General features: G+C 33.3%; 7 protein-coding genes and 1 pseudogene across 14 annotated transcripts; 2 read left to right on the plus strand and 6 right to left on the minus strand.

Annotated features, from left to right (window-relative positions):
* The first annotated feature begins 3,273 nt into the window (after positions 1-3,273).
* On the plus strand, positions 3,274-6,380 carry LOC123545755 (uncharacterized). The gene is made up of 3 exons (XM_045332063.2): positions 3,274-3,430; positions 5,532-5,657; positions 6,223-6,380. Exons 1-3 carry the CDS (start codon positions 3,385-3,387, stop codon positions 6,324-6,326), a joined length of 276 nt encoding a protein of 91 aa, XP_045187998.2. The 5' UTR covers positions 3,274-3,384; the 3' UTR covers positions 6,327-6,380.
* A 15,258-nt stretch (positions 6,381-21,638) lies between these two features.
* On the minus strand, positions 21,639-31,691 carry LOC123544849 (uncharacterized). The gene is made up of 5 exons (XM_045330921.2): positions 31,258-31,691; positions 25,101-25,147; positions 24,856-24,927; positions 24,417-24,499; positions 21,639-24,149 (listed from the first exon to the last, which is right to left on the minus strand). The coding sequence occupies exons 1-5, from the start codon at positions 31,288-31,290 to the stop codon at positions 23,854-23,856; spliced, it is 531 nt and encodes a 176-aa protein (XP_045186856.1). The 5' UTR covers positions 31,291-31,691; the 3' UTR covers positions 21,639-23,853.
* A 6,082-nt stretch (positions 31,692-37,773) lies between these two features.
* On the minus strand, positions 37,774-44,251 carry LOC123544847 (tryptophan--tRNA ligase, cytoplasmic-like). The gene is made up of 8 exons (XM_045330920.2): positions 43,780-44,251; positions 42,627-42,735; positions 42,271-42,390; positions 40,556-40,738; positions 40,127-40,340; positions 39,803-39,976; positions 39,432-39,572; positions 37,774-39,160 (listed from the first exon to the last, which is right to left on the minus strand). Exons 1-8 carry the CDS (start codon positions 43,892-43,894, stop codon positions 39,002-39,004), a joined length of 1,215 nt encoding a protein of 404 aa, XP_045186855.2. The 5' UTR covers positions 43,895-44,251; the 3' UTR covers positions 37,774-39,001.
* Positions 44,252-49,820: 5,569 nt separating this feature from the next.
* Positions 49,821-58,156, minus strand: LOC123544843 (tryptophan--tRNA ligase, cytoplasmic-like; annotated as a pseudogene).
* A 142-nt stretch (positions 58,157-58,298) lies between these two features.
* On the minus strand, positions 58,299-71,484 carry LOC123544845 (uncharacterized). The gene is made up of 5 exons (XM_045330917.2): positions 71,069-71,484; positions 62,537-62,583; positions 62,287-62,358; positions 61,901-61,983; positions 58,299-61,186 (listed from the first exon to the last, which is right to left on the minus strand). Exons 1-5 carry the CDS (start codon positions 71,099-71,101, stop codon positions 60,891-60,893), a joined length of 531 nt encoding a protein of 176 aa, XP_045186852.2. The 5' UTR covers positions 71,102-71,484; the 3' UTR covers positions 58,299-60,890.
* An 8,038-nt stretch (positions 71,485-79,522) lies between these two features.
* LOC123544824 (tryptophan--tRNA ligase, cytoplasmic-like) lies at positions 79,523-97,353 on the minus strand. 7 transcript variants are annotated; one of them, XM_045330905.2, is made up of 13 exons: positions 96,966-97,349; positions 96,674-96,720; positions 92,480-92,502; positions 91,285-91,356; positions 89,203-89,285; positions 85,725-88,249; positions 85,350-85,455; positions 84,912-85,031; positions 84,317-84,520; positions 83,478-83,685; positions 82,428-82,601; positions 81,869-82,003; positions 79,523-80,610 (listed from the first exon to the last, which is right to left on the minus strand). In XM_045330905.2, the coding sequence occupies exons 6-13, from the start codon at positions 85,855-85,857 to the stop codon at positions 80,428-80,430; spliced, it is 1,263 nt and encodes a 420-aa protein (XP_045186840.1). In that variant the 5' UTR covers positions 85,858-88,249; positions 89,203-89,285; positions 91,285-91,356; positions 92,480-92,502; positions 96,674-96,720; positions 96,966-97,349; the 3' UTR covers positions 79,523-80,427. The 7 variants fall into 7 exon arrangements, with proteins under 7 accessions (XP_045186840.1, XP_045186842.1, XP_045186829.1 ...); XM_045330907.2 differs by lacking the exon at positions 96,674-96,720; XM_045330894.2 differs by lacking the exon at positions 92,480-92,502.
* Positions 97,354-99,345: 1,992 nt separating this feature from the next.
* LOC123544846 (uncharacterized) lies at positions 99,346-107,113 on the minus strand. 2 transcript variants are annotated; one of them, XM_045330919.2, is made up of 3 exons: positions 107,038-107,113; positions 102,968-103,092; positions 99,346-102,356 (listed from the first exon to the last, which is right to left on the minus strand). In XM_045330919.2, exons 1-3 carry the CDS (start codon positions 107,071-107,073, stop codon positions 102,149-102,151), a joined length of 369 nt encoding a protein of 122 aa, XP_045186854.1. In that variant the 5' UTR covers positions 107,074-107,113; the 3' UTR covers positions 99,346-102,148. The 2 variants fall into 2 exon arrangements, with proteins under 2 accessions (XP_045186854.1, XP_045186853.1); XM_045330918.2 differs by lacking the exon at positions 107,038-107,113 and adding an exon at positions 106,478-106,922.
* Positions 107,114-109,652: 2,539 nt separating this feature from the next.
* LOC123544842 (tryptophan--tRNA ligase, cytoplasmic-like) lies at positions 109,653-115,153 on the plus strand. The gene is made up of 8 exons (XM_045330913.2): positions 109,653-109,883; positions 110,569-110,677; positions 110,964-111,083; positions 111,587-111,772; positions 112,515-112,728; positions 113,086-113,262; positions 113,501-113,641; positions 113,915-115,153. The coding sequence occupies exons 1-8, from the start codon at positions 109,796-109,798 to the stop codon at positions 114,071-114,073; spliced, it is 1,194 nt and encodes a 397-aa protein (XP_045186848.1). The 5' UTR covers positions 109,653-109,795; the 3' UTR covers positions 114,074-115,153.
* Positions 115,154-144,179: the final 29,026 nt, after the last annotated feature.

Consider the following 144,179-nt stretch of genomic DNA (forward strand, 5'->3'; position numbering starts at 1 on the left):
ACTGTTTACACAACTTGAAAAGGTATTTTTGTTGGGGCCTCTCATTTACAATTACATCAACAATTATAACATGAATTGTGTACATTTATGAGTGGGAAATATTGATAGTAAAATGTTGTAGGGATTTGTTTACATTACAAAATCTTTAATACGTTCTTTAAGGTCAATTTTGGTAAGCTTATAATATGGAACATGTCATTTTCTTTCACTCAGAATTTTTTCATAAGTTTAAGACGCTTAGCTAGTCTTAGATTTTGAATTTACTAACAGACAAAAGGAAAAGTCAGTATAGGCACTTTCAAAGTGTTGAAAGCAGACGGAACTTACACTGTACTCTATTGAATTTACTTAGCTATAGAGACTTTTGATATAGACTATATCTGGGGAACACTCAAAATGAATGAAGAGTCGTCCATTTTGCTTCGGAGATTTTTAGAAGGTCGAGGTCGTTTCTTTAAAAAAAACCCCAAAAAAACAACAACAAAAAAACCCACAAAAAATATTTCTATTTTCACATGGAGAGGAGAATAAACATAAATATATTTAATAAACTGGTGCACTCGGCTATCACTTCACACTGAAAAAAAGAAACTCGTAAAGACGAATTTGAATTTTTTAGGTACCATCTCTACATAAGCCTTTAGAAAATGTTCTGTTTTATTATGTCTACTTCTTTAATAGTGTCAATGTTTGACCAAAAACGACTTAGTCTTGTATTAACAATGATATAGATAAATCTTACATGTCATTCGCATATCTGTTTGCGCGTATTATATCATTCAATCATAAAACCAAATTTCCCCATGTAAGCTAAAGTTTAATTAGCCGTAAGATGACTATTTTGCATGCTTTCCACGAAAAAAACCGTGACAAAAATGTAGGTCGAACTAATGTGAGATAATCCTTCTGTACAAAACTCATGGAAACCATGTTATTATACATGTTTTTCTTTCCAATTAAAATGGACTCTGTATTGCTCGTCTGTTAGTTTCCTCCTTTCTTTGTACAGCTGTGGAATTCAGGTTGTTATTTAGATAAATGTACACGTTCCCTCCCCAACTCAGCAGCTTTCACTGTTCGCCTAAATTGCAAATAACACTAGTTTTTTCCAGAAACTGATTCTTTTTGACATTTTTCTCGTGTCTTCAAATGTTACAATAGTCATAAAATACTTATCTTTCATTCGGAACTATTGTAATTTATGTTGGTTCTTATTGTTCTCAAACCCCACAGTTTCACATCCTTAAACAGCAGTTTGAAAGTCAAAGTTTTGTTGTTGTCTTTTTTGCCTAATTAGAGAATTATGAACGTTATTATTTCAAAAATCTATATTGAATCGAATCTTCAGTTGTTGGTATACGACGTTCTGTAAATTAAAGTTACATCATCTCTGGGGCTGTAAGAAATCCAACTGTGTTTAGTTTTTTTATAAACTTTGACATTGAATGGAAGCCAGATGCGTTTGCCCTATTACAATTACAAATATACTATCGTATTATTCATAAAGTCAGGAACACCTTCATAATTATGTGCTAATAAGTTGTCATATTTTGGAAAATATGACTTATTTGCCTCTAAAATATAAGAAATTGAAAGTTGAATGATTTTCTCTATATGCTCAATATAAGTGATGGAGATATTGGAAGCAAGAAGACGTTCAGTTAGAATAAATATTTTCACATCAAACCGAAGAGGAGAAATTGGGGTATACTGTCATATCTGCTAAAATATTCACAGATTAAAAGACATATTCGAAATTGATCACTGTAAGTAGTTTTCCTATATAATCTGTTTTACAAAGTGTTATCTGCAGGGAAGAAACCAATATTGATTATCGGATAATTTTAAGGGGGTACCGTATATAATAGATGCAAGGTTGTGTCGCATGTATCTGAAAAATGTAATCGATTTAGAGTCATAAAACATTAAGAGATTGTTATATAGCGTGTGAAGATGCGTACCCTATTGCACTGAACCAGAATGGTGTTATGGTCCTTGACTTAGTGAAGAATAAATATTAAGTGCTTAAAAGGTGGTGTTACATATTATGTCGTAAAAGATCATATTATAGAGTCATGAAACCATATTGGAATATCATCCAGCATGAGCATTTGTGCACCTTAATCCTTTTTTATTTCATTTTGCTAGACCAGACGTATGGCCCTTGACTAAGTCAAAAATAAAAGTTCGTGCCCCATGTGTCTCATGATCTAGAGTCATAAATCATTAGAGGATTGTTTTAAAGCATGCTGTTGTGCTCCTGGTGTGCAAGTTGTGCATCTGGTGCTTTCCTTAGGATTTCACTCGGCTAGGCCAGAGTTATGGTCCTTCATGTTCTGAAAATTCACATAAAGCTCTTAAAAGTTTGTGCTGCAAACATCTTAGAATATATTTAACCTAGAGTCATGAAATCATGTACAGTGACATGAGATTGGGACACCTTTGGACACACATTTACTTTTTGTTGAATTATGCACTTTGCTGATACATGTATTCTTGTTAAATGTTTCATTTTTTTGTTAAAAACACACAAACGGACAAACAACAAAGGGTTTGTGATCTCGACGGACGGGTAGTCAATTGTACTGACTTCAAATCACTAGCCCCTTACCGTTGCAAATAAATATTTTTTTTTCAGATTCGTAATGAAAATGTAGAATAAAAACCTGCTATAACATCTAAAAAAAAAAAAAAAAAAAAAAAAAAAAAGAAAAGGAAAAAAAAAAAAAGAGAAATAACAGTAAGATGAAATATGCTCTGTGTGTGTGTGTGTGTGTGTGTGTGTGTGTGTGTGTGTGTGTGTGTTCGGGTTTAACGTCTTTTTCAACAATTTTTCAGTCATATAAACGACAGTCTACTTGTAGCAGTGAGCACAATGCCCAACTTTATAGTGCTGCCTTACTAGAATATCACGCCGTAGACACGTGGCATGATACCCCACCCAGTCACATTATACTGACAACGGGCTGACCAGTCCTAGCACTATCCACTTAATGCTGAGCGCCAAGAGTTATATCACCAACTAAGTAAATTGAAGTTTTTTTTTGTCAAGAGTGTTGATTGTAAGGTAAGTTTCTTATCAAAATGAGGATTTTGTGTTAAAACAATATTAATAGCTACTAACAAAATTATAACTGGGCGCCTGTCTTACTCTTTTGGTTATACGTCTGATCAATGCTCTTGATAAACAATGACCCATTAGGTTCAGATATAGTGCACTTTCCTTTGACAAATAAGTCTTTCAAGAGCTTTTAAAGAGAACTTATCTCTAAAAATCGTGACACAAATACATGTCCAAACCAGGCACCTGTCTTATGCACCGCTATCTTTATTAGACGAATCACTATCAAATTTCGAGCAGAGACGAGCATATCTACAAGCGAGATGAAGTATTCCGTTTTTTCAACACTTCTGATAGCTTCTGTTTGTGGTAAGTAGAACGCGCAATATTTTATTGTCTCATTACTAACTGTATCTTGATTTTTGTCAAACTACTATGATAATCAAACTATGACCGATACCAATAAAAGAAGGAGGATATTTTTTCAGAACCAGGATATGTTTTGTTTAAAATATAGTGTACAAACGACATTTCTTACATGCAGGACCGATGCTGGAAAAAAACTCGTCTTACACGTGCTGTAATTAAATTCTTATGCTATTATAATACAAATGTACTTAAAAAAGAAAACAATTTTATATCTTTAAACGATCAAGAAAAAGAATCTATCACTAGCTGTAGGTATTGACGTAAATCTCCGACTATCTGGTAACTATTTGTGCGGTAACGTGGCGCCCCGTTACCGCCGTAACAGTTACCCTTGCCCTTGAGTAAGATATTTCTATTCACACCAGTGAAACTTTCTTAGGATTTACATATGAAAATTGTCCTTCGTTTTCGGAAATATCGAAATTTAACAATAAAGATTAGGGATATTTTTAATCGAAATATCTTTCACCGAGAGAATATAAAATGGAACATTTCCTACAGCGCCACTGGGAAAAATATAATCCAGTATTCACGAGTTAAAGACAATTTGATATTACATGACTGTACAAAAAAACTGTTGTTTTTTTTTTTCTTTTCATTTTATATCGTTTAGGCCTAAAGCTTTCCAACTTTACCTATGCGCCATGTGCATTGCGAAACGTCATAAGAAAAACCATGACGTCACTTGTCAAAATACTTAATAATTCTATTGGTGTATATGGCCCTATAATCTTTACTGATGAATATTTTTTTAACTGATTTCCGAAAGATCTTTTAATTATTCATAACTGTGGAAAGTACAAAATGCAAATTCCACTGTTTGATAATCTACCGTAATATTTCAATACATTACTTAAAGCATGAATAAATTTCTTTTATTGTAATCTTATGAAAATGTCATAAAACATGGAATTTTAGTAACCGTTACACACACGGAAGGTAAGACCTACATCGAACAACGGAAGGTAATAATTCTTAAAAAGCAAACGTAATTTTATGTTGTGCTGGGAACGGGATGGAGACTCCTGTATATACTGAGGACAACATTTAGAAAGGTGTGTTATGATCAGGATAATTAACCCTTACCCTGCTAAATTTCTATAATGAACTTGTTCATCTTTCAATTTTGAAAGTACCATTAACTGTTAAAAGGGGTGCATACCAAAAAGATACTGACTGAATGGCGACCAGTGCAGGTCATGATCAGACTGCACCGATGTGCAAGCTGATCATGATCTACACTTGTCGGTCGCCAAGGCAGACTCAATCGTGTCCAGCATGATAAGGGTTAAGAATTGTAACTTGATCAATTTACCTATCATCATTGGCACATATGTCAAATAAATACTGGGGTAGCGACTAATAGTTTGGGTATTGTAGCTTGAATATGTTGTCAAGCACGAGTTTGTATCATTCCATTGAAGAAAGATCCCGAATATAGAAATAAGTGGTATAAAATGACGACTGTAATCTTAAGACTCAGTTATGGATGCTCACCCCATCTACGCTTACAAATGCCAATGCCTGTAATGGCGGCAACCAATTTTAAGAGCTGACTGACTGGGGTTGATTTGTTTAACACAATACATTTTTTGTAATAAAATTTCAGATTTGAAGGTCGCTAGTTCTCTATTCTGGCGTGACAATAGGCATTAGTCACCGTTGGCAGAAAACACAACGTCTAAAGCCATGCCCAAGAAGTGTTACTTGCAAATGTCCTAAATTAAAAATATAAATAAAATTTTCAATTTTCTCTATGTTTGTTACTACTGAATGAACTTAATTTAGCGTAATATCTATACAATTTTAAAAGGTCCGTCAAATTTTCAGACTCATTTAGAAGAAGGTACCATCAATATGAATTTCTCAAGATCTTAATGTTAAAAGTCACTCTCGTTAAGTTAGCTAACTGTCGTTATACCAGTATCGCGTTAAACTCATCCAGTGACAAAGGTACAAAACATAGTCGTGATGTCAGACAGGTGCAACAGAACGTGCATACATGTATTTGAATGTAAACAAATGTTGTTGTTTTTTTCAGTGGCTGTGTTTGCTACTCAGTGTCATCACCATGACCTTTCTATGTGCACGGGCGTAGTGTGCACAGCGGATACCGAAGAAGTAGGATGTGACCATGATGTTTGCACGTGCGTACCAAAACCACAATGTACGTGAACATTGAAGGAATGTGATAGTTAAATCAAGTTTGTTGAATGCATGTTTTTCTTAAATAACCATTTAACAAAAATAATCGAAACAGCATAATTCTAGGGAGATGACGGGATGTATTATCACAGAAAAAAAACAACAAAAAAACAAAACGTAATATTGCCACACTGTTTTAAAAGTCGTCCTTTCCGTAAGAGCTTATAATATAACACCGATATGATTACATCTAAAACATATTCTTTATTAAAACTGAAGCAGAGTACTGTTTTCTTTACATTTTTTTCGAATTCAAAAAATAAATGTTGCTCAGTAATTGTACATTTAAACCATTATGTACACTAGGCACATGATTAATTCATTAAAAGATCTTTTTTCGTGTATGATTTGCGTGAATATGTACCGAAAACAAACTTCATGTATCGATTACCTGTCCTACTGCTTTTTGTGTGTTTTTGTTTTATAATGTTAGGGGAGACAGCGGTATATGAGAATTGTGCAAGAATTTACCATTTTTACTTTTCCGTCAACACAAATGTGTTGATTGCAATTTTCTTATATTTCAGCGTGCTTACAACCTACTGATTGTAACGGAATAACATGCGAGAAACATGACGAAGCCATCCACTGTATTGATAACATATGTAAATGTCAAAAATCACATCCGTAGTGAAAAGTCGTTTATTTTGTTAACAACAAAATACCAATAAACAATTATTCTTTACTTTCCAGATTTTATTTACTTCACAACTGCGGGTGTTAAGTGCTGTGTGATTCGCCCCGACTTCATCTCAGTGTTGTTATATTTTCTGTTCCTTCGGGATCATTGATTTCAGCTCATTTAGATTTGAAGATTGAATACTGCTTAAGCCGGTGCTAGGGGGCGCGGGCAGTGTTGCATTTTCCATTACTGCTCATGAAAGACTCAATCAAACCGAGTCTGCAATTTTCACTGTTTGCCTTGTTCTTGGTGCTTCCGGGGGATCTACTTTCCAGATTTTATTTTGACTAAATATAAACAATTATCCTTTTGACTAAATATGTACGAGTGCTAAACTGTTTTATGAACTGTCTAAGTCATATACAGTCCAAATCACAAAAATATTATTCCATTTCATCGCAGTCCATCGGAAAATTATGTGCATCTTAATCACAATTCCCTATGCAGTTGGAAACAATTTATTATGCGGAACACATTAATTGAACATTATATAGAATATTTCTAAAATTTGAAACATGCTCATTTTCTTAATTCATTTTTTGGTAACACATACATTTTGTTAAAATTTGTTAAAATCATAAAAGCTATTTTTGTCAGAATTGTGTCACATACTGACATAGAGGATATTACAGTGTCTTTTCATATTGAAGTTATTAAACGTGTTGAATAAAATAATAAAATGCGAGGCTATGCCGAACATATTATCCATTTTATTTAACAAGTTTGATATAAGTCACAGATGTAATATTGTATTTGTCACATGTTAGCTTTTCCTGCCGAAACATCAAGAAAATCTCCTCTTTTTAACTATTATGAACAAGTCAGTTTGACCAACGTCTTCTACATTTTAAACAAGGTCGGCGTCAAAGCTTTTATACACTAGTGTATTATCAATTTATCAATTTCATTTAATGGCTTTATTTCACTCCCGCCACGTCAGACATGTGATAAAATATTTTATTCTTCATACGTTAAATAGATTTTATACTAAACAAAGTCATAGGAATGTTACTTACGCATGCTGAGCATGAAAGCAAACCCATCATTCTCTAATATCTTTAGCGTATATATATTTTATCTTATCCTTGTGAAAGATCATTATTTTACAAAAATAGCATAAATATAACTTTTCTTTAGGTCCCATTATAAAAACTGTTTTAGTGTCCACTTGGTTTTAACTAGGCTTGGCTTAATGAAAATAGCAAGCGTATAACCGCACGTTATAAATTAATAAACTTATATAATTATCATGTTATACCAGATTGACAGTTGAGCTTCTAGGGTGTCATGAGCCTATCCATCAAAATTTCTTACGTACTCATCTACGAGCCTCACTAATACCCTATCCAGCTCATTCGTCAGTTCCTATGTCGTTACCACCTGTACATTTCTAGAAGAAAATATTTCAAAGTCAACATTCCAATGCACTTTCTGACTCATTTTTGTATCATCTTCAATGTAAGGAAAAGAAAAAGACACATCTGTATAACAGTTGCCTCCCTTCAGTTATGTTTTGCCATTGTGGCACGACCTTCAGAGTACACTTATCGCTTAATTGTATATAGTACACTAATTATTTGCTTTTATTTAAAAGAATAAATTAATAATTTTATTCCAAACATAATCTAATAACAAACAAGGTCATTGTATGTTTTCATTATCTTAAAACGCATTTGCACAAGAACGAAACATTCAGAATAACTTTGCGATGGTAAGTGTATGCCCGATTACTTATCTGTCCCTGTAAGAATAATTGAGGAGGTTGGATCACTGGCAGACATTTTACTTTGAACACCTTTTTGGAGCAGGAAAGAATCTATCTTGAAAGAAGGAGTGCATATTATAAACATACCTACCGTACTAGGAGTCACGTCACATGTCATTTTGAAGTAGGGGCTCGAAAACTATAATTCTATGAGAGTAACCAAACAAAATATTTACAAATAGTATTATTACAGACAGATTTTTTTGTTTATTTTAAACGACAGCTATAAATATAACGTGCAAATGGAAATCTTTCATGGGATAAGACATGGGACGTCTGTTTCTCCGCTGAATAAAAATGTTAAGTTACAAGTTAAATCTCTGGCCCGTTTCTGAGCTTTCAAAGCAAAACCAACTATCGCCTTGACTATGCTGGATGTAAACAGTTTCTGAATTCTGCACATGTTCTTGGAATTTTTCTTGACATGATCTGTAAAAAGAAATAGTAGAAGTCAGACATTTATACGCTAGTAGCTAAACTGATGTGTTTTAAACTATAACAGAGCTCTTATTGACGCAGCCTTTCTTTAAGGAATTAAACAAAATTATATTGTCGGTATCCAGGCTATACTGACTTAATGGATAAGAACGTTTTCTACATCAAATCCAGGCGCAATAATGTCTTGCTTTCTTGTTCTCATGAGCTAACCCGTATGCTTTTTTCATATCTGTTCATAGGTACTTTTCACCATCAGTCATCTGTTTCACCAAGGGCATGTCAAAAGTATCATGCAGCCATCAAATTATATGATACCGTTTTTACAAACAAAAATCTTTATCATTAATTCGTCTGTTATATCATATACTTAAATGGTTAGGGGGTGTATAGGAAAGAAACTATTTCAAATTTTGACAAAAATAGGTAGTTTATTTGTAAACAACCGTATGCATACGTTTATTTATGTAATTTCTAAGATAGAGAAAAATGTCGTCACGGGAGCTTTATATATATTATTATTATATGTTTCAACTAAAATTGACATACTGTTCTTATGAATGGAAACGTTCCAGGGTGTGTATTGTGGTTCATCACTTACTTCTAAATGCGAAGATTGATGGGATTAGATGCTCAAGATGGATTGATTCTGAAAATTTTCGACGACAAGTGAAGAGGAAAAATGTTATCTTATTAACGATAAGAATTTTTTAAGTGAAATGTACCCTTCCCTTAAACAAATTATTATTATTTGTTGATTCTTATTCTATCTTGCATTTCTACAGAAAAAGTATGTCTTGTTTCTTTTTGTTGTGGGCCTACTTTGCAAATGCGTTGCTCTGTAGCTGTATTTTTGGTGCACTATACTTCCGAGAGACCTACCCTTATAGTAAGCAAGTAAAACATAAAACGAAAGTAGCCAATAAATTTATTTGTTCGCAACAGAAACAGCAATAATTATCATGGATTCAGTTTTAAATCACATCGACATTGTCATACGTGTTCAAACAATTACAATAAAAAAAACTATGCATTATTATTTACGGTCATTGCTGTTGAACAATATCACTACCATGCAGTATAAAACAATGATACGACATACTGATAAGACTGGAATAGTCAAGCCCTGTTGCCGATTTTGTCATGTGCCAAGGATCAACGGAATCATCGTCATTCTAACTATAGATAGTTCAGTCAGCCACTTTTCATTTTGTCTAAAACGTATTGATAAAGTAATTAAAATGTGAGCTCTATAGCACATTTTACCTTTTAGACAGCACGTTGGTACCTCGTGTTAAATAACACGTTTACATATTACATTTACAAACTTGACTGGCGTTTATTACAGTCAAAATAATAAAAACAACTATTATAAATTTCCCAACGAAGATCAGGGAAGTAATTGCATATACATTTCCTAGACAATAAGGTTATTGATAAGTTCAGGCCACATGTGTTATTCAAACAATAACCTTTCTCATTGTAGAAGGAATACAAATAAACGCATTTATACTAGACAGGGAAAAATAATTGTAATTGGAAATACTTTCAGTTACCTGTATATATTTAAGACTTAGGTTTGGTTGTATTGATATTTTAATTATAATTGCCGTATATATTTACCTGTGTACGCTGTGTCATCGACAAAGGTCACTGGAATATAACCCAGCCAAGTGTAACTTGATTTATCCCAATAACAATACGAGACATGATGTAGATTACGCCTGGGGGTTTTGTGGCTGGAGCAAGAACTAAGACACACCCTTTACCGCTCGGTGATAGAGACATACACATATATGTGAAATCGTTATGTTTTTCTTTAGCACTGCGTAAATAACTTTTACAAGAATTGAAATAAAGTTTGGCACTGTCTAAAGGCAGAATGTGGCTCATGACAGTCAGTGAAAGGGGATTCTGTTTTCTGTTGGAATAGCAGGGCGGTCGAAGTAAAAATATTTTATATCAACATGATATGAACACGACATGTTATAATAATATTTCACAAAACAGATGCGAGCGACCAGTCAAGTACTTTAAAAAGTTTTTTTTCTAAATGCACTTATCATTGTAGGTTTAGCGTCACACCGACATAGTTATAGATCATGTGGTTACTTTCCAGCGGGGAAGGAAGTCCCCAGATGCCCCCTCTAGGTAGCATTTCAGGCATGGGCGGGGGCCTGTGCAGAACCACTGGTCTTCCGTAAGCAAGCTGAATGGCTTCCTCAGATGAACGAATTCTATACCTAAAGCAATGTTTCGAACAATCAACGGTGAGGGCAAGTTACCCGAAGTCAGAGACTTAACCACTAGGCCCCGGAGGCGCCTCCATTTATAGATACTTGAACGAACTTGTACGTTTATTACGACGCAGTATGAACTTGTTATCATTCAATGTTGAATAGTTCTACCGAGCTGCTATCGGTGGTATTTGCTTTCTTAATTGATACTAAAATCCATGAGAAGATCCCTTAGAACGAGCAAAGTAATCTTCGATTTGGTTTGATTTTGTCTGTTCATAAAACATATTGAAATGTGCAACATCCCTCACGCCCCTATCACAGGCTTAGGCGGATTCCATTACAGTAAGAAAGAATGTAGACTTCATAATCCTAGGGGAGTAGAATATATTAAAAGAAAAACTCTGAGTCCAAGTACGTGGAGAAACTTTAACTAACAAATGAATAAAACAAATTACTTCTAATTGAAACATCTATGTGTAATGACTTTTTCCAAATACTCGCATTCAATATGGAGACCCAGGCCGTGGATCTCAAAGCATGGCAAAACTTAGTGAAATCTGTTTATTAGGAAACCGGAATGGTCTTTCTTCAAGCAAAATTAATTAAAAAAGAATCAGAATATTTGAACTATACCTACAATTAAATTTCAAACTTTTAAGAATAAAATGAACGCTGGAGCTGCCAAGAAGATACAATTACGATCTTCCAGTAACCATCAGCTATAATGTTTGGTATTTTTGTACGAAAACTATTTACCTAACAAATAAGGAAACCTAAGCAACCAGCAAACTTCGTCCATTGCAACCGTCATAAAACTTATTTTAATGAAGAATAAACGAGGTGCAAGGTCTGTAAAGACACATATAGTGGAGGTGAATTGTAGCTATGTGTAGACATGAAGTATAAGTGAAGTGTAGGTATGTGAAGACATGAATTGTCAGTGAAGTCTAGATATGTGAAGATATAAAGTACAAGGGGATCCTTGTCAAGTGAAGACATGAAGTGTCAGGAAAGTGTTACTATGTGAAGACATGACACATAAATGAAATGTAACTATGTGAAGAAGCTATATATACAGATATAATATGTAATTGAAGTGTAGCTATGTGAACAAATATATGAGGACATAAAGTGGAAGGGAAGTATAGTTATGTAAAGACATGACGTATGAGTGAATAATAGGTATGTGAAGTGTCAGTGAAGTGTAAGTATGTACATGAAGTGTCAGTGAAGCGTATATATGCGATGACAAAAACTGTCCGTGAAATGTAGCTATGTGAAGAAATGAAGTGTAAGTGAAATTTAGCTATGTAAAGACATAAAGTCTAATTAAAAGGTAGGAATGTGAAGACTTGAAATGTTTGTGAAGTGTAGCTATGTAAAGACATAAAGTGTCATTAATGTATAGCTATTGGAAGACATGAAATATAAGTGAGGTGTTACCATGTAAAACATTTTAGATATCAGCAGAAAAAATGCATCTTTTAAAGAAAGGATTGTAAGCTGTTGACCAAAAACATACAAAAGAGGATATTTTCAACATCAAGAAAAGCAATTTCGATGAAAAAGAATATGAATTAAATTGATTTAGTCACGCTCAAACAACACAACTTCAAACACATATCAAAAGTAGAAAGAAAGATAACCGTATAGTACATATTCAGATGGGTACTTCGTTGGTTTTTCCCTTTCAGAATTAGTCAGTCATTTTGTACGACGTGGTTTTTATTTTCTTTCGGACATTTTTTTCCAAATTATCAGTGGGAAAAGCAACGTGATCTTGCTCAGAACCTTGTTTGCTGGTCTTTCCAAATTAGTTGGTCGTGGTATCTTTCCTATTCCTGATGGTTCCATGTCCACTTTGGTATCTTTCTTCACATTGACAACCAACTCCTTACTCTGCTTGACCGGTAATTTGCACAAGCATTGTACCTCTTCTGGTTGTGACACTGATTCTGTTCCTTGTTTCTTGCGATAAGTGTAGTAACACCACAGCACTGATGTAAACACCAGTATACAAAGTGCCCCTCCAAGACTGGAATAAAATTGCCCTTATTCAATTTAATTTAATTTTAATATTTCATTATAGTGCAGATCAATATTTGAATCATTTTCAATGATGACAAAAAATATATCATACTTTTCATATGAAAATGTAGTACTTAATCACTTGAAACAACAATAAAATGAAATAAATGACGTGTTGCTGGCTATTGAAGATATTTTGATAAAAGTGTGTTTTAATGTCAAACATATTCTTTTCTCAGCTACTCACAATATTCTATTATCCAACGGCTTATCGTCACAGCATCCGTCTTCGCAACAGTACTCTGCGAGCGAGCACCTAAAATAGCTAATATAATTTTATTCAAGAAACGAAAAACGAATTAGAAGGACAACAAAAATATACCAAATTTTAATGATCTAAACGTAAAACATGTATGCAAGAAAACTATCAGAAACATTCTTGATATGTTTAATCATTCTTAATTAATTTTAACTTTGCATATTTAAACAAAAAAACAAACAAACGTACAGATATTCTTCTCCTTTGTTTTCATCCAAACATCTTGTCTGAAAAAAAACAAGATGTGAAAATATTTATCATTAAAATTAACTAGGTTCTGCCTTACTCTAGTGTATCTTAATTTAGTTAAAAGATGTCCTCAACAATTGCGAAAAATGTAAGTTAATGTAAAAAATGTAAGTTATTCATTTTAAAGTCCCAACATCAATTCACAACATGTATCATCATTCTTATTACTACTTCTTCTCTGCAGCATTTCAACTCAATTAAGACAGTATCGGGACAATCAATACATGTATCAAATGCATTCATAAGGGGTTTGTTAAATTTATAAAATATCTATTTACTTCCATCTGGTTAATTTTGTTAAGGCTTTGATAAGATCATTATAAAGAGCATACAATGATCTTTCACACAAAATGCTTTCATGACATTTTAGACTCTTGGTTAGTCTTACATTTTGCACTGATTAAAAAAGAGTAGAATTTCAGCATGTCCTGGTTCAAGTTTTTGAAATCATGGGGACTTTTGCTGTAGGCAATAGTTATAGGCTGACAATACAAGAGAAGTCCATTTTGCTTCAAAATTTTACCGGTTTAAACATTTTCTAACTTTTTTAAGGATATGTAGAAAACAACATAAATATTTAGTAATTTGATCAACTAAGAAATTAACCGATAAAAATAAAATTTAAAAGATGGCTTTGAAAATAAATACGCTGCCTATCTGACACTATCAAACAGGCACAAACCCCAGATATAACTGACTTATTAGATCGACCGTTGTTTGAACTTAAATATACTTTAGAATATAAACTTATCACTATATACAAGCATGCCAGTTCATCAAAAAAATAAGTTTTTCTTTAAGATGTACGGAAATAGTTATGATATTTATAATCAAAGGATTATCATCATTTTTATCATGCAATAACTTTGGAAACTACCCGATAACACGTGCCTGATATTGCTTTTTTATCGCGTCAATGAGGTGATAACAAAATTGGGCTCGCCCATATTGACGGACTTGCTTTGACACCACTTCCATTCGAAATTCAGTTTAATTATATATTCCAGTTTTAATGTTGTTTTACTTCTTACTAAACAGATTTTGTAATCGTAGCTAGTAATTTTCTCAGCTCTGCCTGTCTCCATTTTTATCCAACAGACAATAGTACTAGACGTCAGTAGGTAACGTACATCATGACATTAAAAACGACGATTGTCAAAAGACAATTCTATTTCAAGAAAATACAATCATGTTAACGCGACGTTCCCTAGTTATTTAACTGTCGTTACTTCGTCATTATAAACCACAACAATGAAAGCTCAAAGTGAAAATCACGATGATGAAGTCGGAAGCACGACGTTGAAAACGCACAATTATGTCTCTAGGCATTGTTGTTTCTTGTTTTCATTATAGCACTTAGTTTCGTATATTACCATCTTGGTTTCGACTTTCATCATCGTGATTTGGAAATACCGTATCGTTGTTTCTTCAGTACCGGTACCATTGTTTCTTGTTTGGGTTATCATGTTTTTGAAAATTGTGGTTTGTGGGCGGGGAAATAAAAATGCTCCAAACGAATTACAACTCCTGGTACGAGTTAGATATAATGGTAATGACTATACACCGTTGCTTTGTTGATGTCCAGAAATTTTATTGTCAAATCATTAAAAATCTAGCAATGTTGACGGGCGATTTAGGGACAGTGTTTTTTTGTTTGTTTTTTTTTTTTTTTTTTTTTTTTTGGGGGGGGGGGGGGGGGGGGGGGTTAAACTTCGACACAATTATAGATTATATATCTACTTTCCAGCTTTTCATGGTAGAGGAAGACCCCTCTGGGCATTATTCCGTTACGCTCCGGTACATGGGTAGAACCACTGACCTACAATAAGCATGTTTGATGGCTTCCTCATATGAAGACTTTTATGCTCCAAAAGATGCTACACACATATGTGTGTTGCAAGAGATGATTTCAAGTCAGCGACCTGAAGCCACTCGCCCAGTGAGGCCCCTCGCCTCGGTTTAAAATAGAAATGTAACATAAACAGGGCAAAGTAATTCACATGACGATTAAAAAATAGATAGCTCAAACCGTATGTCTCTTACGCTCAATTTCAAGCGTAGACGCGCAAACTCTTTTCTTACTTATCTACTGTAAAAACGTAAAAATGTTAAGAAAAAAATGTTGCAATGGATAATCATTTAAGTTTCTTGATAAGAGAGCATAATTTAGATAAAGCGCTATTTCAGTTTTTTTGTTTGTTTGTTTTGGATTTAACGCCGTTTTTCAACAGTAGTTCAGTTATGTAACGCGGGCAGTTAACCTAACTAGTGTTCCGGAATTCTGTACCAGTACAAACCTGTTCTTCGCAAGTAACTGCCAACTTCCCTACATGAATCAGAGGTGGAGAACGAAAGATTTCAGACGCAATGTCTTTTATCAAATCGTCACGGAGAACATACGCCTCGCCCAGGGCTCGAACTAACGACCCCCGAGATCCGTAGATCTGCGCTCTGCCTATTGAGCTAAGCGGGCGGGCTATTTCAGTTTGAGATACAGAGTTGTTCGTCTATGATTAATTGCAGAGGCGATTTTCTTCTTTGGACAATACAATACATACATTTGAACACCATACATTTGACATTATGATCTGTATTTAATTTTCAAAGTATTTGGTTGTTTTCATAAAAGTTTGTACGACAAACATTGAACTTTATGACCAGTCATTTCCTTGCACAAAATTATTAACTTGACGTTTGCACTACCCTACTGTCGACATCGTCACCCAATGTTGTTTTTTATCTATAAATATAAAGGACTACTTAAAACATTTATTTGTTATATACGATAATTGTTCCAATTATATTCTTTGCCTGTGCAAAGCCATTTTAGAGTCAACCTAGGATTAATAACAATATCGTGAAAGCGCCTTCATCAAAGCCAAAAAGTGGTATCTGACGTGAACCCGTCTTAGAAAATTGTGATAACCACCCTCATGTAGTAAGCTATGACTTTCGCCCGATCTCAGCTCACAAAATTGAATGTTGCAACGGATAATCATTTAAGTTTCTCAATTGGAGAGCATAATTTAGGTAAAACGCTATTTCAGTTTGAGATACAGAGTTGTTCGTCTATGATTAATAGCAGAAACGATTTTCTTCTTTGGACAATATATACATTTGAACACCATACATTTGATATCCTTTTAGACATAGAGCAATAAACAATATATACGAAGAAGAAAAAACAAATTAAAAGTGTTGTCATTGTCTGAAACATTAAAGAGAATTAACTGGGTTAAAGCGACTAACATGCCAACCGCACATGTAACTATGTACACTTAATTATGCTTAAAGATCAAAACTGTAGACAAAGGAACCATGAGAGTTTCATGGTAAAATTATGACCAAAATGTTATGTAGTTGACATGTCCGTAGAAACCTGATTGTCAAAGACTTAGTTAAGCTGTATTGAAATTCCAATATTAGGGTTATATTTTTTCTTATTTGTTAAACTTCTCTTCGAAGAATCCTAAATATCTAATTTTAACAAATGGCATAGTGGGTCGGACTAACGTCTAAATATCAAGCGAAATCTTGACTGTAAAAATACAGTTATATGTAGTAAGGCGTAACACTTAAGCGAAAAACTTATTTGAAAATAATAGCCGTTTCTTTTGTGGTAAACGAATACAAAAAAAGTATTCAGTACAAGAAACAAAGCATAATGCTTAACCTTTTGTTGGCTTTGTTTTTAATTATTATAATAACTGTATGATATTAGACATTATGTATGTATATTTAGATATTATATCGATCACCCGGCCGATATTAAGGAGTTTGCATAACCTAACATTTGTATGTGCGTATACCTGACGTGAGGATTTACATCAACGTTTACGACAATCTAAATGTGACTGTAAATTCATTCTCCTGAATCAAATTCATTAACCTGTCTCCAATCTAATGCTTAATTGTGTAATGATGCTGAAATAATGAATAAATTTTCGTTTTCGTTTTAATGCTACTAAACATTGTTGCCTTAAAATAACGTCATCGACGTCATGACGTCATGTGTCAGTTACTGAACAAAATGAATAGCCTTTTTCTTGTAACTACGTAATTCTGAGCATATCTTTTTTTAAGCTATTTTTGAATAGCACTAATTTTCCGAAATATTTTATCAGTCTTTCGTTTTGAATAATGATTAATAGTTTAAAGCTTTATTTAAGCTTTTACTTATGTTGAAATCTCATAAGGAATGTAAGAAATCGATGATGGTACCTGATGTTATTGGGAATATAGTAGGGTGCAAGTTTACTAATTACGGCTATTTTCAAAACAATATTGGTCAGTTTGATTTGTAATACCTATTTTTCCGTTTCCATTGATAATTTGGTACTTATATACTAAAGCTCTGCTCTAAAATTGGCCATATTTCGGTTGATAATAGTGAAGTGATATCTTGAACTAAATTAATGTTACCGCAGAAAAGAACTCCGTGACTTATATATCAAAACAGACACCCAAAAGACGATGAAACTGGTCAATTTAGGGAGCACGGTTTCAGCTTCTTTTATTTTTATTTTTTTTTATTATTTTAACACTATCCACTTTGAAATGAAATGTTTTGAAGGTGCATTAAACGAGAAAGATTATTTAATTTATAATTTTTGTAAGAAATTACGATAAAAAGCAAGATATAAGATAATTTAAACATCTTTGTTGCAATGGTTACTTTAAACGTTAAGATATTTAATACCGTTTGACATTTTGCTGGTAAAATTACCCGTAGCCCAATATTCCATTTTGGTCTCAGAATCCGTCGAAAACCCCGTTATCATTCAAAGTTGTTAAAAAATGAAAGAAAGCGTGTTACATGTACCATGGAGACACGAGCCCCGCAACAAATACAGTTTAAGCTTATATTACAAAGCTAACGCACAGGCTACGCATACTTCTACGGATAAACGTGAAACCGAGTACACTGAAAAGTTTTACATTCTTATTTCAATATAAAATACTTTTGGAGGGTCATATACTTCAAACCTGGATATAAATTGTACATGAAGCGACAGAGAAAAACAAACTTGAGATTGTAGTAGCTAAAACATCAAATTACACGAAATACAGTGAATTGCTGTAGTTTAATTACTAGTAATTTGAACATACCCTGGTGACAAGGTATACGACATCCTAAATCACACCTCGCCGATTCGACAGTGAAACTCGGCAATTATGAGAAAACTTGCCTGATATGATATTCGAGTCTTTTGACTGGCTGAAAAAAATCTCGCCTAAAATAGAACCCTTGCATTCCATTTTTTTTCTCTTTTGGACGCCATTTTAAAAATTAAAGAAACATTTGACCTCTTTTTCTGACTCTAATTTAGCTCAATGTTAGAAACTCTCGAGTTTCCTAGTAAAAAAAAAAAGGAACAGATTTAGCATTTTTGTTTTACTCTTTGCAGTTATTAAAGTCGATTGTGCGTCAAACACCACATCTTTATAGCCATGTAGTTTCCGGTAATCTTGAAATATAGCGGCCATATATCCTTTAAAATATTTAATTGGAATACTTGGATCTATGTCATTCATTTTTTAAGAACTGCGCAACATATAACACTACCTTGCCGAACTTGAGACGGCATCTCAAAGCGACAGATAAGGGTGCATTTTTAGATATTGGATCTCCTTGATTGTGTATGAGTACCCGATTGCGGCAATGTTTTATATAACAGTCAACAGAAATCAAATTTTTAGATTAGTTTTAATTCATTTGTTTAGTGCCTTAATAAAAAGTTGTCATGACTGCAAATCAGTGAAGTTCTTTTCGTTCGTATTGAAATACAGTCCTTCACGTTTTACATAAAATAATACATATTCATATCATTTTATAAAACTGCCAATAATTAAATGATTTCATAATAACCTTTTTATTACGCCTCTGACGTCAAGCAAATCAATATGATATCACTTAATAACTAACATTGTAGTACATATACATAAGTTGAATTATCTTTGCACACCAGGATGTTTACAAAAAATCTCTTACATATGGCCCGATGACTCTTTGAATGAATTTCTTTGGCAGCATCCTCCGCTGTAGTTGAATTAAAAGCGCTGCTTTTGTTGAATCAAAGGTTCTTTCTGTCGATCATCAAATATACACCATTAATGATGCACGTACATTATTAAAACATGCCAGTAATACTTGTTCAATACAGAGTAATATTTTGACACAAACAATGATGAAAAAAGGGTGTTCTTTGTTGTGATTGTCATTGTAGAATATGTGTTGATACTAATAATTGTAAAATCTAAACTAGATGTTTCACATAATCCTCTCACAGCAAACATTATATTTGAACAGATGATGTATATATATCTTATTTTTTTAAACACTGTTCCTTATTTCCTTAAGTTCCTTTTATATGCACTTTGATAAAGTGACACTTCTGTGTTATCATTTAACTTGCAAAAACAGACTACTCGAAACTGTTGGATTTGGTGAATATATAAATATAAATAGAGAACGATAACAAAAACATTATCGGAAAAGTCGATTATGTCTTTATTGATAATTCAGGGTTTACTTCATGGTAAATCAGGGTTTTCTTATAGTCAATACGATCAAAAAGTGGTACAATATTTTGTCACGGATAATGGTTTCATTACCCGATTCCCCTTTTCTCAAAAGTAACATTTAACATGTTGTTATTACAAATACCGTGCGAGAGTATATATAAATAACATACAATCATGGGATACCGGTAAAGTAAAAATAAAGAAGGCTCAATGCAGGTCTGAAATAACAAGCTAAAATAGTGTACTTATAGTTTGTTTTTCCAGTAGATTAAACTTGACTTCGAAATCAATGTATTATATCAACCACTCAGTTTCTACACCACCTCAATTTCAAGCTGAAAATAGCCTTATTCAAACCGTATTTTAAAATCAAGAGCATTTTTGCTATTATTCAGTCACAAAGATTGCGTAAGATGTGTCAATCTTTACAAACGGTCCACTGAGCAGAGTAAACAAAAAGTAGGACAAAACAACCAAAATAATGTAACTTCTAAATACTGAATCTTGTCTATGTTTATGCATAGTATGACTAAATTTCCTTTGTAGTGCCTCAACTTAATTAAACCCGGTAGGTGATTAACATTCTTTCCTAGAATTTTGCTGCAAAACAAAATCGAAAATGAAAATAACACAGTAAGTGTGTAATTTTTATCAAGTGAGATATTGCTTAACATGCTAACTGGCACGTATGCAGTCCCTTATACTTTGTGAGTTTGCATGCAGAATCACTTTGTAAAAATGTTGAACCCAGTATGATTACGCATGGTTAGCAGGGGGTAGAACGTGTAGAAAATCGATCAGTTGATTAAGCGGGTATAATTTGTTTTTGTTTTTTAATGCAAGTGATTACATGTTTTCTAGAAACAGGAAACATTTTTCAAAGTAAAAGTCTTTTTCTTTATCTATAAAGTTATGCCCATGTTGTGACAAGAATAATTATCTGTTACCGACTTCCAACTAGGATTCTATGATAGGTATTGAAGGGGAAGTGGAGAAACACAACTACATAGATATTTTTTAACTCACTTTGTGTTTGGTTTTCGTATATAAAATGTGTAGGTTCGGTCTCAATGACGTTTAAGATCGTTATGTACATTATTTATTATTCTTCATTCGAATTGCTAAAAGCGGGTGCCAAAACCATTCCTGTAAAAATAATCCTTTTTCGTTTAAATCACCCATAGAGTATACGTCTTACCCCCTGGACATGTTATCACGGTATTCACCTTATGGAATATTCATTACAAACTAATTTTCTAAAAGCAGTAAATTTACTAACTGTATATATTTTTTGTGTGAACTCAATTTCGCTTATTCATAAATCCAATTTACGGATGACTTTAATAGCTTTACATTCTTTTTGAAAAGTCGAGCTAAAAGCAATGTCGTTGTTCTGGTGCTCTTTTCCTCTAGATCTGTTGACTAGACCAAAATTTATTGCATTGCCGTTTTAAATATTACATTAAATTTTGTGACTTTTAATCTTAGGGTCGGTATACTATATTAGATTAATGGTAATTGTATTGCCAGTTTGCAATGATTTTTTCGACACGCGTGACATAATAGGTTTCAGATCATTTTGTTTCTTAAAACAATGTGCACAGAAAATATTATGCGGAGTCTAGTTGGAAGTCTTGTTTAAAATACTTTCTTATTTGGAAGAAATATTTAAGCATAAAAAGATAACAAGAAATGACAACTGCAAACAAATATTTATTTGTCTTCAATGAAAGAATATTGCATTCCTTGTTCGCTTACGTAGTACAATTGAATGATACATACAGTTCTATAGTAATAAGAAAATATTGCGAAACAAACAGGATGTACTGAAACCGGTTTGAGTGTGATTCAAAATAATTTTCTCTGATATGTTTCCTTGCATTAGCATTGCTATATCGTTGATGTTAATTATCTTACAACATGTTTTTGGTTTCGTTTCATTTGTAAAACACTCGTATAATGTAAAGCGACACATACCGAACTGAGAAAATGAGCCGCGCCATGAGAAAACCAACATAGTGCGTTTGCGACCACCATGAATCCAGACCAGCCTGCACATCCGCGCAGTCTGGTCAGGATCCATGCTGCTCGCTAACGGTTTCCCTAGTTGCAATAGGCTTTGAACGCGAACAGCATGGATCCTGACCAGATTTGCTAAAAAGCACTGCTTTGAGAAACATTTGTTCTTATTTAAGAAAGTTGGTTTAATGAATATGTTGACATTATTGCATTTGGAAACGATATTATCTATAAAAGTGTAAAGATTTTCCTGGAAGATGTAAAAGAATTGAGACTGGTAGCTATATTCATCTTATATCCATGTTTATTGCTAAGTCTTAAGTGTCAGTATCAAACCTTTATACTAGCTGGTACAAACTTGGCACACAACATGATTATTTATCTTAACCCGTCACCGACAATCTATAATTGGACTAATACAATGAAAAGATACAAAAGTAAATAAACCATTAGTTTAAATAGTGCATAAAAATGAATAAAATGTCAGTTTACTAAAATAGTACATACTTGATCTGATACAATACATGCGGATATTAAGTGGTTATCATTAAAATGACAAATGCACCGATTTGTCTTCAAGTTTTATATCGAATATAGCTTTTATACAAAATAAACAAATATCAAACGCGTTTCCTTTGTAATTTAATGCAAAATGAAATAAAAGTCACCATCACCATCATTCTATAACTTTTTGCTTTATCACATAAATCCAGCATATGAGGGTAGTATTAGAATAGTAATGTTTTGCTTTTTGAACACTTTCTGACACATGGCAGCAAATGACAAATCAGTTTTGATATCATGTTAGGAGCAAAAAATATTTTCATTATTTCACAACCGAGTTCTCTTCATTATATTAATCTAAAATAGGGTACTTATGTTATAGTGTTTTCGTTCGTCTTTTGCTGAATGATCACACAACACATACACAACTATTTGACTAAATGTCAGTATTTCCGTTTAATGTGTGATGAAATTAATATGTTTTTTTTGTGATGCATCGTTTATCTTTCAAAACCAACATTTGTCAGCGTATATAAACTACAAAAAACATGACATCTCGAAATTACAAACTAGACTAAGTGAAGTTTAAAAGCTCCCGTACATAACATGTATCCGACATTTCCTATGTCACATATAGTAAATATATATTATAAAATCAATATATTGTACATGTGTAATAATTATAGCCCAAATCATATTTTACCTCAGTTCAGTCCTGGCTTATCGCACTAAATAGCCCACCACCTATACTTTATGTAAAATGAAACATATGTGAAAGGACTTTATTTCAAACAACGACCCTTTTAAATGTCTTTAATATCTCGATTAAAACGTTGTAAGTACTGACAAAAGATGAAAAAAGGGTGATGATGAATAGCTTCAGTCAAACACACTCACTGTAAAACTAGCTCAAAAAAGTTCCAAGATTGAAGCTGTGTCCGTTTTGAATTTTGAAATGCCAATATAACATAAAAATCGACAGGCAAAGGCACACTAAATGATTTCAACAAGACTGTGCCATGAAAATAAAGATAAATGACATGCAAAACAAACAACTTGAAAACTGTTTGAATCCGCTATTTTGCTACTATCATTTTTAGCTTGGGATTTAGCTACCTGAATAACATCTTATTTCGATTTGTGTCATTTGAACAAAGATATTGAAATGAATAGTGTCTTATTATATCATACATTATGTCAAAATGTTGAAAAAGGTGAACAACATAACACTGAATGAATATGGAGGAACAATAATTATATTGTTTAGTACAAAATTTATACATATTAAACAGGAGAAAGCACAGACAAAAATGAATGTAATTCACTGACAAACTTGCAGCACTGCATAATGTAAACGTTTCAACAGAAAAATATGTCACGCACGGGTCATTTTTATGCATGCAGGTGACTTTCGGAACTCACACTCACGGGTTTCCCATCCCAGTGGGAATCATCAAGCAGTGGTTGCTGATCATGGGAACCAGCAATGCATTTCTCTATTTTGCTGTTTGGTAGTTTGAACAGCGATTCTGTGAACGAGATGCTCGAGAAGTTCCTTGGTAAAACAGAGGTCTTGGTACTCTTACTCTTTCCAACATCGTTAACTTGGACGGTTACAACACACACGTTAGGGTTTTGATTTGCTGAAAGCATGTTGCTCACGCGTTGCTTTTGTGAACCAAGGATTTCTGAGGTATAAAACCATTTATTACAACAATGAAATTATACGTGACGTTGGTAAAAGCGGACAGCAAGATCTAACAAAGACATATTAAATGGTAATGCAATCGTTTCATACTTGTCAATCTATTACTAGATGTATATAAAGCCCCGGTTTCAGTCAATGTATAGAATAATCTCTTTTTTTTTCGATTTAACATTTCAAAATATCAATAAACATGGGAAGTATTTTAGGTTAATATATTACAGAGCACGTTTTGTAAAAGCACACGTACCTCTGTTTCTTTTACGTCCATGCATGATATACCAGCATGCTCCACTGATAACAAGTACCAAAAGAAGTAGTGCTACTCCACCCCTAAAAACATGGTTTTGATTCATATTTCACTAAGTTCAAGACACAGTGGATGACATTAGCTATTCTGTCACAATCATATCATAGCAAACATTTTTCTTATTTGTTCTAGCTTTCTAAACGAACTGTGTTTCATAGACAGCGAAATAAGGTTTGGTCGACACTTATTCAGTCAGATAGAATATTGAAAACTAAAATTAGCTTTTGACCATTCGATTTCCTACTGCCTAGTTATTCTATTTATTTTTTTCTCATATTCATAGTAAGTGTCGACAAAAATGGAGGTTTCTCTCCTTAAGAAATCTTTGCAAAATTTAAGAACTACACATTTTTGTCGAAAATAAATACTACAGACATACCAGATGAGATACGTATCCAAGATCTCATTGTCGCAACATCGTGACCCACAACACGTCTGTATGGCATTACATCTGAAATAATTAACGTGTATATTGTCTAAATACAGTTTTCTGTACAATTTATATACATGTAAAATTAAAGCTTTCACGGGTTTCTATACTGCGCATGACATCCATTTAAGAATAAGCATTGTGACGGCAATAAATGTTTGAACTGAAAAGTCTATTTATATACTTGTACTTACTGGAATTGTTTTTCTGTGTAAACATCAAATTGATAGGTACATGTTATCTGCAATATAAATAGCTGTTATTATCAACGTATTTCCAAAAAAGGTGGACAAAAACAGTGTTTTTCTTAATATACAGTTAACAAAATATAATCTGCGAAATAATTTGATATAATTTAATGTAGAGATGGTACCTAAAAAATTCTAATTCATCTTTACAAAGTTTCTTCAGAGTGAAATGATAGCTTAGTGCACCAATTAACTAAATATATTGATGGTTTCCTCTTCTCCATGTAAAAACAGAAATATTTGATATTTAAAAAATAACTTTTTCATAATATCTGAGGCAAAATGGACAACTCTTTTATTGACCGTTTTTCGATGATTTTAGGATTTCCCCAATTACAGTTTATATCAAAAGTTTCCACAGATAAATAAATTCAATAGAGTATAGTGTAAGTTTAGTCTATTTCAACACTTTGAAAGAGTCTATACTGAACTTCCTTTTGTCTTTTAATAAAGTTAAATTCCAAGGCAATCCTAGGGTCTAAAACGCATGAAAAAAATCTGAGTGAAAGAGAATGACATGTTCATTATCATAAGCTTACCAAAACCATACCAAAAAATTTACCTGAAAGAAGTTATGAAAGATTTTATAATGTAAACAAACCGCTACACCATTTTACCATCAGTATTTTCCACTCATGAATGCATTCAATGCAGGTGATAATTGTTGATATAATTGTAAATAAAAGGCTCCAACAAAAATCTTTTTTTCAAGTTGTGTAAACAGTTTAAGTTGTATATTAATGTTGATGTCTGAAGTTACCCGCTTACTTTGTTTACAACAATAAATAAAACACCTTATAGTTTGTTTAAGGTAGTTCACCTGTAACGGAAATCATGAAATAAAGTAATTTCCACATGCTTTTCCAGCATTTATTCGTTTTCATGGAAAGCAATGATCGTGATAGGTCCATCCAGAGAATATTAAATTGCTTAAATACCTGCTCCAGTCGTACCTTTTAACCTTAAATTGTCACTGAAAAAGCATGAAAATCCTGACTATGGACAGTGACGCCTGTCAAAAAAGTCTATTTTATATAAAATTTTATATAAAATACCTGTGGTTTTGCGTGCTAAAGTGTGGAGCGTGTTCGTTAACTGTTAACTATTGTATTCATGGGTTGCATACACAATAGAATTTGAATAGCCGAGGAGCAGGGCTTTAAAATACATTGCATAGAGTCATGACCTATCAGCTACCTTAAAATGTTGTAATTACAACCACTACCTTTAAACATGTAATTTTATTTGATGACAATGACTTTTTGTGTTACATTATTTGCATCAAGGTACACTTGAACAGATGGAGAAATGCTTCAAAATGACTAAAGCATAAGAAACACTTTCAAAATGATTCATTGAAGTGATGAATATAAGCAGTCTAGCTACTTCGTTACACAAACGAGATACCAATTTAATTTGTTTGTTATTTCTCATTGTTGGATATATACATTTTACCAAAGAACTATAAAATACATTTATTTTTATAGCTCTTTGATTTTACATTTTAATATATCAATTTTGTGTAAAACAATGCATCATCAGTGAGAACAATAAATAACTTTGGCTAAAAGACCAAAACTTAATAGCGTTTCTTAATGTCGTAAAATTTCTTTAATGGAATTTATGCACTATTTTACTTTATCTTCATGCACTACTAACCTTTCTATCAGGGCCTCACTACAACATAAAACAACTGTCAGTGTAAGCCATGAGAAAAGTGTGCATGTTGTATATTGAATACAAAGAGATTTAAACAAATATAGGTCATATTTTGTCTGCCTGATCAGTTGTTGCAAAAAGGACCTATCTGATTTTTCTTTCACGTTTGACCAATGTTTTATGTTGGCTTCAGTTTATTGGTCAATACAGAGTTGTTCTCCTTAGATTTTCTTGCGTAGGTACCATCTCTATTTAATGATGCTTATAATGGACATGGGTTTAAAATATTTCAGAATAAAAACTACTTGCATTATCCTTATCAGATGAATGTTTTACATATCTTAAAATCATTACATCAATTTATTATTGTTTACCAATTACTTTTGAAAAATGATGACTCTGATAGCATTTTATCATTATTTCTGAACTTACATAGACCTAGGATATTACATGTATTTTAAAGTAAGTACCTCTAAGATTATTAGATCAAAGGGATGTTTTATTGGAAATTCAAAATATTTATTACGTTTTATCAAAATTGACAAAAGTACAATGACTTAAATCAGGATCACAGTATAGTAAAGATTTATAATAATAAAAATTAAAACTGATAAATATTTTTAATAAATTTATATTAAATGTAAAAACGTTTTGCATCAAAATATTAAACCTACATATGATATGCCAGTCTGAATTATGTATGCATTAAAACTAATGGACTTACATTCTTAAAGTTAGTTTGTATGTTCATTACAAGGGTGATGAGGTATTAAATTTGATATGTTCTTGAACATTTTATTACAACTGTTTCATTTTTAATGTCAAAATATTTCTTACTAAAGAAAAACTGGTAGCTTTAATTGAGAAAATATTTGCAAGAGAAATCGTTAATTATCTTGCATGCAATGAAACTAGAGCATTCTTTTCTAACTGCAAATTTAAGAGATACAACCTATGGAGTTGTGTTAAGGTTTGTGAAGTGTAAAGTTTCTATTAGATAACATATTTATCAAATTTGGCAATAAAACTTACAGACAAGTAACTGGTATCACGATGGGAACTAACTGCGCCCCGCTCATTGCTGATTTATTCTTATACTGTTATTTACAAGATTCCATGCTTAGTTTATCAACTGAGACACAATTTGAAATTATTGAAGCTTTTAATGGAACTTTGAGGTATCTTGATATTTTAAATATGGACAACCTATATTTTTCAGAAATGTTGAAACACATTTACCCAAAAGAGTTACAGCTTAACAATGCTAATACTTCAGATTTAGAAGCATCATTTTTGGACTTAAATTTAACAATTGTGAATAATAATCTAGAAACGAAATATATGATAAAAAAGACGATTTTAATTTTGAAATTGTCAACTTCCACCACCTTGATGGAGATGTCCCTCGAGCAACATCATACGGTGACTATATTTCACAAATTCGTTTTGCAAGAGCTTGTTCAAAGTTAGACGATTTTAATGATAGAAATCTTCATATCACCAAAAGATTATTACAGCAGGGTTACCGTTATCATAAGTTAGGGAAAGCTTTCAGTATTTTTTACTACAGATCGTCCGAACTGTTAGAGAAATATAATACTAACTTAAAAACTTTTAAAACTTGCACACCCGGTATACTATGGAGATGTAGTTTATAAAATTCGGAAAATTAAACATAGTCCTTATTTTAATAAGATATTTGTAAAATGTGCTAAAAGTTTATCAAAAGAGGATACGATGCGAAAATCGTGAAGCACTGGTGCATGTTTGGCGATTGACCCCTCTACAGTTTATCGCTATGCTTTCCTATTGGATGGTGCGATTAATAATAAAGTGTAAGACTCCAAGATGCTTTTCTCCTAAATCCTACATAAAACGGATGGAGGGAATGGAATTTGTCTTGCAGCTTTCTTGGTCGTGCCCTTAAAAGTTAGGCTCTTGGTGCTCTGACTTCAGACAAGTTGTTGAGTACATTGGTGTAATTATACCTTAGATTTACCTTAATTTTGTGTTTTACTTATGATATAATCTGGTATTTTTTTTTCGTTAAATTTAGAGCCTTTCTCAGCTGGGATTTTATTTACATTGTGTTGAAAATAGGGTAAGTGCGAGGTTGGCATGCCCTAAACGAGTTTAAATCCCCCATTTTCCTTTTTAATGGTTACTGACCGTTCCAATCGGTGCCCTTATTTTCAACTTGTTTTTTTGTCTGTCTTGTATTTTGTGTTGCGTATGTTGTCTTGTTTGTGGTTAGCGTTTCTTTCCTCTTTCTCCTCATTCCCTCTATCGCCCCCATCCTTTCCCCTTGCAATTGCGCTCTCTTGTTTTTGCATCCTCTCCCCCTTTACTATGAATAAGTTTTCGTGTCCACCTTAATTTTGGTTGCCGGAATCCTAAGGCGGGGCCCGATTGTTGTTTTTTCCTGCTTATATGTGTGCGTTTGTGTGTCTGTGTGTATTGGGCGGTGTCCTACAATGTTGTTATATCTTACTTCTCTGTTTATCTATGTTAGTTGTGTGTTGGTGTGTGTGTTTGTCTTTGGTGCATGAATGTCTGCGCTACTGTGGTTTACGTTGTAGTGTCACTGTGATTAAGGAACATAGCATTCCCTTTGTATATTCATCCTTGTTCTACTTTCCCCTTCAACCCTCCCCCACCCACTTTCTGCCCCTTACCCCTTTCACCCCTCTGTCTATATATTGCATAGAATTAAATTGTACTTGTTTGATTTTTGAAGCAACCCGTCTGTAATATTTTTCCGTTACAGTTTCTTTTTGTTGTTGGCCTACTTTGCAAATGCGTGGCTCTGAGGCTGTGTTTGTGGTGCTCTGTGCTTCCGAGAAATCTACCCTTACCTATTATCTTTTTTAAATGAAAACATTTTAGCAAATCATAAGGACATTTCTTTTGCCCAGCATTTCATTGTTTTTACATTGATAAACACAGATGAACACAGATGGCTTTGTTATCATAGGGATCTCAGCGGAATCAAACATCTTAATCAACTTATTCATTTTAAAAGACCGGTTAAAATCCTACAATATAACGTTTTAACCCCACAAGAAGCAAGGAAAATATTAACTCATAGAACACAAAATGCTCCCCCACCACCTCCCCGATGCATTCAGTAACTGCACAAGTAACAGAAATTATTTGGTCACTGTGAACTGGAGGTTTGACGTACTGACCTCAAATAAAAAATTATGAGTCATTTATCAGTCATAAGTGACCTCCGTATTGGAGCTGAAACCATTTCAGTCGCGAGGTTACTGTTACCTAGTCATTTGACCTACTAACCCCACAACAATACAGGTCACTGACTAAGGCAATCATCCTGTAAAATTTGATGTCTGTAGGCAAAGCGGAAAACATTTTCAGTATCAATAACATCGTTTTATAACTATAGGCCAATATAGGTTCTTAGTTATTTAGCAGCAATTGTTTTCAGTCTAATGGTTACTACTAAACCTCATAACAAAAAAAGTCATTTACTGGCCACATGCAATAACCTGTGATGTGACTGTACACCAAAGCGTTCTTCAGTAACCGATCGGAAACCGAGTTACAGCTAAAGAGCACCATGACCTTGACCTTTTACCTAATGACGCTAAAAATAGTAGTCACTACTGACCACAGGCAATTATCCTGTAGGCTGAAGCATTCTTCAGTCATCGATTGGAAATCAGTTTTCAACTTGAAGGTCATGTTGACTTTGCATCACGTTTTGATTATTATTATATAACATTTCATTAAAACTTCTTTAAAATGTAATAATTTTATCACGAAAATGCACACTAAACTAATTCGGGGCCTCCGTGGCCGAGTGGTTAAGGTCGCTGACTACAAATCACTTGCCCCTCATCGATGTGGGTTCGAGCCTCACTCGGGGCCTCGAATTCTTCATGTGAGGAAGCCATCCGGCTGGCTTACGGAAGGTCGGTGGTTCTACCCAGGTACCCGCTCGTGATGAAATAATGCACGGAGGGGCACCTGGGGTCTTCCTCCACCATTAAAGCTGGAAAGTCGCCATATGACCTATCATGTGTCGGTGCGACGTTAAATCCAACAAAATAAATAAATAAAATAAACTAATTCACTTAATTGTAGACACAATTCGCTTTGTCTTTAATTGTACACTGTTTACTATTTGAACAAGTTAAACTGAGCAAAGTCTGCCTTTCACAAAGTATACACAAAATATTCCCTCTAATGGATATTCGTAATTGATAAACTTTTGTGTAAACACCCACACTTTTCGTATCGACTAAAATATGTGATTAGAAACTGCATATTAGTTTGTGTACCATTCGAACCATCAAACATGCCTTCAAGTGGTCAGTTAAATACAATTTTTACTACACTAACATTTTCAAGTATTATTTTTTTCAAATGAAAGGAAAATGAACTTAATTGGTATTAAAGGGGAAGATAAACAGATTGATACCTTTAGTGCTCCGGGACTGTTGATCCTGTCCATTTAGTAGTTACACGCACGTATGTTTTGAAATGATGTGATGATGATGTCAAATATTTTTTTCACTATATTTTACCAGTAATAAACACGCCAAGGAAACATAAAGTATTTGTTTTCGAAAGCTGACCAGTAAAATTCATTGTCTTTGAAATAGTGCGGTGGTTGAGGATTCGATTTAGATTCCATTTTGTGTTTCAAACATATAAAATGAAATTTATCACAAAATCAGACAAAAAATCGTCAAAATGTTAAGGTTTTAACGTACTCCTTTCCTTTTAGTTAAATTTATATTTTGTCCCTGTATATTTTTAACTTTGCACTATATTTTATTTTAAACTACAACAAACAAAACCGGCTTATGCAATTTTCTATTTTATCTAGTTATGGTAAACTCGGGGAAACCAGTACATAGTTCGATATTGATCTTTATGTATCGTTTTACTGACAGAGACCGTAAATCATAATGAATCATATGACTATACCTTTAAAACGTAAATATTATTCATTAGTTATACAATAACACATTTTTTTCAGCAATTATGCAAATGTGATTCAAAAATGTTTAAAACACACTTTAAACAAAATAAATATTATCAGGTACATGTGCTAAGGTGGATGGTTGGTACAACACTTGATCGGTCTATCCAGAGGACCTGGGTTGTTTGATTCTCCGCTGACGCAATGGACTTTCTGAAATACTGATAATAATATTTCTCACTTAAACAAGACAGTACTGGTTATAACCCCTGGTGTCCAAGAAGTCGTGTATGGATGTTCTACACCGGGAAGATAAAGAAACAGACTGTCAATCAAAATAAAAAGAGCCAGACTATTTCAAGCGGAATTCTATTGCATAATAATTGAAGGGACTCCAAGGTCCCAAAGGACCAGAAAATATAACAACACTGAATCCAAGTTTTCATTGCTGCAACACTGCACTTATGCAGTGCTGTTGTGATAGGTAATAAAATCTGTAAAAAGATCCTTTGGAAGCATAGAATGCAACCAAGCAAAATAATAGAGACTCGGTTTGATTTTTGTCTGTTCACGCCCCCTAGCACCGGATTAACATAAATATTGAATGGACGCCATGGTGCCAAAGGACCAGAAAATATAATATCACAACAAGATCGCTGTCTATGTGTACTAGTAGATGATGAAATTCGAGCCCTAAGTGGTTATGTTTGTATGTAAAGCACCCTGTACATGTTTATCCTGAACAGAATGTTATGTAAATTTTGTGTAATAATTAATATGATACTGCTGCTGCATATTTGACAGACAAGTGCCAAACATAAACCACAAGATCCCACGTCAAAGACTATGAGACAGTCAAATGTCACGTGAGACCTTGTTTGAACCGTAATGTGACAAAATATAAGGCATCTGTTTTATCAATTGATGCTTGCTGCCATGAGACTGAGTTTCTTGCGTATATTCAAGTTCCCTATCTCAGTGGTCAAGGTCACTCTTTGACTCAGAAGATAAAAAGTAAGGTAAGGTAAGTCACTTTTCAAGATCGCAGCCCCCTCAAACAGCAGTCCCAAATCAGTTTATAATGTTTCTATTTACAAAGTGTACAAAGGTGTAAAAGTTAAACTATTTCAAGTACCTTTGAAAGATTTCTATATTTCCTATATCATATTACCTCCCTTTAATTGCAAGGTGTACATACGTTTCGCATCCTAAGCATCGGGCATTTGACTTTGGTATTTTTGTATTCCACCTGAACATTCGAAAAATTCCTTTTATGCACATCGTTGACAGTCGACATTTGCAGTCTTAAAACTTTCTTTCCCCCTGTGTCTGATACCTGATGGACATATGTTTAAATCCATCTGTCACATTTTCTTGTGTACTCAACTCCTAAAGTTTTCAAATGAAACTTGGTATACATAATCCACATGAAGTATACAGTACGTTTTTTAGGACTTTATATCCAATATTATTTCTTGAGTTATGGCCTCTATTTAAACATTTTGTTCTCCTCTCTTAAAACTCAATCTAATTCAAACTTGGTTTATAGCATCAAACATGTAGTGGACATACGTATAATATCAGGATAATTGAATTTAAATAATAATAAATCAAAGGCCTGAAGGGCCCAAGAGTCGGCTAATGATTGATGTATTGGTAGTATAGTCTACCAGTTTCAGTTGGTTTTTAGTTTTTTTCCCCAACTAAACAGAGATTTTGTTACAATAAATGAAATGAACATTCAATCGATGCCTAATGTGTAAAACTTTGATTGACATTATTCAAGTATTCCAATCCAATATATTTCTCTAAAATTGAAGAGTGGTTCGCAGAAATAAAAATGTTGAAAGTACAGGCTACAATTTGACAGCTGACACTAAGATACTGCCCATGACTATATATATTTTTCCAGTAAATATTTGCCTACGACATTGCCATTATCGGCTGGTATATATTCGCAGATGATAAAATTTGAATATGACAATCTATATATTAAACTTTTTAAAGCGCGCATTGCCGCATACAATTTGTAACGGATGGACGAAAGAACTGTTCAGATATTTTACAGATAACAGGCCTGGCGATAACAGTGTCATATAGAAGGTATCGTTCAATCATATTATAAGTGATGTGAATTTAAAGTATACTTACTTTTGCGTTAAGAGATATGTAAATGTTGCTGAGTGTCAATATAAAGTGTCACGAATGTTTACACTGACAGGAAAATTGCGCATTCGAAACTAAGGGAAGTTACTCGGACTAGCTACCAATTTCGGAAAAGATAACCGATATTAATAAATGCAGTTCATTTTTAGTTAAAACCATCATTTATTCTATTTCAGACCTGTTAACCTTTTCAAAACCATGTCAGTAATCCCCAAGTCCATGCACATACAATTATCCATTTTGATTCATGTAGACAGACAGGCCCAGACTGGGCTGCAAAATGTTTGAGCCAATTTTACGTGGTCGGTAGCAGGGTGGGTGTGGGGAGGGGTGTTCATTCCCGCTTTGAATTGCAGTCAGATTTTGAAATGGGCATTGTGGCAGGTGGTAAAAGGGCAAATGTATCAAACTGTAAAGTTGCAATTAGGGAAGGGGGTGGGGGGGGGAGGATACCCAATCCTGCAAGTAGGGTTTAGGGTATCACCACAAGAAATTTTTGAGTATGTTGACCCTTGGTACAGCCTTTGGTGCGATTTCTAACTGAAAATTTTATGTTTCAATTTCTAAATATTACCTAGATTCTTTTAGTATTACAATATCCAAAGTATGAATGACTGTCACTTCATATGTTTACTTTCAGATCATGCCTCAGGACTAGAATATGAGTCTGATATAGATTCTATGTATGTGTTATAAAATAAATTCTAGAATCATTTCTGTTACAATAATATCTATCATGTCTGTTACTTGAATGTTAAAATTTCATAACATCGAAGCTCGATATTTACCCAAAATATTATATCCGGATACGATTACACTTTTCTAAATCTCCAGTTTCAACAATATGTTTTACAAATTGTGATGATACGAAGACAGTTTAGCAGCAATTGACAGTATCTGACATTGAAGTTTACGGTGAAATTACCTCTTACTTAATTACCTCTTACTTAAATCATTTCATAAACAAAATTGTTTCGTTTCGCCAAAGCAGTCAAACATAGACGATCTACTTTTGATTTCAAAAACTACAAGAAAATACAATTTAATGTTTCGCCGATTTGTTTATTTTTCGAAAAAAATAAGAAATAAAATCATTTTTAGAATCAGTAGTAATTAAACAAACCAGTAAGAGCTTCTTCTCCCGATAATTTATCCGCTTATTGATTGCAAAATTCAACCCACGCAAAGTCGTAGAAGCATTGTTATAAACAGGTCACGCGTGTTGGCCGACAAGTGTCCAGAATGTAATTAGGATTCATCCGCGAAGTCCCGCGGAAGAATTAAGGTACTGCACATATCTTATTCGGGTCATTTAAAATGAAGCTGTCATAATTTAATTTATTTCATCGATGTGATAAACTCTTTGATAAGAGACATTCTAATGCTTTCAGAGGTACCCGACTAAACAAAATACTAGCCGTATGTTCTGGAACTATATTTTGTCTTTCGCTGGATGTTACGCAAGCTTGTTAAGCCTGCGCAATTATTCATAAAATGCACAGCGCAAAAAAAAATTGTTATTTGCGCAATGATTTTAAATATTATTTTTTGAAACGGACAGGGTAACAAATGGATAATTTGGCTAATAAGTTAATATGCAGTTTTTATTTGAATTTGTGAACATCATATTTGCTATTTTGTGACAAAATGGCATAAAATTAGTCACCATAATCATATGCGCAAATGTATTACCAAATCCCGCAGAATCGTTATGCGTGTTTCTGCTTAATGAGTTACCGCGGAAGAAAATACGTGGCTTAATTCGAGTATTGCACAATTGCAAGTCATAAATTTGACAGATTACATCGTATATTGGTCATAGCAAATGGGATTGACATAACTGAACTTCATCCGAGCAATGAACTCTTTGAAATTAGAGACAATCTAATGGAACTACATCACTTCGCTGTGTTGTTAGGCCATTTAATAAGAATGAGAAATCGGGCGATAACAAGGACTCGTCAAACGCTTTGAGCGTTTAGCCGACTCAAAAAACAGGTACGCATCATTAACATCAGGTGGAATTGCGCATATTTTCAGAAGTTTTATACTCAATCAATTTTTGTGCAAGCTCATCTTTAATAATTTTGATATAATTCTATCAAGCTGTCAAGCTATTCAGATGACGTGTGTTTACAACGTTGACCTCATTTCTAGCTCGTCATACGATACTGACATTAAAGCTAGTTTTAAAATTTTCACCAAAATGAAATAAAATAAGGCACTCCCTCATTCGGGAATCGAACCGACTTCAGCTCATCCCATAAGATTTGAAAAAAAAAACTCTTCTGTAATGACAGCACGGAAGGACACATAATTTTTAATTCGACAGTAAATAACTCATTCATATTTGTACTGATGTGCAAGACGTTGCGGTTCGGACATGTTATGTGGACGCTTATTAGACACAAGGAAAAAGCGTATTCTTCCAAAAAATCCGTGTCAGACGCTCTATGCATGTGCCGGAAGGGCACAGTTTCTAATTCGATAGTATTTATCCCATTCGATATATCGCATGTTACAGTAGAGGGATCGATCCCGATTTTCATCGCTATCGATTCCTTATTATACAACATTTACATAATGTAATTGTGGTGACATTGCAACTAGTATTATTGCAAACTATATATAGAAACGCTGGTTGAGTAATCTGAAACTCCCTAGACATTTTATGCTATGTACAGTGGGCTTTCAGCATTTACGAGTGACAATCGCCCATTTTCAACCAAGATTTACATCCTAAAGTTTGATTTTTATTAAACTGTTTATACAAGATTAACGATCCGCTGCAAGGTTAAAACTACTTTGTAGATTTATCTGAATGAGAGAGGTTATATTTATCTGCGTGTCTTGCCAACAAACATATTCTTTGATCATATGAAAGTTGTATGTCATTTTGTTTACACACGGAATTAGAGAAAGACAGCGTGTGTTCAAATTAAATTTAAAGACGGTAATTGAAAAGAAGAGAAACTTGTATCAAAAGCATGAGATAAGTTTGAGGAATATTTTAATAAAGCGGTTTTGCAAAACATAACAAAACACAAATTTAAACGAAGACTGTCAGCAGTCACCTTTTAATGAGTTGTCGCTTAGTTACGGCACGTATCTCATGCAAGGACTGCAATGCGAAACGGGACATTGAAGAAAATTTTGACGCTTTTATTTGAAGAAGAAAAGGTTATTGGGTTGGTTATTTGAAATAGCTTGTTTTATTTTCTTATCAGACAATCAAATTGATTATAGCCGTTAAATGAAAACCTGGCAGTTCTTAAGGTATATAATAAAATACTTTTGAGCTCAGGTGTAGTTTTGCTTGTTTTGCAAGTGCTGGAGAACAATGTTTGCTATATAACAGTTCAATTCGTCCCTGTCGAAGTCGAAAGTCTGGTTTTAAGAGGATCCTGGTTTTAAGAAGTTTAACCACAGACATTCCACGAGTGTTACATTATTAATGAATTCTGATTTAAGAAGGCAGAATGATTCATTACTTTTTACAGTTTCACAAAACCATGCCATGTATAATACTGAGAGTAAAATGTTTGTATTTTCTAATGTCTTATTCGGTATTGTGTATCCTGTGGTATTAGCGTTTGCTTTATGAAATTATCAGCTTATTACATTCATATTCATGTTACAATTACTACGTTTTTTATCGGCCAGGGAAAATGGACCGAATTTTACAATTCGTATCTTCTTGTATTCAGAGTAGGCTACCGTCCAACTTTCGATAGAATTAAACAATATCATTTATTCAGTAAAGACTCTAATTTTACATTCTTAATCGTGTTACATACGTATTCATTTTTGTAGATGAACAATAAGAAAACAAACAAATTGTAATAATTGGCACACCAATAATTTATTATGATTTATATCAAGCAGTATTAAGTCCAAAGAACTTATTTAAATGCAACAAATGCAGAACAGAGGAATGTGTTGTATCGGGTTTTGTTTCGAAAACGAATTTTGAACACATTTCCCTTTCCTTGTTTGAAAAAAGGCTTGATCCTTGTTTCCATAACTTTTCTACTGATATCATATGACCCAGACAGGTTAAAATGAAATTAAACGACCTTTAAGTCAAGCACGAGTTTTTAATGCCAGCATATTCAAGTTATTACAATTTCAAGTACAAAATAGAATACTTAATGTCTGGTTTAATGATACAAAACACCCCAGGAAGTTTTATCTTTATCATTTTGTTTTTGAATAGGTTCAATGCGTCTGTATAAATGGAATAGTATATTTCACTCGACAGGGTGTAGTATTCAGGACGTTTTTGTATAAATAACAATCACTATTACTTCCGCAATCGATTATCTATATAAATGTTGACACACACATTCGCACACGCACACACACAATTTTTCTGTGATAGAAAAACACGATTTTTTACATTTGTGAACATATTCATTTAGTTCTACACTGTAAAATTGTGGCTTTTACTCGAATATCTTTGACACATCTATATAAGCCTTGAAAGTCTTGAAATTCTGCTTCTTTCAACGCAATTTAGCTAGACGAAATAGCAAGCGAACGAGCCTATTTATTTATTTGCTGAATTTTATGTGTATGCCATCCAGTAATAAAACAGCGTACAATCAAATTTTACACTGTAAAACTTTTGGTCTGTTAAATCATGTGGAAAAACCCTTACACGTTTAAATATATAAAAACAACTTTATACTATATCCACGAATTATACACATGCATATTTATCAAATATACTTACCGGTTAATATTTATTTTGTTCGACATTGAATTTTGTTAATTATATCATTAAATATCAATTTACAATTTAGATATAATTGGTTAATAGCTTTGTGTACAAAGCCAAGCTTTTTCACTTAAAACATTTAGTTAAATCATGAACGTTTAAATATATATACTTGCATACATATACTTGAATGATCTACATACATCCAGCAATGACAATTTGAAAATTGTTATGCAATGTCTCAGTCAGTGAAAAGTAACATAACAATATTCATATGTAACGGCTTTTTATATCATTTGATATTTTTATATGAAGTCTTTGTGGTAATGATGAATTGGTTTATTTATGCCGTCAATACTGAAAGTTGAGCTTTCTCGGTGTCATGAACTTTTTCACCATTTCATCAGTGACAAGTTTTCGATTTCTTCTGTGCTCACCTACAAGCCGCTGTAATACTGTGATCAATTCTTCCTTCAGTTTTCCTGTCGTCAGTGTACCGTTTGAATATTCCTGGAAGAATCATTTCGAGGTATTTGTTAATGTGCACTAAAATAACAAAGCCAATGTTATTTGTGTTTACATCAGTCTATACTGAATCAAATTACAGACAATAATAACAACTATTACCCCCCTTTAACCGACAATACCATTTATGTCAAAATTCAGCAAAAATGCTGTTTAGATTATATTTCAAATATTTAGAAGTTTTCTGTGAAATAAAGTTTGAAAATATCGTAAATACAGCATTCTGAAATACTTTTTAAGTTCTAGTATGTATAACCTGTTCAATTGTTGTTAATTTTTCATCATCTTCTAAGAAAAAGGTGAGATATTGATAGGAAACATCTGTGTCACAGTTGCCTCCCTTTTGCTTGTGTTCTTCTATTGTAGCGCCACCTCCAGAGTATGCATATCGCTTAATCTTAAATAATATAAAAAATATACAGATTGATTACTTTCACTGGATGACAGATTTGTTTCATTTTGTACAATCTATATGAGGATTCTCTGGAAGCATAGAATATAAACTTAATCTAATTATCAAACAAACGGGTCAAAAGGTCTATTTAACAAAGTTTTCGGCATCTTTAGACATATTTGCAAAAACGAAACATTCAGAATATGAATTTACAATTGAAAGCGTATGGTTACCTTATTCTCGATTTCTTCGTCCGTGTCTGTTAGAAAAATTGAAGAGGTTGGGTCACTGGCACTCATTTTACTTTGAGCTCCTTGCAGTGCAGGAAAGAAAGTTGAGTGAATCAGGGCAGGTTTCAAACATCCCATTCTAGGAGCTACGTCTCTTGTCATTCTAAAGTAGGGGTCCTGAAATAAGACTGCTTGTAATCAACAAGAAATAATCTCTATTGATTTTACCACATTACAGACAGTCATAACCATTGTTAAAGACTGATAACATTATTAATTGAAAACAATAGCTATGATTATAATTTAACCAATAAATGGAAATCGTACTTGGTCTATGGCGCATGGAATAAGGCACGGAACATCTACTTTGCCGTTGAAGATCATTGGGAATGAAGAGCTGAAACTTGGAGCTGCTTGTATAGCTGGAAATGCAATCTTTCCAATACTGTCACAAGGAGCAAAACCAAATATCGCCTTTGCCTGGCTGAATGTAACCAGCTTCTGAATTCTGCACATGTTCATGTAAAATTCTGGACAAGACCTGTCATTACAAAAAGTATGCGTGAGGTATTTATATGAAAGTAACTTAACATATTTTTCTTACTTTTATACTAAAAACAATTCTCAAAGTATACTTTTTCTTTTTCTATCATGACACTGTTTATTTAACCTTTATCCCGAAAATTAGAAACGAAAAACAAACAGTACAGCAAACTGATATACATGTACCTATAAATGATCAATTGCAGTACATACCCGATATATTCAACATCGCTGAATATGAATGTTTTCTCAACATCAAAGCCAAGAGCAATAATGTCCTTTGTGTTCTCATGGGCTAGCCTGTTGGCTTCCTCTATTGTCATATCTTTCCATAGAAATTTTTCATCATCAGTCATCTGTATCACCAAAGGCACGTCAAAAGTATCCTGTAGCCATCTACAAATTAAAATTATAAAATGATTGTTGCTAAGCACTATCGTATATATATCGTATTGACGTGATTGAAAACGCTGACGTGTTGAATAAAAGAAATCGCTTCCTGTATCGTTACCAGTCCAGTATACTTCCGGTGACTCCATCCTTCCGGAATAATTGACCGTTAATTTGTCTTGTTGTAACCCATCAAAAGCATGCTTTTAAAGCGCCTGTTTTTGGAAATGAACAAAAGTTGGTAACGGTTTTACTAAAAGCGGCTAAATTTTCTAAAAGATTTTTGAAACATTCATTAATATTTTAGTTTTTGAAAATGCGTGCAATAGAGTCTGTATTTACACGAACTAAATTATATAGAGGATAATTGTTGGTTTCGGTGTAATATCACGTTATAATTTCACCGAGTGGGCACCAGATGTGATATTTTCACGAGTGGCGCAGCCACGAGTGAAAATAACAACTTTTGGTGTTCACGAGTGAAATTACCGTGATATTACATCGATACCAACAATTTTTCTGTTTATTTTATGTCTAAAACTCTACTTTTGTTGTGTTTATTTCAATAAGATGTCGAAATTTGCGGGAAATTTTATCAGGAAGCATCGCAAAAATGACGTCATTTTAACGACGTCATCGTCATATTGTTTCCGGCTTTCAGTACGCTCGGTAAACGTTTTGACATTAATCCGGGTATCAGATTTGATAATTTTCACTGAGTGGCCAGTGAGTTTATTAGGATATAATTCACCGTTATATTTCGATAAACCACCGAAAAACATAAAATAAAAATAAATAAATAAATAAATAAATACATTACATTACATTACATTACTTTCAAATACCTTAAAATATATTCAACATACAACCCTTATCAAGCGCTTCATATTTTGTTAAATTCTGAGTTGTTGATTATTACGTATAGGAGCTTCAAACGTTATTTCCATTTCCGTCAGTGACAGATTCTATAGAGGGGTACTTCTGTTTATCAAGAGGACTTATGCTAACAGGTGTGCCTTCTGCACACCTATGATAAACCATCTGGCCATTATGTTACAAGGTAGCAATTATGGTTAGAAATTTTTAAAGCACACCCAAACCGTATATTGACCTTTTCTTATAATATTACCGAAATCATTCCCAATATATTTACGTATTACAAGTGGCTAAATTTTCAAAAAAAAAAAAAATAAATAAATAAATAAATAAATAAAATCGTGGGTGGCTCACTTTTGCTTTATTTTTTGTCAATACATGCAATGGATTCGGTATTTACACGTATTACAAACCGAGCTCAACATGTACAAGTTTAGTGTATCTCAAAAGAAACCACCATATTAGATCTGATTTAAAGAATTAGGATGATTTTATGATATACATATTTGTATATAAGAATGAAATATTTGATGCTGTCAGATGGATGTTTTGTCTTCATTTTTCTTAAGTATAAGAACAAAGCGTTTTCACCGTGAAGAATGTACCAGTGGAAACATTCAAGATTGGATGTTAAGGGTATGGGATGGTAGTTTATCACTTACTTCGTGAAGATGAATGGAATAAGATGTCCAAGATGCATTGCTTCTGAAGATGGTCCACGACCAGTGTAGAGGAAAAATGGTTGCTTTTGTTCATACAGGGTAAGAATTTCATGCATGTCTCTGTAAAATAAAGAATAAACAACAACATTTAACTGATTTTTACTTAGTTTGTAATATTTTTGTTTACATACAGTAAGAGTATTTTTAACTACTGTTATTTGAAAAGTCCGAATGTTCACGATTCGTGAATTAGTGGTAATATTACCAACCGTATTTAATTAAACAAAAACGCGCAAATGACTACTTTACTCGTTTGTTCTTTTTGCATATAATGATAAGGTGAAACTTGCTCATACCGCATTGAGAAGAAGACACCTCTCCGCAACAAATGATGCACGGGTTTCCCAGTGGCTTTCTCCATTCGTTTTATGAGCTCATCGTCAATTTTTGTACTGCCAAATTTCGCTGTTAAAATATATCAACTATTCATTAATTCTATAGGCACGCTATTTAAAAGTCATACATAAAATACTTTAGTTATATTGTTCTAAGACGAAAAGAAGTTCTAGTAACATTTTGATGTAATCTTGAACGAAATGAAGCTGGATATCGCTCATAGTTTACAGAATAAATGTTATCTAACAAAGAAAACATTATGTACATTTGAATATGAAGAACATGTAGACACTGTTCATAACTATATTTGCATAAATGGCACTGCGATAAATCTCATAATATTTACATTACATGCCTCAGGGGAAGGGTGCTATTACGGCCGTTCGTTTCCTTATTTCCTGATTTTTGCATTCAATTTCTCTGACCACCATTATCCACAATATCATTCATGGGTGTTAACTGTTCATTCTCCGCACGCATGAGTTCTCAGACATTTTTAGTTTCACGAAAAACATTCTTATATACATTCATATAAATATATAATTCAGTGTTTCTGAATTAGCTGCTAGTAGTGACTTTTTTCCGTAAGTTACTCACACTTTTCTGACCAAATTTAATTTTCCCTTTATATTTCTATCCTAAATCTGAAACAGTTTTGAAAATGGACTTACCTTTATAACCGATATTTATTAAATGAATTATAACCATGTTACAGTTTATTGCAGTTTCAAGGTGGTACCTAAGTTTTATTTTTTGACTAAACATGAATTACAATGTTATTATTCTGTAAGTGAACAATATCAGGCGGATGAATAAACTACTTATCAGACTTAAACAAAAATAATAACTTATCTTTGTCTTAAAATCATTGTATGTACATCGTTTGTTCATCGCCATTTTCATTGAAATATTACATTTATATAATACACAATCGCTTGAGTGAGAATAGGTGTGCACCATAAACCGGTTTAAAACAGTACTGCTTTGCCACTGAACGTACCAAAGCATTGTCTCTCTTTATTTCATTCATACATGTTATCAACATTACTTTTATTTAATTCATATTTTAGCAATCTTTATACCCAATATTTACTAGTAGCAAAAAAAATATACTTATGAGTTTGTCATAGTCTATCCCGGTTGCAGACTTGCTGACAACGTTCCACGGATCAACAACATCCTCTTGAACTTCTAACTCTGCTATTCCACTTTCCACTCGTTCAGCCATTTTATTATAACTTAAGTGAATGTAAGTTGTCGACGTTAAACTACTTGAAACTCAATCGTCGTACTTTTGGTTTCGGGTAAAACTTAGATACGAAACAGAAAGCAATTTAGATAAAATCAGTCTTCTTAAAATAAATCATTACTTTGATTTAAAAATAAATTTTTCAATATTCAAACGTCAAGTGGATTTGAAGTGCGTGTTCCTGTTTTTGGATCGATTATCCCTCGCAATCGATCAAAAGTTAACAAGTAGAAATTTCCTTACTGCAGACCGAGCAAAAATAGTGCCGTAAGTACAAACAAATACATGTAGTTCCGTGCCGTACATTTCTTTAACCATCAAAATATAATTATTTTACCACAACGGTATTTTTAGCTGTCGAACGTCAATTTTAACGTATTTTTCAGTCGGTATAAAATACATATCTGTTGTTTTTGGTCCTGACTGCAGTAACATATCAATGCGCGAAAACTAGGTCACCTGGACAAACGTCGAGGATATAAATAAACTTATTGGCTTATATATTTACGACTATTTTGGATTCTGACTAATGCATTTACGATTATAGTAGCATAGCATAGCGACACACGGGAAAATATAAAAAGTGGAAATTCCACAGGTCGCTCAACACAACAAAAACGAAAATGTTGCAGGCTCGATAGTGGAAATGCATGCTACCGTCTACACCCTCTAGCCCCGGGTTGAGCAGAACTCAACATTTACACACGCTAAAAGTACAAAAAAAGAAAGATTTAGAGACATTCGCAGATGTTTTCATACGGCGGTGCACATGGAACCTTAAATGCTACACTAGTATGTAAATCCATGAAAAGCGGCGTATGGTCCCCAGTTAAAATAATGGGTTTGCCCTAAACGCGAAAACAATGGGCAGAACTAAACAAACTGGAATTTAGAAAGGGGATCTGAGGTAATGGAGCCTGCATATCACAGGAACTGCCAGAAGACAAAACTAGAACTATCACAGGAGTGACTCATACCCCCACCATACGGTCTTGTCACAGAAGAATGGCAACCATAAGCAATCTTAAAAATACTTAGAATAATATAAAAATGTCAAAAAAGCGTAATACTTAAAAAGAAGTTTACTCGTCTTTGGAGTACTTCATCCTGGGCTTCCACATATAAGTAATCTAGTATAATTATGTGCCCTGGATGAGGAATGAGGTAAATATAAAAATTATCTAATATTAGTGATACACTTACAGTGAATACAAAAAAAAGTCTTACTGACCCATGTTACCACAGAAAAATGTATTTACTTTTTACATAGGACTGATAATAAAAAAAATAGAAAAATACCAAAAATATTGAAAATCTAAAAATAGGATTTCTAATTTACTAATTCCTGGAATTAAAGGGGAAGAAACTCAGTACAAAAGTTAAAAAAAAGTTATTTCCCTTTGGCTCTAAGACAATCAGAATGAGATATAGTGAAAATACATCAAAATAACCCTAAATTCTAAGTAAAAGGGACATAATTTAAGAAAGATTGGTGTCAGAGTTACGCACCTTGTGTCGCATGATGTGGGTGATGAGGTGGAACATCTATTTTAAGTTTAAATCAAATCCATTTAGTCGTAACTGAGATACAGTGAATATACATCGAAATTAACCTTAAATTCTAAGTAAAAAGGGGCATAATTAATAAAAAATTGGTGTCAGAGTTATGCACCTTGTGTCACATGATGTGAGTGATGAGGTGGAACATCTATTTTAAGTTTGAATCAAATCCATTTAGTAATAACTGAGATATAGTGAAAATACAACAAAATTAACCTTAAATTCTAAGTAAAAGGGGACATAATTCACGAAAACTTAGTGTCAGAGTTATGCACCTTGTGTCACATGATGTGGGTGATAAGTGCAACATCCATTTTAAGTTTGAATCAAATCCATTTAGTAATAACTGAGATAATAGATTTCGGGACGCGACGGGACGGGACGCGACAAAACTGACTCCTATATACCCCCCTCCAAACATGTTTGATATGGGTATAATTAAGAAGCAGGCACCATATCCAAGGGGTGATTATACAATACTCAAAGCTGTGAAAGCGGGAGTATTGGAACCACCCAGGCCGAAATGTTCATGCTGAGAAACTAAACAGTACCAATAACACGATCTGAGATCGAAATATAACAGCCCTGATTGAACGGCCGCCACACGGCACAAACAACGCTGCTGTGATAATAAAATAGAAAAAGTGGAAACTTCACAGGTCGCTTAACACAACAAAAACGAAGATGTTGCAAGCTCGGTTTGATTGAGCCTGTTTATGGACGGTAGTGGAAATGCATGCTAAGTTGTGAGTTGTAAATATTTGTGAATGAGAAATATTTGCTCGATTTTATAGATGTTAAATACAAATGTACATGTATTCCATCAAAATGTTGATACAGTAATGAAATGGCGGCTCTAGGAACGTTACACGTTGGTTCACTTTGAACAGCATGTTACTGTACTATTGATTTTTCTCCGACCCTAATTCACAAATGATTCATAGATGTGTCACTCAGTTTGCATGCCTATATCGGATTGACAGCAGTCGGAATACTGGCGAGTAAGCTCTATGTCTGCCCGATATAAAAATATGACCCACACCATTTTTCCTAACGAGTAGGCATAGTGTTATGTGTGTAAAAATCCCCTCAGTCAGTACCTAACCTTTCATATACGCTAAACATATCAAAAACAACAAAGGTCAAGTATTGGCCAGATGTCGAAAAGAATTGCAACTTAAATGTAATCAACGTAAGCTGTTTGACATGCCGATTTCAACGTTGATGGTTTTTGTTGTCGATTACTGTGAACTGCGTAAAAGACGGAGTATCCCCAGTGACGGATAGACGGCTTGATATCTGATCGATATCGGGCATAGACATGATATCGGTCTGACTTAAAACCAGTGAGCAAAAGTATAATGGTCTGACATTATTTTACGAATGTATCCTATATAAAAGAGATATTGGTCCAAGGATGGTTAGATATGGACTGGATTAGATACACTTTTATAAAGTGCTGAAACGTTTTCAAAACGGAACAGAAATTATTTCAGGGATTACATATTCCCCTGGATTTACAGACCTTCATGTTGGAAATTTGTATAGAAATGTTGTTTCGTTTTTGAAAAATATATTACGTACTAGTAAATTAAACAATACTAGTAATTTGTTTCTAGATGCTTAAAAGCATCAAGTTCAGTTAAACGGTCAAAAGCATTCATGAATGCAATTACGGGCTAATACTGATGGCGAGTTATGGTTTTATCGGTCACGAAAAATATAGCAAAGGGCTCTGTCTTAACTAACATGCAGTATTTTAACTCATATGTACACAGAGTATAGCTTACGTGCAACAGATCAGAGGCATCATATGTACACAGAGTATAGCTTACGTATAAAAGATCAAAGGGTAATAAGTTATATGTTTCGAAAAATAATTGACTAGGAGTATGTAATAAACAGTCATATTTTTACATGCGGCGAAGGTAGTGCTTAGGTAGCCGGTTCCGACAATGTCAAATAGCTAATGTTAATTGATAAATCGATGCTATTCGTCAAAATCTGTGGTGTTCAAAGACATTCGATCCTCAAGTACTTTCAGACCTTTGATTTTAAATGCTTTTCACAATCCTTTATCTTCCTCTTCTACGCAGTGACTGACAGCAGGTGTAAACATTATTGTTAAAAAGACCTTTTTTCTGTCTGTAACGTATTGTATTCATTTAGTTTCATACTGATATCGCAGTTTACCTTTCTAACATTGATTATAGAGATCATAAACTAACGTTTTAGCAAAATATCCGTGCATACGTCTGTGGTGCATATTTGTATTCCACTTGCATAGAGGAAATTATATCATAGTGACCTTAATGCATAATATTACAAGAGAATTCAGTACCTAGATCGTAACTCCTATATAAGATAAAAAGGCTGATAAACAAATAACAGCATGGACGTTTTCAAAGTACTTCACATATTTGACATAGATGAATGTTAACGTTAGTTATGGTGTAAAATAGAATGAAAACATGCATATTATATGCAAGTATTAAGAACAATAACTTGTTTTACTGCGCAGATTACTTGCGTTATCTTATTTTGAAACCAATCCTGGTGTATAAAACTTGTATCTGTATCAATGACTTGTTTTACTGCGTAGATTACTTGCGTCATCTTATTGGGAAACCAATATTGGTGTATTTCTGACTTTAATAAGACTTGTTGCTGTATCAGTATTTGTCTTATAAAACAAGTTGCGTACAGGAACAATTTTTCACCTTTTCAAACCTTACGAGGGAAAAAGCTATTACAGGTACAAGCGCATGATGCTGTAATGACGGTTTCAATAGCCATGAACGTTAAAAATTTCAACACAATCGATTTTGTTTAAGCTTAGTTAATAGCGTTTTAACATACGAAATTCGTTAACACTGGCGTTATTTTGTCGTAAGCAAGGAGGATCCAGGTAGGAATGAAATAAAGTCTTACATGAAAATGCACTGTTCTCAATATACCAGCCAATCAGGCTGTGCAAGAATTTTACACTGCTTACCGTGATTCTTCCGAATCCTAAGTCACGGTTCATAGGTGCGTAAGGGATAATCTAGCGTCCAAGATCTACCTCGTGTAGGACGCCCTAAAACATCAGCATCCTCTCAAAACATTGCTGCTGTAGCAGCCATTGTAGCAGAAGACTCAAAATATACAGTTGACAAAGGTAGTTGCATCAGTTGGCATTTCATCTGGAGGTGTTCATAAAATTTCTGACTATACACATGAAATAATCGAATGTTTGTGTAAATTTGGTATCCTAGCTTTTGCCAAAAGAGTGAAAAATGTGTAATGGTTGCAATGTGGCAAAATACAATAATATTTCGAACCTCAAAGGCGGATAAACAGCAAACTAAAGCTTAGGAAAGAATGACAACTTGTTGTAGAAAGAACCAAAGCTTCAAACGACTTGTTTGCACTATTTCTTAAGTTCCAAAAGCCCTGTTGTGCACAGACCCAGTACATGCTTCAGAGCAATGACTGTAAAGTTTACATGGACAAGATTCTAAAAAATCACGCAGAAAACAATACGTTAAACGTCGTTCACAAACGGGTTTACATGGCATGTGCCTTATTCATGACAATGCATCTGTGAACAAGAGTATGCTGTGCTGAGAAAAGCCGATTGGTGTCGCTACAACTCCAGAAGCGCCCTTGGTAGCGCAGAGTATCTGTTTCTGTATAGTTTACCAAGGACAGACTGCTCTGCGGCTTTCAAAAATAGAAATGTGTGTTTCTGTTAAGGTTGAATGTTTCGAGAGACTGATGTAAGCAATATGCTTAAAACATATAATTCTATGTTTTTTATGAACAGTCGCAAAAATATTTGTACTCTTTTCAAAACAAGAAATAACAACATGCTATAAAAGGTTTTGGCTTTTTATATTAGATAAACAGGCCGTATTTCTTGAATATTGTTAGACATATAAACTAAAAAGGTAATCTAGAAAGGAAGAAATACAATTGAGTGTGTTAAAGATTGGAAATAATATTCTTATTAAAAAGTATGCTTCATCACACAGCTTGTAAATGCATATGGCGTATTAAATTGAATGTGGCATTATGCACGTCTTACTGCACGTAGTGTGTTTTTGATGAATGTTTTATAAAAGCAATTTCCGGTCATGTCATTAAAGGTTTACTGCCAACCAATGAACACGAATGAGGTTACAATATTAATATTAAATTAAAACTATATCGATCGTTTATTTTCATATCAGTTCTTTATGACAACCAGGAAATTTCATATTCATAAAAATCAGTCAACATCTGTTCAAACAGAATAAGAAACATTATCAGACGGACATATCAAATGAACACGGCAATCATATTCCAGATATAATTCAACCAATCTCGTTCACAACTTTTATTTAACAACCTCGAACAACCTCTTGAAAACAAAATGGCTTTATTTATAATAGACTAACACCAGTGCTTTCATATAGTATAAATAATTTAGGAAGTTATAAAAGTATCTTATGAATAGTCTTTATGGATACCAGATTAACATCAGCAAAATTTGCAACACGCGCTTCAAGCACACACACACGTATATATATCAAATTATTTGTATCATTTAGAAACAAGTTAACACGTCTATTTGTTATATAACTATTGAACATTCTAGGTTTCTTGGGGTCATGTATTGTTTGACCATTTCTGTTGTGACTAATGCTCGATTCTGTCTGTGTTTTCCAATAATCTTCTGAAGCAATTTTATTAATATCTCCTGCAACTGTTCTCGTGTCAAAACGCCACATGCATAACCCTGCAAACAAATAAAATTGATTAAGTCGGCATAATATATTGTATTCCAGAACAGCAACGCAATCTTTTACACAGGCTTCTAAGTTAAAAGCTTATTAACAATCTCTGGCACAAACGAAACCGTCAAAAACTCTTCAATACAAGTATAAAAGCGTTCATATTTAGATTAATTATTAGCAACGAAAGGTCAAGACATTCAGGTAAGGAGAGTGGTATTAAAATGAAAATTACAATAATTGCATCACTGGTAGTAATCAAACTGCACAAGACATGTAATTCAAAATCGAATTGTACTACCACATGTTATACATATTTACATTTCAAATTCAATATGTTTAACAATTAAGTAATAAGTATCGAGATTAAGGATACATATCTAAATTATTGTGTACATGCTCACTGGCACCAGACCAGAAAGGAAATACATATTATACCCTACCCTAAGGTACACTGTAAGAACCGTGGTCATGAATTTAGGCGAAATGTAAACAAACGAAAACAGAATACAAAATATTCACAGTTAAACAATAAAACTCGAAATGATGAATGAAATTCATCGTAGAAATGATTTTGAATTTGAAGCCATACATTGGTACGCACTTTTATTGTTTATCTAATTCACAATGCACATGTATGCTTCATATACACATTATAGCGTACACGTGTAGTTAAACGACGACTGACATACATTTTCACATCAGCCAAACAGAACGAGTTTGTAATCTAGACCGAACTCCATTAAGGAAGTTTATCCATATTTTTCTGTAACGTTGATGAAACTACAAACTACGCGTTATTTCTCTGAGATAAGAAATGTTGAAGGAATATGACCGGTAAACAACGGAAGATAAATTACCACTTGCTCAATATTCATAGTACACATTTACCGAACTACGCATTTTAGATGAGAAATGCGCGACTGAAATGGGTTAATCTATTTTCCCGTTCATGACCAGTGGCATTTTCTTTCTGATCTGATGCCAGTGTACACGATAACCACCTAAAGTCTAATTTGAAAGTATCAATTACCCTTTAAATCTGTGTAAATTTATCATCATCTTGCGTTAAGTATGTTAAGTACTGATATGATATGTCTGTCGGGTAGCTGCCCTTTTTCTTTGTTCATCTTTCATATTTATACCTCCTTCTGAATCTGCGTATCTTTTAATCTAGAATATTCCATAACTCAATTTAAATTTGCAGCAAGAATATTACGTTGGACTGTTTTTTCGGATGAAACAATACATCTGTCGTTGATATATTATATATTTGACATAACATTTTTCTATGAAAGTATGTTTGACCATTTACACCATGCATTTAAGGATGGTACTAAATATTTCATGAAATCCTATACTTTTAAAGCAAAATACAAAGTGTTCACTACTTCAAAACTAAACGCACCTTAATTCTTATTTCTTCGTCTGTATCTGTTAGAAAAATGGACGCATTTGGGTCACTAGCACTCATTTTAGTTTGTACACCTTGCAATGCTGGTACAAATGTCGAATGGATAACTGCTGGTTTGACTCCTCCAAGTTTTTGGGCAACATCCTTTGTCATTCTGAAATAGGGATCCTGCAATAGAAATTATCTCATTATATTTGTTATTGAAATAAAACACTTCATTTAAACTAAGTTGTTTTTGTTCTATTCCTTTTGGTGGTCAAACCTTTAAAGTCCTGCCATCTTCATATCTTTAAAATACTACGAAAAACAAATGCTTTCAAGTTTTAGTTTTCTCTCTCTTGCCGGAGATTTACCATCTTCTGAAAGGAAACACGCTAATAATTGTTTGTTTTTTCCCGAGATTTACCACAGAGTGACTCTTAAAGCAATGATAAGTATTGAATATTGAACAAAGTCAAATTGTACATTTACGTGCCTAACTTAAATTAAATAAATAACGTTTCGGTTATCTGGCAATTGATATAAATGTACACACCTGGTCTATTGCACAGGGAATCAGACAAGGAATATCTTTCTTCCTTTTGAACAATCTTGGAAATGAAGAACTAAAGCTTGGTGCAGCTTGAATTGCCGGAAAACTGATCGTTCCAATACTGTCACTGACGTCAAAACCAAATATACCCTTCACCTGGCTATATGTGACTATTTTTGCACCTTACATATGTTCATATAGAATTCGGGACAAAAGCTAAAACGTGAAAGAAAATCATGTATTTGACTAGTAATGCAATACCCTGAAATCCCGAAAATAAACCGGTTTTGAAAAAAACCGGTCTCAAAAATAAGCCACCATTTCATTACAGGCAGAAAGGGCTCATAAATTAGCTGCACTCTAAATTAAGCCCTCCATTTTTGTTGTATCAGTAGTAGTATTAAATGCCTTTGTTAGGACACCATATAAGATAAAAAGAGTTACCAACGTGTACATAGCAGATATATTTCCACATGTATTACCAATAAAACATGCTTTGGAATACAAACCACTTAAAACAATGCAAGAAGTTGTGCTGATTTTCAAAACCCCGGACATATTAAAACTTTAAAAGCAATAAAATAACTGTCTCAAACACTTCTTGTCACGTCAGTTCTACGAACTAACATATCTGCTGTTTATAACACAATGCAGTGTTTATCACGTATTGTGTAAGTTATTCAAGCATTAAACTGCTGTTCTTGTCACTTTGTTGTGGTGTTTTAACAGGAGAAAAAAATGTGTGTTAACAGAGAGATTCTCGCGCTGTAAACATGGTATGGCACCGAAACGGATGATTAAAAAAATTTACGTCAACGTGAAAAAAAACAACACAGACGTTCCCGCGCATTTCTTGGACATTTATCTATATTTATTTATTTATTTTTTACGCGTTTTATGCCAGAATAGCGTTAGTGCATGTTGATTTCATGTTATAAAATCTTCGAAATCCCTCGGGAAACGTTGGTAACCTCGCCCTACCGGGCCCGGGTACTGACCAATCCTTTGGAATTCTGCGGATATTATAACATGAAAAAAATGCGTTATCCCTACATTCATACCTGTTTGGCGATTAAATCAAAGGTGTGTTTGTTTGTTAGGCCAGACAAACAAAACTTTTTAATTTGTAATTATCTGTTAGCATCGGATTTTTTTCGTTGAACAATTGTGCGGTATGTCAAAGGTATAAGTATTTACCGACGTCGATGTTTTTACTAAAAAGCAAAAAATATGACATCCGTATCTTCAGTAATTCGGTTCTCGAAAATACGCCGGTTTTCAAACTGTTACCGAATATATGTACTTAAAAGTTCGCCGGACTCAAAAATAGGCCGGTCTCGATAATAAACCACCAAATCCGCTGCTTATTTTCAGGATTTCAGGGTATTTTTTCAAAAAATATTGGTGATGATGATGATAATGATGATAACAGAAGTAATAATAAAATGCTTTTAGACATCTTTATTATTGTAATTATCATAATGTTATTTATTATCAATACTGTTATTACCATCATGATTGTTAATGCTATATCGATATCATTATTATTATTATAGTTGTTATTATTATCATTATTATCATCATTATTATTACTATCATTATCACAATTATAATAATAATAACAACATCAATGATAGAGATAAAGAAAATAATAATAACAATTATTATTATCATTATTATTATTATCAATATTACTATCATAATTACAATACATTCATACACATGTACACATTCAGAAATATGCTGTTCAAAATATTTTTTCAGGTGTTTCAAAAATCATTTGACATTATATGTGTATTTTAGCATTTACATTAGAAACAATACATTCAAATAGAAAAACCGGTAAGGCGGACTTACAGGGAGCTTTAACACGAACACACAAAAAAAAAATCTTTTCAAATGAAATGTAGCAGAAAGAGGCAATGTGGGTTATATTTCATGACAAATTGTCAAGAGTAGCGCATTTCAGATATTGATACTATTATTCCACATTGCATAATTACATTGTCCCTAGCCACATTCAAAGGTCCAATGGACCGTTAAGACCCAATAATACCGCGGTTGCTTTTCGTTGAACATGGTTCAGAGCACAGGTTTTGTTAAAATACATATTAAGAGATGCATTAGTATTTTTTTATTTATTTAAGATGAGCTGATATAAATAAATTAAATTACACAATAGAAATTTTTGTTATGATGATGCTCAACGATAACTTTTAATATATGGCGTTGTATTCTTTTTATAATAAAGATGGCATTTATATAACAATATTTTATCAAATGAAATGGTGATGATGATATTGATGATGATGGTGATAATCCTAGTAAAATAATATAATATTAACAGTAATGAAATAATAGATTTAACGATTACCAAGAATTATGCGACAAAGTCTTTTCATTTATATTTTATGTAGGTGTTAAATGGTATTGCTTTCATTCTTTAATCAAGATTGCGCATGATGATCCAATTAAATGAAATTAAATCGCTTGTTTAACATGTAAAACCCTTATCAGCAATATACATGACTGATCTTATAGAAGCATTCAGTACTTATATGCCATAGTATACTCACCTTATGTATTCTATATCACTAAATATGAATGTCTTATTGATGTCAAATCCTAAAGCAATGATATTCTTTGCATTTTCATTAGCATATCTGTTAGCCTCCTCTACTGTTATATCATTCCATATGAATTTTTTGCATGTTAAATAGTGAAAGCGATTTTTTTCAAATTGTTTGTGAAGCGTCACATCAGACAGTATTTTGAGAAGCATGTCTTTTCATCTTTAGATGTTTATCACGTGACTTACATTTGAAGATTGTTTATAAGGCATCTCTATGACTGTTATACATATATAAGTTTTGAAATCAATGCATTATAATACCAATGTTCGCATTCTTTGTAAATTTGAAAGGAATTAATTGCCCAAGATGCATTGCCTCTGAAGATGGTCCCCGGCCTATATACAAGTAGAATGGTTGCTTTTGTTTGTACAGTGTCAGAATTTCATGCATGTCTCTAACAAATAAAAAAAAATACATGAATATTGCTTGCATAGCATAAATATTTGTGAGTACACATTGACGCAGTAAATATGTTGTACTTATAAAACACATTTCAATCTTACAAGATGTAATTAACAAGCAAACAAGTAAATCAAAACAGAGTCCTAAATGGTTCCGTAATATTCAATGGTATTGATGAATGGTATTGAAATATATTTAATTTGAGAATTCCTGAAATCATTTTGTAACAGTTTTATTATGAATGTGAGCACTTCACACGTCCGTTATAACCTTCCATTTTTGTCATAACGACATAAAAATAGGCGGAAGCTCGATTTATTATCTAAATGATTTTATTTGTATTCAAATGATAATAATTTGTACACAAATATCGAAATAAACATGAAATAAAAGTTTAACATGTATTTGGATTTTTCTGATGTTTCAGTACAAAGGATTACCTCATTGAGAAGAATATACACCCCTCCGTAGAAGATGATGTGCCCGTTTTCTTATATAATTTTCTATTCTCGTGATCAATTTATCATCAATTTTCTGGCTGCCAAATTTTGCTAAAATACCATTTTAAATATTATCAAAAAAAAAATAATAAAATAACTGTTGTTTGGAAATTTTCAAAAAGTGATTTCTGATTTGTCATAAAGGAAAAAAAGATACAAGGCTACAAGTGCGCATATTGATATCATAATTTAACGTCATATCATGACGTGACTGTGTATGATACTTATAATCTTAGTCATAATGAGACAGTTGAATTAAGAGCATCGTATGTAAAATTAACATCACCGGAGTGTAACAAGACAATGAATGGAACGGTTTGCAAAAAGATATTTACATAGTTAGCATGCATTCTGTATGGTTATGAATATATACACGCATCACAACTGTGACTTGTTTAGTTAAAAAACTAAGCAATGCTACTAACTACACTTGTGATACTTATCACCAGCTATATATATATACCAGTTATACAATTCAATATACAATTTTTTTAATATTTGAGCAATAACATAATTTCTGCTATATCAAACAATAATACGACATACTTATGAGTTTGTCATAGTCAATCCCTGTTGCAGATTTGCTGGCAACATGCCAAGGATCAACGAAATCCTCATCACTAGAACTATGTTCAGGTAATTCAGTCTCTCCACTTTTCATTTTGTTTTAAATAATTTGATAACTGACAAAAAAGCTAAACTCTTTATCAAAAGAAATTTCCTTATGAAATTGCCTATTCCATTTCTGACAAAGTACATTACTATGTAACATAGGTAAAAAAACACGTTTATGTATAGCAATTACAATCATGCTTACTGACTTTTCCTTATGGTAAAAAAATCTGACATAACAATAACAAACATTAATTTCACAATGCCGTTCAAAGAATTATTACATACACTCTTTCCTAGAAGAAAAAAATATATATCAATAGATTAAGGCCATGTATATCATTAAAGCAATGACCTGTCTTATAATGAATGAACGATTATAAAAGTTTTGAGGCTAGACAAGGTAAATACATTGTTATTGGTAATATTATCTGGTCCATTAATGCAAGGACACGTGAAATCTTATACATTAGCAAATCATAATTACCGTATTTATTGTACCTGTATATGGTATGTCACTGAGGAGGAACATTGAGTATTAACCGCCTCGAGCCCGCTTAAGGGAGTAAAGCGATCTTCAAAGTCATGACATTACAATATTACCCAATGATTGATATGTATCTTAATTGAGATTTGTGTGTGTCTGTGTGTTTAAGGTGGGGCTACAAATAAGGAACACCCATTTTCTCTAAATGCTACTGAATCACGCCTCTCGGTAAAATCGTAAGTTTTTCATGATTTTAAAATCATACATGACGGTAAATTAAAGGGGAAACCACTTTTTTATCAGAAAAAGCAGACAAGCCTAACTTTAACTGAGTGTACAATATGTGTAAACAATGATATTAAACGCATGTTATCACATCATTTTACTAAAACGATACAAGCACTTATCAAATACTTGACAAAGTTTTATTTTGTTTTAAAAGAAACTTGAACGATACGTTTATTGCGACGAACTAAAAATTGGCAGTCGTTGAACATTGCTGAATAGTTTTATTGACATTTATTTTGGCAGGATTTATTAAAAGTTAACTGCGCGACTATTTTTATTTGTACAGCAAAAAAACGCATAGTGTTATGTAATAAGAGTAAGAGCGTCATGACGACCTGGGCCGCTCATCAGCCCATGACTGTTTGTCCTTGAATATAAAGCATAAAAATCTTTATCATGAAAGGACACAATTCTATCAAGAACGAAACCAGATCAAAAAAGTTTCTTTTAGAATCATTTAAACTTTTCAATGTCATTTCCAATGTTAAGCATTATCTTTTATTTGACCGAGAGACCTGGATGCCAAGGTGACCCAATACGGAAAAGTCATTAGAATTCATTTAAGCTAACGAATTGGACCTTAGCATGATGATACGGTTTTATATGATTTGACCCAGTGTCTTAGTTTTTGACCTAACATTACGAAGTTTTATAGTTGCCATAAATACCAAAATTCGGAGCCTGTACAATGCTTTCAAGGATTTAGTTCCATATAAATCATTTTCAAAATTTACCTAAGTATATATGACAAGGACAAACGTTCTGACCATGTTTCTTACAAATAAGGCAGACAATTTGGCTTTTTGTGTGTTTACAAGGTTTCTCTACGATTTTACCTAGTGAACTTATTTTGACTGTGTTTTAGATGAAGACAGACATTCTGACTGAATAGTATCTTGAAGATCAGGTAAAATGTAACTTCTTTATTATTTATTTCCTCAATTTGGATTGGGATGTGCCTCGACATCTTATAGAATATATATTTCTCTGTTAAGTTGGTTTGCCAGAGCGTGTAGTCATGCTGAGGCTTTCAATTAACGTAATCTACTATTTCAGACAGATCATTTCATCATTGTAAAATATTACGTGTCTTGTTTAAAATGTTCGAAATGTATTTATTTCACTCAATCGCAGATGTTGTAAATGTTCTAAAATATATCCAGATATTGCAAAATGTTTCATAAAAATAACAAGAACCTTTCACAGCAAACCAATGTTTATTTGACTCTATGTAAGACAGAACATATTGAACAATTATAACATAATTTCATTGTAACAAAATCTATGCAAACAGATTTGTACATATTTCATCCATGCTGTAACTATGTACATCTAAAAAGTATAATGCAATAAAGAAATTGTTACATATTTATCAAGTAACCTTCGTGCTGAAAAAAAAAGTTTAAAACGTTTTAGTGTTTGTATTTTTCCCCGCAGCTAGATACAGTTTACAACTTTTCAGAATGGCTGCATGTGTCTACTGCATTTGATACCTACGTTGTTTTTTTTCAAAACCTGAAACCTTTATTATTGAAATACTGAATAAATCGAGACAGCAACTTGTTTTTATGATAATATATATTGCGAAATCTGAAGCGTTTAAGTTGGTTTAATTAACACAATTAAGATATAGTGTTTCCTTCTATTTGTAAACATCAGCACCTGACATATATTTTAACTACCCACAGACATGACATTGAGATAGCTACAAAAAGAAAGATTGTATATACAATTACTAGACAAAACATGGTGTATTAAAATGCTTAGTGCTCAGAGATACTCCTTTTTTGAAAGCAACGTATATCAACTGGAACTGGAATTGATTATTTTTGCATTTTGTTATATCCCTATAACTAGTGAAAGAGTTCTCGTTGGGAGTTAACAGTACGCCCATAACAATGTTGAACTGACAGTGCCATGAACTAATTGTCTAAAACACAATAAAACACACATAAGACGTACTCATTAATAAGCAGTTGTATCGAATGCCATCTCCTAGTGGGGCGTGGGTACGGAACAAAGAAATGGCTCAGTCAAATCGACCCTACAACATTTTCGTTAAAGTCGTACTTGATGACCTATAGTGTTCCACTTTAACTTATTTTTAAGTATTGGTATTTCATTGTGTTTATGAATATTAAAGCTTTATTTACGTTTCACCAAAGTAATTTTACTAACTCAAGATTTTTTTTTTCACAACCGGCGTGTCCCTAGCAAGTCTATTTTTCCTCTTATGTTTAATCTGTATTTTGATTGTAGCAATGCCTCAAAAATATGAATTTTACATTATAACAGTCATATAATCTTTTAAAACTGTAATAAACTTTAACGTTAAAGGCCAAATACACACTTTAAAACAAAACGAATGCTAATTTATTGCTTTAATGAAGCACAAAAAACAAATATTGGAATGTATTAATAGACACATTTCAATTTATTGATGAAATGCTCAATTGATCAAGTTTCTATGTTTTTAGATATATGACCCAATTTTGATGTACTCCTTCCCTTTTTCATGTAGGTTTTTATCAAGTGTTACGATCGGTCATAAAATTGTCAAGGTTAACTCTGCAAGAGACAAAGTGTAAAGAGAAACATACAAAATACAGAAATGTTATAAATAAAGCTCTGAATAGAGTTCTTGTACGTAATATATCATCATATTAATTTTTATGAGACTCTTCATCACCGTGGCCGAGTGGTTAGAGTCGTTGACTTCAAACCATTTGCCCCTCATCGATGTGGGTTCGAAACCTCATTTGGGGCGTAGAATTCTTCACGTGAGGAAGCCATCCAGCTGGCTTACGGAAGGTCGGTGGTTCTACCCAGGTGCCCGCTCGTGATGAAATTGTGCACGGAGGGGCACCTGGGGTCTTCCTCCACCATTAAAGCTGGAAAGTCGCCATATGACCTAAAATTGTGTCGGTGCGACGTTAAACCCAACAAAATAAAAAAAAAATCATCCCTGAATATCTTTCATGTGTCTAATATATTATATGTATCAAACATTAGATGTTTTTTCTATACGATACGAAGATATAGTTAGCCAGTTAGATACGATAAGAGCTTATAGGCAACTCAGTACGAGTTTTCATATTATACAACAGACTAACATATATTGTAGTCAGATATCATAACTACACAGGCATTGAAACGGTGAGTGCAATGTCATATTAGATATCTATTAAGACGAAAACCGCAACTCAGAATGAATATAAAATAATCTGCAATTGAACGGTTTCTACACAGTTTATACATTTATGGAGATAGTACCTTAAATATAGTAAAAGCAATGAGATTAATTTACAAGTCCATCAAAATGCCCAAATATATAACGTACTTGTATTATTGAACGTTTTCATATTAAAAAGTGAGTTTTAAAAATAATTGTATTGTTGTATGTATGGTTGAAATTGATAGACAAAACAAAATTAACAAAACTGATATAGATCTATCCACTGAATAATCAATTATCTTTACAGCACTAAAGCAGACGTACCTGTGATTTTGATTGTATTAATTGAAGCATTAAAAAAGTAAGATTTCACTTACACTAACTTTGCATTTAGCAAAATGTCTCAGTCAATGAACAAATGTTTAAGTATGTCACACGATGCTAAAAAGAAAACAAGAAAATACACATCACTACAAGCAAAGAAAACGTAATAACAAGCAAGGAAAACGTAATTGCTTAGCAAAGAAAACGTAATTACATGCAAAGAAAACGTAATTTGCTGACAATTTGTCAGCGCTCTTGTAATATTCTGATTATATCACACATGGGTCATTTTTATGTATTCATATGACTTTCAGACGCCACACTTTTGGGGTTCCCATCCCAGTGGGAATCATCAAGCAGTGGCTGCTGATCATGGGAACCAGCAATGCATTTCTCTATTTTGCTGTTTGGTAGCTTGAACAGCGATTCTGTGAACGAAATGCTCGAGAAGTTCCTTGGTAACAGTGCAGTCTTGGTACTCTTACTCTTCTCAACATCGTTAACTTGAATGGTTACAATACATTCCTTGGGGTTTTGATTTGCTGAAAGCATGTTGCTCAAACGTTGCTTCTGTGTACCAAGAATATCTGAAATATGAATCATTTACTATATGATTACACACAATGTATTTGTAAGCGACGCTTCAAATTAAACAGTAAGATCCAGCTATGAGATATCAAATATCTACAACCCTTAATAAGTTCCATGTTAAGGGTAAATGCTTTCTTATTTTCCACCATTTTGTTAGGACTTTGAATATTGTTTTATTTAGATTGAAAAATATTAAATCGTTGCTATTTGCAAAACAGAAGTGGGGGTAACTTAGCCAAGATTATGTATATATTCTAGTTTTGTCCAAAAAAAATTTACGTCACGCAAGTGTTTCTAGCATGTAACTCGATGGCTCTACAAAATGTAACGATGACAAAATCATGTACATCGTCTTAAAAGGTGAACGATCCTTTTGCAAATGGCAGTCTCTAATGACAAAACGTCGACAGAAAAATCTGCTAAAAACAATAATTAACTTCATTTTGTGCAATTATGGCGCTTGGACATATTGCAAATGGTTCAATAGGTAATGCAGTTCTTTGAGCGAGATGAGGCGTAGTTCCTCTACGTGTTCGTATTCCTGAATGCATGAATACAAAGAGCATTTTCGAGTTTGCTGTTTATGTGAGCTTTAGTTTAATTGTAGAACAACGCTTCCTTCACACGAAATGGGGAAAATATTTGAGGTCTATATATTTATCTGCATGAAATAAATATTAAATTTGCACTAGTAAGAAAATGGCCGATACCTCTACTTCTCTTACGTCCATGCATGATATACCAGCAAAGTCCACTGATCACAAGTACCAAAACAAGAAGTACTACCCCGCCCCTGTAACACAACCATTCATCATTTAACAAAGGAAGAGATCAAACAAATGTCGACAGCCACTACTTTGTAACAGGTAATAACAATATTGTTAACTTAATTTTGCTTGTCTTTAGATAAGAACGGATTCGTTTCATACATTTCAGAATGATTGTACTAAGAGTAAAGCAGACGTAGATTTGTCAGTGACAGTCAACCAATAATTCTATAATTTACCCCATACCAACAATAAAGTTTCCGTTTTAATGAATCTTGAAAGTAACATTAAGTTTAATTTGTGACCTACTATCAACTATCAAAACGTACCAGATAAGATATGTATCCAAGTTCTCATCGTCGCAGCATCGCGACCCGCAACATTTTTGTATGGCTCTACATCTGAAATAATTCATGCATTTTTGTAATATTTTCTCCTGTACAATTCAAAGATTTCTAAGTGTAAGTAATTCAATGGTTCAGTCGCATTTACAGGTTTTGTGCGTTTAACAAAATTAGATAGTGGTCATCAATACGCTAATATAATCCATGAAACGTCGACTTTAAATTATATACTTACTGGAATTGTTTTTCTGTGTACAAATCTAAACGATAGGTACATGTTATCTGAAATATAAGTAAGTTCCATTGTTATAAGCACATTTAATTTCAGGTGTACAAAGTAACGTTGCAAACAAAACAGTGTTTAGGTCATTCCGGTGTTTTATTCGACTGGAACCTGCGCAGCAATTAGATATCACGCTCATAAAAGCGGAGAACGGGTAAAATACATAATGTCAATTATCACAATAGGAAAAATTTATATCAATACTTTATAATCTTTAAAAAGATTCTTCTGAAGCATAGACTGAAACCGAGCAAATCATTTCTTTCAGCACTGACTAATATGAATATATCAAACTGAATCATGATATACATTTTATCAAAAATTCATTAATTTTTAATCATGACTTCCGATGACATGTTCTTGTCATTGCAAAGTAAGTATGTTGTCTGGACCGGCATTCGTTTTGATTTAAAATGCACTTATTTTTCAACTATTCATTTTATCAAATGGCAAGTTAGCGATTAAAAACTATTTTCATGTTAAAAGGAGGAAAATTTGTCCAATAGATAATGAAAAGGTTTAAAATAAATGGAAATTCATAATTCCGCCTACTACGGATCACGTACAGTCAAGCAGGTGCAGCAACTACCAAAATACAAGGACGCTTTATTTAAGAAATTAAACAAAGCTTAAAATCTGTGTACGTTTAGCAAAAGAAGCTATGAGTAACAAATCATTATTGTTTCCTTCTTGATGTGCATTCAGCTTAACCTAGTTTCACATCTTTGAACACTGTATTATTGCAAATTTATAGTATTGTTTAAATCAGTTTTATTTCCTTTTCTGCATCATGCTTATTAAATTGTTTTTACCAACTGCTTGACATGTCCATTCATTCATTTATTAATGAAAAAGTTATCTAAAAACCCGGGATTTACTTTCAGCTTTCAGATTTGCTTGATGGTGAATTTTTACATCCCTGATAACACAATCGTCTATACATGTCCTTAACAACAAACCAAAGATGAAAGTAGGCAAGTAAGCAAGGCGGGGTTTGTTTTTATTCAAACAAAGATTTTGTCGCTTTGATATGTCAATTAAATGAAACTATGTTTTGACTATAAGTCAGTCACAGATTTCTTACTGTCATGCTTTTGAACTGAATTTCGCCTCGAATACTCTTAACTCCGTTCCATTTAATCAAATTTCATGAGAATGCCAATAAATGATCGATTGACAAAACTGTTATTCATAATTGACAAAAGTTTGTCAGGAATGACCTATTTAAAAGTCGCAAAATATTTTATGATGTTGTTGTTCTCCTCTGTGGACATTAATTTAAATACATTCTATTACACGTAAATGAAACAATTATAATAATTGAATAATAACGCACAAATTAAACTCAAATATCCATTTTCTCGCTGGGATTAACGTCACAACGTCTCAGTTAGATCACATAGCAATTTTCCAGCTTTGACGGTGTAGGAAGACCCCAGGTGCCCCTCCTTACATTACTTCATCACGTAGGGGACACTTGTTTAGAACTACCTTAATTCAGCTGGATAAAGTCTCGATAATACTTTGAATACAGCACTACAAACATGATAAGATATCAACTTACGTCTTAATTGTTTAACGAACGTTGGAAAGTAACGAGATCAGTTTAATCTAGCATTGATTAGTGACAAAAGTAACTTGTCATTATTTGATGTAAAAGCTTAAAGATAACAACGATTTAACACGTTGTTTCACATGTGTTTACATTTCATCATTAATATTTTAATGTTAAGATAAATTAAATGTACAACGCCATTGAAAATGTCATTGTATAGGAATAAGCGTTTAATCGAATTGATCAGTTTCAGTTTCAATTTGTACAGCATGCGTTGTTTTTATAAATAGTAATAACATAAACTTCCCTGTTATTGTAATACAACCTGAATTGACTTGACACTGACTTCCCATTTTATTTATAAATACTTATTACTGCATCATTCTTCAATACAACAAGTAAATAGTTAAAAGTCTGTAAAGAATAATAGATTAAAAACAGTCTGTTGTGAGAGAATAGACAAATAAGGGCGCACTAATCAAGAAACATATGAAAATTAAACAATTTTATATGTGCTTTAGTCCTGTTTGAAGTAATGGATATTCCTGCTTTAACCTGGACACAAGTCTAACTGAGCATATATGAAATTGCAGTATATTGTAAATATTAATATTTTAACAAGATCAGTCCTGCAACAGTATAAATAAAATTGTTATGTATGATTTTAAAGTGCTTTGAAAGTGTTGCCAATTTCAGTCATCGGTAGTTATCTATACTTTATTCTGGATTTGTAGTGTTGCAGGTAAGGCGATTCAATATCCTGATAGGTCTGGGAAAACGTTTTTATATGCATGTTTATTATATTCAAGTTTAATTCTTATTTTATCAATCAAAAAGTGCATCACAGAAAATGCTACATCCTTTGCCATTCTTTATTAATGTTATATCATGTCTAAAAAAAATTATACTTGAAACTAAAACGGAAAATAAATATGTAATGTATATAAAAATAGATGGCAGTAATGATATAATTTGAATTTATATCGTTTGATTTTTGCGTCCAGTTTATAGGCTCGTCTGTTACCTATGGAAATCAGCATGAATTGCTAACCACTACCATTTATAAGCACCAAGATCTATAATTTTAGGAACAAAAATACATATTACATTATATTAGAGCCATATCACAAATGTATGCTTGATTGATTTTTATAAAATAATTCGGAATTGCCTCGCTTTAATATGAAATTGAGTTTTTCTGATTACTAAAATATGATTTTTAGATTTATATTTGAATTTGATAGATGCCGGTATATTTCAACAATCTGAACCAAAAGGCAAGTTGTAAAACTGTGTCTAAATTCTTAATTCTATGTTGGATACGAACGGGTAAAAATAGTAATTCTTTATATAGTCTCAGCTATATAATATATTTAATAATTAAATCATTCCTTTGGCGAAGTGTATGTATCAAATTTATACTTATGCTAAAATAACTCTTATACTATCTTGGTTATGCAACCGGGATAAGAAAATCAAATTTTTAATCACAGCCAGTGAAAATCTAACTTATTATAAGCGCTAAGTGAACACAGTTAAGGAGGTAGATTTCTTTGTTACCAGGGTAAATTCAAATTGTTTTGTATTTCATTTAATTTTATGTTTTAGTTGCAACAATCTCAAGTTCGTTTATCTTTGTCCCTTTGAGAACAATTTTTATCCAGGTTTGAAGTACATAACCATCCAAAGATATACACCTGGAAAAAATGAAGCACCCCCTAAAAGTTCTGTCTATTGTACATTAGAAATTAACGCGTCTGAAATTTTCATTTTCCAGTGGGCACAAATAATATTCCGTTGATAGGATTAAAGCTTTGACACACAGTGGCTATTATTGTACACGTAGATATAGGCGAGAATATCGTGCATCCCGTGCTTTTCGCAAAAAGCAGTATTCTTATGCAACATACTCGCGTATATGTTATGCACATTTCCTTGCTATTCCGCATAGTTCAGCCATAGGTTAGACTTTGAGGACATGACGGCGAATTCACTGGTCGGATGAGAGCAGGTTTTAGCTGCATGTTACATATGGCCGAATGAGAGTCTGGCGACACCAAAACACGACTTATACACCAAGAAACATCAAGCCATCAGTTCCTAACGGCGGGGTTCTGTAATGTTGTGGGGATGCGTAACACATGACGACAAGTCGGGAAGCTCGTGTTTCCGCGGTAACGCATTTCCCTCATTGTTAAACAAATATGTATGATAATGGTTTTTTTTTGGGGGGGGGGGGGGGGGTCTTCAGTGCCATTCCGTTAATAATCAATATGGAATATTAGGGTAATACTATTAGAATAATATTAGCAGAATATTCAAAACTTTACATGGTACCCTATTTCTTGCATCTTACATGTCTGCCTGTGTAAGACGGGGTTACCTCTACCCGAGGGACAGCGTGGAATGGAAAACCGAACGTTAGCGAGGGTTTTTATCAAAGCTGTCCCGAGGGTTTAGAAAACAGCTGTCTTACACAAGCAGACATGTAAGATCATTTTTCTTGCCTATAATGTTCAAAGTAGATCGTGAAGACAAATGGAGTTGGGTATCTCCTGGCATTATTTATATTGTTTATGACATCATAATAGTGCCAGTACTATGTGACGTCACCTAAGTGTACGTTATGTTAGACAATGTTTCTCCATAGGGAAAGACAGGAATATCTATCCCTGGCGCGTGCTCGAATAAATGTATACTTTCATTGCTAGGTAGGCAAGAAAAAGTAGAATAGACTTTCTCGTTTAATGTAGCTTCGAAATCTTTTATCTTTAAGGTAAGTAATCTGTTAGTGTTATTTGCATTTATTTAAACACATTTCAAAGCTTTGAATACTAACAATAGTACTCCTCATTTTACATTTTTATGGAAAATCATTTTGTTTGCAGTTATTGTTGTCATTCCTAGTGTTTAAATACAGATTAAAAGCTGAAGCTGTGTTCGTTGAATAAACCAGTGCCAACGCCTTTGAATTTTACATATATAGCTTACGGGATTCGTTTCCATGACAACTTTAATTTAATTCAAGAAATAAATATTATCTACTAAAACTTGATCAATTTCAAAGCACAGTTTAAGTATGGCCATAATGATTAATCTTCCATCGACTTATATTCCCAATAACATCAGTTAGCATCATCCATATTCTTACATTCCTCATAACATTTCATAATAAATATACAAAAACCGCCAATTATTGATTATTATTCAGAACGAAAGACTAATAAAAATATTTTGGCAAATAACGGCTGTTTAAAATAAGTTCAAATAAAAACAAATGCTCAGAATAACCTACTTTTAAGACAAAAGCTATTAATTTTGTGCGGTTATTGACACGTACCGTCATGACGTCGATGATGTCATTTTAAGGCAACAATGTTTGGTACTTTTTCTGCGGTAATGTATACATTATTTCCGCATTATTAAACCATAAAGCATCAGATCAGACACAGGTTAATTTTTTTCTCAGAAATATATAATTATCATGTATACAAACACACTTAATTTGTCTTAAACGTTGTCATACATCCTCACGTTAGCTTCCGGTTTGGCATGCGCACATATAAATATTAAAGTAACCTACATCCTTAAGAGCATATGGTCATATGTTAAAACTTCAAAAATATAGCTTTGATACGTATTCCTACTTAGCTTATGTCTGTGACGTCCATTGTGCTTTAGTTCGACGCATGACGCGCGACATGACGCAAGACAGGACGCTAGATAATACGACACGACACGCTACACGACGGACGACACTGTGACAGGTCCCGTGACAACAATGTCGCTATGTTATTTAGCATGCGATCCAACAAGCGACAAAACGAAACGACAAGAGACATGATGCAGACAATACGACATGACGTGGGACATTAATGTCGCGATATCGTGTCGTATTGTCGCCCGTCGTATTATGTTTGGAGCGTCGTGTCTGAATGTGTTATGTCGTGTCTCGCTCCATTTTGCCGTATTTCATGTCATGCGCCGACCTAGATGAGTAGACAGCCGACAAACAACGCGACGTGATGCACATGATAAGACGGGCGGCAATGCGAGGGGACTTTGCAACAGTAAAGCCTTGCGTCGTGTCACGTTGTCGTTCATTGTATTGCATTATCGTGCGTCATGATGTTGAGCATCGTGAGTCAACCTGACGACACACTACATCAGTTAAAGGGAATTCCAATAGCTTTTTATGCGCATCTTTCTGCGCAGCCGATTCTATCAATGGAACAAGTGAAGTGAAGTCAACATTTGTTGAAACATGTGATAGACAATCTTCGATGTGAGGAATCTCATTTTGCAATAAGTTTTACCAGTTATCAAATGTTGATACTAGTTTATATTGTATTGACATGTAACATGCCTGACGTGTATCATGCAACTTGCCATTTGTGGCCGTGTTTTGACAGCGCGTTTTACACAGTATTGTTCATATAATATTAGACAATTTACTTTGTATTGATAAGACAATATCTCTCATCAAATCATTTGGTATTCAATTATAGAAAGGATTAAGAACATTTTTTAGCAGATTTAATCTATTTGGTCAAGTTCAGGGTACTTTTTCGTCTGAACAGGTGTTGATTCAAGCGGTCGTAACATAGAACTTAGCCTGATGACCCATACCTTTTTGGTTACTTTTATATTCACAATACAATCACCAATACTTAAGGAAAACAGAAAAATTCTATGAAACATTTTTTTTTCCAAATTTAAAAAAGAGTATTCTTTACTATGAGTATTTTTCATTGAATGTGAATACGAAACAAGATTTATTTTCATTTGTACCCATTATTGTAATGATATTGTATTACAAATATGACTATGATATGAAACAATATATAAACCTTATTGTGCTGTCTGGATTAATGTTTTTGTCCGTCTTTATAAAAACAAGAGCGCCAAGATTCACTGTTATGGTGTGTTTCTCTGGTGAGCGACCTAGGGCCATCTTGGCACTCTTGTTTTTTTTATTTGTTAATTGTTTTCAGCACAAAATTTTCTATCAGATATGTGAATTTGAATAAAAATCTATGAAATAAAAAAAACTATAGGAATTCTTAGGAATAGGATTCTGTAAGATATTTTATGATATATCTGCTTTGAATGCGAGTTATCTGTTATGGAGATCAACTCAGCAAATAAGTACTATGATTTTTGAAACTCACTTCTTTCTTTTCCAAAAGAGAGCATTCAACATTCGGAGGGTTAATCATTCCAAAGGCCCAGAGTAGGATACTTTTTAAAGTTAAAGAGATTTTAGTAAAAAGTAATAATTATTTGATTTCTTTTTCAAATTGAAAGCCCTGTGTATAATACTGTCTCGTAAATTTATTGTAATGTATTTATTTTGATTTAGAAACAAAAATTCATGAAGCAGTATCTTTAAAGCATAAAACATGTATTAAAAAATATATTATATGTCTCAATTAACAACTCTTTAAATGAATAAATTAGCACAAAAGTTTGTAACTTTTCTAAAATTATATTATGAAAATTTCTTGCATTAAACATTAAGATCTAGTCTTATAGTCACGTGATGCAAATATCAAAGCTCACTGGATAAGAGAAGTTGGTAAACAAATGAACATAAATAATCCTTATCAAAATGAAAACAAATAAAATACCGAAAAGGTTTTAAATCTGAATTTAAAATTTCAATGTCTCAATAATATGCATATATAAACGTAAATAAAATGAAATTAAAATTTTTAGATTAAATGTCTGATTAATTTTTAAAATGTCATGTGTTCTGACTTGGCATTATTTTTGTTTCTTTTCTAATTGTAAAATGTTTTTAGACAATGTTCATGGCAAATAAAGATATTTCTCATGGTCGTTTAATGAGTTATCCATTTTATTATTTGATTCTTGATAAATTTACTAGTAGAAGAATGAGCATGCTAAATTTAACGTCTTAATTGAATTTCTATTGAAAATTTACTCTTATTCCTGTAATTATTTAGCAGAAGAATACTTTGATTATTCTTGTTTGACTAATTTCTGGCATTTTTATCTTGATTCCAACATAATAGTTTGAAACAGAAAATTAATGCGTTTTACTTATGCATGTACAATATTACTAAATAGGTAGGCGGAAAGAAAAATCCTCAATATTCCCCCAGTTAAAGTGGCATTTTCATGTCTTATGTAAGCCAGTTCCAATTTTTATTCATTGTGGACCTATACTTAACATTTTGGTATCATTTTTAAGGAGATATTTTGCATTTATAGAAATGTAAACAAACCTTATTACTCATGAGTCAGGCCAACAATTTAGCTGTCAGTTTGAAAGATATTCCGTAGTGTTGACCTGTCAGAAAAAAATCTCTCTTAGAAGAAACACGACCCCTACTTTTCTTGGAAAAGGTGATGTTTTATAGGCCATTTAAGAACATAAGACTAGTAATTCTTTTTTAAAAGGGCCTGGCTCTGTGTTACAGCTCTCAGAAGAAGATTGTTAATTTATATAGAGCATATAGCAAATTTATTCACTACTGTACAGCCTCCAAGAACTTAAATAGCGTTACGATAAAATTTATGTTGAATTTACTTTAAGAACCACAGACGAATAACCAAATATCTGAGTTGGAAAGCAGTGGAGTGGGGCTCCGCCGTCGAACAGTCAGTAGCAATATACAATATATATATTTAATTTTATACCTTCTTTGCAAAATGTGGAAAACGACTAAGAATAAAATACTGACTTCCCTCCACTTAAGGGAAAACCGGTTTTAACCATGGTCAGATTACGAAAATTTAAACGTTCTGTGTAACATTTCGCTGATTATTTTCATGACGTGTTCTAAGCTAAGAAATGATATTCTCATATGTTTTTAACTGTCGCAGCAACGGTCCTAAAAAGCCGTTTGTTGACCGTAAAATAGTATGTACTTTTATTCAGTGAAATAGTTACTGTAAATTACCTTTGGCGTTCCGGGACTGTTGATCTTGTCCATCTTGTAGTTACAGGTACGAATGTGTTGAAATGTTTTGATGATGTTGTCAATTTCTTTTCACAATGTTTTACCAGTAGTACACACGCCAAGGAAACATAAAGTATTTGTTTTCAAAAGCTGACCAGTAGAATTCATTGTCTAGGAAGTAGTACAGCTGTTGAGGATTTGTTTTAGATTCCATTGTTTTTGTAAAAATTACAAATTTAAAAGAAAGGTATTACAAAACCAGACAATGTAGCGTCAAAACCTTATAATATTAACATACTCCTTTTTCATTTGTTAATTTAAATTTATATATTTTTTCCTGATTTTCACTCCTTTCTGTTTCACAACTTTACCAGTTATACACAAACTTCTTTATCTAGTATTTGTTTCTAAATTTAGTAAAGTAGTTCCGATCGATATTAATCATGTGTCGTCTGTTTACAATCTAAACATGTTAAAGAATGTGTGTTAATGTGAAACATATCCATAAATATCATTTTACTGTACTTGGCAAAAGTAAAAACCTACGTAATATAATGGTGGTAAATACAATTTTCAGCAATTATGCAAATGATGCATATAATACAACTAAAATTTTATCTCAGTGTTGTTATATTTTCTGGTCCTTCGGGATCATTGATTTCAACTCATTTACATTTGAAGATTGCATACTGCGTAAGCCGGTGCTAGGGGCGTGGTCGGGGGGGTGTGGGGCGGGGGGCTTGGGCAGTGTTGCATTTTTTCATTACTGCTCATGAACAGACTCAATCAAACCGAGTGTGCAATTTTCACTGTTTGCCTTGTTTTCGGTGCTTCCGAGGGATCCACTTTCCAGATTTTATATAGTAATTATTTTGATCCATCCGCCTGTTTCATCGAGCTAATAGTTTGGTTTATGAGACTGGACTGGCTGGGGCCTATAGCTTGGAGCTAGTACATTGTCAATTTAGGCGACTTTCTGAAGATGTGTATGTTTAAGCCACATGACCCCTAAATGTGGGGATGTCCATCTGTCAGTCCAGAAACTTTTACGACAAAAAACTTGTCATCCCTGAATGGGATTTGATATAACTTGACGCCATGACAGATTGCAATTACAGGAAATGTTGAGTATGAAAATAATAACTTAAATGATTATAGAATAATTCCCCTTTTGTACTTGAGTGTTCACATTTTTAACATTTAGTATAGGTAATTAATGATTTCAAATTTTTTGAAGAGAATCTGATGTAAATCTATATATCAATAGGTATTAATAAGAGAAATTGCACAGCTTAAGAACTATGACTTTATCTTGAAATATTCAAGAGATGTCTCCAGTTTATCTACTTGATTTCGCATTTGTTACCTTTAAGTCAGTGAGTATAAAATATATTTAGGGAATTTAATTGCATTTGATTCAACACAAGTTTGAAACGAGGCAACATATACAGTACAACTCTATCTTGAATACTTGTAATTTTTATGTGGTCTTCCTTTTTGTTCTTAATTTTTATTTTTTATTTAATTAACCGGGTTACCTTAGCTCAAGTTTTTTTTTTTGAAACGCATTAATTACCCGATTATCATTTATAGTTGTTATTATTTTCACTATATTATATTCTATCATTATTTGAATGGGATTATTTGCACAAATGTTAGTACAATGGTTTTGCCAATTTCAGTAAAGATCCCACATGCTGAATATTGTAAGATACAACACAGGCCATTCGAGAAATACCAGTGTAGTTTTGTCATATTGTAACCAATCTTAGTATATTAATGGTGTGGCAATTGGTCTGCTGATGCGTCAAGTGTGGTGTGCTGTATGTTGTGTACTTGTCACCTTCCGCTTTCAGCCTTCACCGCTGGCTAGCCTTCTGGTGTAAAAGGAGCAAAGTGCGTAAGTCTTCCCTGCCAGTACATAGCCTCTCTGCAGACAAGCCCTTTTGCAGTGCCTCCGAGTTGGCGCCACACGGTAACTGAACACCTTGCGGCCTCAGGCAGAACTGCAGGGGACTCGGAGGAGGCATGCCAGTCCCACCGGTGCGTGGACACGCCCTGATGCCTATGAACAGACCCCCAGCTATGGGACAAATAGCTCCTGTGTTCCCAGGATAGGGATTTAACTCGAAACTAAGGGTGGGGTAACCCCGAAAGAAACCTACAGAGTTGAAGACAGAGATGCTGGGCCATTGGCACTCCCTTAACACACCACAGCACCATGCAATATCGCTATGACTACACAGCCATCCGGTATTCAAAAATGTGGTACTGAATCTCTGAAGTCCCTCCAGGGGGATTCAGTGCCGGGCTCTGAGCATCGACAGATTCACCCACAGCTACTGGGGGTCCCTCAATCAATCCACAACATGCAAAGAGAAGAAAGAGGAACATACCACGAAGAACCAATTCGCATCAACCTTTCAGTGATGCATTGGATGCGGAGGTGTCTTCAACAAAGTGAACTTGAGCATACCCATGAGAAAGACTCAATGTTGTTTATTCAGAAACTCACTACAGCCAGAAAAATCCTTCAAAGTCAGAGGATACCAGTGTTTCCGCTGTGACAGAATTGACAGACGAAAAAGGAAGCAACAACATCAGCGCTGTCCAGACCAACACGCATATGGATGACTCCGTGTTCCAAGTTCTGAGCCTCAGAAAGAACGAGTTCAGTTTGAAACTTGTGAACATATTCTCTCCAAGTGACAAAGCTCTGTCCCTTGACAAAGTTACAACTGATGAAACCAGGTTCATCATTGTAGGAGACTTTAACAGTCACTCACAAAGCTGGGGATATGACCACCTGGATAAACGTGGAGAGGAAGTGGAGACCTGCAGATGATACAAGTAAACTATACAGAGATGATCCCAACTTTTTACTCAGAGCTGCGAACAACATCACCCCTGATCTGCTTATGTACTGAGACATACAGACATGCAGCAGGAAGTCAATGAACATCTAGAGTAGCGACCATCGCCAGTCAACTTACTATGACGTATAGCCTCTACTTCACTAAGTCCCAATGAACTACAGAAGGCCAGGTAGACCTTATACAAAGCTGAGTGATGAGCTGTAAAGACATCAGTGAGTAAAACATCACCGGGTTGTCAAAGACTTCAACGCCAGTTAATTAAGGCATGTTACAGCGCCATCCCAAGGGGTAGCAACAAGGACTACAGTCTAACTGTACTACGGTCACCTCCGATCAGCGTCACCTCCGTTCAGCGGCATTAATGACGCCCCCGACGATTTCCTCTATTTTATCACTTTATCAGCGGCACTGCCATCCGCGGCCAGCGCACCGAAATTGCCTCCCGACCGCGTATTTGACCCTTTCAAGCGGCCATTTTTCTTCCAAACCAATTATTTTTAGGCAATAATCGCCGAAGATACCCGATTTTGGGAAGCACGTGATTGCTAAGTTTCGCGTGACTTCACTAAGAACGACAAAATGACATGAGTTCTCAATTAAAACTGATAACCAAAGGTGTAATCCCCTTTTTGTTATGACCAAATGGCCAGTAATTATCGGCAATTAGCGTGTCACCTCGTGTCAATTTTGTTGTTCACAGTTTGACCTCGGTTAAAGATAATACTCGATAACTAATTAGTAGCATAAGATTTGTGATTTTTTTTATACTTCTGTCATCACAATACTATTAAATTTATACGAAATTAATTGTGTTTGAAAAAAATATAAACCACTCTATCTTTTACGGAACGTAACGGCAATCTTAGATTTTAGCATAGACAATAAGCGCGGAGAGTAGCTTCCCTTACCAAAATGGCGAAAATTGTAAACAAACTTGTTTTGAAGTTAGAAAATTGTCTGTAACAATTTTTGTAGTAAAAAAACCACGCCGGAGTTTTAGATTGCTAAGAAAACCATTCGTATTGCGAAGGCAAATGCACGTCATTGTATCCTGGTAAAATAATAATGGGAAACCCAAACAGAAATGGGTCTAAAGGCTAAACTGGTCAGAAGTCTGAAAAATACATATATTGGCTGCACCTCCGATCAGCGGTCACCTGGCTTAAGCGGCCACATTGTCTGCTTCCCTTGGCTGGCTGCTTAAGACAGGTTAGACTGTATAAGCCCTACTGGAGTGATGAGTTGGAGAATCTACAGGCAAAGTTATCAGAAGCCAGAGAGGAAGCAGAAAACAATCCCTCACAAGAAAGTAACCTATCTCTACAGCAAGCCAAGGCCAAATTCCTCAGGCACAAACGGGAAGCACAGAGGAAGAGCTGGAGAAACAAAACAGCCTCGCTCGACCTAGAGCGAGATGGCCAAAAGCTGTGGAGATTGACGAGACAGCTGAACGATGAAGAAACAGGAAGAGGCTCAGTAACTCTGGAAGAGAATGGTGAACTGTTGACGGGTAAACAAGCGGCAAACACTTTTGCCTCTAACTACAAAGGTGTTTCCAACATCCCCCTCATCAGGGAACGGCAAAGGGAAGCCCGAAGAGAAAAAAGGGAAAGGCAGACAAGCCAAGTGACACCAGAATGCATGAAGCAGGATCTTAAACTGCATGTGCTACAGACAGCTCTTAGGCAGTTGAAGACAAAGAAGTATCCTGGACCAGATGGAGTCATAAATGAAATGCTGACCCATCTAGGCACTGAAGCATTTTGCAAACTCCTGGAAATTTACAACTGCAGCTGGACACAAGGACTGCTTCCACAGATATGGAAAGAGGCAGTCATGATCCCCATCTATAAGAAAGGGAAGGATCCAAAGAAGGCTGCAAGCTACCCCCCAATCAGCCTAACCAGCTGTGTTGGAACGACCATGGAGAGGATTGTGAATGCACGCCTGAAGTCGTACATGGAGACTAACAACCTATTCGCAAAGCAACAAGCTGGTTTCAGACGATTCCGCTCCACTGAGGACCAGACCACTTACCTATCGCAAGAGATAGAGGACGCCTTCCAAGAGCAGAAAGTCGTACTTACAGCATGGATTGATCTGCAGAGGGCGTTTGACAAAGTCTGGAAAGATGGCCTCCTCGTCAAGCTGATGGGGACTGGAGTAGGAGGTCATTGCTGAGGTGGATAAAGTCATACCTCCACAACAGGAGAGCAAGAGTCAGTTTAGAACATGCCAGCAGTAGGAAGTTCCTGTTGCGTCATGGTGTCCAACAAGGTGGAGTCTTATCCCCTACACTCTTCTTGCTTTTCAGCAATGATCTGGTGTCTGAACTACCGAAAGGAGTTAAGGCTGCTCTCTACGCTGACGATCTGGTGTTATGGTGTAAGGAAGAACATGCCACTACAGCCACATACAGGATGCAAGAAGCCATCAACACGCTTTCAGCTTGGGCTGAAGATTGGTGTGTATCGATCAATACAGAGAAATCGTCCACCACACTATTCTCCCTGTCGTCAAAGCAGAGTGCGGGAAAAATCAAGATGGCAAATACTTTACTGATTGAAGCAGATGAGGCAAAATACCTCGGAGTGACCTTTGACAAACGGCTAACTTGGAAGCCCCACATTAGTCAAGCAGAAGGCAAGGCCCGTAGGAAGCTTGCCATGATGCGCAAACTTGCTGGAACAACGTGGGGAGCAAATGAGCAAATACTCATGACAGTATATCAGGGAACAGTGAGACCCCATTTAGAGTATAGCTCAACTGCCTGGTCCACTACTGCCAAAACTAACCAACAGGCTTTAGACAAGGTCCAGAACCAAGCATTGCGGATCATGACAGGTGCTACAAAGTCTACATCAATCTCCTAACAGACACACAGCCGTTACAAGACAGAAGACATGCAAAGGTTCTGCTTCAAGCAGAGAAGTTCAGGTCTTTTCAAGACCATCCCATGAAAGCCAAGCTAGATGGTTACACAAAGAATCGGCTCAAACGTAGCAGCTTCGTACATGAGGCAAAGAAACTCAACCGAGAGTTCAAAACTGAGCTGACTCCCCTAGGTAGTGAATACACTACAAACCCAATAGCGAATGATCTGTCCTCAGTGACTGTGAGACTTGCTGCACCTCGTCTTGACCGCGGGAAGCAAGAGGATGAAGGCATTCGGAAGAGCCTCACACTTGCAATGATCAATGAAGACTATCCTACGGAATCATGGACTCATGTCTATACAGACGGATCAGCCACATGTGCCGTCAAAGATAGAGGAGCAGGAGTTTTCATTCAATACCCATCTGGCAAGAGAGAAACACTACATGCAGGAAAACACTGCAGCAATTACAAGGCAGAGACTGAAGCACTCATGAAGGCCGTCTCAATGGTTGAAGACTCGGCAGAAGAAAGCTTCTCAGTCGTCTTTCTCACAGATGCACTGTCTGTCATGGAAGCTCTGATCAACAATAAAGCTCCGCAGCTAGCCAGGAGAATGCAGAGCCTGAGTATAACCTGCAAAGTTGCACTTCAGTGGATTCCATCCCATTGTGGACTTGCAGGCAATGAAGAAGCAGACAAACTGGCTAAGCTAGGAGCTCAGTCAGAACAACCAACAGAACCTGTGAGTTACAAGGAGAAATTCACCATCATCAAGGCACTAACAAGACCAAGGATGGAGGAAGATGCTTTTCATCTCCTTGATCGGTCTGAACAAGTGATGATGGTCAGGCTCCGCTCAGGGCACAACAAGCTCAATGCTCACATGTACAAGACGTACAGACTGACATCATCGCCAACTTGTCCATGTGGTGAAGAAGATCAGACTGCGGAGCATATACTTCAGAGATGTAAAAGGCATGACCAGGAGCGAGCTGCGACTTGGCCGATAGATACCTCAATCTACCGGAAATTGTATGGAAGCATTGAGGATCCGCTGCAAACCACAAGTTTCATCGCGGCTACTGGTCTGACAGTGTAGTCGCAAACGAAAGAAGAAGAAGAAGAAGAAGTATATTAATGGTATATTGCATCAAGTGGTATTGCATCTTGATGTTTCGTTTCTGTGCATAATAATAATATAAAACAATCGATTTGATATTATACGAATATCTTTCTGTTTTTATTGTTTTATGATTAAATGTTCACTGTTGCCATGTATATATGATGTATATTTGCCACATATTCATTTATTGTCAAATGAAAACAGAACTTACCCAACTAACTATACAAACCTTTCCCCTGGCCATCTTGCCTTAATGATTCGTGTATCAAGATGTTTACATGATTTAAATTGTGAGCTCAAATTCGGACGGACGGATAGACAGAAAGAATTAACTTATATTATAAGTTATAACTAATACTAAAATTGATAAATAATATCATATTTTGTCCCATATGTGCGATTAGTGAGGTAAAAGAGTCTTATTTATTTGCTATGTAACAGAATAAGGAGGGTTAATGATCACAATTAAACATTCAAACTTTTAAGTCATTACTAATATTCTATAAATGAAATTGGAAACTCTCCAGGTTGCTTATTTCAAGTAAACATGTTTCCGCACTCATCTGACTTTTACTTTTATATAGATCTTCCTCTCCGCATCAAAAATTTCGATTTTTCAGTTTGAATCGAAACCATCTTCATCGTATAGGAAATGAATTAAGAAATAATCCAGTTTTCATACTCAGAGAAATAAGAAAGTTCTCGCCGTTTTATCAATTCAGCATTGAATTACTGCCAAAACACGCGTATGAATACAAACAAATTACAAACAATGGGTTCATTATTTTTTAAACCAATCAAATTGTTTAAATTCATATATATTCCAACTTTACAATTTTATTGGGTCAGTTCATTGATACTTAAATTTTCTCTAAAACTGCAGTATCATGATATGAAAAAGCAGCCTGTACATGTATATAGAAAGACGGTCATTCTTACAATGATTATTGACTCATATAGTATTTAAAATTTTACGAGGACTTTTCTCCCATGTTAAAACGTAATATTATACTTTCCAATTTAGGACAATTACGTCCTAACAAAGAAATGTCACTGTTGTAACTTGTATAAATCATTATTCAAATAAATACTCTTTGAAGTGTAAAACTCCGGTTTGCACATGGCCTTATCAATGTGTTACTCTAAAGCATAAGATAAAAAATTAGATTATAATATAGTAGATATAATACAGACTTCTTTTGGTTTTGTACATGTTTGTCCGTATGAATATAGATAAAGCATATCCTTGATGAATAGCTTGAATGTCTTCATTGTGCGAGGACTTTGAATCGCTATTCAGCAGGTCGTCTAAATAGTAATTTGGACATTTTGAATTTGAACCACGGGCAATAAGAGAAATCATATTGCGAACATACATCTATTTCAATGCGCACTGTTAAAATTGATTGAAACTCAATTCATTTTTTAGCCGGGTCATAGCGGCTATTTACTTACATCTTCCCCTGACTACATTTACTATTACATCCTTGGTCTTTTGTATTTTTTCACTTGTGAAATGGCCGATAGATACATCAATTTCAGGTAATTTGCTGTAATTCATACATCAGTAACAAACGCTTTAGTATTTAACTTGTTTATTTCGTTTTAATAACATCCGTTCAGTAATCGTTAAACTAATATTAGAAACAATATATATGCAAACTCAAACATATCCACTGGGATAGCATTTTGCCGCTCCTCTGCATTTAATCTCTTACGAACGCCTTCTCAAGGTAAAATTAAGTCATATGAAAGTTTATTTGACATTCAATTTTTTTTATAAAAGTGACGTGACTAAATTTAGACTTGTATTTCCGTAAATCGTTCACTCCATTATGCTCGAAATTAAGCGTATAAAGTGTTTTTGATGCGTTGTAACAGTTCACTTAGTTTGCAATCTCGTATTTCAATTGTATAACAAACATATTTTGCAGACAGAAAAAATATGTATGTTCCGTAAATGACAATTAAAGAACGGCGTATAATTTAGATCTAAATAAATACTATTGACAACAAATGATGATAAGGCATTTGAAGAAAGGTGATATATTTACAACATGGAAATTTTAACAATCGTGTAAGCGCATTGTATTCGTATATAAACATTTGCATACATTTCATGAATATACATCATAATATGTATTTATATGTCTATTTATTTGACACGACTGTTAATTTAACTGCATGTATCATCAAATAGTACAAGCAAACTTATCTGCTACAAAGTCAATGAACTGTTTTAATAAGTATCACTATATGGCATATCTAACAACACAGGCAATGTAGTTTATTATAATTCTTGCAAGTCAAGCATAATAAACTGGAAATTATAAACATAATGAACATGATGAAAGAAGTCGTAGAAATAGAAACATGATGTCTTATCTGGAGACATATTAAATGCATATGTTTGTATTTCATACCACACAATTTGAATGGAAAACAATGTTTAAATCACACTGTTTAAGTCTTTTGTTTTTGAGCTACAATATTTCATTGGATCCATGTTTGTACTTGTAGTTCAGTGGTCTCGGTGTCATGAACCTTTTAACCATCTCGTCTGTGACTTGTTTCCGTCTTTGTCTGATTTCGCCGATTATTGTCTTCAGAATCTTAATCAATTCACTTTTCAGATCATCAGACTGAATTTCGTCATTATCGTACTTCTGATAAAAAAGAAATAGCAGTGTATTAATACTGTTAGAGGTTTATACATTTAAAGAAAGACTTATAGAAAAGTCATGTTTTAACACTATTTATGCCCGATGGGCAGTTATTCGTCGAGCTAAATACGACGTATAACCGCCAGAGTGTATAAGTAGTGTTCAAACAATGTTTTGCTGTATATCCTTTTCATTCTAATATATATTTTAATGTAAAATTTCGATAAAATGTGATAAAACTGTTTCGTCACGCTCCTTTAGAGCACGAATGGTGTAAAATTATTCAGCACAGCGAATAAATAACTCAGTCTGTGTGTAAATAAATCAGGACAGTTTGCTATGTGACATTAGCTGTAAACATGTTTTTAAGTAAAATTGTTCGATAAAGTTTGAAAGTGCTTTCTCTCGATGTATACATAGCGCTAAATATCACGTGACGTCAATGTAAAATTGTTGTGTATTGTTAGTCATAAGTGCAATTGGCCTCTAACCCAACACCATTTTGGGATTTTATGTATTCCGTCATATCCAGACGTATTATTGTTTGGGTTTGATAAGGTTAAAATTAGATGAGCGTTTTATTGCAACGGAATTGTCCTCGTCCATGAATTACTGTTGTATGATGAATTAAGGATCTAACAAATCGACGGTGTCGATCGAAATTCCCGAAAAATAAAAAGGTGGTTTTCAGGAAAATTCATCAATTTCTGAAAAAAGTAAATAACACAGAACATCTATACTTGCAATGCTGATTGGTATTTGGATGTGCTACATGCTTGACTATTGAAAAGACCCTTGTAACTTAAGAAAATGTTGAAATTCACTATTCGGCTTTTTTCCAATCAGCGAATTCATTCGGTATTTTCTATCTATCTCATTATTCGGTATTTTATTTCTTCATGTTTTACCCCTTTTCTATTGGCTAATTCATCCCAGATTTGGAGAGAATGTAGGCGGGAAAATGCTGAACATTATTCGGCAAAGAAAATATAGGCATTTTTGTTATTCGGTATTTTCGATCGACCCCGTCGAAATACTGCATTTTGTAATAAAATTCTGTTGTTAAAGAAGAAACAGTAAAATCATAAAAAGATAGGCATTATTTCGATATTGTATTGGTGATGCCGTGTGTTGAATGCCGTATTACTCTTGTAAAATTTGCTTGGTAAGATGAGCTTATGTTTTCACTTAAGACTTTTCACATTACTTTAGATTACGATGACATTATGAAATCTATCTTCAATTCAGTTGGAAATTATACCGTTTTTAATGTGTCAAACTCATCACTTTTCATGAAGTAGTATAGATAATGATAAATAACATCAACATCACTCTTCTTGGATCTATTGTCTCTGCTCCCACGTTCAGGGATTGGGTCTGCATTGTACTCATTTATCTGAAGCAGAAATTAAGGTAAATTTCACTACACCGAATAAAATAACACGAAACGTTTCAGAAATAAAATCTGTGCTCCCTCCCCAAGCAGGAGTATATAACGCAACTAAGCAACGTAAAGTAAACCACATACGGGTTGGTTTTGTCTGCTCATGAGGGATAACAGCCTGGCTCCCCGGCTGCTTGGTTATTTTGTAAATACTGAAAACATTTTTAAGTAAATTTTAAGCCTCTAAGATGGCACACTATTATCTCATGGCTAAACCATACAGAGGCTTTCATGTTAGGTTATCTAAACGTTTACCGCTAGTATCTACAAACCAGCTGTAGTATTACAATAATTAAATTCATCTTGATATTATATTTTGTTTTATAAACATGAACTAAAGCGAGTATTTTATATGTGTTAAAGTACGAAAGTTTACCTTTGTTTCAATTTCTTCATTTGTATCAGTCAAAAGAATTGATCCAGGCTTACTGGCGCTCATTTTATATCGAACCCCTCCTACTAATGATGGCACAAATTTGCTGTGAATAAGAGCTGGCTTTTTACAGTCCAGTTTGATGGCTATCTCTCTCATCAAGTCAAAGTAACAGTCCTAAAACGGTTAATATATAAAACTAATACACATTCATATCTAATAAATAAAACAGCTCTAAGCTGTAGCTGTATAACTTATAGAAGTACAAGCGTAGAACAGTCGTATGAGCTGTCCGTACACTGCTGTTAAACTGTGAATAGAACCTAATATGCGACTTTTCAAAATCCGGTGATGTGGTTTCATTCTTATCAAAAATTTTAAACAATTTACATGTACTGCAATTAGATTGTGCTTTATAGATTTTTAAGTGGGTACTTATTATATATAAACTTTTGTAATGTCACCGTAACGTATTAGATTGATATGAAGTCAATTTCAATATTTGCAGTATTGAGATTGTATTTATCAACTTTAAACTTTATTTGTCACAAAAGTAATTGTTTTCACTGAAAATGAAATAACTTGCGTGTAAATATTGAATTATATGAAACTTTGAATTTATGAACGGGGCACTTGCGATTACAAAATATGTCAGAGATCAAAGCTGTTCCTTATTTTTCCCGATATAATTATGTTGCATTGTACATGTGCTGATAATCATCTTTATTACACGCTATATATTATTATACATTTTTTAAATAAAAGCATGTAAACGAAAAATTATCGTATAAATTGTTTGATATTCTTAGAATATTGAGAGAACCACGTTCATATCTCTACCCGTGTATATATATACATCACCGAGAAACATATATATATCATTCTAAACGTTTAATCATACCTTTTTTGTTTTGCCCACAATTTTGATCAGTTATAAAAAGCCTAGTATCATAACTGTTTAAAATATATCGTATATGATAATAAGGACACTGAATATGACAAGATACAAAACTTCTGTTACGAAGTTACGGATAACACGCCATTTACACGAACCTGATCTATTGCACATGGTACCAAGCATGGTACATCTCTCTTGCCGTGAAATATGTGAGGAAAGGAAGAGCTGAAACATGGAGCAGCCTGTATTGCTGGGAAATTTATTTTTCCGATGTTACCATTGTCATCAAAATCAAAGACGATTTTCATCCTTGACAGCTTGATAAGCCTCTGGACTCGGCATATGTTTTTGTAATATTCAGGACTGCAACCCAAACAAAAAAATACAACAAATAACTTCACTCAATGAATCAGATCATTACTAAATACTTATAGTGCATTTCCTTTGATCAAGCTATATTCAGCTGATATTTACTGATTTTTTTTTATGAAACATGTAACTCCAAAGGCCGAATATTTCAGAACATTTCAGAGTACAATTATCTATGGACTGCACGTCGTCATTTTAAAAACAAATATGTTCTCTGACGTTCCCCACGTAAAGCAGACAATGTAGCCCAACGTTCTAATGTTTGCTATTTCAACTGTCGTCTTTAGTTGAGTCGTCTATTCTGTTGTTTCAGAGTTCTATTACTTTAAATCGTTCAACGTTGAATCAAATAAATCAATGTTACAAATAAAAAAATAAAAATCTTAGCTGTACAAATAACGGCTAAATTACGGTTATGCCGTTATAAACAATAAATATAATATACATTGAGTTGATGCAAGTGCATATGATAGCCTTCGGCATCCACACCCATTTAACAGTCAAATGTATGTTACATATAGATGGTAACTGTATAATCACAATCTTAAAAACAACCTGAACGTTTTTCTCGGATTTAAGATATTCAGAGTAATACGTTTACACATTTCAAATAGAATATTCTTACCACATGTATTCAAAATTACTAAATATGAATGTCTTGTTGACATCAAAACCAAGTGCTATTATATCCTTGACGTTTTCACGTGTTTGTTCCCTTATAGTTTCTATTGAGACAGGTTCTTCACCATTTTGCAAGTCTTCAGAAAAGTATTTTTCATCATCAGACATCTGTATCACAAGAGGAACATCAAACGCTTCTTGTAGCCACCTGAAATGAAACATTCTGGTAACGTTTCAGTACTATTCATTTGGTAAATTTCGGTGAGAATTTTGTATGTGAGGAATCATATTTACAAGTTTGGTTATTCTACTCATACCTAAACGGTAAAAAAAATCTAAAATTTCTTTGTATATTGGCCTCACCATGTGGCACTTCGGTCTAGGTATTAGCGAATTTCAGTTAAAAAGATATTCTTTAGTGGTGCAGATCTTAAATCCATATAACTAACTGCATCACAAATTGTTATATTTCTGTATATATAAATGCACTTTTACTTGTACATATGAAATGCCATATCGTATTTTATAATACCTGTTTTAAAACTAAAAAAAAAAACAACCCAAACCAGATTTCTCAATGATTAAGAGTGGTAATTTACCTCGTAAACATGAATGGAATAAGGTGTCCAATATGCATGGATTTTGTTGAAGGCCCTCTACCAGTGTACAAATAAAAACTTTCCCCTTTCTCGTACGAGTCTAATATTTTCTCCATATCTCTACAATACGGGAAGTAAAGTTAACGGTTTTTGCAGTAGCCTATCAAACTAAAGATGATATTCATATAAATACCAAATGCACTCGAGGGTAAAATGGACTATTGTGGGACCAAGAAATACAATGCCATAGGTTAACATTATTCATTTGCAAATGCATAAGATATTTAATTTACTATAACGAAACATATATATTCCAGAATGCAACAACGTGCTTATGAAATGTCGCATACCTATTTTTCTGTGTTAATTATGTACAAAGTCTACAATACCAATGTTTGTATTGATTTTATAATTATTTCTTAAAGAAGATAAGCATACCTATGCGAAAAAAATATGCCCCTTTTCAGGAAGTGGTTGACAGGTTTGCCATTTTTCCTCCCTATTTCTTCTATTTTGCTTCTAAGATTGTCATCTATTTCGTTTTCTTAGCATGAAAGCAAAATTAAACGTTATCATTTTTCGACAATACTGCCTCTGACAAGACGAATAGTAACATTCGCATTTATATGAATAATATTTTGCATTTATCAATTCGTTTCAAGCTTAATTCAAATCTTAATTTTCTGACTATCCACATAGTTTGCAGAATTTATACTAAAATAACTATAAATCCAATGACATGCAATAAAGGGCTTCCTTTCTTCTATGTTTAAATGGCATCAATTTTATCAAGGTAATATAAACTAAACTTACTGATCAACTTTTCGTATTTAAATCCTCTTTTGCTTTTACTTTTTGCAATAAAAGGTGTTACTTTGTCTGTTTCGTCTTCTGAAGAACAACTCTCTTCAACTGGCTTAAACCTCACATTTCCATCCGCCGCCATTATTTACAAATATAACTCGGGAGCAATGACACACTGAACGTTTTAGAGACAGTAAAATGCTTCACCGGTGCTTCTTTTACAAAGGAAGGTTCCGATATTTATAAATAAGTAACTGTTGAATATTCATTACTTCAATTTACCCCCTATGGAAGTTCAATCGGTCATATTTAGGAGTTATCGAGCTTAAACAATATTTTACCCATACATAAAAGCTTGCAAAAAATGAAGATAAAACGTACGATTAGATTGTGTCTCGACATGTGATATCTCAGGTGAACATTGATAAATATAGTATGTATGCTCATCGGTATTGATCTGCGATTTTATTGTTTAGCAAATAGTATACAGTAACCAAAAAATGTTATAGAATTCAAATCTTAGGAAAGAGCATTTATTTCATAGTTTTTTGGCAATATCAAATTACTTTTCAAGGACACGTTATTCATATTAATATTGAAAATAATAATAGATTTCAAAGCTAGGTAAACGCTCAAAACGATACTCTTCAGCGAAACTTGTTATATTGCTTCATTATCTAATGATTTTTAAAAAATGCGCAATGTATCAAAATCTATTAATAACGTGGATCGAAAGCGGCTACATTACATTAGAAGATAATGCGTAAAGATGAATTCAAACAAACATGTTTTTAAAAATATTCCTTTAGAATAATCTAACTGATGACAAGTACTTATTATCAGTTTTCTAATATGACTAACAATGCTTTAATCATTACAACGATGTTATGTTGACGTCACTTTGCTGAATAATTTTGCAATAATTTTCGCCCGAACTGAACAATGCCGCAAGACGTATAACCATTTCCGCTTATGGCGTGGATTAGCAATGACCTACTAGTGGCGCCATGCTTAAGCTAAGAAACAGTTCCATCATATTTGATATAAATTTTAAAATAAAGAACTTATTAGAATCGAAATAATTTATAGCAAAACTGCGCCCTCGTGAAATTATTACGCTCGACGTATAACCGCCCATCGTGTATAAATAGTGATAAAGCATTGTTTTGCTATAAATTATTTCTTAAATAAATGTAAGTAACATAAAGTGTTTTCTGTCCAAAAATATATATAATATATATACGAAAATACGAAATCGTATACGAAGTTTGCAATATTTCCCAAGATGAAACTCACTAAAATCTGGATTGTGTTTAAAGAAATACCAGTCGATGAAATAACAAGCTTTTTCTTAAAACTTTATCGTTTAATTGACAGGTCTGTGATATATACTCCCCTCACCTAAGAGGGTCTCCATGGCCAATAATTAGGAATAATGGCATCGACCATTTGCCCGTTTGCTCTCATGCCCCTTAGTACCGACTTATAAAGCGAATATTCTGTTTCTGTTAAAAAATAAAGTTTCTCCAAGATCATTGAAAACTCAATTTCTTGCAATTAAATTCTGGCATAACATTATTTCAAGCTGATATTGAAGTTGCCTGAGGACTTGACAAAACAGTCAAAACAATATCTTTTTTTATCGCTATTCCCAACGACAGTTGATATATAAGAAGGATTGATACTAAAGTCGAAACAACTGGACGTTTTGGAGTTGCGAAAGAAAAATGATTTTAAGTTTATTTCCTTATAGCTGAATAAAATTGTTATCAAGTTTCTTGCTGCGAATGGTGATTAAATGGCCTTTGCACTATAATCATCCCTTCTCTGATAAATTTGTCTAGTTTGGATAAGGTGCCTTCTATACCTTAAGCAATAAATCGGTGGCACTTCATATCAAACGGATTCGTTTGTTGTATGTCAAAAGGATAAAACACTGAAATAACTTTGATCTTTTATTCCGATGTTTTTTCCCTTAAATACACTGCTTATAATATGACACGAAGTACAGTCAATAAAGAATGAAACATCGTGAAAATAAAAGCACAGCACAAGTTAGAACAAAATACAGGTGACAGATACATATAATTCGAAAATGGCAAAAAACCAGATCCTCTGATAATAAAGATAACTGTGTTTGTTAACAGAATATTTTTAATTTGTATGCAATAAATTTGTACTTAGATATTAAATTACAGATCCCTTACAGCGATTTTAATATCTATGAAGAGATTTGGATATAAAATTGTCAGCTTTTTATTATGGCATAAATGTTTATTTATTGTGATACAGTCATGTTAAATAGAATAAAAAGTTACCAACTAACTAAATTCAAAATGTCCTTATGCTTGTAAAACGAACGTATCTTAATCTGAAATAGGTGTCTATTGTTATATATGTTGTTATCAAATATCATTTTAATTACTGGGAGTGCTGCGCGAATAAAGCTGTTTTGATACTACTGCATTGTTCATCACTGCCAATAGTATCGGGTCTTTCTGTATATCTACTTTTGAGCTGAAGATTGCTTTTATCTGAAATACAGTTTCAACCTATTATTAATTACTAGGCTAAATATATAAAAATCACTTAACATGTTTCTAACTGAAACAAGAACAAAGTGATACTTTTCTATCACTTAAGTGCGACTTTTTCATTACAAAATGTTTCTAGATTTTACTGGTATAACTTGTTCTGTAATTGTATAAGATCATACTTCATTCAATCAACCAGAATATGAAATGATACTCCTGTTATGAACATCTTGTATGGTTAAAATTCAGACGCGTCGAAGAGTGGTGGTGGTGGTGGTGGGGTGTCTGTGTGCTTGGGACGTAGATTTTACTATTTGCTATTTGTCTTCGTTCCAAACAGTATAAAAACGAACTATTAGCTTATCCGTGTTTACTTGATAAAGAACGTTCTCGGAATTAGTAGAGAATGCTGATTTTAGAACACGACCATTTTATCTTTAAATACATATAATGATGATGGAGTCATGCAATAGGGCAGCAATGGAGACATGTATCGGCCGTAATGGCGGCCGCGGGTCAAAGTGGTAAAATGTGATGACATTATTCTACATATTTCATTTTCCTTTTAATAATGCTATCAATATATGACAAATACGGAATAAAATTGTATTAATGCATGTTATGTGCTTTTCGCCATTATCTGAAAATATGAATAGAACACTGATGTCCATTTATCTAAAAAGGGTGATAATTCAATCTACAATATCAAAAAATAATGACCTCGTTTCTGAAATAACTATTATTATGTTCAGTGTTTAGTCAGCGGCTAGTCATAATCAAAACTAATTCTTTCTTAAAAGACAGTTAAATCAGAAGTAGGGAACGTGTACGAGTCAGAGAAATATATTGATTCTTGCATCGTTGATGAATTTAAAAACAGGCTTTGCGCATAGCTGCCGAAAGCTCTCGAAAGCTTTCTGGTAAATGATAAAGTCGATATATATTTTACTTACCTCTCTTTGTGGTATGTCGTCCGCATGTAGCCCAAGCAATGAAACCAGTGAGAACGCTTGCTAACAACAAAGCTACTCCGATCCTGAAAATTCTTTGTATATTAGTAATTGCATTTCGAATTGGTCTCAGACGGTCTCATTAGTCAAAGGTTTGCAAGATTTATCAGAATACCCATGCATAGGACGATACAAAATAGACAATATCAGACTCGGTTGGATTTGAGGAAACACAATATGAAACACGTCTTATGCCTCGTAGCACAGGCTTCAGTGGAATTCTATTTAACATATAAATTCTTTGTGAAAAAAGTGAGCAGCTTGGGACAAGCCAGTTTATATTTTATAGTTGCCTTTTGCTAAATGCTATTTGCTATTTCTATATATTGTAGATTGCTGATTATTGGTTAACACGGTCATGAACATTACTAAATATCAATTGCTATTTGCCAATTGTCATTTGCCATTGATGTAGTGCTTTTAGCCCACTTCTGATTGCTTATTCGCTTAATACCATTGCCAGTTACTAATTGCCATTTAATAACTAATTGACGGCCGATAGCATTCTTGCAAAATTATAATTGAAAGTTTTTGCATCAATTATCTCAGGAAGATATCTATTTCATATTCACGAAAACAAACATTTTATATCAATAAATTGGCATTACATTTTAAAGAACCACGGTAGAGCAGTAGTGCATGTTACATGTTATGTATCAAATGCGAATTTGAGTGAGTATTATTTCTCGAAATAGAGTGTTGCCTAGTTGAAATTACGCATCTCAAAATTTCGAGTAACTAAGTCAAAATTTCGTTTGAATATAAACTCGACATTTAGAGTAAGTAAGTCGAAATATACAGGTCTTGACCAAGCTTGATTACCTTGTGTTGCCTTCGAGTAGGACTGGGCAGCGTTCGTTCTTAAAAATGTCACTATTGTTAACGTCTGAATGGTTTTCGATCAATTTTTAGCTGATATGTCGAAGAAAAGTAGACAATAACTGTATAAATATACAGGTACGAGTACAACAAAGACCAGATACCTGGTACCTTTAGGTCTTGAGGAGAGGTGAAAGGAAGTTTTGGCTACGGATATTTCACTGTTGTGACCTTATATGGAAGGTTTTCAACCTAGTTTCAGCCCCCGTCGACCGCCCGTTTATTTAAATGTAAATGTTGGTTTATTTTCTGGATACAGTTTTAAATATGATGTACTTCACTATAGAGCAGGATAGGTGATACATTTATATCTGTTAGTATATTTTCTTGTCTGCACATGCTGGTTACAATATAATGATGTATATATTATTTTGATATAACTTTACTATCTAAGGGTAAACAGAAGAATCCCAATTTGCATTTTATTATTACTTTTCACTTCGTGTTTTGCGGATATAAATATGATATTGAAATTTCTAAATCACACTTAGCACGAATGCTCTTCGGTAGATCTTAAACGTTTTATCTTAAGCTATTTACTTCGAACGAAGGAAGTCCTCATCAAGTGTGTATAACTACACTAAATATATAAGTTAATTGTGTATGTTGAGCTACATACAAATCTAAATAGCATGTAATAACACACGTTTGCTAAATATTTCCAGTGTTTAGCGGTAATATACATATATATTGAATTCAGTTATACCATTTGCACAATTTTAAACCAAATACGCAGTACTGTAAATGTACAATTATTATACATAAACTTGTCAGTTATATAATCCGAATGCATATTTTGATGTAGTTTAAATTTAATTAACATATATAAGAATAAATTTTAAAAACATAAGAAGAAAAACTGAAACCAAACTGGTTAAAACTAATCTGTTTTATAAAAACCTTATTTGAACCTTTGTAGATTCCACTTCATTAAATTACCAGTCCTAAGTGTCATATGAGAAGGTGTGCTTATGATCACAGTAGGGCTCGAGCCCCTGACACTCGAACTGAGAGGTCTACATCTTAACAACTAGACTTCTGCTTCAAACTGAAAAGACTGTTTCCAATAAGTGTTACAAAAAATAAACCAAATAGTGTTTTATTCCTTTTGTCGTCTTATGTGTTTACCACAAATAGAATACTTACCAGAAGGGAGGGTTAAGGGTGATATCAATATTGCAACACTTATCTCCACAGCATATTTCATTGCTGCTGCATCTGTAAGGTATTCATTTGTATATTTTTATAAATAAGAATAAACGGAAACGTTTTCCTCTTTATGAAATATTTTCGTACGGCAATTTTTATGTTGATAGGTAAGTGAATACAATTAAATCCTATCAATGACGTAACGGTCTGAAAATTGTTTACATTTGTATGAAAGCGTGCATGTTTTTAATATTAAATGTGCTGAGCAAAATGAAAATGTTTGAGAAGAAAACAAAACACTTGCAATGATTATGGATGTAGAAAGCGGCGTATAAAAGTTAAATATATCCTTGATGTAACAGTCAGTGATGTTACTGTGAAAATCGTTACAGCAAGGATGGAATTCGCTACGTCAAAGAAATGATTCCAGAAAACGGTTCGGACTTTTTTTTAAAGGTGGATGTTTTTGATAATGTCTATTTCTCATGAAGTACATGTAATATATTGCAAACGTTTATGGCAAAAACCGCTCCTTGTGTTTACTAATGCGCAGGAAATCTACACTATTACAAACGTTTGTTACATCAAGGAATACATACTGTTACGCAAAGGAAGAAATATGGCATTCTTGGCATTATATGTTCTTTTAGTAAATACAGCTGTACAAAACAAATCACAGCCTTTGTGTGTGTCATAGCTTCACATTTATTTGCATAAAATAGTAGAGCATAGATACGTGTGAATGTGTAACAATTTTTGGAGATAGAAATTGTTACATCAAAGAAGAGAATTTGTTACATTATGGAAATTATCACATAAAATGTTAATATGCTAGCTACTGCATTTAATAAAACCTTAATTTGTTTCCACTTTTTTATTAAATATCTCTATATATCTATTCTTTGCAACTAAAATGGTTATTTTTGATACTTGTGTAAGTAGAGATCTCAATTTAATGTATTGTTACACCAAAGAATGCATATTGTTACATCAAGTAATTTATATAAAATAGTTCTGTTTTTATTGAGAAATGCAAATACTTGCAGTTATTTGTGTTTTTACATTATAAACGATTCCAACGTAATCTTTGGATTGTATTTGAATTGCATTGAACATATTGTCAATGTGATAAAACCGTTATATAAAGGAATGTGAATTTAAACAGATAACCTTGTATCAGAGATATACTTACATAAAAATATCATGGATGAATACCTATCCATTGTCAAAGTATAAAATGGACTTAAATTCAGTTGTTTTATATTGTTTTATCTTGTATATCAGGCATGAATCAATGTAATAACAATTGTTACATCAAGGAAACGCTTTGCTTTAGACAGTCAACTTAACAAATGTTACAGAATAATGCTTGAAATATAATACATATATAGCGGAAAAAATAAATAAAGATGTCTAAAGTATATTTTATATATTTAATTATTCTAGTTAATGAATATGAAATAACACAACTTGACCGGTCTCACCCGTTTACGGGATCATCAGGAGTAAAAATTGTTTATTTGACGTCAGTAACATCGCTTGGTAACGACGTCAATTTTTTTGTAATAAAAGGCGTTACTATTTTGGGATCTGTCAAGGGACGTTACCATGTCTTTATTGATGCATTAAAAATCATGGTAATGTCAATTTAGGAAATACGAGAAACAGACACATTTAAAAGAAGAAGAAAAGAATAATTTTAAATTCAAACTTTTTGTCCAGAACTGAATGCAAAATAACGCATCAAAAAAGACATGGTGACGTCCCTTGACAGATCCCAATAGAGAAACGTTCATTATTACAATAAAGTGACGTCACCAACCAAATGACGTTACCGACGTCAATTAAACTGTTTTACTCCTGAATATCCTGTACACGGGTGAAACCGGTTGAGTTGTCTGTTTGTCCATCCATTTGTAATCTATCAAATATGAGTCAGAAAAATAACTGCTACGAATTTTAACGATATTTCATAAAAAGAATATATTTGTAGCAAAATGTGCTAAAACAATAATATTTATTGTATCACTGCAGGATTGGAATGTCAAATGCCGAAAGGCGAGATGCCGATGAAAATACAAGAAGGGAATACTTGCTAAAGTCAAAATAAAAGACCTTGGAAAAGGAAAACGAAAATGTGCAAAAGATATGACTGAGCGCGAGAAGCGACATCAAAGAAAACTGGATAGTGCTGTGAAGGACAATGTTAATAATGGTGACAATGTTGAACGGGGTAGTGCTGTCAAGGACAATGTGAATGATGATGACAATGTTGAACAGGGTAGTGCGGCGAAGGACAATATGAATGATGATGACAATGTTGAACAGGGTAGTGCGGTGAAGGACAATGTGAATGATGATGACAATAATGAAAGGGGTAGTGCTTTGAAGTACAATGTGAATGATGATGACAATGTTGAACAAGGTAGTGCAGTGAATGACAATGTGAATGATGGTGACAATGTTGAACAGGGTAGTGCGATGAATGACAATGTGAATGATGTTGACGATGTTGAACAGGGTAGTGCTTTGAAGGACAATGTGAATGATGATGACGATGTTGAGCAGGGTAGTGCGGTGAATGACAATGTAAATGATGATGACAATGTTGAGCAGGGTAGTGCTTTGAAGGACAATGTGAATGATGATGACAATGTTGAGCAGGGTAGTGCGGTGAAGGACAATGTGAATGATGGTGACAATGTTGAGCAGGGTAGTTTTTTGAAGGACAATGTGAATGATGATGACAATGTTGAACCGGGGTAGTGCGGTGAAGGACAATGTGAATGATGGTGACAATGTTGAACCGGGGTAGTGCGGTGAATGACAATGTGAATGATGGTGACAATGTTGAACAGGGCAGTGCGATGAAGGACAATGTGAATGATGGTGACAATGTTGAACAGGGCAGTGCGGTGAAGGACAACGTGAATGATGGTGACAATGTTGAACAGGGTAGTGTGGTGAAGGACAACGTGAATGATGATGATAATGTTGAACAAGGTAGTGTGGTGAAGGACAATGTGGATGACGATGACAATGTTGAACAGGGTAGTGCGGTGAATGACAATTTAAGTGATGATGACAATGTTGAACAGGGTAGTGCGGTGAAGGACAATGTGATTGATGATGACAATGTTGAACAGGGTAGTGCGGTGAAAAACAACGTGAATGATGATGACAATGTTGAACAGGGTAGTGCGGTGAAGGACAATGTGAATGATGATGACAATGTTGAACAGGGTAGTGCGGTGAAGGACAATGTAAGTGATGATGACAATGTTGAACAGGGTAGTGCGGTGAAAAACAACGTGAATGATGATGACAGTGTTGAACAGGGTAGTGCGGTGAAGGACAATGTGAATGATGATGACAATGTTGAACAGGGTAGTGTGGTGAAGGACAACGTGAATGATGATGACAATGTTGAACAGGGTAGTGCGGTGAATGACAATGTAAGTGATAAAGACAATGTTGAACAGGGTAGTGCGGTGAAGGACAATGTGAGTGATGATGACAATGTTGAACAGGGTAGTTCGGTGATGGACAATGTGAGTGATGATGACAATGTTGAACAGGGTAGTACGGTAAATGACAATGTGAATGATGTTGACTCACAGTCTTCTGCAGATAGTAAAGGAGAGAAGTATGATGACAAAAAGAGATTGTATCTTGTCGGAGACAATGTCATCGTTGATTTTAATGGGAAACCATATGTTGGTATTGTGAGGGAAGTAATGTCACCAAACTTGCTAGTTGACTGTATGCACACAACAGGCAAAAGAAATAGCAATTATTTCAGTTGGCACAAAATGATAAAAGACCAGAATTGATATCATATTAGCCATATCATTACGACTGTCAATCTTCACAAAATGTCAGAGGCTACAAATAAGTATATGTTAGATGATAAATCCTGGAATGTTTATTCATCCTATACATAAACATCCTTTATGTAACAATTCTACACAGTCAGTGACTCAAAATAATGTTAAGTTAACATTTGTTTGTTCATGTCAAGTCTCACAAACACTGACTTTGACTGTTGATTTTCATTGGTTTCTTTCGATCATTTCAGAATGTTTCTTTGCAATTTTCCTTGATGTAGCAAAAAGCTTTAAAGATTAAAAAAATAAAACTGTTGACATTATCATGTTAAACACTATCAGCAATTTTGAATTACGCATTAAACGACAATGTTGGTGTTGTTCTTTTAGTTAATAGTTCTAAGTTTATTGAATTAGCCAGTTAAGTGTTTATTTTCATTCCTGTAACAAAACTGTTCTTTCATGTAACGAACATTCTTTAAATGTTTTTAAAAATGAAACTGTTGACACTATCATGTTAAACACGATTAGCAATTTTGAATTACGCAATAAACGATAATGTTGGTTTTCTTTTAGTTAATAGTTCTAAGTTGATTAAACTTTTAAGCCAGTTAAGTGTAATTATTTTCCTTCCTGTAACAAAACTGTTCTTTCATGTAACGAACATTATTTTAAAGATTTTCAAAAAATGAAACTATTGACACTATCATGTTAAACACGATCAGCATTTTTTTTTATTATATATTATACGACAATGTTGTTGTTCTTTTAGTTAATAGTTCTAAGTTTATTAAACTTTTAAGCCAATTAAGTGTTATTGTTTTCCTTCCTATAACAAAAACTGTTCTTTCATGTAACGAACATTCCCTGATATAACACATCACTTTTTCTTAAATTACATTCGTATATAACAATATATAACTGCTATTGTATGAGAAGTTTGTTAACAAGTGTCCATACTAATGGACAAAATAAAAGGCACTATAATCCTGACCATACTTTTTACCCTGGAAGAAAGATAAATTTCATTTAATGAATATCATTTATGCCCTTTCCATATACACTCGCCTAAAGGTCCATAAACGCTGAATCCAATGAAAGTGTTTAATTTTGTTAGAATGTATCCTTCTGAGAGTGGCAAGTGACAAAGAATTTAGAAATATTTGATTCTTTAACCAAAAGAATTGTATTTTAATTCGTTAAATAAAGGAAATACAAATTGCCTTGTTCACTTTTAAAATCATTTTTTAAGCCATATGTTACAATTTCTCGGTCATTTTAGCTTGTTCCATCTAGAAGAGGCATCGATCCAGCTGTTCAATTGGATTATTAATCGCCGATAGTTATTCAAAATTTTAATTTCTAACTTCTCCATTTTGTTGCAAAAATATATTTTGACTCATTTACAGATCGAGTCACTCGAGCCTCTCATTATTTTACTTAGGTTTGTTCTATGCTTGTTATAGGTTTTATCGAATTCAAAATTAGACAAAATTGGTTTCACGGTATGGCATCAACACTTTACATAGTGTCAAGTAATTGTCACATAATTAACTTACATAAATTGTGTTTCATTGTATCCACCGAACTGGTGTATGCATGTAAACTGTAATAGAAAATAAGGATTTATTTTCCATCAATTGGACACACAATAAAATTTACATTTCTGCAATCAGGTTTTAATATCCCAGACCAGAAATCTGTGGCATTGTTTATTCTAAGACCAAAACACATTCGATTATATACGTACCGACACTGTATTGTTTTTAACTGATATCATTATCATTTTCTGTGTAAACTTAAAGAATCATTGAAGAAAGTTAAATTAACTTTAGAGTAATAAAGTATTACCTGATTTGTTCCCGCGCTGTCGATAATATACATGTTACGTATTGCTTTTTTATCATATACTTTCTATTATGACAAAAGAGCGCTTGATTCACATCAGTTAACACATATTTGTCTTCGTTTAGGTGTTCAAGTTATGAAAGTCAATTCGAGATTTTATAGTCATGTGTTCGATTTATAAATAGCTTAACCAAATATAAACGGATGCAAGAAAACATGTTATGAAAACATTTTTCGTCCAGAATCCATTATCCATTGTGTTACAAAAGCCTAGGTTTGATCAACTGTATATTACTTGTTTAAAGAACAATTTCGTTTTTTCGTTAAAAGAGGTAGACAATATTTATTATTGATTACTTCTTATCTGAATTTTGGTAAACCGTTTTGGTATTTTTAGACATCATTCTACGCACTTAATCAATCGCATATTATAGAGAAGGTGACGGTTAAAGTTAAAGTGTGGATACAGCTATACACAAAGACATAATTGGTTTCATATTGGCTGATGTATTTAAAATCCTGTATTCTAAGCTGATCTTAAAGGAGGAGCCTACATCCCGATATTTGATAACCCTGTTGATGTTTATGTAAACACGTATAACATCTAGATGACTCAACTGACTCCCAGTCTGCTATAGATTTGCTTGGTAGCTTTTCATTGTGCAAACTGATTTTCTTTGTGATGATGTGATCTATTCTTGAAGGTAGTACTTTCCGATTACCTGAGGAGAGCGGGTCTATCAGTAAAATACTGTTTCATGCCATTGCAAGATGATGTATGCATATGTCCACGAATAAATCTTAATGTCTACAAAATGTGCTAGTAACCTTTACAAAAATATATGCATAAGTCTATACTGAAACTCAGTAAACTAATATATCGTTTAAACATTTAAACTTTCAATGACCTAGATGGGTGGCTAGATACGTAGGTAGGCCGGTCGATCAATAGTTAGGTAGGAAGGTAGATTTTTAGTATGCACGTGTTGAACTAGATATAACATGTAGTGCTGTTTAGGCATATCGGTTTCACCCATAAAATGTAATTATATAATTTTGATCTCGTCTTTTTACTACGAAGAAACCTAAATCTGGTAAGATTTCAGATTTTTTTCTGATATCAGCTGCAATAAAGACAAACTGAATTTGAAAACACTATAAAAATATTTTTACAATATTTGATATTGGTGTTTTTAAAATATAGTAAATTTAGGACGAACCCTATGAACTACACTTTTATGTGTCAGTTTGGATAAGTATGTTTAGGTATACACATTATCGAAATTTCAGGAAAATTCAGGAAAATATTTTGAAGAAAAAGAGATTATTTTTTTAAATATTTACATTCTTTAAATATTTACATTCTCTCATTTTTTAGATGAGAATAATAATCCTTTTGCAAGTGAAAAGAAACACGAATGACAAAAACAGTCTAACCTAATTCTGAATCAAAATTACCAAAATTAACTTCTAACTTCGTTTTAGGCGCATTTCGCCTATCTTGTTAAAACTATCATAGAACATAAAGAAAGAAATAAATATACATTTGGTTTTAAATGTTTATTTCGAAGAGAGATAGTGTTACATAATAAAAACTTCCAGCTCTTTGAAGTTCAGATATGATAGAAGACGATATCTAGTAAACTATTTATCAAGAAGGCTAGGAATCTTTTGATATTTTCATACTTACAATTATGCATATCATATTATTTAAGAAAAAATATGCATTAACATAAACAAAGAAGTTGCAAACTTTATGAAAACAAAATTAATGTTTTTCTTAGGAATATGAATGTGCAATGTGATTGTTTAGTCTGTTCAAAATAGAGTGCTAACGCTTTTCACTGTTATAATGAAATATTATTTATACGAGAACAGATATTTTCAGAGACCATTTTATCTTTAGGATAACTTTGCGTTTATGATTTAAATGTACAAAAAAATGTAGTGTATGTTCTATTGTTCAAAAATATGGTAATTTGCCAACTTGTTAACGCTAAAGCTTCGTTCCTTTACGGGAGGTTCACCTATAGTATGTCAAAACATTCTTTTTGTATTTTCCTTAGATTTGACAGAATAGGTAAAATATCTATTCCATATTTTATTACCAAATCCAATACATTTTTTTTCCAAACTGTATTATGTCTATTCCATAGAGTTGAAATATTTATTTTGATTGCTTGAAGATTGTTTTATACAAATCGGTTATACTTTCGTTATATTTTATATATGAATCCATGTATGCGAAGGAAACTGCGAGCCCATTAAGATGAGATGCAGTACAAATTGTTCTTGCTTCATACTTTACGCTGGCTGCCTATCATAAATGCAGTTTGTATCGATATACATGCTAATGTTAAAGAAAAAAAAACACAAACGAAAACACAAGTGCACTTTTATTCAAAGTAAGAACGTAAAAAATCGAAAGAATAATTGTTACCAAGTAAAGTTAACATATGAAAGGTAGTATAAGAAAAGTGCAATTCAAAAAACATTGTCAAGATGCTAGAATACATAATGTGATCTAATGTGTATTTAAACACCAGATTAGTTGTCATTTCTCTCATTTAATTAAACAATGGTAGAAAAATATTTTTCTTTAATTTATAATGTATGAACCATTTTGACGTTATTTTATCTATTTGTATCGAAATACAAAGATTATGTTCTAAAGAACAATCAATGAAAGTACTGAAATATACTGACTGAAACAATTGTGTTGAAAATAAATTTATTTCGTACTTTCTGTATTTTTACTGAAAACATTAGTTTGACATTCTAATATACACCTCACTCTCCCTTGATCAAAGGATAATTGCTAGTCGTAATCTGGTAAAACAAAATGCTGTTCAAAAGAATATTACTTATGACTGTTTTGAGTGAAATGCACATAACAATATAAAATAAGAGACTCAAAAGTTTACATAAAATATGCATTCTTTCTATTACATACGCAGATAACAATAAAAAGCAATCTTGGTTAAATATAACAAAAACATATGAATATCCAGACACCTACATAGTAATATACTTATTTAGTACAGATAAAACCAAAGCAGATTAAGAAGCATAATAATAGCACACAGTTAAGGAATTAAAACCTCCGGAGAAGCTTGCTCTATAAGGCATTAATACAAAAACGGTAACAAAGAATTGATCCCTGTAAATGTTGATTGTGACGCTTGAGATTTCAATTGATAGACTCATCTGTTGATTAAGGTGTTGATTAAGGAAATCAGCATAATTTGATCTACCTTCTCTAGGTTAGAACCATCATCCCTTATAGCTTCTAAGAATGACACAATAGTGCACGCTGGCTCAACCAGGTAGCTGGGGTTTGATACTCCAGTGATGCTTTTGCGTTATATGTAGTATCAATAGCAGTGTCGATGGTTTTCTGGAGTCATAGTCTTCAGTTATAATGGAAAACACATTTTCCGAGCCGAGCATTACATACAATTATTTCTTAGATAGCTCGTATGTTCAAACATCAGTTGTGTATTTTATGAAGGATTTATACTTTCATTTGTAAAATGATATTGCGATACCAGACATTTTTCTTTTAATGGTATATGAATTTACATAACAGAATCGAAAGAGAAACTTGACACACTTGCAGTTTAAAAATAGCAAATTCTATAGACATTAGCGTAATGTATTGTTTATATCTTTCAAAGTAAAAGGCACTGACCTCCAGATTGAGGCTAAAAGTAGCTTTCCTTCAAATTAAAGTTTTGTCATATAATGAACATTAGAATATAAGTTTTTATTTCTAAACTTTTTAAAAAAGGCCAAATCAAGAAAAAGAGATGACCGCATAGGGAATTTTACCCGGACTGCCGCGACAATAAAGAAGTTTTCCGGCTTTTGTGTCTAACGCGTGTTAAATATAATAGGGTTATTATAATATAGGGTTATTATAACAGAAGCTCGATCGGGTATGCTGTATTCGGCTCGAGTGGAGTTTTGGCAGATCGGATCTTACAAAGCGCGCAAGCGCCAAGTAGGATCCGACCTTGCAAAATCAACAAGGTACAGAAATTTTGTTTCTGACAGTTAATATTTAATTGTGGAATACATGCCGATGTTTTATTTTACAGAATTTATATAGGTACATAATAAAGATATTTATAACCAAGAAAGTTAACTCCGAATAAATGCTTTTCGATTTCCATTGTTTAAAGTATAAACAACAACTAATTCTCATGTATTTCCGTAAAATATAGTCTGTCAGAAACTACGTTTCAAAGCATTCTTAAGAAATATCGCTTTTATTTCGAGATAACTAATAATCTTCCCTTTTTTGTTGTCGAACGATATGGAGGCCAATGCCTTTAACTGTTAAATTTGAATAATGTGTTTAAAAATACAAAACAACAAAAAAAAAAACAACAGACTGTATTTATCATTGTTATCATTAAAATAAATTTGAATTAATCTGATATAGGATTGCCTTACCCATCTCGTTAATGTATTTCAAGACACTTGATAGTTTTAGTAAGAGCAGAATTTAAAAGTATATAATGTAAGATGGATTCAAATGGTTTGAATGTTATACGGTTTAATGGAGGAAGTAACTTGAGTCAAATGCTGGTTTCAACCTGTCTGTGCTGCCAGTGCTTTGATTGGAATACAAGACGTATTATTCAAGAATATTCATAGGTATTTATAATAAAATTCAATTAAAAATCAGTTCGTTAATTTAATGAAGACTATGTGAATTTGTTTCTCTTTGAAAAAAAATTTTGATTAAGATATTGTTCATTACTTAAGCGAACCCCATATGTGTTGCTAATTATACCATGCCAATTAAATGCTAATGTTTCAAAATAGTCCATTTGACATTTGATAAGTAAGGCAACATACTCTTTTAAATAAGATATTCAAGTTTGTCTGCAAATGAAAACACGCATGATTTAAAAATTCATTTAAGAAAATAGCTGAATACAATTAATTGTTCACCCGCTATTAGTAAAATTCCGCAAGTACAAAGTTATAAAAGAATGTCTGCAAAAGGTGCAATATTTTCTGATCATACATCTGATTAAATAATAATAATAAAAAAAACATACAAACACGTCACTGCAGGTCAGCACAAGTATTAAAACTGTACTTAAAACAATTCATAAATGGACATTTTCTTTCATTGTATCAATATATTTTCCAATAGCAAGTCACTAACATGATTAGTGTTCAGCATCTTGATATTTGATAGATGGAATATAATTGACAATTTTTCCTTCATAAGAAACGGGTAGTGGAAGCCGTGCAGCTTTTATCAAAATATCACGTGGTCCTGTGGTTCCGCAAACACATTTGCGCACTTCATTTATCCAGCGAAGACCGTACATGACCACGACTATCAACAGAGCTATCAGAAAGAGCCCAGCTATCCTGCAGGAGTAATGGAAATATACTATTAGATAAGACTGTTGAGCTGTAAAGAGATCACATTTTCGTTGTAAATGCAACGTGGTTTTAATCCGTCATGTTTAGTATTGTTTTGCTGTTTACAGTTGATATTAGTGCTGGTTTTTGGCCACTTGTGACTTACAAATTGTAAAGGTGTCCATAAGTTTGAACACAAAACTTTATTTTGTTACCGTTGAAGAACAATGGTCTTCCGTAGACGACTGGTTATGATCGCTAACTTTGACTAACTTGGAACTCATTTCTATGTTTTGTGCTCTCTGGATGCATGTGAGGAAGCCATGCTTTGATTAGTATTGAGTGGTTATACTTCCACCATTAAAGATGGAAAGTCATCATATGTACTGAATTGTGTCGGATTGACTTAACGCATCATATCAAATAATAAGGAGGAATATTGAAACACAGCCTTTAAATGAAAACAGTGCAATTTCTTTACAGCGGGGAAAACGACTGAATTTCGCTCGGATGGAAACTTTAATTATAAAAATAAGGATAAACAGGAAAGGAATAACCAGCCATTGTAGGGAAGTGCTTGCTCCTCGTCGGTGGTTTTAAGACAAGTCATTTTTTACCATCTAAGTCGTATCTCAGAAGCATCATCAATACAACAGCCTCCTTCACCTTCACAGCAATACTTTGTAATTGGACATGAATAACTAACTGCCGTTCGTATATCCAATTGGCTGAAGCATTCAACCTGCAAAAAAAAATGTAATAACTTCCGTTAAGACCATTCAACGGCAAATGCAATGTTGGTCATATGATAATTCCGTTAGATAGGAGTTCTTAAATCATTTAAAGTATTGAAAGAATCTTCAAAATCGGCTTATAAATGAAACAGTTATGAGCATATAAACATTTCATGAAAACGGGTGCTGTTTTGTTTCAATGGCAACAAACAAAAAATGGCGGATTTATTAAATTTTAAGATACATATTTGTATTTGTTCATTTCTGTAAAGTAATTTCTCTGCTTTTTCCAGCTATAATAAAGAAATTACCATGTTTCCAATTTAAACATTTTTAAAATTAATCTTTTTAAAAGGTTTTTTGCTAAATAAAGATTCATTAGTGTGAAAATGACGTCATAAACACACTAAAATGGCTGTCTCTTTGATCAATCATTTTCTTAAATTATAAACTGTCTCTTGAATAGTGGTCCAATTTTTAAATATTCTTTCAGCGTTAAGAAGGGCTTGAGGATGACTTTCATAAGAAACTAACTTATTGTCAGTCATTCCTTGCCTTTTAAGGATGTATGATTAAATTTAACCTACAAATTTTTTATACTCTTTGAGTGTGAAGAAGTTTAGCTTTTAAGAAAATTACGAACAGAAAAAGCACATTTGACCGCAATCATTTTGTGTTTTATAAATTATTTTCTTTACCAATAGCTTAAGCGTTTCTGAAATTAAGTAAAGTTGAAAAAAATGGAATCTTTATAAAACATATAATATCAAACTTTAATTTTATAGGGATTCCACGTTATGAATACATGCTGATACCAATATTTCGTTCATTTTTAAAAGTTGACATAATTACCCTCTCCATTTTTTTACCAATGGAAAAAAAACGTTATCAGCTCACGAAAATCTGCTGTAAAGATTTCACAAAGATTTGATGCTTTAATGATTTACAAAAATGCTTCAAAATGGAAAAAAAAGTTGGAGTTAATGTGCATCTAAGAGATCTATATAGAAAAAAAAAATGTCTGGTGATGTTTGATATCTTTAGTTCATTTTTGTTTTAATTTATACTGCCTAGATAATATGAAATTTTGTTTCAATCGTAGTTTATCGTTAAATATATCACTTGGCAAAATATCTGAACAAAACTATTTAGATTAGGCACTGGAACTAAAAACTACAAACTTTAAATAGGCACTATTTATTTTAGACCTATTTGTAGCTTACTGCATCCAAGTACGCAGTCTGATAAAATATTTAAGATGTCATGTTCTGCAAAAGAGTTATTTGAGCTGAAAACAAATGAACCAGGGTAAATATCTTGACAAAATGGAGACAACTCCACAAAAACTTTATTTAGGCTTAAATGACTTTGTACATAGTATGTCATGCAAATCATGCATTTTTTACCTCTAGGCACGAACAAAGCATGTATATTTACAGTAATAGTCAGCACTTTGAAAAAGAGAATATGTAACGATTAAAGCATTTAATACCCTGGGGGAAATTTTTGTGGTGAAGTTTGTCAAAACTCCGACGCTTTTTAAAATGTTAAAACCAACATAATTTCATAAGGAAAAATGTGTTACGAAAGCTATTGCAGGAAAGAGAATTATCTCTGCTATTCATATATATATATGCGTCAAAGTACGGGCAAAATATCTAGAAATATGATAAAATCAAAGAAATTAATTTCAGGAGTGTTAGATGCATGACTGTATTATCCGGTACGGCAGATAACTTGCTTTTCCAATTGCCAGGATTATGACTGACAAACGGCGTTCACTCAACAAAATTTCACTCCATCAATAGATTGTTTCTCTTGCGTAAAAGGGGCTTAGGGTAAGTCTCTAATTAAATAGAAAATTGAAATTAATTACCCTGTCCCACTTTGCATCTTACATCAACTTTAGACAAATCCGGTCAAAAACTAAGGGTGAAAAACTTTATTTCGCAGTAACTAGAATCTGCTTGGTAAACTTGTATTTTATTTACTATATCTTGATAACTGAGCATTTATTTTCGGCAAAGAAATATCTAAAGAAACATTTTTCAAAATGGCAAATATACTGAAAAAGAATGCTCGTGCGTCCTTACAGTAGTTATTTCAACAGATTGCCATCAAATATGTTTTGGAAAAAAAAACCGTAAGGAGTACTTAACATTCTGTGTATTTATACATAAAATAGGCTTTGGAAACATTTAAACAGTTTAAAAGCATTTTTTTTAAATAACGCTCTTGTAGCATGATGCCTTCATGTAAAACTCATGTAAAATATTGAGACTAGTTTTTAGACTATGACAGATTGTGAAACAAGGATTTAGTATCATTGTCTGATCAGCAATTTCTTCATACAAAAATAGATTCATGAAATGTATTCAAGCTAGTGTAATTCAAGTTATCTTTTAGGTTAACATTAAGCTTTACTGAACTGTATATAAACAAGACCACAAAAATAGTATTTACCTTAATCATTAGAAATGATAATTGCAACTAAACATTGTAGATTTATACTGATAAAGAACTTTTATCCAGAAAGTACTTTATCAAGTTCCTGTCATTAGGAATTTTTCATCTATATTCAACTAAACAAAAACAAAGATGACATATTATCATACAGCTATTTCTTGTTTGATATAACCTAATGACTAAAACAGCAATCAATTATTGTATCGTCACTGCTGCAAGAATCAGTCTTTATTCTCAATTCTAAATAATTATTCTGGACTAATAAATCACGTATGTAACATAAGCTGACGTATTTTTGAGTCTTATTGTATATTATTCATACAAATATAAGACGCAGTCATTACACATAACCTCAGGCTATTCATTGCTCTACTCAAACATTACTGTTATACTTTTATTTCTATTCAATGTATTCATACGCATATCAACATATCCGCTAATCCTTCTTACCTTTTAACCAATTTATTTCTTTTTACAGGCTTAGTCGTGCCACTAAAAGGTCTGGAAAATTTGTAAAGAACGGCAGAAATTTGGCCTAAAAATTTGTTTTAAGAGAATGGTTATAAAACTGTCTTATAGGAGGCTATCTATCTATCTATTTATCTATCTATCTATTTTTACTGCAACCCTCCTCCCTGCGAGTATTATGTGCAGCTGCGCGCCTGTACAAGAAGTTAAAAGTAGATTGGATAGGAGGATTAAAGTAATACACGGTGTGTATTGCAAGTATGAATACCGTTGATAGTGTTAAAAACAAAAATGATTTACAGATAAAAGCAGTTTAAAACAGGTCGACTACATAATCTAGGCCTTACGAAAAGGCAAGAAGACATCTGAGTGGATGTTACAGACATAAGCAACCACAGAGGATATAAGATTATAATGTCTGTTCACAGAATAAAGTAAATCGTTGCGAAAAATTCATACTTGAAGCTTTCCGACACTATTTATCAGCGCGATCAACTTCATGTTGTTTCTCACAATTCCACAGGTTTAAGCCTTAGGGTTGTTTAAACAATATTACCAAGACCAGTTACCATGCCAACTCCATATTGCTGAATAAATTATCCACTTAAAAGATGTAAACACGGCCATTGTTAGAGAAACTTTGTCGGGAAGTATACAAATATAACTATATCCTTGATTTCCATTGTTCATAGTTCCGGTAATTGTTTTATGTCAAAATATCTATCAAACTATAATCCAGGTTTTATTTGTTTAAAAACACATATATTGGATATATTCAAACAACACTAAAACGATAAAAAGTCTCCCAAACAAACGAAAATCGTTAAACTTTAATATAACATGACGGAATAGAAAGCGGTAGATAAAACGTTGTAGTTGTTATAACATTATTTCATCATACAGTATATATAAATAGATTTGAAGTAACGATAAACATTGAACAATATACTACTAAACACGTGATTTATAGGTCACACTACACTGAACAATATTCCCTATATATTCTAAATAAAACTGACCTTTTTTAAAGAGCTACCAAACATAACCAGACCCATTTTCGACAACAAATACTTACATCATTTTAAAGAGTTGTGGTAAAACTGAAATAAAATGAAAAGAAAAGTAAGGATCACGTATCTTTTTAGAGAGATTTCTCTTGTCACATTTGCTTACTGTAAAACCACATCAAAATCACATTGCTATGACCTGGAAGTACTATTCATTCTTCAATTGAGTTTCACTTCACCAAATACAAAATCCTCTCCCATTTCTTTCTACCAAAATTTGATTGGCTTAGGGACTTGCTGTGTGTATTCTTCAGACTACTTCATTTCATAAAAAAGTATCTTTTTATTACATCTAAAACGTGCATTACCTAAGAGATGTTACATAAGTTTCTCACTTCACTTCTAGCATTTAAAATCAATTTATTATAATAAATTGTTCTCTTTGCGTAGTTATATTTATCATTTCAATGTCATGGGAATGTCACGCGTACCTTGTAACTATCACGCTATAGTGGAATGTTAGCTTCGTGTTTTTATTGATCAAGCTATGAAATAAAGATCTGACAAAATCGTAATTTTAGATAAATACCCACTTGAAAATGTATTGAATATAACAAAAGTCATCTATTGTCAGGCATTTGTGCATGAAACAGCTTGTAGCTAATAGTTCATATATCGTTTGTATACTCTTAGATTATTACATGTCTTGGCATTGTTCGCGCTCTTACCTCAACTTAAATATCGAATATTTTGATAATATAATCCATGCTTTTTAAAACATATTTGTTAACAGGTGACATTTTACACGTATAAACATAATATTGTATGGGTTGCGCTACGTCATGTACGTTCCATAAAACATTTTTCCGACATGCAAACAACCTAAATATGTGCAAAAGGTTTAGCGGACCAATAATTATAATGTCATGTAGCTAATTATGGTTAAACACCCGTCTGCCATAATCTCAGCAAAACAAAACATGTCAAGACAGAGCCTGGTACTGGCTATAGAAATCCTACAGATTTAGCATTAAATGTGAATGCCTGCTGTACAATCGTGTTTGCAAAAGAGCATGTTCAGAGTTTTGTCTATGAGAGTTGAGGCTGTGGTAGCACCTACTGACTACGACGCCACCAAAGATTATTGGTCAAGAGTTTAAGTTTCCGCTCCTACATTAAATATTATTAACAATTGTATAACAGTGACGTGTATATATACTTTACACTTTGCAAGCTAAAGAACGAGGATAATTTCTGAATTTGAGCGTCTTCTGTATTTTGCACTATTCTCCAACTAAAAAAACTAAAATTATTAACCGTGTTATTGAATATTTGCTGATATGATTAACCTGTGGCGACTAAAAATAAGTTAAGATACAAACAAGCCTTTGCAATAGGGCACGAATTGCGTTCTGCTCCTCATAACCTCTCATAAACAAATTCCATAAAAATACGTCAGGTTGTGCACATCTACTTTGGTGTTTATTACAGTCACACTGCATCGTAGAGAATCTTTTGTTTTTAACAAAGATAGAAATTTGTAAATTAAAAATGTTAGATAACTAAAGGGACATCATATAGTTCAGGTCACGATTGTTGAGAAAGACTGTACTTGTCCTATTCATGCGTTCTGGAAGATCGGTTTAGGAACGAGATGAGACCTAGCAATTACAGTTTGGCCTGATTTACAGTCTCTGGCATTTCGATTATAATATGGAACATGGAAATAAATAATTGACAAAGCATCAAACGTTTTAATTATGTTCGAGTGAATACATCATAATGCCCCTAAGTCGAACAATACCTTTTATCTCATTAAAACATTCTTTATATTACTAACTTTTACAAGGCACAAAAAATGTTTTGTCCCATTTTTCTTTTTGATATATATAAAAACATTAGATTTTCATGTCTATAAATCCACTACCATCCTCGTGGTTATTTTCAATATACCTACACTTAGGCATTTACGTGTAAACTGAAAGTAAACTTCGTGAAGAGTTCAGTTATAATAAATAAATATAATCTCTTTCTAAACATAATTGCTTTATACTATATAATTACTGTTGATGCATTTTAGAACTGTAGAATGTTGCAGACTATTTAAAGTAAAACTAAAATCAATTATGACTTAACTATATTTAACTTAGAAACTATAGGCAAAAGAGATGTTTAATTTTTACAAAAAATGTACGACTAATTCAAAATTCTGTATTAAATACTTCTGATCAATTCAGTTATATTTTTATATTTATACATTATTAAGTGTGTTTTGATTTTTTTTGCGAGGTCATTGTTAAAAATAAACGTTTTTCTTTCTCGAGTGTTTATAACGTCTCTCCAAAAATTTTCCCTGCAGTCTTGTTATAACAGCTTGAATGTAAACGATCAAATAAGACCGAAGTTTGTAGTAATGACACTATGATATTACTTAAACTAGAAATAAGAAGAAAGCTAATACACTGGGTGTTTTCTTTATCAGCAAAGATATTTTATTTGTCATATAATAGCCCGTGGTTTGTGCAAAACGCAATGTTAAAATCAGATTGTCTTTCCACGAAAACTTACATGCAGACATTTGCAAACCCGGTTAAATTCAAGGTTAGATTTATTGATCGGTTTGCTGTACCGCAAACGCATGCGCTGTTTCATAAAAGCGGACATTACTTTACCTGTCGACAAAAGAGGAAGACTGAGCATTTAAATGATTTGATAGTTGGATTTCATTTTAACTTTCATAAACTTCAATAAACTTTAACTTGTTTTGAAAATGGCGGAAGAGCAATCGGAACAGACTGTAACACCGTGGGAAGTGTCTACAAAATCTGAAACTGGGATTGACTATGATAAACTTATCCGTATGTTGTTAAGTTTTTACCAGTTACATTATAATTATTCTTTTTATTCTTAATTTAAGTTACCATAGTAACAGCGTTATAAGAATATTATTATATTAAAATAAAGAGAAAATGTTCAAGCATTTACTTCGATATGTTGATTAATAACTCACACGTCAGCCAACACATTATTATCAAATAAAGCAATTAATGTTATTTCATTTGATATTAATTAAGTACTTTCTTCCTGCAAGAAATTGTCCATTGTGTATTTCTCTTAATATATCTGAGTTTAGAATTTAACTTAACAATTTAGCGGAAAGACACTTGTACCATATTAGGTATTTATCGAGTTTACAATTTAGATAATTCAAAAAGGTATCTGTCATTTCCTATACTTACCTTCTTAATATTTGCTCTCCAAGGGAGACAGCTCTTGACAATATAAGTTCTTTATCAATGAAAAATAACTGAACGTTTTTTGCCTGTATTAAAAAGGCTGCATATTTTAAAAACAATTTTTATAGTTTATTTATTCACTGACTATCGAAACTGCTTATCGTTTGTGTATAACGTAAATGTGTTGTTTTATGAACAGTCGTATTTTGATAATAACCCTTTGCTACTGTTTGTATACATACTTCTCGTGACACTTTTTTGGGAGATTTTCATTTACAATTTCTAAACATTGTGTACAATATTGTAGGCGATTTTGGCAGCACAAGAATAGACGACGGACTGATCAACAGAATCGAAAAGGCAACAGGAAAACCTGTGCACCATCTTCTGAGAAGGGGAGTCTTCTTTTCAATGAGGTTTGTATCTAAGATCGAACGACTTTGAATTATAAAACAACAGAATATGTATATCTAAATGCTTTCTTTACATGACATAACATGAAAATAAATACCAATATGAATTGCAGATATAAGACCTTGACGTAATGCTTAGTGAAATTTCGATAAACTAGTACAGGGATTGTTCCAAACATCAAACGCAAGATAGGAACTAAACACCGTGGACAAAGCACAAACATTTCACTAAATGTTATTCAAGTCAACAGATCAAAGTATATTACATGATTAAAACATGTTTTAACAGAGACTTGGAGACCATATTGACGCTATATGAGCAGAAAAAGCCGTTTTTCCTGTACACAGGCCGGGGACCGTCTTCTGAAGCATTGCATCTGGGACACCTTATCCCCTTCATTTTCACGAAGTAAGTCAAAATAGCATTCTTCGACTATATATCTAACAGAAAATATTTATATCTCTCTTAATTAGTAATTGTTAGAAAGTACGTAGTTTTCTGTCTTTGAAAGCGTATATAACATTAAATTATTTAAGGCCTTAAGTTTTAAACTTTATCATCGTACTTTGACGACACTCTGTGTGGATGCATTGGTCGAGAGGGCTAGGACGCTTTCCTACAGAGGTAAAGGCCCCACGTTCGAATTTTGGCTAGTCTCTTTGTGGTGTGTCCGTGGTCAAGGCCCTTTATCACGATTGCCTCAGTCGACCCAGCTGTAAATGGGTACCAGCAAATTGTTGGGGGTATGGTATAATTGGTTTTAACCGTTTTTAAAATAAGATTGCTCAAAAGCTCTACAGAGCGACGTTAATAAAATTTACCTTTACAAGGCTGATAACTGTCTCCGGGTAGATACACACAATATAATAAAATTAAATCATTTATCGGCTTTTACAAATAATTTCATTCAGATGGCTACAAGACACATTTGATGTCCCACTCGTCATACAAATGACAGACGATGAAAAATTTCTTGTGAAAGATAATTTGCCGCTAGAAGAAGCCAACAGACTAGCACATGAGAATGCAAAAGACATCATTGCCTTGGGGTTTGACGTCAACAAAACGTTCATCTTTAGTGATGTAGAATATATAAGGTAATCGACTATGAACGAAATGATTTTGCAAAAAAGTAATAATTTGAATAAAATACGTTAATCAAGTATTACAAATATCTATGAATGTTACTGTATTTTAAGGAATTATTATTTCTGAGAGAAATGAAACTACTACGTTAGTATGATATATCACTTTATGATAATGATCATGATGATACTAATAATAATAATTATAATAATAATAATAATTATAATAATAATAATAATAGCAATAAAATAAATGACAATGATAAGACATTATTATGTCAATATACATTTCTCTTAGACAACTTAACAATGTTTTTGACAGTAGGTTATTTAATAAAATATGTATAGCAAAAGAGTGCCTTAACACTATTTGTGCATGATGGGTGGTTATACGTCGGGCGTAATGATCGCACGAGGGCACAGTCCGTGAATATTTTTGTAGACGTATTACCACCCGAGTGTATAAAAAGGGTTAAAACACATTTTTGCTGTAAAATATTTCGATTCTAATATGCCCTTGATATAAAACAGTAGATAGAATATACCAGCGCTCTTTCTTGGTCGCAACAAAAACTTTGATGTCACCGCACGTTAACATGACGTCATTCTAGTGTAAGAGTGTTTTAACAAACATATTTGAATATTATTTAACTTACACAAATAAATTCGAAAATAGAATTTGAATTCATCGTAGAGTGCCTTTCGAATCTCTGGATATTTTCTAAATGAGTTATCATTGTCTTTTTCTTTACAGTTCCTCTAGAGATTTTTATATGAACATGTGCAAAATTCAGAAGCATGTTACATTCAATCAAGCAAAAGGAATATTTGGATTTGGTCCAAGCGACAATATTGGCAAGATCTGTTTTCCCGCAACACAAGCTGCGCCAAGTTTCAGCTCTTCTTTCCCTGAAATTTTTCATGGTATAAAGGACGTACCTTGTCTAATCCCTTGTGCCATTGATCAGGTATGTTAACAATTTTGATTCAGTGCTAACAAGTGCAACTGGATTCACTTCCATGTCTTCTTATGAGATATCAGTGCATCTTATTTTTAAATTAATAAAAAGTCAACTAGGTCATTACAAGTCACAATGCTTACATGGGTTTATTTAAACGTAAAGTGTTTGTATATTAAATAAAAACTGATTTAAATATTTCGATTGAAATAAGAAGAAAGTTTCACCAAATACTATGTTACGTTTTTGTAACTTTGCCAAAATCTTGTATCACGTCACAAATCAGAGAATGCGGGATTTGGCGTAACCTTTAGTTTAAGTATTTTAGAATAGATATATTATTCATGTTTTGCTTCCTGCAACCAGGATCCATACTTTAGGATGACAAGAGATGTAGCTCCTAAACTTGGTTACCAGAAACCAGCTCTCATTCACTCCACGTTCATTCCTGGGTTACGTGGAATGCAGTCCAAGATGGATGCTAGTGGTGATCCAAACAGCGTTATATTTGTAACTGATTCGGACGAACAAATCAGCAATAAGGTAATATGTTCGTTGATAAAATTAATCTGATCTCCAAAAGAAGTTTCTTCCAATCAAGGTGGTGATCACTAATTTTGTTATTGCACAATGAAAATACCAATCCAATTATAGAGTTCAAAGTTATTTGATTGTGTCACACATTTTAGAAATTAAATTACCTAATATGCGCATTTTGCACGTTTTACAGTTCAGTTAATCTAAAAATAGTAGCTATAACTTTAATACGTTTACAAAACAGATAAAAAAGTATGCATACTCGGGCGGCGGCACAACAGCAGAAGAACATAAGAAGACAGGAGGTGACTGTGGAAAGGACGTGTCTTATCAGTATCTGACTTTCTTTATGGAAGATGATACTAAACTGGAACAGATCAAACAGGTACCAGCAATGTTCTTTAAAAGGAGTGTGCAGACCATAAACACCCTAGGCAATATCATAATGTTTACTTTTCAGTTTTCACTCGTCACTTGTCGTTGAGTAAAATATATGTATGAGCATGAAAAACACGTACAGCATTAAGTGTCGTCAGCAAATTGAATCTTAAAGTACATTAATTAAAAATTAAATTTATAACTTATGATTTATGAATTTTTCACCATGACATTGAAACATCGTGGTTGTACATATTTCACTTTTACTCTGTATTTGCAGAATTACACGAGCGGCAAGTTATCTACAGGAGATTTGAAGGCAGAGCTGATTTCTGTACTGCAGAAGCTTATTTCCGGGCACAGACAAAAGCGTGAAAGAGTGACCGACCTGATGGTGAAGAAATTTATGTCTCCGAGAGAGTTAAACTATCCATACTAATGACGTGACGTCAGTTTTATACATAAAAACGAGAACAAAAAACGATAAGTTTGTAACATAATTGTTAAAAGATCGAGTAAATTAACATGATCTGGAAAGGTATTCCTCATTAGTTGTATCTATGTACGGGATAGTACGAATATGTGAGTTCAACAGTGTTTTAAACAGATTGTTTTTGTTTATTTTTGTGTCTGTATTTTTTTGTAGTGACTTATTATGTTTTTATTATAACTTCTTTGTTTTTATTCAATAGCGCATATACACTTTGCTCTTATGATTTAATGTGCAATACATCAGCTTTCTTTTTTCAAAATGAAATATCTTTATACATAGAAAATATAATTTCTTAACATAAACATCAAAAGTCTAAGATAAAAATAAGTTGTATTGACTCAAAGATTCTGTTCGTATAAATTTCGGTGCACTAAATATTAATATTCATGGTCCACAAACCTTTTATTTGAGCTGACTAAGCAAATTTTACTGAAATATCGAAACCATAAATTGCCATAGGATCATTTTGTCAGTTACTATATTTTGTGCTATCAAAACTATATATGGAATACCTATACACATAAATAGCAATGTACATTCCTTTGTCCGTATAGACATTCTTAATGTCAGTTATTAATATGAATTTCAATACTGGGTTCAGCAATTCTATTCAAAAGTTTTACTTCAAACTGCTGTAGGTAATAGACAAAAATCTTGCTGACAACAATCGACTTTACTGATTAATTTGCACACTTTAAAATATCATTCTTCCAAGAAGAACTTTAATTCTGTAAAAATTTGCAGTTGCTTGAACAAATAAAAAGCATGCGTTCAAAACCAGTTATGAATAAAGGTCAAGGGTATTTCTGTTTTAAAATAGTTTGCAATCAATTATTTGAAATATGAATATGTATTTACGACTTGCTCAAAGAAATTTACAAGCGTAACTGAACATACATTATTGACTGTTACAAAAGAACTTTGAAACCACATATATTAATCTCTTCGTAAATATACTCAGTTCTTGTCATTTCCTTTCTGTGTAATACGTATCTTCAATAAACTTTAATAAAAACAGAAACTGTTCTTTTGTATAGTGTTTTTAAACTTGCATTTCATCATCTTAGACAGATTTGCCAGAAAACTGATAGCATAATTATATTAAGCAGCGGGTTAGGGTGCGGAGACCCAAACTTTGCAAATACATAATTTTGCCCGCTGTCCCTCCTCTCCACTTCCATCCCTCGAACAAATTCATTTATATAAAGGAAAAGTTTTCAAAGCATTAAAAAATATTTAGAGTAATTAGATCATTTGATAATTGATTAAGACCAGTCTACTGAAATGGGAAGATCGTATTTAATGTTTCGAAGTTTGGCCATAACTTGTGTGTCACAACACAACCTTCTCGCCTCCCGCAGTATAAAGATGCTCCTATGGCAAGCTGATTTGAACCAGCTGTTGATTTAAAATGTATGACGAATAATATAAGTGCCCCTATATGTTGCGACACTGGGTGTGACCATTTTAAAGACCACATATCTCCAGCCCACAAACCCCCACCCTATCCCCACCCCAAAGAAAGTCTTAATGTAAAAAGCAAAAGCTTAATACCTATAAATTACTGTATTAGTGGTGTTTCTAAGAAAATGTTAGAAATCACTTGCCTGTGCTGAACTTTATTATAAAGCAGCTGAGCGTATTTAGACGTCACAACTAACACAAGTAATCCGACCATTGAATATATGTCTCTATCCGATTGGAGATTATTACAGAATTTTGTATTTGTTATTGAAATACTTTATTTCTGTCCGAAAATACGTCGGTATATATACAGTTTGATTGTGACGTTTGAGACTTCCAATTATGGTACATTTCATTTTAATTAAAATACCATTCACAATGCGACATTAGGGTTAAGTTTTGCCAACTTTGTAATTAAATCCGGAACTCAGAGTCCACATTAAAAAACAATTGACGCCAAGCATTACATAAAATTATAATATAAACTATTTACACATTATACAACGATTGTGTATTCTTTACGATATATTAAACCTCTTTTGAAAAAAAGCAGACTGCCATTATTATTTCCCTTAATCCGTATAAAATTGCAACACTGACGGATATCGAACCCACACAAGGACTTCAATGCTTACATGTACCTGTACTTTCACGCAAATTAAGACGGTTGATTTCCCTTCATGTTTTTCTATTTACACAATTATTGAATTATCGCATAAATGCCGGACTAAATCATACCATTTGTAAACATTACTCAAATAGCGGACCGTTCAATTATTAAAAGTGCAAAACATGGCTGACCTCAAAACCGAACTATAATATATATAATAATATATTATATCAAATTATTATAGGGGCTTCCTGGCCAAGTGGTTAAAGTAGCTGACTTCAAATCACTTGCCCCTCATCGATGTGAGTTCAAGCCTCACTCGGGGCGTTGAATTCTTCACGTGAGGAAGCAATCCAGCTGGTTTACGGAACGTAGGTGGTTCTACCCAGGAGCACGCTTGTGATAAGATAATGAACAGAGGGGCAACTGGGGTTTTCAGCCACTATCAAAGCTGGACAGTCGCCATATGACCTATAATTGTGTCAGTGTGACGTTAAATCTAACAAAATGAATAAATAGATTATTATACATTAAATCGTCGGAATGTGAAAGCCTAACAATCTATTCATCCACATTTGAGGTAACTACCATTTTTATTAGTACATTAATATTTAATAACAAATCGTGGCCACGTGTCTCGACTTTAAGGATATGTCTACCTTTATTGTGATCATGCAGACCTTCGCACTTCATATAAATATTATATTATTTTGGAAAACAATATGGTAGAAAAAGTTGCAATGGTTTAATAATCAGAAATAAAAGTTCACTAATTGTGTGCACAAACAATTTCAAGGTGTTAGTCAATATGAATTATCACGCTTAGCAAAACATATATTCATGCCGATCAATTGCCTAATTTGCTGGAAGTATTCATTTTCAAAATGCGATATCAATAAGAAGTCATCCAGGAAGAATTAGAGACCTGACTTCTTTGAAATCTTGCAATTCCTTGAAAAACATTAAAAACATACATGGAACAAATTTGCATATTTTAGAACCGAATACATTACTTCTATTTTAAAATGACAAAGTACTGCACTCAATGGTCCTTGAAAACTTTTAACTTATAAGGTAATAATAGCTTTTAAATTAATAATGTGTTGGAGTGCCGATAATCAAAATAATGTCAACGGATATAATTACTAGTAATTATATTACGCAAATAAACTGCTTGATGAAATACCTATGCCTATTTAATGGTTAAATCAGCCATCAGCCTGCTAACAAAAGCAAATGTGTAGTATTTATAATTTTTTGATGTTGTGAAAGTTGTATTAGAATAATATGAATCTGCTTTGATTGCTCTTTTGAGAAGGAAAATGCAAATTGGAAAAGATGACATCTTGCCAGATACACAAGCTCCAACTAGGTCAACTAAACGTGACATTGCACCATTTGAGATATAAGACTTTTCTAGGCATTGGGACAAGCCCAGAAACACATCACTCCACCTGTCCCCACTCACTCCCATCCTCTAAACAAAAATCCTTGTTCCTTTGTTTATTATATGGGATTGAACTTTTGAAACAAGATGATAAGATTAAGACTCTCATATACTGGAATGGTATACATAGTACATTGAAACGGTATAGACACGGTATGTACAATTATCTAAATATTCAAATGCAACATGCACATAATCTATTCACATTAAACAAAGTGTTAAGGTATTATTGCACACTAAATTTTTCTTAATATTTCTAAATAGATAAAGAAAAATATTATCAAATGTTGATATTGGGACAAAGTATATTAAATGTTTAGGCAAATAAGACTACATTCTGGTCTGAAGCGAGATACTTTTACATAATGAGACAATTAACATGTTTTTGGCTCATTTAAACATGACGATCTACAGCTTTTCTTTTTTTTGCAAGTGTCATTTATCTATTTGTGCATACCCACAAAAAATCATTCTTTCAGGAAGAATTAAATCTTTACTTCTTTGAAATCTTGATATTCCTTAAAAACATAAAAAAAACATGTGTGCAAACAAATTATACATTAAATTCAAAGTTTTGTTTTCTGTCAAATAATGCCGTAGATCGATAGTGTTTGAATAATGGTACGAATATTACACTTGGATGGCATAAAAAAACAAACAGGAAAGTGATAAACAAGTTTTAAAGCAATATTCAAGTACCTTGTCACGTGCGTTGTTTCAAATGAAAACGTTCACATAAGCTCTTAACAGCACACATAATTTTAAAGTTTTTTTTTCTAATATCCGATACTTAACAAATTTCAAACTGTTATGAATATATGTTTATTTGGTTGTGACGGACAATCATGCCTATATTATAAAGTTAAGTGTTGAAAGAGAACAATTTTCTTAGGAATTGAAGGTTTTCCATTTCAGTATTTAAAAGACGTTTTAGCCTCAGATATCATATCCCATGCACTTTGAGGCAGAATGAACTCTTGGGTAATAACATAATCTGAGAAAAGGACATTAAATGGTGACAGTTGGATGTGTTTCATTTCTAAATTGTTGACGTGTCTTCAATGTCTGTTTTCCCGCTTCAGACAATACCTGTTTTAACTGTTTCCTTTGAAATTCAAATGCCTTATATTTATCGTTGCTGTGTAGAATTGTTTTGCGTTTGATACACTGTGCATGCTATTCAAAAGTGCATCTTTGTAGCGGACAAAATAATGGGGCTTAGTGCGAAAGCTTCAGAGATTATATTGTTTTATTTCCTTGAGTGCACCGGTTGTCCGAAAGTAAAATCCATTGAGCTGATATATATTAGAAAGTTTAAAATAATGTTCAACTGAAACAAAAACATCATCCGCATATGAGCTATTTCAATGGTCACTGTGATAGAACTCGCATCATTTTGATTGGCCCAGTCAAAATGATGCGAGTTCTATCTCAGTGACAATTCGACCAGTGAGTGTGCATCAGGGACCGTATTCATAAAGCATCTTAAGTATAAGTATAAGAAACTGATTATTTACTTAAGTATTACTTAGATTAGAAATCTATTTTACTGAAGTATATTTGTTATTCATAAAACAACTTAATAAGTAATTCTTGTTTTTATTGTGGACGAAAACATTAAAAAAACAACATTAATTTCAAACAGATACAACATGCACAATTATGTTTAAAGTGCTTTTATCTGAAAACAACACTTTAATCGTACTCACCGCGCTATTTTATTTTCTGACTTATTTTCTCATTTCTTACGTATCTTAGGCTTAACGTAAGTTTTAACTTAGACTTAAGTTGAAATCACCACAAACTTAAGTAAAATCTTAAACTTAAGTCAAAACTTATACTTAAGATGCTTTATGAATTCGGCCTCTGAATTCATTTGTTCTCAAGCCAAACTTTGTTAGGAAGTTTTATATTTGATGACATTGATTTAGTGTTTTGACACTTGATAACTTAACATAAATAGTGCTAAATTGTTATAGCAACGTCAAACAATTAATAGATAAGCAATCAGCATCTGCCAAAACGACTTTTCAAAATTTAGGTACGAAATAAAAATAAAACAATATATATTTTTCGGCATATTTATTTAACATCCAAGATGATAATCCGTGTAAAAGTTTATAAATAAAAAAATAATTCATCAAACTTTTTCTTTATCTTTTGTCTTTTTTGTCGATGCAAAATAGTGATTGTTATAATACAATAAAAATATCAATTACTTATTCTTATTAAATATCATGGAAAATAATAGTTTGGAAAGTTTGTGCTAAAGCTGCGCTAGTTTCAAATAGAATTTTCTCTAGTATTTTACAAAATGCTTACACGAAAACCAGTCTGCTCTTAGTTATCTAAATTCAGAAGACAAGTTTCTCTCTAAAAGATAGAAATGACACATTCTTTATTGAGATGAAAGTATGTGTTGTTGATGCCGCTTAAAAAGTAAGCTCAAACTGCCGAATATAAAAGGAAGGTCACATTCTTACATATCATCTTGCTATCATGTTTAAATTGAAAGTGTCACTGTCAAAACAAAATCGTATACATTTTAAACACATTTTTATGTCTTTGGTGACATAAACTTTTGAAACCTTTCCTCCGAAATGCTATATTCCGTCTTCTTTTGAATTCCCTTACAATTTTGTGAGAACAGCAAGTAATTCCTTTTGAGATCTGCTGCAGTCAGAGAGTCTGATGAATATTCCTGAAATTCCAACGGCAGTACATGTCTTGTATAACTGTCATAAAAATGTTTGATTTTTAATTAATGACAATGCCCTATATTAAGTGAAATAGAAAAACATAATTCTGGTTCCATTTACTTTCCTTATTTATATCAAAGCATACTTGCTTTCGCATAATTGCTTATACTTGAATATTTGCATTTCACATATTTTTAGAGTATTTAATTCCCAATAGCGATCAAAACTATCTTTAGTAGAATGGAAGGCGAAAAGAAAAACGTCATGGTAAAATATTTATAGAATATGCCACAGTCTGGAACTCAAAAGGATAGGGATGTATACCAAACATTCATCTTATAAGACATTCATTTTAGATATTTTTACGTTGTACTTGTCGGCCCGTATCTTTAACAGAATTAGCTGTTCAGATTAACTGAAGTTGTTTTGTTTTGAAAACAACGAGATGGCGGCCATAATTATGACTATACAAAGGTTCATTTAAAAATATACATCTGTTAAATTTCGAAATTTAATTCAAAATGACAGTCCATGTTTTAAAAAAGTGTTCAAAGCAAAACGTTCATAAAAATACGCTTACAAATATTTTTATCTAAGACACATATTAGATCAAAACAAAAGTTTAGGTAGTAATTATAGTAATTATAAAAACATTCAAAAGCAAAATACCGTTTTTAGCTCACTTGACTTAAAGGCTCGATGTGCATCGTGCGTCATGTGTCGTTTGTCAACAATTTCTAAAATAATCTTCTTTCTCAAAACCAATGGGCAGATTAACACCAAACTTCACAGGTATGATCTTTGGGTGGCTCTCTTTCAAAATTGCCCAAAGAATGAAATCCATGCTGACCTCTGGTTGCCATGGCAACCAAAATGAAAACTTGAAAAATCTTCTTATCTAAACTATAGATCCTACGATTTTTGCATTTGATATGTAGCATCATCTAGTGGTCCCTTACCAAGATTGTTAAAATTATCCCCCTAGAGTTAAATATGGTCCGCCCTAGGGGGTCACATGGTTTACATAGGCTTATAAAGGACAAAAAATGAAAATTTTCTAGTCCAAAACCACACCGTCTAGTGATTTGATATTTGGTATGTAGCATCATCTAGAGGTCCTCTACCAAGAATGATTAAATTATTGCCCTAGGGTCAAGTATGGCCACGCTCTGGGGTCACATGCTTTACATAGATTTATATAGGAAAACTTTGAACATTTTCTTGTCTTAAACCACAGGGTCTAGGGCTTTGATATTTGGTATGTAGCATCACCAAGTGGTCTTCTACTATGATTGTTCAAATTATCCCCCTAGGGTCAAATATGGCCTCATCCTGGAGTCACATGGTTAATATAGACTTATAATAGAAATAGATTTAGAAAATCTTCTTGTCTAAAACCACAAGACCCAGGCCTTTGATATCTGGTATTTAGCATTGCCTTTTAGTCATCTACCAAAATTGTACAAATTATGGCCCTAGGGCGGAAAGAGGCCATGCCCTGGGGGTCCAAAGTTTTGCATAGACTTATAATATGGGAAAATCTTAAAAAAATCTTCTTCTCTGAAAGTTAAAGGCCTAGGCCTTTGATATTTTGTATGTATCATTGCCTAGTAAATTGTTCGAATTATGCCCCTGAGGTGAAAAGAAACCCTACTCGTGGGTCACTTGTTATATGAGTTATATAGGAAAGAATACTTAAAATATCAGATCAAATTTCCTAGGCTGTTTAGTTATAAAGAAGATAAAGGGTCATCCAACTTTAACCTTGACCTACTAACCTACTTTCTTGTATTTTTGTAAGATACAGCCTTTAAATTTGGCTGACATGTACAGTTCTGCACAACGATCTTAAAACTGATTTTGATTGACTATGAATATGACCTACTGATCTACTTTCTTGTTTTGTTAAGATTCAGTCTTGAAATTTTTGTGATAAGTGAAGTTTTGCACACCGATCTTAAAAGTGACTTTCAGTGACATAATGTGACCTACTGACTTATTTTCCTAATCATTTAGCATCAGTTTGACATTTGAAACATTCAGCTCATATAACCTAAGTGAGCGATCTAGGGTTATCGTGACACTCTTGTAAAAAATGTTCAATTATCTTACATAGCATAGAACGCAATAAAGCAAAGTAAGTGCTGACTTTATTTAAGTATGCTAGTACCTGAAAAGAAATGAAATGTGCAACGTTCCCCTAGCACTTCTATTACTAAGTTAAAGCTATTCCATTATCCCAAAGGACCAGAGTATATGACAATACAGATTTCGACAGACTAAAAACGAAACGGAAAAGCTTTCTGTAATACTTTTTATTTTTTAATGTTTAAGATGCCAGTTAGATAATATACCCATGGTTTCAATAGTCTCTTTTACATGCGGCACTTATCTTCTGTTTTATTATGCTGATCGTTTTTTGTTTTTGTTTTTTTTTTTTTGTTTTTTTTTTTGTTTCACATATTTCTTAAGGCGATTAATTGGAAAAATTAAAATTAAACACTAACATGAAAATAAAACTATCAGAATTAAAAGCCGCTGATTTATTTTCTGTTTTTTTTATTTGTTTAATATCCTATTTATCCGTTCAAATGGATAGAAGAGCAGACCAAATGAATAATAATCAGTGGGTCGGATCCTCTTTCTACAGGGAATATGACCTCAGGGTCAACAGCTGTCTCCAAGACTGTAACTCTTGTTGATTCTTTTTATCTTAAGTTACTGTATATTCAACTAAAACCATCGGACAATTGCTATTCATTTTCTTTAACATAACCTCCTGTTTTTGTTCCAACCTTCTGTTGTCTTTTATTAAGTAAGAAAGATATTGAAATGATATCTCTCTATCACAGGTTTGTATCTGTTAAATAAAAAATAAAAAGTAGTTAGTGAGCATAAATTTAAAATTTCGTAATAGTTTATGCATATGTTTTTATTTGTTTGTAATTGAAGCCGATCTTTTTGTAGCGTTAGAATACCCTTCATATCTCGTATTACAGGAACAACTCTAGCGTAGCATAAGGCCTGCATTATTACATAAACCTGAATACCTGAGCTACATCATAACTGACGCGTTGTTATATGATCCCGAGTAGAAAAAAAACCATAAGGCTAGGTGCAAGGATCATAAATCCTCTTCTTCTTCAGTGTGTTCCTTTATAGCGACTTTACTGCGACGGACAGGTGTTTGCGGTGCATTGTTCAAATACTTCTACGATAAGGCGACAAAACAGTGCGCATATATATATATATATATATATATATATATATATATATATATATATATATGTGTGTGTGTGTGTGTGTGTGTGTGTGTGTGTGTGTGTGTGTTTGTGTGTGTGGTTTATGAGCTATGAATCACATTTTTTGCTATTAATTTCTTGCAGCGTAAGTCTAAAATTTCGTCCTTGTAACCGTTTAGTCACAGGTTCCAAAAGTAAAGATACACAGTGACGACGAGCACAGCGTCTGATTCTTAATCGTTGGTTCGAATCCCGATAAAAATGGAGAATAATGGTAGATAGTCATTAAAACAGTAGCTATTATAATGTCAGTGTTCTAAAAGCTGTAAAATTGTCTTCAGTGAAATCAAGAAATAAGTGCAGTGGTGGCATATGTTCTTTTTCCAGCATTGTTATGATAATACCATTAAATTATTTAAACTATATTTTAGATAGTTTACATTTCCTTTGAAATATTTTTTTTCAGTTCCAGCTGATGCATACGAATACATAGAGTTATACAGACCAATTCAAACAAAACCGATTATGCTTTAGTTCTATTCTGAGCTTCAAATGGATCTCATAAATGATTTCATTTTCTAGATGAAGATCAAACTCCATAGCAAGGTTTTAAGGAATTTCAAAGAAACTAAACGTTTATCACAGTTGAAGGCCATTACTTACGGTACACTTTTTTCAACACAAAAAAAGCAAACTAGCAAAAATGTACCTTTACTATTACCTGATCATGGTATCAGACACTGAATATCTTTCCTTCCGTGGAAGAATTCTGTGAAAGACGAGCTTAAACTAGGAGCAGCTTGGATAGCGGGAAAAGTAAGCTTTTCGATACAGTCGTCTTCTTCAAATCTAAACCGAGCTTTGATGTCCATGACATTGCACAGTTTTTCTATCCTGCATATGTTTTTGTAAAATTCGGGCCTGTAAAATTAAATAGTTTCGGCATGCATTTTACACTAAACGAAAGATTAAATGGATCAGAATACATATCCAGATTGTAATAAATTACTAGATATCGTTTGATGTCAATGCAGAGGAAACCAAGGTAAACATGTTTGGTGTATTAAGGAACTATATACGCAAATAAAGAATGTAAATTGAATCAAATTTAAACGTGATTTATACAGGCATTCTTTATAGTAGCAATATCGTATTTTACAGGACACAATATCTCAGTAATGTATACAATGATTGTTGGGGTTCGGGCACTCTTTTCAGAAACAATCAAAGCCAACGTTGTTGTGAAATAGAAAAGAAACGAATAAGTATTTGTCATTTATCACTTGGCATTGAGCACTGGCTTCCGTAGAAGATTAGAGATCAGATAGTGACATTCTAGAGTTGATGTTCTCGCATGAAAACACAAGTTGTACGACTTTGACCAATTTACCATGGGCGTTTTTTGCTAATTATTCCGCTATCCCCTATTCACCTTCTTCAGGTTTGTCTTGCGAATGCTATTAAATGAGATTTCAAACTATACGTCTTCTCCTCTATTAACCTAAAGAAACTTAATAAGGCAAGAGCATATTTTCGCAATTTTGTATGTTCACGCTTGTTTTTCGGAGATTCTGTTTAAATCTACTGCAACTGGCAAATTAATCTAAAAATGATATATACCGCATATATTCTTTGTCGGTGAAAATGAAAGGTTTTCTTGGGATCAAATCCATTTCATGAGCTATCGTGGCTGCGTCGTCAATTTCAATATCTTTCTACAAGAACTTTTCGTCATCGGTGATTTGTATTACAAGAGGGATGTTGAAAGCATCTTGAAACCATCTATGAAATGTACTTATAATTTTAAGATATATCATTGCTGTTGTTTAAATAAGATTCACGTTTAATGTGGCCAGTATAGACAAATGTACTACATATTTGTAGACAGAACAGGAAAAGGAGAACAGGAACAAACGATACTAAACATTGATTTATTAGAAAACTACATGTTGTATAATAATTTTGCTTCGATTCGTTATAAATTTATGTATTAAAACATTTCTTTATAAACACAACAAATTTCTTCATGATACAAATTATAAATCGTCAACTGAAAGTGCTAGGGCATTAAAGTGCGCTGCAATGTGAGAAAATTTACAATGATCTGAAAGCTGTCTAATATCAAAGCGATGTTTATCCATTCGATTATTCTGTCCAACGAAAATAATGCTCCTGACATATTTTTTGCATATTACATTTTAGATATACAGTTAGGAAGGAAAGCTATTTGATTTTGACCTCTTAGTTTGACCTTGAATTTGGACCTGGGTTATGCGCTATGCATGATAGTTTTATCAAAGTCTATGAAATCAAGATATTTGTATTTTAACTCCAAGTATGACATTGGTCTTTGACTCCGTATCCGGATGTGTACGCTCTAATGGTAAAAAATTTATGATAGTTATATAAAAATCCTCCAAGCAGTATGAAGTAGACAAGTTAAGCAAAGCAACCTCCAAGCATAACCCTGATCTTGGACCCTGTGACCTGTTTTGTGTGCTCTGCACGTATTCCTGATGAGGTTAAATATTTGGAATGTCAAGTTTAATGAATATCTTCCCATTGATTACGAAGATATAGAGCAGACACACTGAAAGAGCGGACAAGATGCGTTGATTTTGACAACTGTAAAACCTGTCACGTTTTCCCTGTGACGCCTTGACCTTCTTCATTATGCTGTCCATGTCTCTGCAATATATTGTTCAATCATGATATGATATTAAACAGTTGTATGTAAAGGAGTATAATTGATGGTTTAACTTTTGGCTGACAGCAAATGCTGTTGACATGACGTTTGAAATATTGAAACATGCAAATGTCCGCTTTTCTAACTGAAACTATGTTAATTTTGAAATTTAATGAATAATAAATTTTGACAGTATTACTTGAACAGGATAGACATCAATACTGAGTACATCTAGAAACGCAACACTTGGTCTACAGTCAATATTTTTAACCTGATAATATACAATTGAACTGCACGTACCTGATTTGTTTTGTTTTAGTTTTGGATGATGGTCAGGTTTCCACACGATTTTAAAATACTACACAAAATTTACATACACATGTACAAAGGAAGTATGAAAAAATCGAGGGAAAAAAAAAACGCTGCGTTTCTAGATATACTTAGCACATATTGATGCATATAACATTTTGGGTGATATGATTATTATTCATTAAGAGCACAACATAATTATGTTAAGAACTTTCATTTCATAAGTTGAGAAGTTTTAAGTACAGGATTATAGTGAATTATTTGTGGTTGGTTTGCCTAGATTGTTTCCATCCTGAGCTCGAATGTTATGATATACTCTCTAAATATACTTTTAATTACCTCCGTGGCTCGGTTGTATAGGATGTTGACTTCGGATTACCTGTTTCTTAGCGATATAGGTTCGAAATTTTGATTAGGATGTAGATGTTTTTCATGTGAGGAATTATGAGCCAATCCATCAACCAGTTTCTGAACTCTAATTGTTACAATTTCATTCAATTAATAGAGATGGTACCTACTCTAGAAAAGGGAACAATTCTGAATTGACCACTAAACTTAAGCCAGCATGAAACAGTGGTCAAAAGTGAAAGAAAAATCAAATAGGCCCTTTTTCCAACAACTGATCAGGCAGACAAAATATGACCTTCATTTTTTAAAACTCTTTATATTCATATACAACATGTACAATTTTCTAATGGATTACACTGACAATCATTTTATAAGTTGTGCTAAGGCTCCTTTAGAAATTTTTGTAGTGCTTCAAAAAAATGCATAAATTTCTTTCAAGAAATTGTACGACATGAAGAAACGTTACCTCATATTTTCAAGTGTTTGCTTTTCACCAAGCGATTTTAGCTGCAGTTTTTTTGTTCTCAATGATAACTCGGTTCACTTAAAATTTGATATATTAAATCCAACCGTTCAGAAGAATTTCACTGCATTTAGCATAACACAAAACTGTTCACACAACTTGAAAAGAAATTGTTGAGGCCTCTTATTTACAATTATATCAACAGTCATCGCCTGAATTGAATGCATTTATGAGTGGACATATTGATGGCAAAATGTTGTAGGGGTTTGTGTACATTATAAAATCTTTAATAACTTCTTACAAGTCAATGTTTGGTATGGTTTTGGTTAGCTTATAATAAAAAGCATGTCATTTTCTTTCACTCAGAATTTTTTCATAGACTCTTTGCTAGTCTTTCATTTTGAATTTACTAAAAGACAAAAGAATGGTTAGTATATTCTCTTTCAAAGTGTTGAAAGTAGACTAAATTTATACTATACTCTGTTGAATTTATTTATAACTATAATTATGGAAATCACAAAATAAATGAAAGCCTGCGATTTAAAAGAGTTGTCCATTTTGCTTCAGATACATTTAGGAGGTCATTTCTTAAATATCAAATATTTCTACTGTGACATTGAGGGAAGGAAAAAATAGAAATATATTTTGTAAATTAGTGCACTTAGCTATCATATCATTTCACACTGAAAATAAAACCTGTAAAACGAATCTAAATTTTAGGTACCATCTCTACAATTAATAAAAAGCAAACTACAGTTACTGAAACAATTACAGGAGAAAATAGACTGAGATTTGTTAATTATTTTACCTAATATGGGAAACAACAATTTTTCGGGAAATCAGATGATGGACCGTTCTTCCCGAGCTTCCATCTTTTCAATCGGCGGCTTGTCAATCTTTACTTTTTAACCGCACTGAAATTGGACATTAAACAAAGAATTTGAATTACCTATTTCGCGGGACTGCTCTTGCAAATGATGGACCGAGGGATTTGAAATATAATATATGAATATGTCCATTATTACACAAATGAGCTAAATTACTTTGGTGATGTTCTTACAGAAAATAGAAAGAAACTACAATTTATGCTTATTATTCTTTTAGACTAAGTATTATATTAAACATTTACGCGTGTGCAATCAGATTTTCTGTATCATTTACCTATCGATGGTTTAAACGTAGGCGCATGATGTGTGAAAAATGTCCCATTTAATTGTTGACGGAGACAAATCTCGTTAAACTTCAGAAGTAACTTTATTGCATTAAAACGAAATAAAACATTGGAAGCTGGAAAATGTATCAAACTATTTACTAATTTCTCAATCAAGTTTTGAGTGTTTGTTTTCTTCGAAAAGACAATTGTTTCCATTTAAGTTTGGTCAGTTTAAGGATTATTTTGTCAACCCGGGAATAGTGATATGGACACATCTTGATTAATTCTTCGATATCATTTATCCTTCATGTCAACTTTCCTTTCATTCATAGTAGACGTGTCTAGTATTTGAAATAAAAATTGTGTAGTTACTTATTTCAATAAAGATATTAAACCTACTTATAATAATGATAATTAATATTCAACCTATTTATTATTTCGTAATAGTTAAATCCAGTTTCAGTTCTGCTAAATGCTGTCCACGGGTCAACTTCATCACCACAATCTTTGTTGGGGCTTTCTTGAACTGGTATATTGTTATCGTCTATTCCGTTGCCTACCGCACCTATTTTTTTAACATGGAATTGCACGTATTATATTAACGACTGGCTCATTAGAAATTAAGTACATGTGTATGCTTCTTATACGTTTTCTGAAAATTCTTTCATGTGTTTTATTGCTAATTTGAGGTTGAAATGTGCACATATCTCTTGAATAATTACATCCTTGTATTTCAACATTTGCAGGTATGTTTTTTTTTTTGTGTTTTATGAACTACAAGTAAATAGCATTTTACCTTTCATGTAACAATTACATGGATGAATTATTCTCATTTATGTTGCAAAAATACAGAAAATAAAATGAGTCCTTTAACACTCCATTTGTCCAATTTTCAGATGTTATACGTTGTATTTTTTTCACCGCAACAGCTGAATATTATATAACATTATGACAAAAATGTTTTAATATAGAAGATATTATGACAAAATAGGTGCACAGTTCACAGTTCATTATTTCAAAAAATTATAAATAAAAATATTCTCTATATCAAAACCACAATAACAAAGATTGAACAGGATAAACAAAATATCAAGAAGTGTCACTTTTCTATTTGAAAAGTAAAGGCTACTTTTTAAAACCGAGTTCTGAATTAATGATAATCTATTTCAGTTCAAGTTCATTTACTTTAAGAAAGTTAGACAATACCTTTAGGCCTTCAACATTTTGCATTTGGAGACAGTCAGATGGGCTGCTTTTTCATGTTTCAGCATTATAAGAGTCAAAATAAAGTTACTTTTTACTGCCTAGTGTAAACGTTTGGTCACATTGTGTTTTTCTTTCAGGAAAACAAGTTATTATTATTATCAGTACAATGTGTTTGAATAATACTATAAAGTTATATTAAGTATAACCTTTCAAATTTCAAACATACATTTGTAATGTGTATATATCAGTCAAAGTCCAAAATGCAAAACTTATTGCAAAACGTCAAGGTCAACCCTGATAATTGAAGGTCATTTTCATGCAAAAATATGAAAAATGTTACATTTACTTTTTCTTACGTTTTTAATATGTATTCACATTGTTAGTCACTGAAGTTAATTTGTTTTAATGCCTGTATGTCAGGCAAAGTCAGCAGTGCAAATGTAACCCCAAAACTGCCAAGGGCAAAGCTTATATCAAAGGTCAAAGGTCAAATTTGTGTAAAACATGGCATGGATAGTTTCCTGTTTGAAATATAACAGCTATTTCTAATCATTATTTGTAATTGCTCGTGATTTATTTTAATGTATATGTGACCCACAATGTCAGTAATAAGGATATCGTCTAACATTAGACAAGTGATATTAAGGGTCAAAAGTCATTTTCATGTAAAAGAATGAAAAAAATAGCTCTTTAATCTTTCTTCTTGTTAATGATATTTTGCCGATATTAATCAACAATATCAGTTCATTTTAATGTATAAAAAAAGTATGCGATGTCTGGTATGCATATACTCATATGATGTCTAAACATTCAAGGTCAACAATAATTTCAAAGGTCAAAGGTAAAAAAAGTGAGTAAAATGTTGCAATAATATCAACTGTTAGTAATAATTTTATTGTTTAAAAGTATTTATTTTGTCATTTTAGTAACTGATCGTTGTTCTTTTTACTGTATATATGTCAGACGATGTCATGGAAAAGAAAAAAAGTCAAAATCGAAACTGGCATTAAAGGTCAGGGGTCATTTTTGTGTAAAAGATTAAATTGTAGCATTCTTACTCATTACTTTGTTCAAAAATAATAGCGCTTGTAAGAATTTTCTCTTAGTAATTTATTTTTATGTATACATGTCAAGCCAGATCAGGAATGTAGGTCTTATCCAAATAAGGCAAAGCCAACCCTATTATCAAAGGTCAATTTGTGTGAAAATTAGCCAATAAACAGTATTTTTACAATGATTTTTCATTAATTTTTGAGGGTGTTTCAAACTATTAAGTAATTATTATTCATTTTAAAGTATATATAACAGATGATATCATTCTTGAAATAATAATGAAAAATTAGTCAAGGTCAAATTTGACATTAAAGGAGAGGGCCTTAAATAAACTCGTCATTATGAAAAAATTCTGGCTGGAACAAGATGGGGAGTAAATACAAAGATCCTCTGCAAGTTTACACAAACAACGTACGGCACATAGCAGAGTACGCATCAACCTCATTGGTACCTGCTTCCAAAACCAGTAAAGATAAACTGAACAAGGTTACATTTCAGGTCTGAGGAAAATCCCGGGGCAATGAAAACAACTCCAATAAAATAAATGAAAACACAGCCAACCCTGAGCCATAAGAGACAAGACGAGAGTACAAAGCTTTTGTGCATGCAGAGAAGGCAAAGAGACTACCATCCCACCCGCTCCACTCAAAACTCGAGTGTAGAAGAAAAGGGAAAGCAACATCAGGCTTACCAATAATCTCTTACGCTAGAAATGATCAATAACCACTATCCAGATCAGTGGAATAGGCAGTTCAGAAAGCTGGGAGCGGTGCCTACATCAAATTTTCAGACAGCTCCTCCTTCATACTCTCTCATCCAGTCGGCAAGAGATGCTCCAACAACAGATCCAGATACAAGCTCTCATATCGGCGACACTCGAACTGTATGAGCGAAGAGAAAAGGGACAATATATTCCTAACAGACCCCAAATCAGCTCTTCAGGCTCTCTCTGCAGGTCCATCAGTCAACTTCATCAGCCATCTGTTGAAAAACATCAATCTCCTGCCTGAGAGCAACAATGTAGCATTTCGATGGATTTCTGCACATGTGGGCGTAGCTGGAAATGAAGCTGCGCACAAACTTGCAAAGACAGCAACCAGGCAAATACAGCCCCAACCTCCAACTTCATATAGAGAAGCTCACACTCTGTGGAAGAACAGCTTTGCGTCAGACTGGAAGATTATAAATAGAGGTTACTTGCCAAATCAGAACTGTCTACACAAGCTAAACAGCTAATTAACTGCCTTCCGTCTGCGCACTGAAGACTGTGGCATGAGAAAACATATGAAGAAGCTGGGAGTTGCAAAGAAAGGTAAATGTAAGTGCGGATCAGAGGAACACACACCGTTTCACATTCTGCAGAGCTGTTCCTACCTGGAAGAAGCACGGCAGAAAGTTTGACCAACAGACAAAGCCGTGGAGAGATGCCAGCGACTTGCAGAATACGGCGCAGTTCATTGCCGCATCTAAACATAAGATATAAGACGGCCATAAGAAGATGGAAGGCAGTAAGGAAATAAGTAAGTAAAGGCTAACATTAAAATGAAATAACATCAAGTTATAACAAGTTATGTTTGAACAAAGAAATAAAATAACAGTGCTATCTTTTGAATTTATTACCCGAAAATGAATTTTAAACTTCAACATCAGGACTCATGTCTTATGATATCTTCATTGTTGACATTGACCCATATATATAAATGTATGAAACTCCAAGGAATAACCATAAGATATAAATAATGATAAAATACCTTTAAACATTGAAAATTATTGCAAAAATGCTTTTTTGCGATCTTTCACGCAAATTTCACCTTTTAACTTGAAATAAGCTTTACCAATCACTTTAAATTAGATCTGCATTGCTGACATTGATTTACAAATAAACATAAGACAAACTTATTTTCAATGAACAAAATGACAAGATAATTTGTAACGAAGAAGAAATTAAAAATGCTGTATTTTGAACTTTTACATGAAAATTACCTTTGACCTTTAATGTCAGGTTTGACCTTGACTTATTTTTCATTATTATTTCAACAGTATATTGTCAGTTGTATATACTTTAAGATGAATACTGATCAGTTTTACTAGTAGTGACAAACATAACATACACAATAAAGAAAAATAATCATTGTAAAGTTCTAGTTATTTTGCGAATTCTTACACAAATTTGACCTTTGACCTTTGATAATATGTTTGCCTTTGACCTATAAGAAAAAGACCTACATTGCAGACCTTGCTTGACATGTATACAATAAAGTAAATTGCCAACAGTGAATTATAACAACAAGATATGTTGGATCGAAGTAATGAGTAAATATGGTAAATTTTGTGATTTGTGTGCCCCCCCCCCCCCCATGGTGGGGGCATATAGATTTGCTCTTGTCCGTCCGTGCGTCCGTCCGTCTGAAGTTCGTGACACATCTAGCTCAAAAAGTATTTGATGTTAATTAATGAAACCTTGCACGAGTCTTTATCATGATATGAACTTGCTCACCTTCTATTTTTCGTCTGGCTCCGCCCCCTAATTTTAGAGTTATGGTCCCTGAAATAGTCAATTATGCACATTTTCACCTTGTGACACGCCTAGCTCAAAAAGTATTTGCTATAGATTGATGAAACATTGCGTGAGTCTTAATCATGATATGAACTTGCGCACCTCCTATTTTTCATCTGGGTCCGCCCCCTATTTCTAGAGTTTTGGCCCCTGAAATAGTCAAAAATGCACATTTTCACCTTGTGACACGCTTAGCTCAAAAAGTATTTGATATAAATTTATGAAACCTTGCATGAGTCTTAATCATGATAAGAACTTGCGCATCTCCTATTTTTCATCTGGGTCCGCCCCCTATTTCTAGAGTTATGGCCACTGAAATATTCAATAATGCACATTTTCACCTTGTGACACGCCTAGCTCAAAAAGTATTTGATATAAATTGATGACACCTTGCATTAATCTTTATCATGGTATGAACTTGCGCACCTCCTATTTTTTGTCTGGCGCCACCTCATATTTTTAGAGTTATGGCCCCTGAAATAGTCAAAAATGCACATTTTCGCCTTGTGACACGCCTAACCCAAAAGGTATTTAATATAGATCCATGAAACAATGCATGAGTCTTAACCATGATATGAACTTGCGCACCTCCTATTTTACATCTGGGTCCGCCCCCTATTTCTAAAGTTATGGCCCCTGAAATAGTCAAAAATGCACATTTTCACCTTGTGACACGCCTAGCTCAATAAGTATTTGATATAAATTGATGAAACCTTGCATTAATCTTTATCATGATATGAACTTGTGCACCTTCTATTTTTCATCTGGGTCCGACCCAATTTCCAGAGTTATGGCCCCTGAAATAGTAAAAAATGCACATTTTCACATAATTATGTGCCTCACTCAAAAAGTATTTAATGTAAATTCATGAAACCTTGCTTGAATCTTGATCATAATATGACGTTGCACACTTGGCATTCTTCTTGCGAATTTTAGCAATTATTACAGATTTATGGCCCTTGAAATAGCCAAAATAGTGGATCTTTTGTTTGTGATGCTCGTAGCTCAAAAAGTATATGGTATAGAATAATGAATCCATTTCATAAATTTTTTTTGAGGCTATACCCCATTAAGTCTGCAAACATCTGAATGATTTCCCCTTATTTGTGACAAATGTACCAGGGGGGGCACACCCTGTGTCCTACAGACACATTCTAGTTCATACAAAAGTGACCCCTGACCTCCAATACCAGGTTTGACCTTGACTTATTTTCTCTTCCATGACATCGTCGGACATGTATACAGTAAAATGAACAACGATCAGTTACTAAAATGACAAAACAAATACTTTTAAACAATAAAAATTATTACAAACAGGCGATATTATTGCAACATTTTACAACTTTTTTTTACCTTTGACCTTTGATATTAAGGTTGACCTTTTATGTTTTGAAATTAATGTGCATACAAGACATCGCCTAACATAAATACATTAAAATGAACTGATTTGACTAATACCGACGAAATATTAATAAGAAGAATAGTTAAAGAGCCATCTTTTTCATTCTTTTACATGAAAATGACCTCTGACCCTTAATATTACATTTGAACTTGTCTGATTTCAGACGATATCTTTATTACTGACATTGTGGGACATATATACAGATCAGCTCAGGCGGAAAACCCATTCTACCCGATCCTCGGAGGATGGCCAAAACGAGTACCAAGTATCCGACTCGAAGTTTCTTCGAGTCAGCCATTTTCCGTCAAGGAATTTCGTTATCTGACTCCAAGAATTTATGCGAAGTCACTCTAAGGAAATCCTCGAAGTGACTCGAGATGAAATCCAATTAGCGGGATACACACCTGTATTGGTTTCTTTTGTTTCCGAGTCACTTGACGGAATTCCTTCGAGTGACGCCGACACAAATTTGACCTTTGACTTTTGATATAATCTTCACCCTTGGCAGTTTCGGGATTACATCTGCACTGCTGACTTTGCCTGACATACAGACATTAAAACAAATTAACTTCAGTGACTTATATTTTGAATACATATTAAACAGATTAAAAAAGTAAAGGTAACATTTTTTTCACATTTTTGCATGAAAATGAACTTTGACCTTCAATTATCAGGGTTGACCTTGACGTTTTGCAATAAAATTTGCATTTCTGATGTTGACTGATATATACACATTGTATATATAAAGCTGAGTGACTTATGATAACAACCATATTTTTAAGAATAAAAATAAATTTCAAATATGCCAATTTTTGTGATTTGTACATAAATTTGACCTTTGACCTTAAATATCAAGTTTGCCCTTCATTCCTTTTTGATAAATTCCTCTTTGCTGACATTGGTTGACATATATACATTTACTGACAATAAGATAGTTACTGTAATAAATCAGTGAAAAAACTGGTAGTCGTAAATTTTACCCTATCCCCTGAATTTTAACAAGTAAGTTTTACCTCCCTATCACAAACATAAGTGAACAAAATATAGATAGGCACAGCTTGGACACTTAAGAAATGGGTTTTCATTGAGGATATGAAATTTTGTTTCCAAAAATTTATAAACTTCTTTTGGTCTCAATTTTTGCAATAAAAGTCCGTGAGCTCTAGGACCAATAAACGAGAAAGCAGAACCAATAACCTGGAATGTAGAGAGGAAATATGTGGTTACGGAGCCGGCATATCACAGAAACTGCCAAAAGACTAAATTAAAAAGCAGGCACCATATCCATGAGATAATTAAACAATACCCAATGCTTTTAAAGCGGTGTATTGGAACCACCCATGTCGAAATGTTCAAGCCGAAAAATTAAACGGTACATTAAACACAACATAAATGTCTTGCTGAACGATCTGAAGAGACCAAAATATAATAGCACTGATTGAACAAAAGATTTAAGATGCAATGGTCCAGTCCAAGAAATAGCATAAACGAAGATTTTCACAAAGTGTGTCCTTCTTGTTCTTAAATTAGCCCGTTATATTGAACTCAGTACTTTACAGGTCTTTATTTGTCAATATGCAAAATCTGTGACAAAATTCTCTTGTAAATAGATACGGCAAAATGCAGCATGCAGATATTTTAGCGAATTCTGTCGCATTGCTTGAATCACAACAACAGTTAAAGGCATAGCTATTGTATTTTTAAATGCAGGTGATGGTTATACAATGCCGAATGTATTAAATTGCAGTGTTTCACTGATAGTGAAATGAAAGCTTTAAGCATTTTGAACATGTAAAAAGAAATTATTACCAGGGGCAAAGGTTTCTACGGAAGTGTTATCAGTGTATCTTCTTTTACGTCGTCTCCGCTTAGCATGGCGCTTCTTTCTTTTTGGCATCGTTGCTGATATACAACTTCAACTGTGATATATCCTGCGTGATAGGTAGCAACTGACTGCTTCTAGAGATTAATCTATAAAATGTCGGTAATACAAAATAATATCAACATATACTTAAGGAATGCTTTCTGACACAATTATCAAACATTGAAATCGATCTGACAATGGCAAGGTGCTGAAGTATGCTTTAAAGTCATAGTGGTAACTCCCGCCGCTGTGAAATTTGCTAAAACTCGTTTTATTCCTATATATGAATTATAATGTATGCCACAGAACATATGTGCGTTGTAAAACAAATCTACCAAGCCGCTGTGAAACACGAAATCCCTTTTAACTTTTTAGAAGTTATCTGTGTCAACATAATATATGATCGCAACGAAGGTGACATAAAGTTATACTTTAAGAACACTGTAATGTAGTTTTATTTGTTTTTTAACTATAAAAATCTTTCAATCAAGTAATAAAATGACCGTAAATACCTTCACTGCTGGCTATTTTATGATAAAAGAAAAAAAACGCCATGCGTTATTTTATTGTTATATTTTGAGATAGCTTTTATATTTTATTTTCTGGTCTTTATTTCCTTTTTTCTGAAGTTTAATAGATGAAATTCTAACACGAATCCGCAACAATATTTATTGACATATAGCAAAATCGCCTATAAATTAATCTCCGATAAAATAAGATTGACTGATACATTTTGCACCCCTACCCCCTTCACGATGGAAAGACATCCTACATCTGTTCTAGTAAATACGAATTAACGTATTATTTCAGGACCAAACGGTTGAAAACAACATTTCAGAAACGTAATTATGATGAAAAGTTATGCTGACTTATGTGTAGGGTCGTAAAACACGTTTTCATCTTTACGAACGAACTTAATAAGCTCAATTATGATTGACGGTGACGCCATAAATGTATGACATATAGTTTGATGTCATAATGATGTGATGTCATACAAAAGTTATCACAGAGCAAACTAACCTAATTTGATGATTTTGTTCATAAAAAGTTTTCGAGCTGTTAGATTACTAGTTTATAAATACTTCAAAATTCTGCTTAAAAAAGAAACACATACCTATACGTTCCATTAGTTATGCAACACTTTTTAACCATAGGGGTAAATTGTAAAGCATATGACCCGAATGACCTATTACTCTGAAAATGTAGTACTGAAAAATGTACTATTATTTGCGTTTTTAGATAGAAATAATAAATCTGTTGTTATATTTTATCAGTAAGCATGTGTAGTAATTAAATCTGGAGTGCGTAGCATGATTGACTTAATTATTCGCATCAGAACGAATTAAATTGTAACAGCATATGAACGAATGACGTATTATGCTGAAAACGTAGTACTGTAAAATGTGAATAATTTGCGTTTTTAGAATAGAAATAATAAATAATATTATAATAATAGGGATATACAGACAACACAATAAGGAACTTTAAAACGCCTAGTCTATGTATTTGGAAATAATGTATATACACACATATATATGTACTACGAAATATGCATAATAAATAACGGTAATAATTTCTCTTTACATGAGGAAGAGTGCCTACCACCCAAGTTCTTATTAGGTTTTGTTTTATTATCATATAATGAGTGGTCGTCGGAAAAGAATATCAAATTTCCATTTAAGTCGTTGCACCATTAAAAGATAAATGATTAGAGCAGCTTTCGTAAATATTGTATAATACAAACAGATTTTGTTTCAGTCGCGAAGAATTTGTTAGATTATCTCTGTTTGAAAATTTATAATAATCTCATATTCGAATATCAGAGATTGACAGATTGTATATACAGAATTTACACTACTAACACAACTAGCAGAGCCTATATTGTTACACTAAGTAACAAACATCTGGTATATAGGACAATTATCATTTTCCACCATCCTAACCACTACACAACAGCTCAGTCCTCATGGGGAAGGGGTATAATATTATTTTCTGTGGCGGTCCGGGGCGGCGAAAAAGGGGATACGGGTCCATCAGCCTGGCTTTTCTCTTGGCCTGACTTACAGGTTCATTGTGTACATTAGTTTTGTGTATTTTGGTGGGGTGCACTCCAGGGTAACGTTGGCATCTTATCCATCTCTATATATGGAGGGAAAACATAGAGAAGGGTTACCGGGACCACAGTAGCTCAGTCGGGCTGCCGGCATACAACCATCCTCATTAAGATGTGCAACTTTTGGAACTGACACAAAATTTTTCAACCTAGGTCACTAACTTGCCAGTGTACCATTTAGGGAAGACAGTTAGTTGACTTCCCGGGAATGTATAAACTTTAAAGGTCTAGCCCCCATCTGCGTCCAATATTTCGCCGATCTTTATTTAAATTATCATATATATATATAAATAATACTTTACAGTAGCATAAAGATATATACAAGAAGTTTACAAACCAGTATTATCATTGGTTGTTACTAAGGTACACTGTTTGTCGGAATGAGGTTAGTTTCTTTTTTGATGAGAAAGTTTCATCGTGTTTTTTTTTTTTGTTGTCCAACTTTGTGTCAGTTGTCTTATTACATATATTTCTATTAAGGGTAATTATATATTTCTGATTTATTATTTGAGCACATGTTTATTCTGTTGATACATGGTACTAAAATAAACACGTCTGCTATTCACATGCATTGTCAGTCAGTTGCATGTTGTGTGTTCAATTCAGTAGAAAGACATGGATTTAGATCTTCTTACTTGCATATTTAGTGAGATACAAACTAACATAAGTAAAATAGACTATAGAAAAACCAAAATATAACTGTTGAATAACACATTACAATTGAACATGGATAAAACATTAACAAGAAGGCATACGTCGTAATTTAATTGCATGTTTCCCTGAAAAAGATGATATTTTATCAAACGCAGTAAAACTTGTTTTTACAGGTGTTTTAAAATTAAGTAAGTTAGCTGTTTCAATCCTTTTAATGTACTGTTTTATTTGTAATGAAAGTTACTATGATAATTGTTGCTATATAAGTACACCTTTCTATTTATAGGATTTTATACAGTACAGAAAAAAGAATAAAATAGTTGACGATTGTATAAAAGTTTGCATGATACTGTACATTAAAGGTCCATTACTAAGGGAAAGTGAGTTGGCAATTTATTTCATAGCCAGTGCATAGACTTCTGCAAGACACTAAATAATGAAGATTGGCAGGTCAAAATTTACAGAAGGTCTTTGGAACTCAAAGAAATGTATGTGTATTATGTTGAAATTTCAATGAATCGACAGAATGACCCCCCAGGTCTTTTTAACTTTCTTCATACTTCATAGAAAAATAATTGTACATATACTGCGATTTATTTCGAATTTCTACATACCAACTTTCATTTTCCAATAAAATGAAATAGTTTCTGTGCTTTTTAAAAGAAATTAAAATGTTCACTTTCCTTAGTATTGGACCTTTAAATATATAGATATTTCCTACAATATGCATAGTTACTCGCATAAACATTGTGATGCCAACAGTCAGTACTGTCTCTGCAGTTAATAGCATTGTTTCTATCTTTCACCGTTTTTAATAACTTTTGCAGTTGTGTTATGAACTGAATGTTCAATTCTCGTTTTTTTACTCAAAAGGATGGGTATAAAAATTCCATTAAAAACTGTTCGAGATGACGGTAAAAGTAATAGTTTTACTATAAAAGAAAATGCAGCTTAATGCTAGACCCGAGATTAGAAATAGTCTTCTACTCGCATGTAATGCAATCCTCGTAAGTAAACATTTCAAGATGGCTTGTAGACCCAGTATTTGGCTTTATGTCTGAAAACATGATTTGACTGACACCTCGTGGTTAAATGTGTAATAAAAATAGGCCACTGCCTATGTCTGTGAAAATAAACGTTTCATTTACTCGTGATAAAGCTTGACAAAACGTCACAGATACTTACCTACACCTTAGGTATTGGATGATAAGTTTACTTAAATGACAGGTGTACGTAGATTTATTTTTTTTGGACATGTATGTTACCGATAGAAGCATTGGTATATCTTTGTCCATCAGCTTTAAAGAGTAATAATAGTTTATTTAGACGGGATATGTGTGCTTGCTATATTTTAATCCAATGACGAGCAAATATCACAACGGTCACGGCTTGAAATTCAATGTTTGAAAGTTAAAGCATTATTCAATGGCAGGCATATTTCTGGACTATCTTATGTCATTTGAAATACTTCCTCACATTTAATATCTTAATAGACTTAGCTCCAGAGGCAGAGGCAGGAAAAGTCCAAACAAAGTGTCATCATTTCTGTTTGAATAAGTACTACATTTACTTCCAAAGGGATTTTTTCTAATACATAATGAGCGTATCAGTCTTTCTTAAGTTCTTTTGTAGTATTTCGAAGTGTATATGTGATACGGAACAATAATGGATATACATGAGTGCAATTGTATCCAATACACTGCACATTATTTGCATGAACGTTTTCGTTTAAAACAACATGTTTATACTTAGTTCCTATCACATACGTTCGTTAAATGCACAATTGGGTTTTCCAACGGGCCATTCTTTTAAAAGTATAATTTAATAGACATTCGGTGACGTGTAACTATTGTTAAAATTTAATATGAGTTGCAGCCAGGATGTGTATCTCTATGTAAAATGGAACTTCATAAGTCTTTTGTATTAATAGATTGTTTTTATCATAATCATATTGTAAAGGGGCTGGGTGGTTATGGTCGCAGACTTTGAAACAATTGTCTCTCACTAATGTGGGTTCGAGTTCACTCGGGGTGGGGGCGGGGGCGTTGATATCTCCGTCGGAGGAAGCAATCCAGCTGACTAAAGGAAGGTCGCTGGTTCCACAAATGTGTCCGTCCGTGATGAAATGATGCATAGAGAAACACCTGGGGTCTCGCTCCGCCATCAAAGCTTGAATGTTGCCATATGACCTATAATTGTGTCGGCGCGACCATAAACCCAACAAAAAGCCAAGTCACACATACGGTGCGGATAGCTACGTCTAGCCATGGATAGAAACGTAGTAATCCGTATCGATCCGTACCTGAGCCGTACCTAAAAGTAGTAATCCATGTCAATCCGTACCAACACTTGGTCAAAACTATGGGCGGCGATTACCGCCAAAATTTGTAGATATACAATCCATTAATAAACAAGTCAGTCGGTGCAATGCATTTCTATGCCGTCTAGTCTAAAACTCCATCCCGTACAATATATTTGCATTCAACGCATTGTATTTTGAAACCATTTAATACAAAACTTCATTCCATCCATTTAAACATGGAACGATGCATTGAAAAACTTGTTGTGATGCACCGTAATATGAAATCATCCAACAAAACTTGAAACCATGCAACTCAGTGTGAAGCCGTTTAACACAACATTAGTACGTGCAGTGTAAAATGAAATGATTTATTACAACTTGACGCTGTCTAATGCATATTTAAACTGCTTTGTGTAATTAAGAGCGGTGTATAAAACTTGATGCCATGCAGTCCAATGTGAAGACGTTTAACGCAACATGAGTTCGTGCAGTGTAAAATGAAACGATTCATTAAAGTTTGGCGCCGTCTAATGCATACTGAAACCGTGTTGTATGATTTGAAGCGGCGTATCAAAATTTGATGCCATGCAGCCAAATGTGAATCCGTTTAACGAAACACGAGTTTGACCTGCTATAAATATAGATTCTGGATCAGTTTTACATAAAAAATATCTTGAAGTTTGTGCTAAAACCGACCTTTTGGTAAAATTCTAACATTTCATTTTAAGCAGTTACTGCGATATATCTGAATATTAAAAGGGACCTTTTTTCTTGAAACATCTTTCTTCTCAGTGAAAGCTTTATCAGAAGTATGCTTTGTGAAACAGACTCAGTAATAGAAATAATAATGACAAAATTAACAAACGCTAAAAATCTCCCGAGTTAATTATTAGTCATATAAAATGAATGTTAATTTCCTGGATATCATACGACCTGTGAGGGGATTCGTGAACCGAGCGAACGTAGCAGATACTTGTGGAGATAAAGTTAATACTAGTATGAAATCAAGGAAACTGACTGTCCAACTTTTAAATGAAGTACTGTTTAAAAACGGCATAAGATCTTCCACCGCCCCTCCCCCTCCAACCTGCCCGCTTAGCTCAATTAGGGAGAGCGCAGATTTACGGATCTTGGGGTCGCGAGTCCGATGCCCGGGCGGGGCGTATGTTCTCTGTGGCGATTTGATAAAAGACATTGTGTCTGACATCATTCGTCCTCCACCTCTGATTCATGTGGGGAAGTTGGCAGTTACTTGCGGAGAACAGGTTTGTACTGGTACAGAACCCAGGAACACCGGTTAGGTTAACTGCCCGCCGTTACATAACTGAAATACTGTTGAAAAACGGCGTTAAACCCAAAATAATCAAACAACAGCCCCCCCCCCCCCCCCCCCCCCCGAAAAAACAAGCAAACAAACAAAAATTATGAAGTACATATACGTTTGACATACTGTCTAAAAGCATAAACATGTTAACATAGATTTTATATGATTAATAATTAACTCAATTTTGCCATTATTATTTCTATTACAGAGTCTGTTTCATGAAGCATACTTCTGACAAAGCTTTAACTGAGAAGAATGATGTTTCACGAAAATCAGGTCCCTTTTAATATTCAGATAAATGGCAGGAACTGTTTAAAATCAAATGTTAGAATTTTACCACAAGGTCGGTTTTAGGACAAACTTTAAGATATTTTTTTATGTTAAACTGATCCAGAATCTATATTTATAACAGGGCAAACCTATGAATTGATAATCTTATCAACCTTTTACAATGCACGTACTCGTGTTTCGTTAAACGGCTTCACATTTGGCTGCATGAAAATATTGATACGCCGCTAGTAGTTAGATACATGGGGTTTTTGGCATTTTAACCCCCCCCCCCCCCTGACCCCTTGTTCCTATTCTATAAGTGGACTTTAACCTTGCCCTAAACTTAGAATACTACTTAATACCCTGAAAATCTTTTAAATCTTTAGTTAAACCGAATGAAAACCTTTGGTTTAACCAAAAAAAGATTTAGTCTTTGGTCCGAACTGACCAATGCCGGACAATTAAAAACCCACAGGTTTCAAACCCAGTAAAAACCAACTAAAAAGTTTTAAATACATATGATATAGATGAGTTTACAGAATAAAATATATTGTTTGAAAGAAAGAAGATTTACTGATAATATAAATCCTCATTATGTTATAACAAAAAACGGGAGAAAAATGATAAAGGCTACTTGTTCATCTTGTGGAAAAATAAAATCAAAGTTTGTTAAAAGTACAGGGGGTAATTTAGATATTCACAAAGCAATGTTACCTTTATTACCTAAGAAAGGTTTAACACTTCCAGGATATAATTATTGTGGACCAGGAAATCCCCTAGATAATGGACCCCCTGTCAATGAACTGGATGCAGTATGTATGGACCATGACTTTTGCTATGACAGTGGTGTAAAAAAGGGTACATGTGATAAGCAAATGCTTTCCAA

The sequence above is a fragment of the Mercenaria mercenaria genome, chromosome 1, assembly GCF_021730395.1.
Source record: "Mercenaria mercenaria strain notata chromosome 1, MADL_Memer_1, whole genome shotgun sequence".
NCBI classification, from domain to species: Eukaryota; Metazoa; Mollusca; class Bivalvia; order Venerida; family Veneridae; genus Mercenaria; species Mercenaria mercenaria.

What these genes read in the sequence shown, in the direction of transcription:
- LOC123544824 (XM_045330906.2), bottom strand. Translation starts at nt 85,857, where the DNA reads ATGGCGGCGGATGGAAATGTGAGGTTTAAGCCAGTTGAAGAGAGTTGT. An exon ending in TACCATGTGCAATAGATCAG is followed by an intron (nt 82,602 to 83,477) that starts GTTCGTGTAAAT and finishes TAACCGTTTTAG; the next exon opens with GACTGTTACTTTGACTTGAT. An exon ending in ATGAAGAAATTGAAACAAAG is followed by an intron (nt 82,004 to 82,427) that starts GTAAACTTTCGT and finishes TTTCTGCTTCAG; the next exon opens with ATAAATGAGTACAATGCAGA.
- LOC123544847 (XM_045330920.2), bottom strand. Translation starts at nt 43,894, where the DNA reads ATGGCTGAACGAGTGGAAAGTGGAATAGCAGAGTTAGAAGTTCAAGAG. An exon ending in AGACTATGACAAACTCATAA is followed by an intron (nt 42,736 to 43,779) that starts GTATATTTTTTT and finishes ATATTTTAACAG; the next exon opens with CGAAATTTGGCAGTACAAAA. An exon ending in GGTGTCTTCTTCTCAATGCG is followed by an intron (nt 42,391 to 42,626) that starts GTATGAGCAAGT and finishes TTTATTTTACAG; the next exon opens with AGACATGCATGAAATTCTTA.
- LOC123544846 (XM_045330918.2), bottom strand. Translation starts at nt 106,519, where the DNA reads ATGAAGTTGATCGCGCTGATAAATAGTGTCGGAAAGCTTCAA. An exon ending in ATAGTGTCGGAAAGCTTCAA is followed by an intron (nt 103,093 to 106,477) that starts GTATGAATTTTT and finishes TTTTTTTTGCAG; the next exon opens with GTTGAATGCTTCAGCCAATT. An exon ending in TCTGAGATACGACTTAGATG is followed by an intron (nt 102,357 to 102,967) that starts GTAAAAAATGAC and finishes TTACTCCTGCAG; the next exon opens with GATAGCTGGGCTCTTTCTGA.
- LOC123545755 (XM_045332063.2), top strand. Translation starts at nt 3,385, where the DNA reads ATGAAGTATTCCGTTTTTTCAACACTTCTGATAGCTTCTGTTTGTG. An exon ending in TCTGATAGCTTCTGTTTGTG is followed by an intron (nt 3,431 to 5,531) that starts GTAAGTAGAACG and finishes TGTTTTTTTCAG; the next exon opens with TGGCTGTGTTTGCTACTCAG. An exon ending in GTGCGTACCAAAACCACAAT is followed by an intron (nt 5,658 to 6,222) that starts GTACGTGAACAT and finishes CTTATATTTCAG; the next exon opens with CGTGCTTACAACCTACTGAT.
- LOC123544849 (XM_045330921.2), bottom strand. Translation starts at nt 31,290, where the DNA reads ATGGACAGGATCAACAGTCCCGGAGCACTAAAG. An exon ending in ACAGTCCCGGAGCACTAAAG is followed by an intron (nt 25,148 to 31,257) that starts GTATCAATCTGT and finishes TTTATATTGCAG; the next exon opens with ATAACATGTACCTATCAATT. An exon ending in TGGACGTAAAAGAAACAGAG is followed by an intron (nt 24,150 to 24,416) that starts GTACGTGTGCTT and finishes TTTATACCTCAG; the next exon opens with AAATCCTTGGTTCACAAAAG.
- LOC123544845 (XM_045330917.2), bottom strand. Translation starts at nt 71,101, where the DNA reads ATGGACAAGATCAACAGTCCCGGAACGCCAAAG. An exon ending in ACAGTCCCGGAACGCCAAAG is followed by an intron (nt 62,584 to 71,068) that starts GTAATTTACAGT and finishes CTTATATTTCAG; the next exon opens with ATAACATGTACCTATCGTTT. An exon ending in TACACAGAAAAACAATTCCA is followed by an intron (nt 62,359 to 62,536) that starts GTAAGTATATAA and finishes GAATTATTTCAG; the next exon opens with ATGTAGAGCCATACAAAAAT.
- LOC123544842 (XM_045330913.2), top strand. Translation starts at nt 109,796, where the DNA reads ATGGCGGAAGAGCAATCGGAACAGACTGTAACACCGTGGGAAGTGTCT. An exon ending in TGACTATGATAAACTTATCC is followed by an intron (nt 109,884 to 110,568) that starts GTATGTTGTTAA and finishes ACAATATTGTAG; the next exon opens with GCGATTTTGGCAGCACAAGA. An exon ending in TCCCTTGTGCCATTGATCAG is followed by an intron (nt 112,729 to 113,085) that starts GTATGTTAACAA and finishes TCCTGCAACCAG; the next exon opens with GATCCATACTTTAGGATGAC.